Genomic DNA, 144,179 nt, shown 5'->3' with positions numbered 1-144,179 from the left:
GATCTTAAGTGCTCTACGTTTCTTTGCTGATCCTTCACCGAATTATTGATTTTGAAGAGTTCCAACTCCAAAACCGGTAATGAAATCGACCTCTGGACACCTGTAATCGTAGTTGTTTGATCCATATCTCTGGCAATTTACTCGTTTCGGGCAACTAATCTTGCCTAGATTATCGGAAAATCTTTCCTCTTTTCTGTTATGTCATTCCTCGGTTTGTTTCAATCATAAAACGCCAGGTAAGATAAAAAATAAATATTGATAAATATGATTTTAAAAAACAAAATAAATAATAAAGCAGGTGATAAAATAGATAAATGAACAATTGAATGAAACAATGCATTATTCAACGCGGTTTTATAGAATAATTGCATCGATCGAGCCTGATGGGCCAGTTTGGTTCAAAGTTCAGAGTTCCTTCTTGATTCCAAGATGCTGTACACTTACTGAACGTTTGGGAATTCGCTGAACTTCCTCGATGACTGTAACGTGAAGAAAGTGATATGAGTCTAAAACGATTAACGTAAAAGACAAAGTAGACAACCCAAAATGTGGTTCCGTAGTGTAGCGGTTAACACCCTGGACTTTGAATCCAGTAACGCGAGTTCGAACCTCGCCGGAACCTGACTTTTTAGGCGACTCTGGCGCAGTCGGTAAGTGGTTCCACTGTCTGCTCAATCGATCGGAGGTTCGAATCTGCGCTAGTGAAAACTAAGCCGTTCATCCCGAGGGGGCTATTGATTGGTACCAAACATGTCTGGGAAAATAAAAGCACTGACTGGACTGCGTTCCTAAACCTCAAACGAACTTCTGAGTTGATGTCGAACGCATAGATGCATCTTCATTTCAATGCCATGCATTTTTCCCTTTCCATCCTTTTACTATTAAACGAGAACTTCTTATAAAAAAATGTCAAACTACTAATTACTGCGATATCGCAAATAATTTTTCCCAGTAAGAAAAAAAAAACACACTCGACGAATTAGTTCGTCCCAAAGCACAAAATTGTCACAATTAGCCTAGGTTTTTTTTTTCGTTCAGAAAATCTGAAATTCTTTGCCACACTAAAATCTGTGACTTTGCCAAGTGTAACGAATAATTCTATGTACCAATAAAGAATGGTAAGAAGTTCCCCTTATGGAACTTCTGCTTCTTGGATTTATTGAAGTGTTTTTTTCGCCTTGATCCAGCATGTAAACTACTCCCGAAATCTTATCGATTAATGAAGGAAGTCATCGTAGATGATGGAAATTTGTCCGCCAGTATTGCTTTCAGGAAAATTGTGACGATCTGACGCTTCACCTCATCCGACTGTTCATCAAGCACACTTTCTTTTTTTTTTCGTAAAACCTACTAAGAATAAATAGGTTTAAAGTGCATCGCCCCACGAATCTGAGGTGGTACGGATTTGATATGGAGTATTCGTATACGGGGTCGTAGATTATGGAGAAGGGGGGAGGGTGATTCCGTCCATTTCTCCCTGTATCACTGGAAACGGACAACCCCGGAACGCTGTTTCTTACGACGTCCTCAATTGTAGCGCGCCACCCTTGCGCCGCCTCCCGTCGACGATTCGTCCGAATGAGTTTTCGACGAATCGCAGGCGGGGGCGGCGCAAGGGGTTGAGCGGAGTGCAAACGTTGCGCATTGCAACGTAAGCCGTCATAAGAAACAGCATTCCAGGGTCGTTCGTTTCCATTGATACAGGGAGAAACGGACCGCCGCCGTATAGGGATAACCCAGTCGAATCTGAACCACCACGTATTCGTGGAGTGATGTCTTTAAGAATAAATATAAATAAGAAAAATAAATAAATTTATTTTGTTAAATATCCTATCAGCTAACATATAAGTGTCTTTTCCGCATATGGATGACCTTATGGGATTGGTTTCTGTAGTATTTTGCGCACCTCTATCGGCATCCTCCTCACTGTTTTTTTTTTGCAAAACCAGTTGTATTGATATAGTAAAAGGATAAAAAGGATAAAGTCACTGGCGTATCAATCCACTTGGGATGCGCCAACGCGTTTTACTGGAATTCGTAATCGATGAGGTTTTGGAACGCGTGATGGCCTATACAATGACTTGCGGAGACCAGCCGATGAGGAAGTCAATGTTTTTATATTATATATTGTATTATTATATTTATTATTTATTTATTATGTTTTATATTATTGTATTTCTTATATTTTTTATTTCATTTATGTTTATATTGATATAAAATATTCGAAAATATTCATATAATATATATACGAAAAAAGTCTATGATTGTCTACAGGAAAAGTGCAATGTATACGACGTCAGTACAAAAAAAAAGCAATTCCATATCACAGATATGAAAACGGAATTTTATAGGAATATAGAACAGTAATATCCTTTTTTTTAATGAGATGAAGGTATCTGTAGTGTACGGTATCTGTTCATGATTTTTCAACTTTGATTCATCATAAAATTAATAGCGGTAACAGTGGTTGGATCGATGACCAAAAGAATGTGACAATAGCGGCAAATATTTTGACAAAAACTCGTTTTCGGAGACTAAATTGAGGTCAACAATTCCAACAAGTGGTCCAATTAAAGGCCTTGTCCTTCTTAACATCAATGCACTAAAGTGGACCGTTAGAAATATGAACGGAACGCTTTAAGAATGTTTTTACAGCGATGGTTGGAGATCCTGCTTTTCTTAGCGGTTTTGTCTTCTAACTACAAAAACACATTTATAAGGACTTATATATAGATTTATGTGTAGACATATTGACTTTTTTAAACATTTTTTAAACATGGATTTAAATATTTATAGAGATCATAGGGTTTGAGAGACTTACAGAGCATAAAATTCTACATGACCAAAACAGTGTGCTTGAGGGAAATTAGATAGAGCTACTATTCAATTGCTAAATAAGTGGTGATCTACAGAAAAATCATTTTTTTCTTCGCTTGAATTCTCTAGTATATGAAAAAATATTCTATTCTAGTATTTTTAGTATGTGAAAAAACAATAGTTAATTTGTTTTTACAAGAACTGAGTAGAAATACCCATATGTACATAGTACCGAAGAAAAATTCTATTTACTTACCAATTAAAATAGATTGCAACGAATTAAAAAAATGGTGAGTTTTTAGCAAAATTCTACGTCGTACATTTTTGGGATTAGCTACGTTAGTCCATTCTGCCGGAATAGTGGGGAAACGTAAGCGTTTTTATTTTCAAAACGAAAAATCCACCCGTAAATAGGTGTTGATAGAATGTTTCACATCTTTCACCAAGTAATTTCTCGCTCTAAAAGAAAGCATTCTCTTAGATTTTTAATTTTTTTTTTTGACTTTTAACCCTCCAAACCTTTGAAATGAAGTGTCACGTGGACAAAACGAGGAGTTTTTGAAACTATTTGTTTCGCTTTTGCATTTAATCGAGACGCTTGCTTTCGCTGTAGCTGAGATTAGTGCCGAGGACCAATATTTGAGAATACCAAACACTATTGGTCTTCGTGGTTCAAAAAGAAGAGTTTCGACCTCAAAAAACGATCGATTATTGTGGTTTTTGAGGAAAAATTTGAAACGAGAGCCCTACAGCAAAACCGATAACCATAACGTACTCTTCAGTGTTGCTTTTCTTAAATTTTCAGGATTTTTTAGATGTGAAAAGTGCTGTGTTTTGTGAAATTGACATTCTACCTTAATTATGTGGAAAAAACACAAGGATCAATAAAATTATAAAGTCAAAACACCCCCATCGTGTAGAGCGAGAAATTTTCTATCAAACTATTAATCTTTTGCCTTTTTGACTTTACTTTTTGACTTTTGTTTCTTTTGTATTTTTGACTTAAACTTTAAAAGAAACACTAACGACTTAAAATTGCTCTTCAATCCGAGGAAGTGGCAGTTTTTTTGAGTCTCACTTTACTCTTGGAATGGTCCTCAACGGTACTCGTTCTCCTTCCCATTATCCATGTACTAATATGGAGTTTTTCCATAATAACAGTTTTTAGTTTTCCTACCAGGTCATATAATTCACTTATTGAGCATTACTGAACCTTTTTGTTGAATAAATGTAAGATAGAATTTAGAAAAACCATGAAAACAAAAAATTTCCATGAAACCTATGAAATTGTTAGCCTTGAAAAATCGCTCGTTTTCTCATATTTCATCTTTGCATGACTTCTTCGTGAAATGCGATCTCTGCATATTATTTCATCCATTTCAGCTTTTTCGTGTTTATTTTTCCTCCGCCTACTTTTCTTTTGTTTCCTTTTTTCCATGTATATTTTTTCACAAAGTGTTGGAGAGAAAATGAGGATTTCTACGTCGAAAGAGAAACATGAACATGTCCTCTTGGGATATTTCTGTCTACTAGGGAGAAAATAGAACCGTTTCAAGAGAATTCTTCTCGTGTTATTGATTCTTTAGTCCTTACCAAATTACTTCTTGACAATACCGTAAAATAGTAAAGCAACCATTACATTTATATAATGCTCACCTTGTAATTTATCTTAATGCACCAAAAGACTATGGAATCTATATAATATAAATGGGACCCAATTATAAGCACAACATTGGCTTGATGTTCACTTTCTTGTTATTTCTGTAGGCATGGTGACTGTTGGCCTGGACTCATTCATTCTTCTTACGTAGCACATTGAGTTGAAAAAATCACTGTCCCAAGAACTATATTTATTTATTTATTTACTTAATCACTATTTACTTATTTATTTATTCACTTATTTATTTATTTACTTATTTATTTATGTCTTCTTTCGGACCAGGCTCAGGTTTTATTTTTATTTATTTTTATTTATTTTATTGTCTTTTCATGCAGCCTTGAGGGCACAGTTTCATGAGGTTGACGATGTTGGGATCTCTTCACGAGCAGATAGGGTTAGGGGTGTATTTCGCGATTATGAACGTGATCCGGCTCAATCCCGCCCACTCGTCCAGAAAAAGAAATGAGAAACAGCCCTGGTTGCAAGCGCCTCCACCTCACCCCACCTCCACCCTTTGCAGAAGCTCCACAAAATGCAAAATTCCCGACGTCTTTTGGTGTCTCTTGGTCTCCACTCGCCTTATCACTCGTAATTAGTTGCATCGTATCGCAGATTGATGCAGCACTGGCACTGCTTCACATGCCTTTTTCTCTTTTCCCTTTTTTCGGATTACTATTGGGATTTTGAGCGTAATGTTGTTCATATTTGTAGGCTACTCCCCCATCTATTCGCTGTGGGATCACAATGTCGCCAATTTCGTAGTATAGTGCCTTTAAGAGATTTTCATACAAAGTGCATGTGTAATACGATCAGAAAATTAGAAGGTCGTTTTTTTCACGGTTAGTGCGTAAAATTCACTTTCTTACATTGAATCATCCATTAGTAAAGGTAAAGGCCACACAATTCCCATCTAGGAACGTATTCATTGTTTATATCTGTGAAAATATAACTTATTTATATTTTTATTTACTTATTTATGGTAATATTTATGAATAAAACTATGGGAATTCACGCGGATCGAGGCCAAAGTTGCCATTTTTAGCATTTCGCCATTTAATGAGGGGTAATACGTGGCATGGAATTATTATGGAATTATCGCTGAACCATTACAGTAGTTACGATATGGAATGACCATTTTGAAGGTTTATTATATTGAAGTCCTAAAAATTGAAAATTTATCGCTACGGTAATTAGGATGTTTGTTTTCCTGAATTCCAGTTTTTCCTCAAGATTTTTATAAGCACTCTACTTGATACTTGTTCATTTACTAAGCATCTTGGCAGATTCCTAGAGAAATTCCAAAATTTTCAGGATTAATAATTATTATACCCCTGATATGATACATATCACTGAGTAGCTAGCCGATTACGGGTGCTAGAAAATTTCTTATCTAATCATTTTCACTACTTTTGCTGGAAAAAGCAGAAAATCAGGGGCATGAAAAAGTGAAAATAAAGAATCTTAAATGATCTGACGTAAGAAAATTGGGCATTGTATAATACGATATTGGGAAAATAAAAAGAAATACCTCGAAGAAATTCATAAAATTCGAATCCGAATCCGTACACTTCTACTGTGTTTCACCTACCGAGCGCGACGCAACCGCAACGCACGCCTTGTTCCTGCTTCAGACACTCCTATTTCTCTCTATTCTGCCACAATGGAAGATCGTGCAGATCCGGTTGAAATCATATTCAGAACAGTTGAGTGTTAGCCAATAGCTTGCATTTACCTTTATTTCCACATAATATTTTTCTCTTTTTTCTTTTTCTTATGTTTTATCTTTATCTTTTTCTCTCCTTCTTTTTCTTTTATCTTCTTATCTCTTTTATCTATCTCTTTTATCTTTTTTTTAATGCCAACCAAAGATAATGCCCTCGCCCTTTGCAGAAGCGAAAGCAATTTCAAATTCGAATTCAGCACCAACGACTTAATTGTCCTTCATGCATCGTTAATTGCGTCTCTTTTCTCCCACCAGTTCCACTAATCTCACAACTTTAGCGCTTCGCACTTTTGTGTTTAGAAAACCAGAAACTACGGGAAAATATTCCCAATGTTCCTCTCTCTCTCTCTCTCTTTCTCTTCCTTTCCTCTTATCTCATTTCATTTCATCGTTAATATCATCGTGTTAGAAGTGCGAAAGTTCGACTTTCCTTGAATCTTGGCATAGAGATTGCATAGATTGTCGATAGTCCAATCTAAGCAACAGTCAAGATTGTTAACAAACTTTATTACGGCTAACGTTTCGGCGTCGTTGTCAGAGCCTGAAAAGTCAGATCATTTGTGATATATCGTCTCAAATGCCTCATCCAGAACAAGTAATTATTCCCTAAGATGCTACATCCAAAATCGAAAACAAAAGAGTCCAAATCGTTGGGCCTACCTCAGTAGCCACGCTGCCGTGGTGTTAGCGGACCTCCACGTGATAAAATCGCTCGGCTAATACTGGCAAAGCAGGGCGACCTCTTTGTGTTCGTATAGAAGAACATCTAGATGGGATGAAACATTCAAACGCAAGAACCCCTCTCGGAACCCATCGCAGAAAATGTCATGAAAATGCTCCTTTCTGCAGAGCTGCCACGATCCTATCGTACGAACCCGGAAATGTAGCTCGCAGAACTTTGGAGGCGTTTTGGGTAAACCCTAAAAGTCCAAAAATGAATAGAAAGGAAGAGTGCATAGCCGTGACCAACAAGCTGGCTCTGTATCAAGCGAGACCTTTGCGGGTTTTGATCTGCCGGATCACATGCGGGTTGCATCCTTATTACTATAGTATCAGCGGAGCGATCTTACCGAAGGTCCGCTAATATCACGGCAACGCGGCTACCCAGGTAAGCACAACGATTTGGACTCTTCTGGTTTCGATTTTGGATGTAGCATCTTAGGAAATGATGACTTCTTCTGGATGAGGCATTTGAGAGGTTCACAAACGATCTGACTTTCTAGGCTCTGACGAAGGCGACGACGCCGAGACGTTACCCGTAATAAAGTTTCTTAACAATCTTAGCTTAAATTGGACTATCAACATCGCCTTAGAATTTTCCACAGCATCTGTATAAGCCTCCCCTTAAATGAAAAAGTCTTCTAGAAACCACCGTTTTATCAGTTTGTCCCTGATTAGTTATTATCGATTATTTTGAAATATTTGAATCAATCATAGAACATTTTTGCATCCGGTAATTCCAGATTACCAAACCTCCCATCCATAAGTTGTTTGGATCACATAAAAATTATGGTGTTACCATAACTTCTATAACTTTTATGTGAGTTATTATCTCTAACGGTTATAATAATTGATGTTACCGGAATCAAAATACACAGGAGGAGTAAAGAAAAAAGAGAAAAGAGAAAAAATAATTAGAAAACGAAGTCGTCACATCGTTCGTTCCTCGTTTCTGTTTTTTTTTTTTTTTTTTTTTTTTTTTTTTTTTTTTTTTTTTTTTTTTTTTTTTTTTTTTTTTTTTTTTTTTTTTTTTTTTTTTTTTTTTTTTTTGTGTGTGTGTGTGTGTGTGTGTGTGTGTGTGTGTGTGTGTGTGCGGGCGCGCGCGCACGTTCCCTGGTTTCTGTACACGTAACTCCAGCTTCAACCAGACCTCACCACCACCACCACCGTCAAACTCTTCCAAATCGGAATCATGAGTGAAAAATGTGAGAAATGCAGTTGTGAAGCTGGATGCAAATGTTGCGAAGGAGGTGCATGCCAAAAAGATTGTCAGTGTTGCTCGAAAGGTTGCAAATGTGGTCCGAACTGTAAATGTGAAGGCGACAAATGTTGCGGTGATGAGAAATGTTGTGGAGGTGAAAAGAAATGCTGTGCTGAGGGTAAGAAATGCTGTGAGGAGAAAACTTGCTGCAAGTAGATGCAGTCGACTCAGACTGGAATTGTGGCGCTAAGGCACAATTGGCACCACCGTTATCAATTCCATTTCGCTTCTATTTTTTTTCGCTTAATCATTCGTAACGAATAGAAAACGAAGTGCTTGCTACTTATGCAAGAACACTACGTAGTGAGTATTTATAGTACATAGCTGTAGCAAGCTCTAATGTCCTATTTGAATTCACCTCGAAACTTGATTCAGGGACAACAGCGGACGGTAATCACAATTGTATTTGTTTTAATGCGCAGTGTTGAGAGGAAATTATTTCCTTCCTTGTACTTTAGGTCCTTAAGAAAGAAGTAATTTCTGTAGTTGTTCCTGTGGTTCTTCCTACAAGGAGAATTCTATTTTGTTCGAATCACTTTTGAAAAGCATGAAATCAAAGGTTTTTGATCCAAGTAGGTTTTTTTTGGAAAATTTCAATTCTACTGACTAAGCTGTACCCTACAGTTTTTTTTTTCTGGAAATTCTATTGTTATGAAAAAGTTTTGTTTTCGGTTTTGCTTTTGGCTTACAAATTATAAAATACCTTTACTCAGGATAAGTGAACCCTTTTTATTCGAATAATTTTTTTTCTGTTCTTCAAAGAAACGCTCATCATCAGCGCATGCATACAAACCCGTTCCTCAACTCGGCGACCACGTGATATCACAGCGTGATGCTCTTGACTACGATTAATAGGAGTTCTCAATAGTTAGGAATGTAACTGAACCATTCTTACCTGTGGAAAGTTTACACTACAATGGGTGCAACACGATGGCAAGGAGGGTCCCGTCTACATTATCGACAGCTCGAATGTAGCCTGGATCAACCAAACCTTCGATTTCGCTGTGATTTTTAAACTCTATCGACCAAATCGAAGATCTGTGCAGAAACCGAAGGAGTTTGTGCGCCTCAAAGGAATTTTTGATTAATGCAAATCCGTCTGGGATCCGCATAAAGAATAGAATAGAAGAATAAAGGATTAAGTGTCTGGCGTTAATCAATCCGCTTGGGATCGGCCACCACGTTCACTTCAATTCAGAATCGTTTCGGGTTTACAAACGTGTATTTGGCCTATACAATGACTTGCTGGGGTTAGCCGTTGGGTCAAGTCAGTCTGGTGCCAATTTGTCGACTCCGAACGGATGAAAGGCTTGGTTGGCGTTAAGGCGGAATCGAACCTCCGATCGATTGTACTCGCAGTGGAAACACTTACCGACTGCGCCTCATTTCCACAAAATGTTAGGTTCCGGCGAGATTCGAACTCGCGTTACTGGATTCAAAGCCCAGGGTGTTGACCGCTACACTACGGAACCACTAGTGATCTGATGCGACCACCCTATCTTTTACTTTAGTCTTTTTAAAGTGACCGTCGTGAATGTTCAGCGAATTTACAAATGTTCACTAGAACTTAACGTCTAGGAATCAACCAAGCACCCTGAATGCTAAACAATACCCAGGCAGGAGGAAGCCATCATATACACCACACTATTTTATGTCCATTTATCTGTTTCAGTACTTTTTGAAAACAGATTTAAAAAGATCTTCATCTTTTTGTCATTTATTTGCATACTTCCCTTATTTTGAGAGAGTTTAAAATTCCTTACTCACTACCTCAACTCGAACTTCACAACATATCGAATGGTCGTTCTTTTAAGCGTTTGACCTTATGGCGCAATTTCACGATGAGCGCTGAAGTGGTGGTATTGTTATATGCGGCTCGCCGGACAAAACCGGTAGTGGTCGGGGTTGGCGACGACGAGCGTGTAGAGAAGAGACGGAGATGGAAGACCTTGCCTCCGCTCTGCCTCCCTCTCGTACATTTCAACCAACCGTCAACGTTGCGATTTTTCTGTGCACCAACACGGAGTTCTGCGATAACCTTCAAAATTTTTGACTTATTTACTGCTGTATGCGCCAACGTTGTAACGTGTTGTTGAATACGATCGATGGTGATTGTCAGCGCTCGATTTATTGTACCGAAATGGTGAAAGTTCTGATTTTTGCTCTTTGTTTCTCTCTAATACTTCGTATAACTCTCAAAATAATGACTTTATATTCATTTCATTCGGCAACAAACTTATTCTGACTTCTTTGTGTTCTTTAATTCTGTTCCCAAAGGCTACATTCCACGAAATCGACGATTTCGGGATAGCTGTGCGAAAAGTTAAGCTTAGGGATGTGGATCACGAGTATGAGAGGGCGGCAACCCTCATTTCCACTTAACTGTGCTGAAAAGGGGCGTGGGAATCCGTCCTTGTGACCGAATTCTCCTACGAGACAGCTAAGAACGTGTCACGAATGTCTGCTCTCACCCACACGTAACACACTGCTACCGTGGCTCGTAGGACAAGTACGATTGACAGCACCGTTCTACACGTCAGAAGACTTTAGCATGAAACGGGGAATATTTTATTCAAATTTCCTTGGAATACATAAAATTGTAATTTCTGCTCTTTACCCGGAATATCCATTTTATTTACAGTTTATTTTTTCTTCTTATTGAAGTCCTTTTCTGACGTTATTATATTTTTTGTTAATTCTAGCACGGATTTGCTTAATTATTTTTTTTCAACTTATGTTTAACATTTCCTCTATACATATCTTATTATACCAGCCAAACTGCCTTTCATTTGTGATCATTTCTCCAAATTTAAATCTGCAGCTGGTGAAAATGTTATAAAAATATTTTTAAACGGATTTTTGACTGTATTTTTTACCTACTTCTTCGAATTTTATCTTTCATGGTAGATTTATGAGATTTGTAGATTTACATTTATTTTGTTACTGTACAGCTGTATTGAGGAAAAAGAATGTCTTGAGAAGGAGATTGGTAGAAATTGATGGGTGGATGAGATGTTTTGAGACCTTCTCATTTTCTTCTTTACCTTTTTTCTTATTTGCACATAAATTGCAAATTATTCATTTAATTGTGTAATTATAACTGTGGATATGTGCGTATACAGTGATCTTAGTCTTTTCTTAGACAGCAAATTTAAAAATATATAACTTTCTTCTATAAAAATAAAGCAAAAATCTCTATCGTTTGGAAACGCTGTTCACGTTTGATTCCAGAAATCCGAACAGATGACTACTCGACCTAAAAACACTTTACGCAGCAAAACCAATAGAACCTCGACCTAAATCGAGCCAACTTAATAACAAGTGCAAGCGAATCAAACGATCATAAACCTTAAATGATCAATGTCACCAAATCTTGCATCTCTTCATTTATCTGATCACATCACGTGCCCCAAAAAAGTTCGAAACGAAAGAACAACGACACAAGATGGATGTCCACTGCAACTGATTGACATTACTTCCTGATAACAGCGGCTTGGTCACGTTTTCTGGAAAAATTAACGATTAGCACTGTTTATTGAAGTGAAACTCACTAAGTCTAAGAAAGAAACTCGTGAATTCTTAGTTCTTCCCGTTAAGGATATTTAACTTCGGACTTATGTTTTTCTTTACAACCTGTCTGTTTTCCCTCCATTCCTGTTATATGCCCTGGAATTTCGATTGATTTCCGTTTAATTTGATTGTTAGCTATTATTTCGTTTTATTTTTAAAATTATTTAGTTTTTATTACTATCACTGCATATTTTATTTTATTGTGTAATTACGACTATGCGATTACTTGCGCATTTTTTTTGTCTTAGTCTTTTTTTGGACAACAAATTTAAAGGAAACGATATTCTTCTATAAAAAAAGAATAAAGGATGAAGTGTCCGGCGTCAGTCAATCCGCTTGACAGTGGCTAACCGATGTGTCAAGTCAGTGCTTTCATCTTCCCAGACAAGTCTGGTACCAATTTATCGACTCCGGAGGGATGAAAGGCTTGGTGAGCACTAGGGCGGATTCGAACTTCTGATCAATCGTGGAAGAAGCGGAATCTCTAATCGTTATACTACACCCGCCCCTTGTTAAATTTCTAATTTTAATTTTTTACTATCATTTTTTAATTTGTTTCCTAATTTTGATTCCCAATTTTTCTATAAAAATAAAAAAAGGGACAAAAAAGTGAGTTTTTTTTTTCAGAAAAAGGACCGCTTCTGGAAATTATGAGTGAAAGATTTATTTAAAATAAGAGAGTAAAGGATAAAGTGCACAGCGTTGATCAATCTCTATGGGAATGCGCCTACGCGTTGGACGTCCATCTATAGTACAGGGTGCCTTATATGGATGGATCACAATTATTTTTGCTCTTACGATTCATGTAAAGCTTTTTTTTCAGTTTCTGTGCGTTTCTTTCTCCGAAAAAAAGTGTTCTTCGCAGTTTCCTTTCTTTTCTCATCTTGTCTTCGAGCGAATCATTACCATTTCTGCTTGATATTCACTTTTTAAAACTCAGTTAAAGCTTAAAATTCGTTTTCTAAATAGAATCCCTTACATTACTTTACTTTTATTCATCGATATACATATTGTAAGAGAATATTACTGTGCAGAACACTGTTTATAAAGTTCTAGGTCCAGTCATTTTCCCGAAAAGAAAATTTTTCGCCCGTTCAATCTCTGTATGTCTTCAATAAACAAGCATATATTATTATCGTCGGGTTAAAAAGACATGAAGCTCGGTGCAGTTACGTAGGGGGCTGCGCTCGAAGCGGTACGGTGAAACGGTTGGCGGTTGGGACCGAGGCGGGACCTTTGCTAACATCACTCATCGCTACACTCCACAACTTCACCTTTACTTCATGTCCTCTTGACCCGACCGTATCACTGACGTATCAGGCCAGTGTCCTTATTTTCTCGGGCGAATCCGCCCTTCATCATGATTACTTTACATCTACATATTTACTACTGCAAGCGTAGACTATGGTTGAAATGTTCGGATCTACTGATCGATGTGGCGTAAATGATAAATAAAAATTATAAGATGGAAATGTAGAACAAAGTAAGACCGCTTCGAATTGTATGTGCCCTTTTCGTGCAAGCATGTGATTTTTCCATGATCACTCGATCGAGCGCACCTGGAACCGTCTCTGCTACTGCGCTGACGTGTTCAGGAAGTCAGATGAGGAAGTCAATCCGTTCGAGATCGTGTAACCCAGCGACGGATTACATGGACATTCGTCCAAAAAGTTCATCATGTGTTCACAAAGTGCGAAATTCCACCAAAAATAAACCAAAAATAGAATCGCACCTAGTAAAGCGTGGTCTCGTGGGATTGTGGGTTTCGGTTATGACGATCTGAAAAAGAAAACGCTCTGATTGCATGTGTAGGACCATGCGCACTTCAATAGGTAGTGAGCACTATGCCGTTTGGACTTCTCCTTTCCATGTCCTATTGAGAAACCTCAGAGTTGGTCTGGAAATCTCGATTCTCTAGGAAGAGGCGAAACAATCCATCTTTTTTCTGATCTTTGCTTCGATGGTGTTATTCTGGGTCTAACTCAGAGACATCGGAGCACAGCAATGAGGTTGGCGATTTTTTACTGTAACTTCGTGCTTGAAGGACTAGGTTGAAGGATTCTACAGATCACTTTCGCATCCATATAAATCTGGAAACGATCCTAAATTGTGGACGAATACCATATAAGGTATAAGGTAAACCATCAACGCCAAAAACTTTATGCAGAGCTTCGTTCTTTATCCTTTATACGTACTTGTAGATTTATAGCGCAAATCTAGAAGAAAATCGTTAGTAGGATCCTGAGGACATCTGGTTAGATTTCGTTCGAGTGGCACTTCCGTAGACGTCAAAAAGCATTCACAACTAGGTCATTCAAGCAGAGAACTTTTTTTTTTGGTTTTTTCGCTGCTGCTTTTCAAAAGCGTACGTCTGAGTCATATTTCCAGTTCTATTCCGCCTACGCGCTAGTTCTCATACATCATCAGCACCCAAAAATTCCTTCGTTCTATCGTAATCTTCACGTCACATGTCCGTGCTGCGTGCCCGTTTCGGAATCGGGACTGTAACATTCGAACTCGTAGCGGGGGTACGTGTGACGCGCACTCTCGTGATACCTCAGGCGGGAAAATTTGAGACGAGGGAAAACATGCATGAAGAAAATTACTCGTAGAAACTAGTTTTCACGAACTGCACTTTGTTTTTGGGAAAAAACATTAGGAGTTGGTTCGATATGAGATAATTAGTGAAAATTAGTTGTAAAATTATAGGCAAAAAATGGATGAAAAAAAGAGGAAAATAAGTGGAAAAATAAAAGACAGATAAATAAATAGACGAAAAAATTAACAATAGGGTGCATTATATGGCTGTTTCTCCTAGAGAATCTAGGAAATTTATGACAATTGCCATATGTCATGTTTCTAAGTTATTAAAACTGACATTGTGTTGCTTGTCGCGAATATGTAATTATTAATATTGCGAAAAATTATATTCTATATGTTAGTAGAGTGCAAAAATTTAAATTAAAATATTAGAAACTTAAAATCTAACAGATTACTTTCTTACCCATCGCACCACGTCTCTTTCTCTCCTCTGGACGTCGCTGGAGTATCCTGTCACCTTGTTCATTTTCTGTACAATTAATACGATACAAAATCTAAGTCAATTATTTCGTAAACTTATAAAAATAAAGTAAGTAATACAAATAATAGGTTGAAATAAAGTTTAAAAGAATTGAAGTTGAAATACAAAACCACACATAACTTGTGTCTAAAAATCTATCGTTAAAAGAAAAAAATCATAAAAAAAATAAAGAGGGAAAATCTGTTGGGAAGCATCAGAATCAATGAAAGGTGAAGAAAATGAATATTTGAAAAAATCAGTCAGAAGCACTGAGGCACTTCATTTTAATCTAATAATTTATTATTTATTATTATTAATGATATTAATTTGATATTAATTTTTTTATTAATATTAATTATTATTTAACTTAATAATCTTTACAATTTTCTTACTTCCCTGAAAGTTTGTTTAGAAATAGGTGAAATTTCGTTTACCCTCTACATACAGATGGTACGTTAGCGTTAAGGACTGCCTTCCCTAGAACACTAGAAGACACTAGAAGACAAAGAAAAACAAAAAAAAAAAAACAAAACAAGGAACAGACACCAGAACTCGCAATTAGTGATATTTACCTAATTTTTGCTCGCTTTAGGTGAAATTATCTTGGTTTTCCTAGTTCTAATGAGTTCTAGTTCTGTGGAACTTCTTCGCCGAATCCTTGTCACTTCACTTACTTCGATCGCTACGCAGACCGTTTCGAATCCCGACAAATAATTCTCTCTAAACACACCGCTCACACAAAAACACTTGGCGTTATTGTTGGCGCAGACTGGTATTCTCGGACGATTTTTGAACTGTGCACCTTCTGTAACGCGGTAGTCATTTTTCAGTAGAAAACTGTTGATTGGCTAGGTTGATCGCTCTTCGAAAATTCCTACCTATCAGTTTTTTCGGTCTGTGTTGCGGCGCCAGACAATGCCAGAGAAAAATCTGTCTACAACTGCAGTTTTTCAAAGTTTTCTGGCAAAAAAAACTTTGCATCTACTTAGGCGCTTGTCCTTGAGTGCGAAAGAAATGCATTTTTTAAAAAAGTCTGCCAAGAGCCTTAGTTTGGAGAAAGTACCAACAATAGATAGATGATAAAGAAGACAACTATTGACGCGTATGAAAAAACGCGTTTCGGAAATTTGCAACAAACCACTTGAAGTCTTGAAGAACATTAAAAATATTTTAAAAAAATCTGCTCTCGAGCACTTAAAAATGGAGCTGCGTCTGGGAAGATGAAAAAAATGAAGATCCGCACTTTCATTTGTAGAGAACGAACAAATTTTGGGAGCTAATTTGAGTGATCGAGTGGTTGTTGATACTAAAAATCAGTTTAGAACTTGGAATCTTTGGATCATTCAAAAAATTTTTGCCCTTACTTCTCAATACTGTAACATCATTAGTTACATGAAAAAAAACGACGCATTAGTAAGCGAAGGGAACTTATGGTTAGTTTCGGGTACGAATAGTTTGTAATAATTTAATTATATATAATTTAAATTTATATAATAAATTTTATAAATTTTATAATTTTTTTATGAATTTATTTTATTTTTTATTTTTTCTATAAATTTATTAAATGATAAATTTATATAACTTAATTTATTAATTTATAATAATTCGTAAGCGATGGGACTTGTGTTGATGCAGAAGACCGCGACGTAACCGCGCACGCACGTGCATGAATAGGTTTAAGGCGATGGGAATGTGAAGTATAATTACTGGTTTAGAACTTCCTTAAATAAGCTAAGGTATTAAATAAGTGGTAATATAAGGAAGGATGGAAGCATGCTACCGGATCGAAAACAGTTTTGAAAGAGTAACTTGAAATTTCTAGTAATTTCCTGATAAATGTGCGTGTAAATGGGTCTGGCGTTAATGGCGGCCGATATTTGGAACCAGTTGTTTCATCAACTACATCCCTGAGAGATGAGAGGTTTAGTTGGCACTAGAGCGGATTCGAGCCTCCGGATCCGCTCCGGCCGGCAGCGGAACCTCTAACCGACTGCGCTAAACGCGCTGAAAACGTTAGGTTCCGGCGAGATTCGAACTCGCGTTACTGGATTCAAAGTCCAGGGTGTTAACCGCTACACTACGGAACCACCACAACTGTCATACGCCTACATTATCTTTTACTTTAGTCCTTCTTAAAATCGCATCACTTTCTTCTCGTGACAGTCGTGAATGTTTAGCGAATTTACAAACATTCATCAGGAGATAACGTCCAGAAATCAACCGTGAACTCTGAAGAAGTAGTACTCTCAAACTCTCAGCTCAGGAATTTTTCCCCCCGCTTCAAACTGTGTCATCTCAATCTATTGTTAGAAACCCACGGTTTTCACTGTGTACACATGATTCTTTCTTTTCTGTATCATTCTGGTGCTTTTCGATGTTTGACGTTGAATTCACCTCAGTGGTGTTCATGTGTGATTGATCTCTGAAAGCGCTTTCCAAGAGCGTCTCGTAGAGATCTTCCAATTTTATTACCTTCTTTAGTGTGGTAAAAAGCAAAAATTCTGAGAATTTCACTCAGAACGAATCTACACCTCTGAAAAATTTTAGCCCTTTCAAAAATCACACCCACAAAGTTTAATGCATAATGCGATGCAGTGTAGAGTAAATGTCGGAATGGAGTTGAAAAGACTTTTAATTTTTTGAATTTTGAATTGAATTTCATCTCATCTGAAAAAAATTTTCCAACCTTTTCGAAAATTTTCGAAGAAAACAAGTGTTTTTGTGACATATAAAATATGTGTGCATGAAAAAAAAGAAAGAGCTGCGAGTGCATAGAGTATTTTTCCAAGTGAATCAAGAGAAACATTCTTTTTGATAAATCAATATCCCACTGAAGCCAGGATATCTCGCATATCTCTGATTAGAAATATATGCATTCCCAAGCTTGCTTCCGTGGTTCAGCAGCCATATTACCGTGTTTGTTGAGACATAAATACCGTAACATATGCAATGTTCCACGATCTTTGTCTGTTTGTTTCAAGGAATAGGAGTTTTTTTCCATACTGCTTGTAGTAGTACTTGAAGAAAGATCCAGCAGAAAGACTGTTGTGTCCTTGTGTAAACAACAAAGTTTCGAGACATTTTTCATGAATCCATGAATTTTTTTCTTTTTTGTTTACTTAAATTGAAACGACCACGAGGCTCCTATAATCTTTTATTCGTGGCTAACTTCTCTGAAAGTTTGCTTTTTTGAGCCTTTTTAGAATCTGATGACTTTTCTGCCGTTGCTAGGTATGTATGTACCTATAGTGGGATGTGTTTTGCTTTATTTTTTATATCATCGTACCTTCTTTATTTATTTACTTCTTTTCTTTTCTTCAGTCTGCTAAACAATCATCGCCATAATCTCATGTCAACATTGATCAGTTAGCATCTTGCTTTTTCTTTGCATGGCAGTGCCTTCGGAAAGCCGAAAAAGCTGTCCTCATCGAGTTCGAGGGGTTTTTCGATTTTTTAATCACAGACGTTGCGCTCTCCAGAAAAAAAAATGAGTAGTCAGATGATTTCGTCCATTTCTTGCTAATTGGCGTAAAAAAGGTTTGAGGCCTGGTGGTGAATAATTGCGTGTGATAGGATCACCTCAATCTCCTCGGCTTCAAAATCTCCCAGTGAATCCTCCGGAAAGTGCGCAGGGCAAGTACATATAAAAGATTGATGTGCTTTCTCCAACTTCATCCTCCAACTAGCTGTTTTCGCAGAGATCCGTCTAGAGGTTCAGCAGTTGCTTTCGCCTCCAAAAAATCAATCTGCCACGACGATGGAGAATTGGAATTCGAGGAAAAACAAATCGTTTCATTTTGACCGACAAAGAGACGCATGGGAATAATTAGAAATGTTTGCTGGAAATATATGCCATTTAGTGAATAATTAACCTACTAAAAAGAACCAGATCTAACCAGATCTTCTAAAAGAATGAAGAGAAATACTAGGCTGTTAGACTTTTTCTCGACCTCTTTTCCTTTCTTTACAAAATTTAAGAAACTGTGTTTGCTGTAAATGCACGGATCGAAGAATGCGCAAAGAAGTATGTGCACTCAACGACAAATTTCTTGTCTTGTTCATCCTTCATGGAAATTAGTGGAAATAAGTTGCTCTTTCCGTTAAATTAAGACTGATGACTAATTAATAATTCTAGAGGGAAAGTCTCTAACTCGCTACATTGAGTCTACTTTCCATTTTTCTGTCATGTTAGGGACACTAAGTTTTTCAAATTGCGGAGTACCCGTTTATTTTCATGCAGTGGGCATTGTTGAACTGAACATCGTCCACGAAAGTCGAGTTTATAAATCATTTGTAGGTGGAAAAAGTAGAATAGTAAAGTAAAATATTAAAACGAAAAATAACAGGACAAAATAAAATGTTTAAACGATAGTGTAGCTCTAGATACATATGTAGTCTAGCTCTTTTTTTGACTTTACATGAGCATTAACTTTTTTTGAGTTTAATGAACATTTCTAATGAAAAAAAGCAAAAAAAAAAAAGAAGATGACGATCTTTCTCGAGAAAATGCGTTTCAAATTACTTTCACATATTTCGTTCGTGAGGAACAACTAGATCAGCGTTTCTGATTTCCAATGTCTTCGATTCTGTCTGATTTTCTTGCGTACCTCATTTCTGAATGGTATTTTGCCGCACGTCCTTTGAAAATGCTTTTAAAGTACAAATTAACAAACGACTCCTGCTTCTATTCAAAGGAAATTTTTAAGAGTCAAAAGGAAAACAGTTTCTTCACTTTTGTAATTTATTTATCCATGTGGTTGTTGTGGTTAAACTGGTGTTATATTGCAAGTGCGATAAATTGCCGAAGGGTATGGACGAGCCTGATTTCTCTTTCTCTAATCTTATTTTTTCGCGAATTTTCGACGAAAACTCGTGTTCTCAATAACATGTGGTCGTACACTGAAGGAAAAAGCAGCGATTACATAGAATATTTTCCCAGGCCGTTTAAGAAGATCATGTTTTTGATAAATGAATATCGCAGTATTTCTGGGATTTCTCGCATATATCTGATTAGACACCAGTTGTATCTGGATTGAAGAAATCTGGCTCCTTCAGCTAGGCAATACAAAACCATGGTATCTTACTTTTCTGTATTGAAATTTGTTCAAATTTTTGCTTTTAAACTGTTATTGTGTTGTACGGGCGACAAATTGCTGCGAAGTATAGACGGCTGTAATTTCTGCGTTGATATTTTAGGTCACCTTTACATATGTTGTTTATTGCGATGCGATGAAGTTAGTAGCACCGTAACAAGCGGAAGAGCGGTCAAGGTCAGCGTATAATTCGAGGTCATCAACACGTCGTTATATGAGAATTCAAGGATCATTCATCTATTCCCAGCCGTTAATTCTTTCTAAGCGCCTAAATTACCGCCAACTATTAATTAATTAATTAATTAATTGGCTGCTAAATTACAAATTATGCATTTCCATACATTAATTTCTTGAAATAAATTTTCAAAAATTATTTGTCCATTGAATGCTAAATAGAGGGTCGCACAAAAAAGAATTAATATTTCAAAAGTAATTGTATAAAAAGGATTGTCTCAGCTTTTGTATTAATTAAATCAATCCTATCTTTTTTCAACGAGGAAAATTTTCTCAACTTCACAATCCCACAACGAGTGGAAGATAAAAATAAAAATTCTGAGAATGAAGATGAAGTTGTTTGAAAAGCTTGAAGTGTAGCTGTGTCTTCTAAAAGTTACTAGAAATTTTTTTTCAATTAGCAAAAACTATTTAATCACTTTTATTCGTTCTTCTCTTAGCGTCTCTAAAGTTTTTACTTTTTGTTGCATGGATAAAATGTCAAGGGATTTAACTACTCATTTGCTCTGAAATCCATTTGAATTCACTTCCACCATTTCCACGAACTCACTTTCACGATTTGAACTATGTTGTTATCTCGGATTTGTTTTTTTTTTCAAAATAAATCAGCAGCGCAAGCACGTAACATGAATCTTTTGCACATCTTTTTTTTCCTTAGTTCACCCTTTTATCTTCGTTTTTTTCAACACTTTTTTCACTTTCCTTCCACTTACTAATGGTTCTAACAGGGAAGTAGCGGAACTGTTTGGGAGCGATTTGAAAAAAAAAAGTGATTCCTAAAAGAAATAGAAAGTGAAAATTGTGAAAATGAAAGAAAAAAGTCCAACTTCTTTTGTTTTCAGCTGACTCCATCCATAAACATATCAGTATCAGTTACGTGACGATAAGAAAAGACTATTTCACGTGTCAAGAAGTTGAAAACGACGTTTGTTGTCCAGAAAAGGCAAATATTGACGAAAATCGTAAATATAGCATTACAAACAAAGCGTTTTTTTCTCCGATCCCGATCAAACTCTTCCACTGGTACCAGTTATTCCGCATCCTGTTTTCCTTGACCATCAATCAGTTGTCATTCAAGCGCTTTTTTTATTATCATCTATTAGAATTTTTGCTACTTCCTCATTTAGAAATTTAGAAAGTTCGTAAAGATTCTTTCGTGTTCACATTTTTTTGCCAATGAAAAGGAAAACATTCCTTGAGCATCCTTGTTTTGCTTAATTTTGATTAACCGAATAATATTGAAATAATTAAGTAATAATTACTATTGGGTTAGCGTACAACTAATAGAGTTTTTTTTTCGAAATTTAAATTCGCGCGCGGGCAAAAAGAGGTTGACATTAGGTAAAACACGTTGTTTCCTTGAAAGAGCACTTCTTCTTCTACAAAATGCGGTTTTTTTCTTAATACTAATTTTTTTGCATGCAAAAAAAAACTGGAAGATCGCAACGACTTATGCTTTTCATGACTTCCAAGGACGTTGTCAATCAGTTGTCATTCCTGCGCTTTTTTATTATTATCTATTAGAATTTTTATTACTTCCCCATTTATAAATTTAGAAAGTTCGTAAAGATTCTGCCGTGTTCACATTTTTTTTTGATCAATGAAAAAGAAAGCATTCTAAAGTCCGGGTCGTTTAGTCATAAAAACGTAAAAATTTAAAGACAACAGAGACATTTGTGCGTTCCATCGTTCGTTCCTCGCGAATATTATACGTAAGTTGTTTACAGTGCATCGTTTTCGGGGCGACAAAAAACCTTGTAGAGGCGGTCGGATATCTGTCGACGAAACTGTCATTTCGGTCGTTGTAATCGTTAGGTAGTGTCAATACCTCTCTCGTCTCGTTTCACCCGTCTCGTGTTCTCCAATCAAATCTCTCGTTCTTCCGTGAAAAATCACTAGTTTAATTGATTTTACTATACCGTGTAGATATAGACGCGAACAGTTCTCTCGTGAAGTTCCTGCATGCGTGCGTGGAGCAATCTAACTCACTTTACCACACAATAACGATGAGTGTCATCTCTCTGGAAGCAACATTAAAAGACTCTTTCATGAGTTTTTGAATTTTTGGCACAATTCCAAAACGTTGTTCACCAATCAAATCTCTCGTTCTTCCCTGAAAAATCACTAGTTTAACTGATTTTACTATGCCATATAGATGTAGACGCGAACAGTTCTCTCCTAAAGATTCCTGCGTGGATTTTAAATTGCCAGGAATTTTTTTTTCTTCAGGAAGAAATTGTCGTTACGAACACATCTCTATTCTTGTTCAATAATGTTTAATTGCTCTTATATGGTTAATTACAACGTAATGTATAACGCAAGGCCATAAGGATTCCCTGTCCACATTTGTTTCCCCAATGAAAAAGAAAACATTTTGAACATTCTTGTTTTGCTTAAATTTGATTAACCGAACATGCTTTTTAATTTATAATTGTATAATTATATACTAGATTTTATTTTTATTTATAATTTATACATCTACATGATTTAATAGTTTTAGTTTTAACGCACCGTATTTTTAATTTCGTAAATTTTTCTCAGGACCTTTGTCCCCTTTCTACTGTAGTTGTTTCTTTCTTTTCATGTTTGCACTCATACTCGCAAGGCTCCATAAGTGCATCCTTTTTGGCCCCAAAATATTTTCTTTGCTTTTTTTGGTCGTATTGTTTTTAGAATTATATGAGTTGTTTATTGTGTATCAAGAAGCGTTATGTTGGGTATTTACCTTGGTGATGTTTTCTATTAATCTCAAAAAGATAGTTGCTTATTTTTATTCGTTAGTTTACAATCACTTTGAACACCAGAAATAGGATTGTGAAGTCTTTTTACCGTAATCAGTGCAAAGAAATCTACGAAAATTTCTGTTACCTCACAACGATGAGAATAAAACCCAGGGAATAGTAGTGAACGAAGGATCGCTGGTAGAAAATTTTGCTTCTCAAGAAAATTATCATTTTTTGAAAGAAGCATCATTTTTTTTATTTGGAGCCAATGGGTGATTAAGGGTGTTCTTCTGGAATTTAACGACCGTGTGCTATTATCAAAAGTCAGAAAAAAAAGAACTAGTAGAGGCTTTCATAAAAAGTTCTTATCAGATGAAAATAATTTTAATTTTCTTCTCAAATATTTCCAACCAATCTAAAATTCAAGCTGAGTCAAACTCAAAAGCATAATTGACGATCTTAGAGACTTTTTTCTCTCGAAAGACCACAGGTTCGTTGTAAAAAGTCTGTGAAAAGTCCCAATAGGTTAGTAACAGTTGTCGCTTGAATTTTGTGTATATTGTTGTTTACGAATCCAACATTTACTGGAAGACGTTTGAAAAAACACTGCTGTAAATCTTGAATTTTTGTTTTTCAAAAAAAATTTACGCCTAATCATAGACAAAGTATGTGGTGCGCTGATATTCAGGAGCACTTATTAAAACGTGTAGTAATCTAGCTCAATTTACCACACATTATGAGGGTCATCATTCTCGAAGCAACACTAAAAGATTTTTCCATTGAAATTTTCAATTTTTGGCACAATTCCAAGACAAAAAATCTTCACTCACGCGGGGTTGGAACAATCAGCTTCTGCGTTTCTTACATCGCACGTACCTTTTCGCAGCTTCCATTGCATTACTCAATATTCCACTCTTTCATGCTTTACCAGTTTTTATTAAATATATACTTGAACGTAATTACAATATTGTTAAGAACTACTAAAATCGATATTTGAATCTATCGTCAACCAAAAATCAACGAATTGTTGCTATTGGGTTAGCGTACAAGTAATAATAAGTAGTAATAAGTTTTTTTTTTTAATTTAAACTCGCGCGAGGAAAAAGAGAGGTTGACATTAGGTAAAACACGGTATTTCTTTGAAAGAGCATTTCTCCCTCCACAAGATGCGTTTTTTTTTTCTTAATGCTGATTTTATCTTTACCAACTTTTCAATCAATATTATAGATAGGTTTGTGGATAAGTGGAAGACTCAGTGGTAACCATAGTTTATGAGTGTCCTAGTAAGAAAACCTGTTCGTAATTTACATAAATTAGAGAGGTTTTGACCCTCAGATTTTCTTGCTCTGCATTTAGAACTGAAGGCTCTAATTGGTCTGCACCTCAAAATTATAAAGAGGTCTAAGATCCTCTCAGGTGTTGAACTTAAAGGCATCACTCCACGAATCTGAGGTGATACGGATTTCAGATGGAGTATTCGCATACGGGATCGTAGATTATGAAGAGAGGAGTGATTCCGTCCGTTTCCTCCTAATTCCCGTAAAAAACGGCCCAGGAGATGCGGCGCGTGCACAAGGCTGGGACGCTCAAATCCAACTCGTTGTAGAAAATCCCTTCTTCCCTAATTGCCGTAAAAAATGGCCCGGAAGGTACGCCTCCGGGCGTTCCGGCGCGCCATTTTCTACAACGAGTTCGATTGGAGCGCGCCAGCCGGGTGCACGCGCCGCATCTTCCGGGCTGTTTTTTACGGCAGTAAGGAAGAAATGGGTGGAATTGCCCCATCTCCATAATCTTTTATAAGAATACTCCACCTGAAATCCGTACCATCTCAGATTCGTGGGGTGATGCCTTTAAGTCAAGAGATGTGTATGCATGTAAACAGGAGAAGAATACGTCAGCGCGCCCAACGACACAATTCCTCACAATCCCAAACAAATACTATCCGAAACATTCCATAATGATCCCATTCACTCCCTGGCAATGGAAGAAATTTGGTCTTTGTTTGTTTTCATTTTTTCTTGTTTTTAAAATACGCAGTCGGATCCTCGTCGTTTTCGTCGCTTCGCACTCTCTCACGGTCAACATTTTTTCTCACATTTTGCGATAAGCGAATGAACCGCTGACAATAATAGTTTATTTTGAATTGCTATCACGGTCATTGTGTTCTTCTCGTGTTCTAAATTTTTTTTTCCTGAAATTTCTAAAAAAATATCATCATTGATCAATTGCTTCGCTACTGAAATCATGATTTTCTTTGGCATTAGGAACAGTATTTAATTCTAACTCTGATAAACTTAGACTATATTTTTTCGAGATTGGTTTAATCCACAATTTCCTCAAAACAAAGCAATTATTGTTTTTCCCTCTGGAGAAAGAGGAGCAATAGTGTTCTAATGTAGATTTACTGAGGGTCACACGCGCGTTTCGCCTGGTATCGTCGAGTTTCCCACGCTTTCGCGTGACGATGAGTGATGTTTTCAAAAAAAAAAAGCCAAAAACAAACAAAATGAACGATCGATACGCATTTATGCTATTGCTGCTGCTGTCGCTCTGTTTTCGATGGTTTGTGCTACGTTTTTCAGTCTCAGGATTTACACAGAATTTTGTAGGGTGAAAAGGGAGATAATAGTAAAATAATAATAATAATGATATAGGTAGTATTAAATAGAGAGTCTGTCTACGTAAATGTACACTCACGTTCTCTTTTATTTCTGGATTTTTCTTATACTTTCATTTTTAGAGTGCAATTCAACACCATTTGTTCACTGAAAGTGTGTTTTAAATTATTCGAAAACTTTCCCTCACGGTTTCTTCTGAAGATTTTTGGTGTTTGCCATTTTCAAATGTTTTCGAACTTTTGACTTTAGCAAGTAGCAAATATTTCTGCAATATCTAAGCTACCTAACATGAGAAATATAGAACAGATCCGAGAAAACTCCGTTTTTCAGGCTGGATATAGAGACTAGAAATATTGAAGTTTTGTTCCTTGACGGATAAAAAAGTCTTGGGAAAGAAATATCATATTTTACGTTGGAAATTTGTGACTTACATATATCTTTTGGTCAAACATTTGCAGTAGTTCCTATATTCCTAGTTTTCTATAGTAATTCTCTCATGTATTATCTTTTTATAAATATAAATTATTCCCATTATCATTAAATTATCATCTTTAATTTATTATTTTATTTTATTATTTTATTTTTTTAAATTTATTATTTTTTACAAATTAAAGTCCTATCATATAAATGAAGGTTTTTCTAAAATATAAATGTTCCTATATATGAATAGGGTAAATGATTACAGGAAATCGGGAACATAGATCGATTTACATCATTCTTTCACCTCGATCGATGCCATTGTTGCTCCCTCCTGATCAGTGAGCCAGAAAAATTTATGAGGGAAGTATAATTGAACCGTTCTGCCCAACTTGCTCGACCGTCCTTAAATCTTGGAATTTTGAATATGTAGCTTTTTATTGATTTGTTTGAACTCTAACTAAGATTGGTTCTGATCCTTATTAAAAGTTAACGTTTCGATGTTATCCTCCTACGTCAAAGCCTGGAAAATCAAAACCATCGCTGATTTATCCTCTTAGGCGCCTCATCACTCTACAGAAAGCATTCCAACGATAGGTAAACTCAAACAGCAACACATCGGCTGCCGTGCTTACCTCATTTGCTGAGTTTGGTAACGCAACAGACCATCACGTACCACAACTACGAGCCACAAGGGTTATTATAAGGGATCTCACCGCCTCTGGATCAAAACCCTCCCAGAGCTTGATATGAGGCTTGTTCGCAGTGCACCCACCATTTCTGTTCATTTTTGGACTTTTGGCGGTTATCCAAAATGCCTCCAGTGTCCTGCTATGATCTCGGACTCGAAGAGTGATTGAAGCGATCGTTTAAAGGCAGATTTTGGTGAAATTTTTAGCAGTTTGGTTTTTCTTTTTCAATACAAAGTTATTAAAGTACGTAGACTTTGGGAACACTCGTAAAATCATGGAGGACATCATAGGCAGAAGGATCATCAGAGACCCTCAGTTTCTCCCAACGAGGCAACCTGTTGAGTAAATTGAGGCGTCTGGGGGTCCTACTGCAGCTGTTATTCCTGAATTTTCATGGGGATTTTCTAGATTTTGTTAGTATTCTTGTCTTGAATCCTACCCACCGTAATTCCTAAGGTAGAGCACCAAACAAAAATTCTCTCGAACACTTCATTCAAGCAGAAATTTTTCTGAAGTGGATGTCTTACGATTTCATCGTGGGCGATGTGAGCGGACAGGATTTCGCGAAACACGAATGACATCATATCGGGATCCATTCGAGGAGCGTACAATGATAATCGCATCTGTCTGTCCGTCACTTGTGTTTTGTGTGGCCATTGTTGCGGCTGTTTACTTGTTTGTTGTTAGATTAGGACGTTTTTATTCATTACACGTCCTGAGCTCCTCTGGACAATCGAAATAATCCCGTAAGTTCCCTTCCAGGGTTTAGCGGATCGTCGCACAAATAGGCAGGTGGGCAAAACTTAAGGGCGAAAGTAACTTTTGCATGATCTGCCACTGCCATGTAACATGGGTCGATGGAACTTTGGACCATACAAAGAAAGAGCCGCTACAGTATAGTACAGGAGGTGACTGGAAGAAATAAACAATAAGACGAACAGGGTACTTTTATTCAAAGACAATAATTCCACTGAATTCACCGCGATTTATGATGGTCCCCTGGACACTACAAATGGCAGGACATGGTCCTTAATAGGGTGTGTGATCACCAAGTATAGCAACGCATGTTTTGCAACGTGCTCCCATGCTGCCCTTAGGGTTGGTAAGTAAGGGGTTCTTGTGGACTTGCGGGCACGGTCTGCCGTCACGTTATAGTCACGTTGACCTCACGTCATGTGATCTCCAGCTTCCTGTGCACGACTGAGGCAGCTCTGGCAACATACTCGCAAACTTTCATTCTTTTAATGGAACATGTTCCTTCTCTAACAATGACCACAATAAACATTGGGTTGATATGTGTTTTTAGCTCACAGTTTTAGTTTCTTTTTTTTTTGTTATTCATGACACTGCTGTTATTCATGCTGGAATTCTGCCTTGATATGCTCCTTTTCAAATTCGTCCCTGCAATTGGTCCTTACACTCTCCTAGTGGTGGTTAGCCGTTCAAGGATAGTTGGTGAGCGCTTCCGCTTGAGGTTCCCACACACGTTCGCCCAGGGTCCCTGACGGACTCCTCCGTTCTGGGTTGAGCGGGTCACCGTAACCCTGGTATCCGTTTATTTGCTGCAACAGTTCTGCGTTTGGAAAAAGGATCTCACGTAAGGATTTATCACATTCTGCAGGAGGAGAATGACCTGCCAACCCATCACACATTATGCTGTGAAGGGCCAACATTGCTGTGTAAAACTTCGACGGAATTCTAGTGAGCTCTCCATCAACCTTGTTTTTTGTTTTATGGCACACCTGTAGGTGTTTTAAAATAAATAAATAAATAAATTTTAACCTAGTTGTTAAAACAATGCTATACTACTTTACCTATCTCGTCTTTAATGATAAGTGTTTAATGTAATAATTGAAAATAGAACGGAAAGAAATAGATTAGAATAGAATAAAATATTTTACCTATCTCGTCTTTATGCTCTGGACAATGTACTTTCAAATGCACAAATTCTAGTCGAGAGTAGAATTCCGAAAAAAAATACAGGCTGAAAGAGGATTGAAAGAGGCAAAATAGAGTATATTTTAGAGAACAAAAAACCTTTTTTGTCCGAATTGTAGAAAAGAAAGAAGTATGGAGTACCGTAATGTATACATATGAGATAGTTCCAATATACGCCCCAAATACCATGGAAAACCGGGGGAACGTGTTCTCTGTCTTTTCGTTCTCATCACCTCATTTCTCCGATTTTCTCAGCAGTTCTCACAGCGGGATGAAATGTGTCGCGTCGCGTCGCGATAGCTGCACCCGTTCACCGGCACACACACACACACACAATATCTCTCGTTGTATCCAAAAACAATGTCATCAACGTTCACGAACAACGGGCTGGTTGATCGTATGCGGCGGGGACGGAGCGGCGGGGTACACGCTCATTATGAATCCGCGACCACAAATGTGACTCTACCCATCCTGTACACCCGGAACAGCCGGAAATTCTCGAAAATTTCCGGTTTAAAAATCCGAAAATTCTTGTTTTCTTCTTTGGCAAATGTGATTTTTTTGAAATTTATTGATGGCATGACGTCTCGAAATTTCGTCTTTCTTAAAACTCCCGTCCGATCTGACCGGTTGATCCGGAATTTATGACGGCCGTGGAGAAAAATATTTCTATTTTTATAAACAAATTTTCATAAAACTTATTGTCATCCTTCAATAACGGAGATATTGGAAGTAAATCTTGTTTTTCGCCATCGAAAACTCTATTCCCCTGTTCTCTGCTCTTTTGAATCCATCTTATGCATGTGTATATTTTTCAACCAACATCAGAACAAAAATTTCCTTTCTTTCGCTTTTTCCTCATTCAAGACTTCGGCGCCTTAAGAAAGAAAGCGCAAAGCGCATTTTTTGCTGCTTCATACTTCTTCTATTTTATTGTCCGTTACTATTTTTGGACATTTATTCTGTTTGAGGGCAGCGTTACCTTCTCCTTTTTTCTTTTCACATTATTTTAATCTCAGATCCTCTTAACATTTTTCCATGTCCCCTCATCGATTTTTATTTCGTAAAACCAACAAATTCATTAAAAATGCTCAACTTTGTGCTAGAAACTATGTATATTCACCTTCTCAAAGCCTTCCCTTAAAAAAATGCTTTTTGAAGCTGAGCTTCACGAAGTTAAAGACGTTCACATCTCACAAATAGATAAAGTTAGGAGCATGGTGTAAAATAGCATGAAGCACGGTGAAGGTGCGTAAGTGGCTGCACCCGAAGCGGCCTGAAAATGCGGTTTAAATTTAGGTGGGACCACCGCGAACTGCAGCAAGGAACGGTTCTAGTATGGATCCTCACTCGATCCTAACCGCTGCGCTCCATCGTACCGTAACGAGCGCAACAGCTCACGTTACTGCATCTTACTTCATGTCGTTTTGACTCAACTAGAGGAGGAACGTGATCACCCTTATGTTCGTGGACTAAATCCTACCTCTATCTATTCGTGTATAGTTTCCAACATCGTCAATTTTCGTGATACTCTGCTTCCTCTCACCCATCCGGCTATTCTTCTTTTGTTCGGATTCTCCCAGCAGTGGAGGATTGCGAAGAACAACTGAAGACGGTGAATTTTAAATGAAAAACTATATTTCGTGCACTGATCATTTTAACGCGAATGTTTTCACATGAGGTTTTTCAGTATTTCATGAGAAAATAATAACAGTTGATTTTTTAACAAATCATGTGAAATGAGGGTTAAAACTATGAAATTATTCTGTAATTGCATATATATTATTATGTAAAAATGTATTTACAGCCTGCCTAAAATTGATAAACATGAGTGAATGACTGACAATTAATGATGACTATAAGTGAACTGATGATCTTTAAAATTGTAATTGATTGATAAAATGACAGATACTCGATCAGTGATCGCGGAAGAATATAGTCTTTGTCCAAAATATATCTGAGAACGGTTCATTTTTTGGAAAGATGCATTCGAATAAGAAAAACTGATCCATTTGGATTTTTTCTTTAAAAGAAATACCTTTCTGTGCACATTCTAAGTTTCAAGTCCTCTTAACTCTATTGATCCATTATGCACTCGTTACGTATTTGGGAAGATCGATACTACAAAATGATTTTTAATATGACTTTCTTAGTTTAGCATTCAAGAGTGTTCGTAGCTCTTCAAAGTGACGATTAACCTCAGTTTTTGTAGTAAGTTCCTTCTCAACTCGTTTTTCGTTTGTTCAATGATCTTAAAGTCAGGTTTTTTTTTTCGAATAAGATACACCTCTTTTCTCAATTTAGCGAAAATATTGCCAAAAGAATTGTTTCCGCCAGGAAGGTGCAGGAAGTGCAAATATACCGGAAGAGAGAGCGAAAGTGGAAGAGAATTAAAATGCGTCACAGATAACGTTTTCGTTGACGATCGTAATGCAACAAGTCAATTAAGGTAGGAGGTCTTCTTTAAAAAAAAAACTCTTAAAATGTGACAGATAAATCTACCTATATAGCAGTTCTTCCAGAACTAAAGTTTTTTTAAAATCCTAGAACAGGAGGCGAATCATTTCCTCATTGAAATGTAGTCGAAAATGCATTTAAAAACATTTAAAAATTTAATTTTAAAAAAATAAAAATAAATAAATAATAAAAATAAAACAAAAAATGGACAGCAGATGAAGGGAGCAGGGGATGTTGGGATCTCTCCACGAAAAAACATTTTCGAGGATATAGTTCATGAATATCAGTGCGCTCACGCCAAATTTCGTCTAAATATCCTGAGAACGGAAAAGCGCCTCATCACATCGGATCCTCCCACAGGGCACCTAACAACGTACCATGTCTACGTGCGCAGGCAGAAGCGCCGCGTCTCTTTGCGTGGGGCCGCGCAGCGTCAGCAGTCCATTGATGGTCCGCTCAGTCGCGGACGCGGCGCGTGTGCCTACTCTCGCAGACGTAGCGAGTTATCAGGTGTCTCGTAGAGAGATTCGGTGCAAAAAAAGTTTCCCACGGCGTTTTTTGAATAATAAGGGAGAACTAAGCGAGATGCGAGATCACGTTCCTACTTCTAAACTAATCCCTAACTCTGTCCTTTCTTGGAAAGATCCTAACGTCGTCAATTTTGTGGAATTTTCCCTTAACCAGTGATTCCTCAGTGGTTCAGAGAAAAAGGACAAAAGATAAGGTGTCTAGTTTTTTGGTTTAAAAATTGTAGTTGCCCTCTAAGATTTTAACGGTGCACTCTCAAAACGCTTGGGAAAATAGTGTTGAATTCCGCTCGTATTCCACCTAATCAACGTACGGACTAAATTATGGAGCGAGTGCTGGTATCAGTGACAAAAACATTTTTTTACGACCACAACTTTCTGTGCTCATCGTCAGGAATAAAAAGATGGCATATCAATCCAGTTGGGATGTGCCAACGCGTTTTAGTGGAACTCGTAATCGTTGAAGTTCGTGGACGCGTGTCTGGCCAATACGGTGAGTTCTTAGGGCTAACCGATGCAACAAGTCAGTGTTTTTATCCTCCCAGACAGGTATTCGAACCTTAGATGAAAGATTTAATTGGCAGTAGGGCTGTTCGATTTTGAGTTGATTGATCGATCGTACAAACACAGCTCAAAGGCATCACCCCACGGATCTGAGGTGGTGCAGATTTCAGGTGGAGCACTCTTATAATGGATAGTAGATTATGGAGAGAGGAGTGATTCCTTCCATTTCTTCCTAACTGCCGTAAAAAAACCGCCCGCGAGATGCGGCGCACGCACAAGGCTGGCGCGCTCCAGTCGAACTCGTTGTGGAAAATAGCGCGCCGGAACGCTCGAAGCCGTATCTCCCGGGCCGTTTTTTGCGGCAATTAGGAAGAAATGGACGGAATCACCCTTTTCTCCATAACCTACGATCCCGTATACGAATACTCCACCTGAAATCCGAACCACCTCAGATTCGTGGAGTGGCGCCTTTAACGACTGAGCTACACCTGCATCACGGATACGTATAATTTATTAAGGTCTAAGCAATGGGCGAATATCAACTATTGGTTCATCTGTCTACAGCTGAAGAAACGCTACATCCAGAAGATGTTCCCGGCACAGAAAATCCTATAAGCTGTACCCATTCAAAGGAACTATGTACTAAGATTACCTTGCTGAGCCTATGGAACTTTGCATGGCAATTTTTGGCAAAAGAAAATCCTCTCAAGAAAATAATAGTACGAATACACGTTAAGTGCTAGAAATGAAACATTGTGCAACAGATAGAGGAAGTAATTATGCACTTATAACAATTAAACACCTCTATTATCAAATTAACATCCTATTACATTATATTTTATTCTATTAAATTCGCCCTAGCTCTATTATTTGGGCGAATGTAGCGCAGTTGGTAAGAGGTTCTGCTGTCTGCGCGATCGATCGGAGGTTCAAAACCGAACTAGTGCTCCCCTCTCTCAAAACTCTTAAACTTAAACTCTCTCAAAATAAAGGAAGTATGTAAATAAATGACAAAAAACCGAAGATCTGTTCAAATTTGCTTTTGAAAAGTACTGAAACAGATAAATGAACATGAAATAGTGTGATATGAATTGATAGCTTCCTTCTACCTGGTTACTGCTTGGAATTCAGAGTCCTTGGTTGATTCCTAGGCGTTAACTTCTATTGAACATTTGCAAATTCCCTGAACAGTTACGACGGTCACGAGAAGAAAGTGATGTGACTTTAAAAGACTAAAGTAAAAGATAATGTGGTCACACTAGTTCAACGGTGGTTCCGTAGTGTAGCGGTCAACACCCTGGACTTTGAATCCAGTAACGTGAGTTCGAATCTCGCCGGAACCTAACATTTTGTGCAAATGTGGGGCAGTCGGTAAGTGTTTCCACTGCGAGTACAATCGATAGGAGGTTCGATTCCGCTTCAACGCCAACCAAGCCTTTCATCCATTCGGAGTCGATAAGTTGGTACCAGACTTGTCTGAGAGTATAAAAGCGCTGACTTGACACATCGGCTAACCACCGCAAGTCATTGTATAGGCGAGTTACATGTTCGTAAACCTCAAACGATTCTGAATTGAGGTGAACGTGGGGGCGCATCCCAAGCGGATTGATTAACGCCAAGAAGTTTATCCTTTTCATCCTTTTACTAGCAAATTAAACCACTAAAATTGACTTGGGCAAGGCATCCAGAACCTGATTATCGCGAGTAAGAATTCATCAGAGCATTTCTTTACATTTCTAAACAAAAATCAGGAATAAATTCTGTTTTGAAGGTGAAACAATGTTTCATCTTCTCCTTTTTGGCTCCACATTAGCATAAATAAACATAAACCAAAACGGAATAAACATCGAATAAGTAAGTAAATAAGTGACTTATTTCATACAGTAATCTGTTGATATTTTCTGCTTTTCCTTCTCCGTTTCTTTTTAAAAAAAATTCTTTCTTTCTTTTTTCTTGCGATTGTGGCATGACTTAACAGATTACTGTATGAAAAATTACTTATTTTAGAATTACTGTAGAACTACTGTTTTCGAATATGTTGTTATCAAATATCAAATAATATTTCCAATTTTCACCTCACACCTAATTTTTCATCCCTCTACACTTGTGGAGTGACGAGAACACTTTTGAATACGCATGTGTTGCTGTACTGTGGATTACTGTATTCGCTGAGAAAGTTTTGCTGAGAAAAGGTAGAAGAGAAATTCCAGAATGATGTCATAAGTAACTACTTTTGAACTTGTTTAACTCAAAAAAAATGAGGAGCAATTTAAGTGAAGGTATAAACTAGTAATGACTTTGCGAAACGACTATTTTTTGAGTGATTAGTGAAGAAACTTAAGTGGTCGATTACGAAATAGTTTTGTTTAGGTATTTCCATGGCAATTGTGGTAATCACAGCAACTCATAGACGTACTTAGGGACTGGAATCTGCTAAAGATATCACTATGCAGTAGATTAACCGAAAAACTAAACTTCAACTAGATTTCAACTACACTTGCAGCCCATGACTGAGACCCATGTGGGACCCTTGAGCGGCACCAATTGCTTTTGAAGAAAAAAAATGCATCTGAAATGCTTCGATTTTTCAAATCATTGTGTACTCTTTCTTTTTGATTCAGCAATATCTCAAATTTTCTCTTTTTTCCTTAAATTTTTCAATTTCACTCTTTCTTTAGAAACAGCTTCCAAAGCGAATGTTTCAGCTAGTCTCTTTTATTACAGCGAAAATGCGAAACATTCCTAGGTTTGTTGAGAATGTTTCGGATTTTTGCTGTAACACTTGAAAAGTACATCGTAAACACTGTTCAGCACTGAGGAGAAAGAAATGTCGAAAAATCCTTCGAACGAATTTCTTTTAAAGAGAAATAATCCTTTTCACGTCCCTCTTCTGTTTATCCTTCATTCTAATCTCCGTGGTTGCGTTTCTGTCGCCTACTGTTCATTCGTTTTTAAAAGTCGATCATATCGTGTTAGAGATTTTCTTGCTCATACAAATATTGAAACAAAAAAATCGATGACTCTTTCATGAAAATATTATTGAAGCGTTGAATACTAGTGGAAAAAATCGAGCAGTTACAATTATCGTCAAAAATATGAAAGCAGAAATGTGAGAAAAAATAACGGAGACGATGGAAAAACGTTTCAGAAAAAGAGTTCACTTGGCGCGTTAGAGCGTTGAATACTAGTGGAAATTCTAGAAAACTTTTTCTCATTCGAAATAGCCATGTGAACTCTTTTTCTGAAACATATTTCCATCGTCTCCGTTATTTTTTCTCACATTTCTGCTTTCATATTTTTGACGATAATTGTAACTGCTCGATTTTTTTTCGAATGGATGTGGAATTGGGTTCTGAGTCGTTTGATTCAAAACAACGGCTTTTATTCCAGAAAATGGTTCAACGAATTGCGCGGACGCATAATGTGCCGCGCATTTACACACTCGTTCATGAATCGTGAGTTTTCTCATTTTACTTTCAAATATTTTTTTATTTGCTATTTTTGTTTTCGTCGTTTATATAAAATCAAAAATCACAATTACAGGGAAAAACTATTGGAAATTTTGATTTTTAGAGAAAAAAAGGCACTAGTGATAGCTTCATGTCTTTTCTGGAAAAGAATATTTAACTCTGTACTTTCTTACTCGAACGTGTGACTTTCCATCCACTTATTAAAGAATAAAAAAAATAAAATAGAAACTTGTTTTTTTTTTTCGAAAATATTTATTTCATCACAAAGCTCTGAGGATTTATTGAAAATTTCTTAGAGAAACCAGGGTTGCCAAAAAAGAACAAAAAAAAAACAAAAAACGAGTAGAACTTCGTAAAATACCGTGAGATTTGGTTTTTTTCCGCAAGAAAAAAGGCAAAATTAAAAACCCAATATAAACTTCGAAAATTTCCTTTGTACTATCGAAAGTATTTACGGACCATAAGGATAAAACATTTATTTTCTCAAATTGCTATTTACACAAGACAGAAGAGAAAACATGACAATGAACGGTAAGAATGAACAATTAGTGGACATTTTCGGAGATTTCGTTGACCTCACTCCTTAACATTATTTATTGTAAAACATATAGAGGGTGAAAATCTAACGAAGTAATAAAAATATAATAAATGAAAAAATTAAAAATTATAGAATTAAAAAAATGAAATAAAACTTTTCTTTTCGTTTCAGCCCCTATCCCAGTCATGAGCTCTCAGATCACGTGTACGATGAACTGAAGAAAGTCCTGATATTGGCTGGAGCATTCTTTTTTATTACTATCGTTTGTATTATGTCAAAATTGCAGGTGAGGAATATATTTGAGTTTTAAATTTTTATTTGAGCTGCTTTATCATAAAATTCCATACAATCGCCAGTACTTTTTTTACACTTTGAGTTCACTTCATATGATAAATTTAGAACGTTCCTTCTTCCTAAATGCAACACTTTCCATCATTTCCAAGCCAAGTACATCTTTTCCTCTTTCACCCCATCAGTTCCCCAGGGGAATAAGGACAATCTGCGTTGTTTCGGAAGTTAGCCAAAAGATTTTTACTTACAATTTTGGCATCGTTAGCTTGTGATTTTATCTCGTTGCCCTTATGTTGACTCGAACAAACAACAGATTTCAATGCCTCAATTAGGAAAGTAGTCCGAGAACGGAAGTATAGCTTGCAGAGACGATGGCAGCTGTCGGCCGTCAGACTTACACAAGCGCAAGCCTAAATTATTTATTTTTATTATATACTAAGACGGCCAGCGTAAAAAAAACAATCTAGACCAGGGAACAACTGTAAATATTATGCAAATATTTATAATTTTACCACAAAGTATTATGTTTTATAAATTTTTCCTCTTTTTTCCTTTATCATTTTTTTCCTTCGCTCTTCTTCCAGTAGTTCCAAGGCTGTCAAGCTTCTAGAAAATGAGGGAATGTCATGAAAATTCGTAGCGCTTTGATGTGTGATTAAAAATATATAGTGTTTACACTTTCCTTGGTCTAGATTGCTTTTTTCAATTTACGCTACTTTCCATGTAATAAAAATAAAAATTTTAAGCTGTGCATAATAACGAGCTCCTATTTTCCACATTCATTAATTCCTTTTGTAGACTCCCCTTCTTTTTGACAAAATCCATTTCTTGAACGATCATGCGACAAGCATGCTTTTCTTTCTTCTTCTTTTCATTTGTCTTTTATTTCATTTTCCCTCTTTTTTCCTTTTCTTCTCACTTTCTTTCACCCATCTTTCAAGGTTGCTCCAAGGTTCCTAAAAAATAGGAGAATTTACCGAAAACTCATAAACTCGGTTCAAAGTGTAATTATAAATATATAGTTTAACTATGTTTACACTTTCCTTGGTCAAGATTCCTTTTTTCTTCACCTTACACTGCTTATAATAACTGCTGTAATAACTAAAAATAATAATTTTAAGCTGTTTATATTAACGAGCTCCGAATTTCCACATTCATCAATTCCTTTCGTTTTATTCCCCTTTTTTTTGACGAAATCCATTTCTTGAACGATCTTGCAACAAGCAAGCATTTCTTTCCTCTTTCTTTCATTTCCCTTTATTTCACGCCAGATCTTCAAAAATATTTTTCTGATCTACATGAAAAGTAGATCACATCACTAAAATTCTACTCAATCCTCGATTAAAACAAGTATTTCCTAAGGTAATTGTGGATAGCGCTTGTTTTTTTTGTCCTAACTCTTACCCTATCTCTCTGTCTGCCTTTCTTTCTTTGAAAACTTGAATCGCCTGTGTCGGTGCGTGCTGCAAAGTGAAAGATTTCAATTCTTTTTTTAGTTCCATTTCCTCTTGCTCTTTACTTTTTTGTCCACATTTTAACTTCATTAAAATTTCATTCTTAATTTCTTAACTTAACATTATAACATTGTAGAGTTTTTTGACACTAAAAAAGAAGAAAAGTTGATTCTTTTATTGATTTCTACTGCTAATTACAGCCGTTAATTACTATTTACGTTCTCTGAATTTTGTTTGGTGGCCCTAATGATTATTTGAATCTGTGGATTCTCCTCCCAATTCGTTTTTCCACTCTTCGCAGCGATTTCAGCTCTATTTTTGGTTTTTTCCTGGAAATATATGTTTTTGACCTGTAATCGAAGTCAGAAGACCTCTTTTTTAGAGCTCCGAGGAACGATAATAGCGATGTAACTTTAGAGAGCCAGTTCAACGTAGGCTTTGTTTGTTCCCACGTATTTTCATCAACAAGTTACCCTTTTTTGTTGACACACCCACCGCAAATACATATCACCATCATCACTCCCAATTTTCTGTCGAATCTCCTTTTTTAACGCCATATTTAAAGTTTTATCGTTGATAATTTGTATTTTTCTTAGTAGAATGAGCCATTAAAGAGATTTTTACATATGCCAGATGTCCGAAACGAACAAACGCATGAGATTTCAGCGGGTTCAGCAAAAGCAATCCAAAGTCAAGCAAAAGTAATAAAAGTAATTTTTTTTCGAGATTCTTTTAGAGGCTTCTAGGTAAATAAAACGTGAAATTTATAAGGTAAACAAAATAAGTGGAAAGTATAATATGAAAATAAGACGTTTTTTGAAATATAAAATTATTGCAGTCGTAAAAAATATTCAAACACTAGAAATTTCTGGTATTCTCCTATTTCTATAATTTCTCCTATCTACATATGTCCCATAAGCTCCTCTTATAGCCCTAGCTTTTCTGGATTTCTCCAGTGGGGTGTGTAGGAAATTTTTGCTGGTATTCATTCGACACATATAAAAACAAGTTCTCGTCACGATTTAGAAAATTAATGGAAATAAAATAGAAATATAGTAACAAAAACAATACTAGATGTATAAATATATAAAAAGTAATGTGAAATATGATAATAAATAGAATAAAAATTTAAAAAATGAATCGGACGTTTTTCTCAGCTCTAAAACGTTTATTGTAGAAGCTAACAGAAATTATTTTTCACATAACATCAAATATTTACATTATTCATTCCCCTATGAACACTTGAAAGTTACTCAATCGCGGAGGAACGCAGCAATGTGTAGCAGAAGAGGAGGAAAAGACTATTTTCTACCGAAATCCATAAAATCTTGCTGCGCTCTCCATCCGTTACGTGCTCATTCGTCAGCAACAGAAGCTAAAACCGCTGGAATTCTCTTCGCGAATGCCGAACGTCGTTTTGCTGTCTCGTTAACGTTTACATGTAAATAAAAAAGAATTAAAGTGTCGAATTTCTATTTCTAATGGTTTCACATGATCGATCGAAGTCATTCCTTTGAATGTCATTCATTTCTTCGACTCGACCCACTCAATTAACGTTCCATTTCCCGCGACGCGTTTCCAGAGCGTGGGTCCTGGCGTTACACGCATAATTTACTCCGAAAAATAGAGCAGCTATACAACTTCCCGCTCGTTAGGATGCAGAATAGAAGAAGTGGGCGGTAGGAAGTCTGGATTTCCTTACTTCCGTTGTCCTTTCCTGCCCCATCCGAATGTTTTCCTAAAAACACTCAACATCAAGTCGTTTTCTAATTGGAAAATCTGAGGCTTAACTTGTGTTTTTTTTTTGCTTTTATATTGATTTCAAATGCCTCGACCTCCAAATCTCCTCGCACTAAATCTTCCAGAACTAAAATTGAACCTAAATAAAACTGAGAAGGAGCAATTCTATCGAGTTTGCTCGGAATAAGGTTTCCCGCCGGGACAGACATTTCGGGAGAAAAAAAAAGCAGTTGAGGAGGACATTACGTTTGCTCTGTTTTCGTTTATAGTTTATTGAGCAGAAATAAAAAGGGAAATCAAACGAATATGCACCCGAGTAAATGAATGAACGTATCACTCAATATGTTATTGATTGAACTCCTAAACAAATAAATCGATGGCTAAATAAATAAATTAAATTAAATAATTTAGCACTGAATGCAAAAAAATGATGCGCCGCTTTATGAATGCATTTTGCTTAAAACGCGATAAGACAGCGGTGGTTTCATTATGCTTGATCCGCTGTCAACCGATGTCATCGTTCTGATCTGAGTGCTTACTAATATTTTTCCGTCATTTTATTTTGCTCATTTTTTTTCTTCTTAATAACTCCTTCTTTGAAATTCTTTATTTCAATCTCAATTATTTATTTCTATTTCAATTAGTTCGTAGACAGTTAGTAGCCGTTCCTGGGTTAGCCGTCTCCACATATAATGAGATTCAAAGATGTACCGGGTGGTGCCTGAACTGAACTGAGGGAGAAACGACCATGAGGGCTATCTCGGCACCTTCTGTCACAAACCAGGTTACCGAAAAATTCGCTGAGATTTTTATTCGGGTTTATCATTTATTATTTGTTTACACATATTCGTTATTTATATCTGTTTGTTTTTATCCTAGTCCTTTTCTTCTATTATTCATTTTTTCCCTTTAATTCCTTTTTTTGGTATTATTTTTCAAAAAAGAATACTAAAATAAAGAAAAAGAGGTCTAGACATTGAAAAGCGGTTAGAAAAAACTATTTTTGCGAAAGAATTTCAAAAACTAAACATGAGTAATCGGAAATTATGTGCATTACAGCTTGCGAGATTATTTTTCTTCGGAGAATGATAACCGATTCCACCACATGCGATTATCTCAGTTAATCTCGTATTATACAGCAGCTTGCCCCGCCCCCAAATACGTGTTTGCTTTTCAGAGCCGTCGATGATGTGATCCTCCGTACATACTTCTCTTTTCGGTCAATTCTCAACTAAGCAGACTTCCCTGTTATTTTTTTGCGCTGCTCAGAAACCAAACATTTCTGTTGACAACGGTTTTACTGCTTCATTGTCACTCAACGCATTAATCCGATCGCGAAACGTTTTTCTTAAGTTTTGCTTCTCAAAATGAGTGACAGTGCGCATATATTTTGGAGTTTCAGTGTCTCTATTTTCTCGCCTTAATATTTTTGAAAAGAAGTTCTTACTTACTCTCCTGTGTACAGTAGGAACAGCTGCCACCTTGTAATTATTCGAATTCGTTCAAGTCATGAGCTATTTATTTGAGTGACAGTGCACAGATATTCTGGAATTTCAATGCCCCTGCCTACTTGGGAAAAAATTCCTCCTAAATTCCTAAAAAAAATTCATAGAAACAGCTGCTACTACATAGTAATTATTCAAATTCGTTCAACTCATTTGCTACTTGTGTACATGAGGTTCTTACTATTTGACTCTTTTCACGTCAGGTGTACACGAGACTAACAAGAACTTTCCGGACTAATCTTTCAGCGAAATCACCTCCTACGGACCTTCATAGATAGGGAGATCGGATTGGGAAGGAGGGGCGAGGCGAAGGGAATTACGGCCAGCGCGCGCGATCGCACCAGCACAGCTCCTCCAGCTCTCTCCTGTACGGCTTCCAAAGGAACGGATGAGAGCTGTGTTGAGCTGAGCTGAGCACCGAAACATCCGGGATGCAATTTACGTTCAGTTTTTCCATTGTTCTTGTTCTTTTCGCAGTTCATTTCCCTCAACTTCTCCTTCTCGTTGCGTACGGTTTAGGCTTAGCAGGTCCTGCTGTGCCGCGCCGCCATCACTTGCGCAGCGGTCACTAGCGACCAATCACAGCAGGGAATCCCTGGCTTCTGTCGCGCATCCGATTGGTCCAACCCACATGCAGCCACTTGATGGTGCTATTATTCAATTTTTTATTATTGTTCACCTCCACCACTTAGTTGGCTTTCTTTGAGGACCTCAAAATTTCGAAATCCTTGAATTTGAATTTTGAAATGAATTTTGAAATCTCAATATGAAATTAATATAAACCTAATGTAAGCTTACTTTCTAATAAAAAAGAGCCCTTTATATCATTTATGGAGAATTATGGAAGTTCAGAATTATGGAAAATTGCATATGGAGAAAGAATGAGATTGCTTTCTTCCACCTGTCTTTGTACTTTGTGGATTTGATGCAGACTTCCCATGCGAATAATGCGAAACCGTTATTGTCGCCATAAATGCGACCGTTATGTGGAATAACGAGCTAGGAAGGTATTAGAATCGACCCAGCTGAAGCACAGAAAGCAAACAGAATGGTTTTTTTTCTCGGAAAATATTAAATTTTCCCGTCAGAACCATACCAAATCACAAATCATCTCTTTTAAATGCTTTTGTGAGTGTTCGCTTCTTTATCTTCTGATTCCTTTGATTGGGCGTACACTAATTCCACAGAAGAGCTTTTCTCGTTTTTCTCAGATGAACAGCGAGGAATGTTCCCCAATACTCAACCATATCTTCTATTCGAGTTACCATTTGCAACTTTTTACCTTTTCTTTTTTCCCCTAAAGTAACAGTAACATTTTAAGAGGTGACAAATCCATCGGCGATTCCGCCGGTTTAGGTTCCCTCTACCTCGATATCGAGGAGGGAAATCAGGAGAGAAGATGGTGTAGATCTTTTCTGAGCTTCATCCGCCCATCAATCAATAGAATTCTTATCGGTGTTTCGATCAGGACGATAGTGAAGAAAACCAAAAAAAAAGACTCCTTTCTAATTTTTGTTTTTGGATTTGAAATAGTGATAAAAAATGATGTAAAATGATGTAAAAAATCTAATCTAGTAATCCTTAATTGTTTTAACCTAAGAAGAATCCACAGAAAAAAAGGAAAAAAGAAGCCCACATACTGAAAGAGCCACGGGAAAAAAACTCATTTTTATTTTTTATGTTTCAATTTTTTCCGAGATAAAGAGAGGAGGATAAGATAAAAGATAGATAAATAGGGTAGGTGATGTGATCGATGAATTGTGGTGATTTGAAGTGGATCTATAAAAATTTTAATTGAATTAATTCGACAGTTAATTATGTTTTCCCACTCATAAATTACCTTTAACTGCATTTTTGTTTTGTTTTCTCTCATTGGTCATGCAGAGAAAATTTTTCTCCGGTGTGTTTTCCACTTTAGCATGAGTTCATACATCTAAAAGCTTAATTTCAAGACCATTGCTCCATTAGAAAAGATTACCTACCCATTAGCAGGTGTGAAAGACATAAGAATGTGATTTTGCCATTTAAAAGTGGCCAGATGACTATTTCCTGGAAAATCGGACACTAATTCTAGGATTAGGATGAATATCATATAGATTACTCATTTATTTTACGTTCCTTAGTTACCACTTGTGTCCCGTGTCCCACGGGGCACAAGTGATAACCAAGTGACAGCACGCTGACAATGTTCAGCTCGTATCTATGTATAGGTATATTCACATGCATATTTTATGAAGCTGGTTAGAAACAATGTAGATATTTTCACAATTGAGACTTTAAACGTTAGGTAAAATCTAAAATCTCTTACCTTTCCTTTGTAGTGCTTTCGATACAAATTATAATAATTAAAAATTAATAGAGATAGTTTCCTTCTGTAGATACTCGTTTTTTTCTTTTTAATTCGAAGTTATCCTATTTTATCCCATTTATTTTTTTATTTAAATTTAATCTTAGACAATTCTTAGATTCTATCTTAGATTCCATCTTAGATATCCCTACATTCATCTTGTAGATATCCCCTTTTTCCTTTTAATTCAAATTGATCCTATTTTATTTTAATTATCTTATTCATTTAAATTTAATCTTTGTCTGATTAAGAATGACCTAAGATTTCTAGGGATCCTTTTTTTTATCAACTGTATTCGGATTAAAATTTTGCGTCTCCACCCCGTTTTCCTGTCTAATCCTTCCTCTGACGTATTTTTAAGCACGTTCACCTAATCTCCGAAAATGAAAATCGATGACATGAGAGGGTAGCCGCTTGACAGTCGAACAGTTTCCTGTTTACCATTTCCTTTTAGTTTTTATCTATGTATTTTTATCAATTCAATCCAATTTGATTTATTTCTGACCAGGTCCACAAATGTGTACGGTATATTCATACGGTAAATCTGCATTTTAACGTTTCTGCAGCGTCATTTTAATTTAATTTCTCGGGATTTTCCCCTTTTTCCCCCAAATTCTTCCGATGACAACTTCTTTATATCCAGCTACTAATCCATTTTTTTCCTGAGTTCCCTTTCTTCAAGAAAGCTGACTTCTGTATCCGGCACGAACTAATTACATCCGAAGTTTATGCGTGCATGCACATGGACTTTCATACTTCTACATTCTTTTCTTTTCTTATCCTATTTTCTTGCACAGTCTCATATTTCTTTATATTAATATTTTAATCCATATTTCAATATTTATTTTAATATAATATTTATCCTAGCCTGATTCTCACGTCTTTGAAAATATTTTCAATTTCCCGGAACTTCAATCAAAATTTGTGTTGGGCCAGTCCGCCCCGTAAGGAGAACGTACTTTTTAACTTCAAACCCAATATGTGTGAGGATCTCTTTCATTTGAAGAAAATGAAGAAAAGGGATGGTGTCGAGGACGGTTTTCTCTTTAATTTTCGATCCCGAAATTTATGCGCGAATGCTTCCTCCAAATTTCTCATCTATCATTTTTGATGCCTTCCACGAATACCTCAATACCTATGGCTGTATTTTTCGATGGGATTTTTCAATGGATTCAGCGCATTTATTCTTAAAATTGTAGTCCTCAATTTTTTTTCGCCGATTTCACGGCGCACTTCAAATATGATGGGCACGCCTTTACTTGCATGTGCATTAACAATTTATCGCTACATCCGTTCGCCGTCGTTCATTTTCCCGTTCACCGTGACAGTGATTTGAGTGCTTCTGTAATTTTTCTACTGGCAAAAAAAAAAATCCCTAATAGCAATCACTCTATTTCCATTTGAAAAAATTCTCTGGTGATTCTTTCTTGAACATTTCGTTATGAAATTGATGTTCTTTTAGGTGGGTACTGAAGACGTGCTCCGTTGGTCGCCAGTGGTTTGGTTATTAGGTGTTTGTGTAGCCGGTGCATTTATGAATCTCGTATTCTACTGTCAGAAGAAGTACAGAGAAAGAAAACGACGTCAGCGAGATCGTCAGGTACTAAACATCACAGACCATCACCTTTTTTTCAATACCTATTTTCTAGTGGTTCATCATTTTTCCCTCAAAAGTCCATTAACGTCAAAAACTGGTTTAATTTATTTATTTACTTATTCACTAACACGTGTGGTGCACAAAAAGGAAAAAAATAAACACATCATGTTCGAGTCAGAAAAGAAAAAAAAACAAGGAAAATTTTCAAAAAAAAAAAACGCGGCACCCGATTTATTGCCAGTGAAATCTGACGCAGTACTTTTCATGGCGGATAACACGTCAAAGATTAATTGCTTATTCATTTGGTGCCCTTGCCATTTCACTTTCTGAATGCATTAAATCTTCAAAAATTATCATCAACACCAAAAAAAACTTCCATATGACGTAATCAATAGCTTCGACTTCAGTGGCAACACGCCGTTCATGCTAAAGGTATCACCCCACGAATCTGAGGTGCTACGGATTTCAGGTGGAGTATTCGTATGCGGAATGGTAGATTATGGAGAGGGATGTGATTCCGTTCATTTCTTTCTAATTGCCCGGAAGATGCAGAGCCGCACAGGGCTGGCGCGCTCCAATCGAACTCCTTGTATAAAACAGTGCGCCGAAACGCTCGAAGCCGTATCTTCCGGGCCGTTTTCTGCGGCAATTAGGAAGAAATGAACGTAATCAACTTTCTCCCCATAATCTACGACCCGTACCCGAATACTCCACTGGAAATCTGTACCACTACAGATTCGTGGGGTGATGCCTTTAAAAAAAACCTTGTTGATAGTGATTCTTAAAAATTCTGTACTTAAGACTCACGAGATTTTCGTTTTTGATTCAACTGCGGACAAGGTTGGCTCTGCAAGAATCGATTTCGACTCGATCCGTGGAAGCCAAGCTGTGCAAACTGTTGCTTCTGGTGAATACATGGGCAGTACAGTCCATGAAAGTTCGGATAGTTCTTTTACAAATGCAGTGCCGAAAGAAATGCCGCTATGTGCATTAAAAGTGTCATTAAAAGCATCATCGGAATAATTATTTTATCCGATCTGGAAGTAAAAAATGAATATTTTGTATAAACATTTCAATGTGTAAACATTTTGCATCACCAAATTTCTCATTCACCATTTGAACTTAAATTATTGGGTGGTATTTTCGATGACAACAAATTGTATTTCAGTTCAAGAAAGAAAAAAGAATTCTTTCCCAGAAATACAAACAATGGGGAAATTCAACTTTAAACTAAAAATTTTACAACAATAGCATTTATTTCAGCAAGATCTATTGTACTCGTTGGCGATTCCACGCTCCTATCCATGCCTTGCACCACCGCCTCATCACGATTGTTGTCGAGCTCCACAGTTCTCAATCTCGGATCGAGGCTTACCTTCATATGAGGACGCTATCACACACAAATTAGAGGTTTGGAATTATTCTCTTCATATTCTGATCTTTTTTTTATCACCAAACCTCAAAACCGCTCATCATTATGTTGAGTGCTTCCCGAATTTTCTATGTCCTATCAAATTTTCTATTCATATTCATGATTCAAATGCTGTTGATGTTTTTTATTTGTGCATAGGTTAGAGAACATTTTGAAGCATTCAGAATCATAAATGACTAATCTACAACACCGCTACTAACTTGTGTCCCAAAATCCGTCGCAAACCGCCGGAATTTTTGGAAGTGGGCAAAATTAAATTTTGAAAATACCATTCGAAAGTAAATGAGCTGCTGATTTCAAATATACTTCGAAAATTTACTTTTGACAAATGTGTGGCCTGAAAACGGGCAAAGTTTCCTTAAGCCCCTCCGCAATCCTGCCATTGCGATATCCCGCGGATACATCTCCATGGAAGGAAGGGGTTTTCATCGGATTTCCGCTTATTTCTCGAAATTGAACAAAATTTTTATTACATCCGTAATCAGGAGGCTATTTAGAGCATTTTGGTACCCCACGTCATATGTTGGTTCGAAATTTCCATTCTCTTCAGAAATTGACGAAAGTGCTCCATCGAAGCTTAATAAAAAACCATACTTTCCAAGCTGTGAAAAATCTCCTCGGAAATTTTTCAGTGAACAACTTGTACTCAACAATAGTTTATATTGTAAGTTTCTAGGTTTGAAAACGTCTAGTTTTTCCAGCGTCCAACTTACAACATTACTCTATTTCGTTATTTGGTCCAATTTTTGAGCAGCTGTCAACGGCTTGGAGTGAACGCTTCTGTCTCGCGATTAGGTACCTGCTTAGAACTCTTCTTCCTTTGCGAGAAGTGAATTAGGTGCTAACATTGGATGACAGCTGGTCATGGTTTTAGAGTGACCAAATTGGAGAAAATTTCGTCTGTTTTCACAAACCGGAAATTTTTGCAGCCTCTATGAATTTTTTCAGTACCTCAAATAGCCAGTTCTTCTCACAAAAAGACGCTCTTTCGAATAATGAATTCACTTTTATTTACAAACTTCAAAATTTCAACACTGACTCCGCCCTCCTATATAGCAGGCGATATTCTATAGCTGGAATGGTTGTCGCGGCCCAGGCATGGTCAGGCATCTCACAGCTTCGATAGGTGACTCCTGTGGTGATTCAGCGTCACAGAGAGACAATACTGTTTGAACATAAGTGAACAGTGACGAGAATTCCAAAGGGTTCTTATTTGTAAAAACAGCAGCGGTAATTTGAATCGACTAGGAAGGAAAGGATTGCGGAGGTGTGAAAGTAATTAACGGGGCTTAAAGAAACTTTGCCCGTTTTCGGGCCACACATTTGTCAAAAGTAAATTTTCAAAGTATATTTGAAATCAGCAGCTCACTTACTTTCGAATGGTATTTTCAAAATTTAATTTTGCCCACTTCCAAGAATTCCGACGGTTTGCGACGGATTTTGGGACACAAGTTAGTAGCGGTGTTGTATTATACTTACAAAGTGTTTCGGATAAAAAAAAAATAAAGGAAAAAGAAAGGATGGTGGAATAAAGGGTTAAAAAAAATAAAGGAGAATAAATAGAGGATAAAAGAGGAGATAAAGGATAGAAAACTTCTGATCGAATTTTGGTATCAGGTTGAGCAATAAATAACTTCCGCCCAGCTACATGGTACATATTGGGGTTACAAGGTTGCAAGGTTGCATACAACGGGTTACCAAAATAAGGGATTTTTTAATCACTCTGCAGGCAGTACTTTGGTAATTCGTTAGAGGGCATTCTAAGGTTGTGCCACGTTAGGTTCAAAGGCATCACCTCACGAATCTGGAGTAGTGCGAGTTTCAAGTGGGTTATGTCCATACGGGGTCATACATTATACAGGATGATTCTAACCATTTCTTCCTAATTGTCGCAAAAAACCGCCCGGAAGATGCAGCTTCGAGCATTCCGGGGCGCTATTTCCCACAACGAGTTCGATTGGAGCGCGCCAGCCTTGTGCACGCGCCGCATCTTCCGAGCTGTTTTTTAAGGCAACTAGACAGAAATGGGTGGAAATGAAATGAAATGAAACAGAAATCACCCTCCTCCCCATAATCTACGACCCCGTATAGGCATAACCCACCTGAAACTCTCGCCACCCCAGATTCGTGGGGTGATGCCTTTGAATTTTTTTTGGTTCACCCTAAAAATGGAGAATCAAAAAACTCACTTACGTAATGTGATGCTCTTGGTATTTAAAGAAGGTAATAGTGTTGTGGCTACAGCTCAAAAAGTATACAATGTGTATAGGGGAGGAGTAACAACCGACCGGATGGTTAGAAATTGGTTCCTCAAACTCCGTCCTGGAAGTGTAGCCTTGAAAAACGAACCAAGGAAGTAGGAAGAGGGAGAAGAAGAGAACCTCAATTCCTTACAAAAAAAATGTATGAAAAACAAAACGGAAGTCGTTCATAACTCAACCTAAAAATTTAAAGCGTCGTGAGTGAGTTCATAGCATTTCACCGCATCCATTTATTCAGGACAATTCACTACCTCCAAACTATTCGGATGCGGTCTCAATGATGAATGCAACCACCCAAGCATCCGGACAGACACAAACCAGCAGAACCACACAAACGACAAACAATGATCGTGAATGATCTACACCGCTCTTCTCTTCATTCACCCCCAGACACATTCCGACCGCAGCCGTCACTTAAAAAAGAGGATATCAAATTGAAATCCTATATAGCTTTTTTTTTCTTCGATGAATCCATTGCAGCTGAGATTCAATTTTGAAGTTAACTTGTACATATCGTTGTTTATGAATTTACCTCCGCTACCTTTCATCTACAGGTTATCGATACGACGAACATTCGAAAATATTCATTGAATGCTTGCGTGAATATTTGCTTTTTCTCGTTAACGCCGCCTCTCAACGCCCAAACACCAATTCGTGTTCCCATCAGGAATTCTAATGTGCATTCGTCGTGTATATAGCTATATTCATCCACTCATAACACTACCGATTCCCTTTTAAAGTGCACTACAAGTATTTGTGCTTTTTTTTGGTGATCCAGATGTTTCTTGTTTATTCTGTCTTATCACATGGTTTCATGTCCACTGTAGGTTTATGCTTGTTTCACTTCTTAACGGGTTTACGACTAATCAATAAAGACTTTCTATCTTATTTATTCTCAGGCTGTGAACTTTAGGAAAAAAAAAACAATTTGTGAGAAGTATTGTAGACGTATATTAGGGTCAAGACGGCATGAAGCACGGTGCAGCAGCTGCGTAAGCGGCGCGGTTACGATCGAGCAGAGACCCGCCACGCTTCGACCGCAGCCGCCTACGCAGCTGCATCGTGCTTCATGTCGTTTTGATCCGACTACAGATGCAGTTCGATTACAATGACCAGACTTATGGTGCAGTTGGTTAGGACGAACAGTTGAGGTCACAGTGGGACCCTCACAGAGGCTAGCACTCCAATTGACTCCACGGCTATGCGACCCGCATCACTCCGAAAGCAACAACCCCAAACGTATACATTCTCGTTTGATATAGGTTTCCTATTATAGCCTTTAGAAGTTTTTTTTTTTTTTACTTTTGTGAACACCATCCTTAGATTATATTTTCCAGAACAACTTCTACCAGTCGAGATATCTATGTGGTTTATAGTCCCGTAGCAAATAAATAATGCAAGTATGAACTCATTCCGCCCATTCTATGCCATAATGAGATGCATAGTCATCCCAGTGACATGTGCGGCAATTTCTGTTTCTGATTCGAAATTACAGGATCTTAAGGAAATATTACTGCACCACTTGCAAACGACCTCTGAAGTGAAATAACCACAGTGTCCCAGAGCAATAAATGAGGAATGAGAGCTGGAAGAATCGCAAGAAGCGACTTACGTGACCGTATGTACAGTCAGGTGGAGGATCTGTGATATCCGTGCTGCATTCCACTAGTCTCTCGAATATGTCCACATAGACGCCTTGCAGTTGGGACCTTCTTGTAACCTTGCCCTCAGGCTAGAATCGAATCAATAGCTGCGCTATAAATTCGCATTACGCCTGAGAACAGAATGTTTTCACCGAATGGACAGCAAATGGATAATGGACAATCGATCATTACCTATTTTGGTTAAACTTTCCTAGAAAGCTTAGGATATGTACATGTAGGGTGAATTTGTGAGAGATACAGGCGAAAAAAAAGAGAGAAATTTACAGAGGAAATAAAAATGAACTGGATCACAGTGAAGTGTATTCGGGTGAAAACGACATGAAGCACTGTGCTGCTTCGAAAGCGGCTATCCTGGAAGAGGCGTGGTGGAAACAGCGGTAGGGACCGTGACCATCGCGGACGGCAGCGGTGGGTTGTGGTGCTAGCAAGGGTTCTACCACGATCCTAACCGCTCCACCACGCCGACTACGCAACTGTGCACTGTGCGTCATTTAGTTTTACTCTACTATGCAAAGACATACTACTGTCTTCTACATTTGACGATTTTATGTTCACCATCAGCTGACCAAAAATACTTCCTCTTTCCTCCGTATCTTTCGATGCTCTGGAATTTTTTTCTACAGTATCATAGAATCTGAAAAATTATAGTAGCAAGGGTTCCGCCTCGTAAAATCACAGCTACTGCTACGTCGTGCATCAACCAACTTAACTTTCCTTGTTCTCTATGACTACGTTGAGCAACGTTGAAGATTAACTTCGAAGAATGCTCATCCAGATATTTCGGCTACACTGAACCTTTCCATAGAGTATCCGTAAACATTAGCGATAGTAAGATATGCATTAATGAGATAGGAACATGGCAGAAAATGTTTTTTTTTTTTAACTAGAAGCAAAATTCTTATAGAATTACTTCTTGTATTCTTGAGAATTGCTCATTGTTTCGGAACGGTCCTTCTGCCAACCGTGCCTTCCATCCCTCCAAGGTCGTTAAATTGGTACCAAACTTGTTTGGGAGGATAGAAATACTGACTTAATCATCGGCTTGCCCCGCAAGTCATTGTATAGGTTAATACGCGTACCAAAACTTCAACAATTGCGAATCGTAAAAAAAAACTGGTTTCGTCACTGGTACAGGGACTTTCTGATCGGCTCTCACTGCATAACTTAGTTCCTACATTAATTAGGTGGAATATGAGCGGAATTCAACAGTATTCTCCTAGTTGTTTTGAGAACGCACTTTTAAAATAAAGCGCAGCTAGAATTTTTGACCAAAGCGACGATGTTTTCGAAAAGAAAAAACGTAGTTCACCCTAAATTCCCTTAGATTCTTCAGGAATCCGCCAATGAACTTCCATTGGAACAAAACTGAGAGAAATCTTCGACAAATAACGGCAAATAAGAATAGTTTTCGTCTCTTGCTCGCTTCTGTGGTCACGACCTTCATGTAGCATTGCGATAAAATCTTGCGTACTACTTATTCACAAACTGAAGCTTTACTACAGTCATCTGAATAAGAGGAGAATGAAGAGCCCCATACCTTCTTCGCACCACATAACATATAGTAAAGTCAAAACGACATGAACCACGGCGATGTTGCGTAAGCGGCTGCGCTTGGAGGGCGCGGTGGTGGAGCGTTGCGGTTAGGATCGATTAAGGATCACTTCTACCACCTTTGATCGATTGAGGATCACTTCTTGCATTCATGTCCAAAATAGAACAACCCATTCTGGAACGGAAACCTTTCCTGTATTGCCGTTATATTGATGACTGTTGCATTATATGCCCCACTCAAGACGAGATGGACACTTGTTTCGAGCTTCTAAACCAACAGTCCCCTTACATACGGTTCACAAGGGAGAAACCCAAAGAAAATTGGCTGTCCTTTCTCAATGTAGAAATACAGTGGTCCAATGGTGAATGGAAGACACGATAGTTCCGAAAACCTAGCAGCAAAAACATTCTAGTTCATTGTCTTTCCGCTCACCCTTGGAAAACTAAGAAATCTGTGGTTAAAAACATGTCTAGGACAGCCGTAAGGGTGACATCAGATGTCCAGGAGCGGATCGATGCGATCAACCTAGCGCAACGCATTCTAACGGTTACATTGGTGACGTAGCATGTAGGGTAGATCTTGGTGCGCAGCAAGAATATGCCACACTGGTTGAGCCGAATAAGATCAATTTCTGCCTGCCCTTCATAACCGACGAGCTGAGTAAAGCTATACGGGCTAGTCTGGTGAAATGCGGTCTCGAGGACCAAGTGAGAGTTGTGGAAATACCTTCAACAAATCTCAAAAAACAGCTAGTTCGAAACAGAATGTACGACCGCTTCTGTCTCACTCCAAACTGTGTAATATGCCCATTCATGAAGGAGGAGGACTGCATGGTCTCTGGTGTAGTCTATCTAATTTCGTGCAAAACATGTGGGGACCAACACATTGGCGAAACAGGGCGCCCCCTTTGTGTTCGCATTAACGAACATCTAAGGGGGATGAAACAATCGAATGCAGCAACTCCCCTCGAAGTTCACCGCAGATAATGTCATGAAAACGTTCCCTTCTGCATAGCTGTCACAATTCTATCGTACGAACCCGAAATTATAGCTCGCAGAACTTTAGAAGCGTTTTGGATAAATGCAAAAGGTCCAAAAATGAATAGAAAGGAAGAGTGCTTAGCCGTGACCAACGAGCTGGCTCTGTATCAAGACCTTTGCGGGTTTGATCTACGGGGTCATATGCGAGTCGCATCCTAATTAGTATCAGCGGAGCGATAGCACCACGCGGATATCCGCTAACATCACGGCAACGCGGCTACTAAGGTAGGCACAACGATTTGGGCTTTTTTGGTTTTTGTTTCCGGGTGTAATATCCTAGGGAATGATGACTTGTTCTGGATGAGGCATTTGAGAGGATATATTGCAAATGTTCTTACTTTCCAGGCTCTGACGAAGGCGATAACGCCGAAACGTTAGCCGTAATAAATTTTGTTAACAATCTTGGCTGTTGCTTAAATTCGACTGTCAACTTCTACCACCGCTCATTGCTGCAGTTCGCGGTGGTCCTTTCCATTCAATTCCAACCGCTTTCTCCACCGCACTGCTTCGAATGCAACTGCATACGTATAGTCGGGTCAGACCGACATGAAACACGGACATTTGCGAAAGCGGCTGCGCTCAAAGCGGAGCGGTGGAGCGTAGTTGTTGGGATCGTGTAAGGATCCACGCTACCGCCACACACCTCTGCAGTTCGCCCTGGTCCCACTTCGATTCCAACCGCTGTCTCCACCGCACCGCTTCCGAGGGCGGCCGCTTGCGCAACGGTCCGTGCTTCATGTCGTTTTGACCCAACTATAACTGTACCGTGATTGATGTCGTTTTGACCCGACTATAAGCTGCGTAGCTTTCGCAAAGACAAAGTACAAACTAGACGGTAGAAGTATTGGTCGCACTGATAAAACTTCCGATTGTAGCTAACCGTTCATAGTACACCCGAATTCCACACGCGCTCTGTTGATAAAGCACTAGCCGTTCAAGTTCTTGAAGCTAATAAAGGAGTGCAAGCTGTCGGGTTCGAAGGCCTCTTCTCAAATATGGATACTGGTTCTAGGAAGGCAAGTGTGATTGAAAAATACTTAAATACTAATTCACAGAAGAGTCCTTCTGAAGATTATCTTAGAAGTCTATAGATTGCCTAAAAAGTACAAAATTTTAGTAGAATGTGCATGAATTGTGATCAGTGTATGTTAGAAAATCAATTAACACCACATCAGCATACCGTGAATGTAGCAAAAATAGGTCAATATCAATAGTATCGATAATCACCCGAAGGCAATTTCTACGACATGCCTATATCCGCAATTAAATATCCCGCAGGTTTTGTTCCATTCCGTAAACCCTAAACGGTAGGTTCATAGCGAAAGCGCAAAAAAAAATCAATGAAATCGATCGTTCCCTGCTATAGATATCGTCTATGGACTACATATATCTTTGATTAGCAACATCGACTACTTCTTAAAGACAGCACTCCACGAATCTGAGGCGGTACGGATTTCAGGTGGAGTATTCGCGTCGGGATTGTAGATTATGGAGAGGGTGGTGATTCCGTCCATTTCTCCCTAGCTACCGTAAAAAAACGGCTCGGGAGATACGGGTTCGGGCGGTCTGACGCACTTTTTTCCACAAGGAGTTCGACTGGAGCACGCCAGCTTTGTGCACGCGCCGCATCTTCCGGGCCGTTTTTTACGGCAATTACGAAGAAATGGACGGAATCACCCCCTCTCCATAATCTACGATCCCGTATACGAATACTCTACCTGAAATCCGTACCACCTCAGATTCGTGGGATGACGCCTTTAATGTCAAATTCCGTCCAATGCTACATGATGCAAACCGAATAACCGGGCCACTGCCTAGTGCATGTTTCACCTAATCGCCTCGCCTTGTCTTGCTCCTCATCACCATTCACTGCAACATTTTTGAATATGTTGTCCCGTCGTCCCACTTGCTTTCTCGCGAATTTTATCACTCATTCTAACTCGATATACGCCTTCTGTGATGTACGATGCAACCGTTGACTATGAACGACTATTCAATGCGCCAGTTCAGGTACCGAAACCTGAGCCCCTCCTGAATTCTCAGTGTCTGTAAGAATTTGTGTCGGATGGACAATTTTGCACTTTATGTAGCAGGATGGATCACGTTGAAAATCCTAACCATTTGTCGAAATTTAAAAGCATCACCCAACGAATCTGAGGTGGTACGGATTTCAGGTGGAGTATTCGTATACAGAATAATATATAATGGAGAGGGAGGTGATTCCGTTCATTTCTTTCTAATTGTCGTAAAAAACGGTCCGAAAGATGCGGAGCGGGCACAAGGCTGGCGCGCTCCAACCGAACTTCTTGTAGAAAGTGGCGCGCCGGAACGCCCGAAGACGTATCTTCCGGGCCGTTTCTTACGGCAATTAGGAAAAAATGGACAGAATCACCCCCTCTCCATAATCTACTATGCCGTATACGAATACTCCACCTGAAATCCGCACCACCCCAGATTCTTGGGGTGATGCCTTTAACATTTACATCATTCTCCAAGACCTCTTCTTTTAAAACATCGGAATTGGGAACTGTATTTATGTTTTCTTGTTTATTGCTGTGTTCACTTTTTTGCTTTTTGTTTTAACACTCTGTGAGCTCTAAGATTGTCCCACATGCAGTCCCTTAGCATCATCCAGTCATCAGTACTTAAAGGTATCACCCCACGAATCTGAGGTGGTGCAGATTTCAGGTGAAGTATTCTTATACAGGATGGGAGGGGGGTGATTCCGTCCATTTCTTGCTAACTGCCGTAAAAAACGGCCCGGAAGATACAGCTTCATTCGTTTTGGCGCACCATTTTGTACAAGAGGTTCGATTGGAGCACGCCAGTCTTGTGCGGCGCTGCATCTTCCGGGCCGTTTTTTTACGGCAATTAGCAAGAAATGGACGGAATCACCTCCCTCTCCGTAGTCTCCCATCCCGTATACGAATACGCCACCTGAAATCTGCACCACCTCAGATTCGTGGGGTGATGCCTTTGAGGATACTGCACTGTCTGTAGATCTCATTTGCTTTGGGTGACAATCTGTAAGAACGCGGTGGTTCACCAGGCCCACTAGTAGATGAGACTGGTCAGTTTGTTTTCCTTTCAGAGTTCTTGCGTAGTGCGCTAACCACGATATGGAGGCTTGGCAAGGAGAGAGGAGTTTGATGGAGTATGCATGGCATGAAAGACCTCGAACGATTTTCACGTCTTTGATAAAAACGAGTTTATTGAATCGTTAAACCAGTAATAAAGTTCCAATAAAGCCTCGTTGGCATAACAAAAAATATCGATACATCATTCTGTAAATGTGAACAAACCAGTATTTTACACTTTGGTTTAAAGGCAACACACGAAGAATCTGAATGGTGAGGGAATCCCCAGAAAAAGCTAGAGATGGGGTTGTAGATTAGGGGATACGAGGTGGTTCCGCTCATCTCTCCTAATCGTCGGAAAAAACGGCATCGTAACCGCTTTATTCCCTACGAGATATGCTAGAAAGCTCCTCTATGTACACGTTTCGGTCTCTTCAGCAGCCTATTCATAGATTTCGCTAGAATACGCCGGTAGGAAGACATTACTGATCTTCGACCGCTCTCTCTTGGATGCGGCATATGCACAAGGGCGTTGGAACTGAAATGGTCATAAAAAAGGCGTATTCCGCGGCGTTTTTTACGACGATATCAGTTGCAACGCCCTTGTGCACACGATTGGGAAGAAATGATCGGAACCTCTCCGGATCCCGCAGTCTACAACCCTAGCTCGCTCTAACTTTTCCCCGTGGATTCCCTCACAGCGCCAGATTCGTCGTCTGTTGCCTTTGAAACGTCCCTCAGTTCTGGAATGGTGTACAGAATAAAAGATCAACTCGGTGGCCAGGGCTACTCAGTAGTATGTAGCTTTTCCTAGCTACTTATTTATTATCCTAGCGTTTACCGCAAAAGTTACTAAGGTTTCCGAAGAACAAATCATAATTTCTACGAAAAACGCCAGATACCGCTTCCATGAGATTTTCTAATAAAGCGAACAATGCAGGAGAAAATGTAGCGTTCTTCTCTTTTAAATTTGTTAATTACACTCTCGGGAGTTGAGGAATCGCACAGTCGTTTTGACACAGTCAAAGTAAATAGTCGAATCAAAACGATACCATTAGTTACGATCAAGATGCGACCTTCGCTAACTCCACTCACCTCCGTGATCTTAGTAGAGGAAGCTAAGGTCCCACATCGATTTTAGCAGCTGACACCACTGCGCCGTTTCGTGCGTGGTCACCTACGCAACGGCACGAAGCTTCAGCTCGTTTTGATCCGCCTATATCGAAATAGTCTTCCTTTTTATCTGTGAGCCCTCAATACGGTCTCGTTGTTTTCATATTCATATCGATATGGTGCCGCTCACACTCCCTTCACTTAATTTCACGGCCAATTTTAAACTTAGAGGCAATAATCTACGAAAATCTCGATGTTCCTTCTCTCAAGGACCAGATAAGTTTGAAATGCAGTTCCTAAATATCATTGATAACACGCGATAGATCCCTACAACCCAAGAAGCAGACTTCAGGAGCATAACAGGCAACCGTTTGCTAACGAAGGAATTCTCTACAAAAATAGAATTGTCGAAATGACACCTTGTAAGAAGGACTTCGTTACTAGTACAGGTTTGAAAAGCCGCCTTAATAAGATGAGCTCTAACTAGTGGTTTAAAGAGTTGTTTCCTAAAAACAAGATAAACTCTTTGGAAACTACGTTTCGATAGTGGCAAAGATGTAACACTAAGAAAGTTTCGGCTCCCCTTAATAACAAGCGCGATATTCCTTCTGTAGTGAATTAAATCTTTATTTAAAACGAACGAATCAAAGTAAGCATAGCGACTTGGAGAACAACATTAGACGTGATGTGGTGGGAATGATAGGACATGGTCAGATCTTCGCTTAAGCGCCATAAAATTGATAAAACAATAAAAATACTGAAAACAAATCATAATAAGTGTGCGCTATGCTGATACCACCTGAATGTACTTGTATTAATTAGTAGAACTAAAAGGAACCCGTTAGTGATTTTATCTTTTCTTCTTCGAATCTGCTGGCACAGACTTATATTTGTCTTTGCCGCCACGCAATACGTAAGACTGCAGGAAGAAATTGATGAAGAGAATCAGGTAGGTAGTGTCCATGAACATTGCCAATACAAAGATATTGCTGTCGAAATCGCATGGAATCTGAAAAGCAAAATTACAAAAGGTGTGCATGCAATAAAATCTATTTTTTCGAAGATTTACTATTTCAGAAAGGTGACTTATTCCTAGATATATCACCTAACTTACCCCAGCAATATTTACGAGATAACCAATATGGACTAAAATGGCGCAGGAAACGACGAACTGGAAGATCTGCAAAGTGGTGATGAACTTCGCGATGGTGCCTAACCCAGGCAGACTGATCTTCATCGAACGCAAGAAGTAATAACTGGAAACACAGTTGTCAAAAAGAGTTATGAAACCTGAGACAGAACAATCAGTGGGAACTCGAAACTTCAGGAAACACCATAAAAGATCTTACCTGTACATAAAAGCGTGTACGGTAAAGTTGAGATATATTCCATATCGATTGAAACCAGGAGTGTGAGGGTGAGAGTAGAAGGCATAGACAGCAGTAAGGATGTGATGGTACCTGAGGAGGAGCTGTCTTTGCTGGCTAATTTATCATTTAACGTTCCAAACGAAATTTAAATGAGAATAGAAACAAAGTAAGACTTAACATCAAATGAGTTGTCAGAAATTGTACTCGACAATTTAGAATCAAAATATCGCGAAAAAGGGCTCAAGCGTGGCACATTTCTCCAGAGCCAGTTGCTTTATTTATTTCGATTTGTAAACCGAAATAATGTAAATGTTATCTTATACACTATTGTGTTAACATAAAGAAAATCTAAAATAATAAGCGAAAAGGTAAACCCTCACCAATGAAGAAACATGAGTGGTCTCTTCCGTAAAACAATGAAGACGGTGTCTACAAGTTCGAAAATCTTGGATACAATGAACAGAAATACCCAATATCCATTATCACCTTTGGTGAAGTCATAAGCGTAGCAGTAAGAATCTGAAAAAAAAAGAACATGAAAGTGCAGAACATCAAACCATAAAAGAAAGCAACCAAGTTAAAGAGATGGTACGATAACATACTGGATGGCTCAGTTCAGAGTTATAATAATCTTTTCTTTAAATTTTACTTACTGATGACTCTCCTTACTTAGGAGGGTAACAACAATACGCGAGTTCAATGTGAAGGCACTTGAGAGGAAGTCCGTTCGAATGGACTTCCAATGAGGTGTACATGCTAGGATGTTGAACCAAAATGTTCCGGTTTACCCAACCCCTGTCTACGGAGGGAGACTCCAAATTTGAGGACGTAACCGCGATCGATAATCATTCAAACCGTAGGGAGTAAATCATGCTATGAATGCTTTTTACGAAGGTTTTTTTGTTAAGAAATCAGAGGTAGAATTAGAGTTCAGAGAGACTGCCACAAGTAACAGAGCCATCCAGTTTGGAACGGCTTCTCTTGACAGACTCGGAACTACCATATTTTCCATGAAGAGTATAATAAGCACGAGAGAAAAACTTCCGTTGAGGGATCAATAAAAGAAACCAACTTTGGAATTTTGGGAGATTTGAAAGATCCTTTCATGTAAAAAGATTTCTTGGCACCGTTTCACTATGAGAACACTAATGTCCCATAAGGAACATGATTCTTTCGGAAGTGTTTTGGAATATTTTCAGCTACGATCTGGTCAAAATCCGACTCATCCCTCATCATCTCGCGTTAAGAACAGTAATGTGGAATCGTTTGTCGTGACAATGCAAAAACCAGATAACAGAACGAGCAAAGTCGACCTTGGACTTTGCGGCGCAACACCTTTCAACGCGGTTTTATCAGCTAATACCTAGTAAGCAGGTTAGTTTTAGATAAGCATAGACGAAAACAAAGATAACTCACTTTGCAGTCCTTTATCGAACAAAGTGTTCCAGAATTCTGGGGTGAGTTTGATTGTTCCAATAATTGAGAACACTGCAAGGGTAAAATTCCATATATTAAGAGGAACGAACAACGAAAATGGTTCTCTCTTTCGCATAATGTGCCTCAGACCAAATACGACGACAACGTACAAGATGGACAGCTGAAAAAAGCAGCATATAAACTTTGAGCATGTTAAGTACTGCGTAATAAAGACATCAGTTTATGGTCTTTTTGAAAAATTAGGATAAATAATTATTAATTGAGTATATCTTTTGCAAATTTTCGCTAGAGTGAATGTAAATAAATTATTAAAAACATAATTTCTAGCCAGTATAAATGAGAAGGTACTGTTCTATGTAGTTATCTCATTGTCATCAGCAAAAGGCTGTATAAAAAGCAAAGAAATGTATGAGTTGCAAAGAAGATCTGAGACCTATATTTTGCCTATGAAAACTTTTACAAATTAAGGTACAAAAATTTCTTATAGATGGTTCGGGAATATTCGGTAACTTACACCCAAAACCTCTTTTCAATACAAGGTCGATATTTCGTGCGCTACGGGTTTTTCGATGTGATCAAACACAAAACCCACTTTACACAGCAACTAAAATTTATGGGTTACGTTACAGAACTAAGTTTTCTTTGCAACTCTGCACTTACGCGCAGGAATAGAAGTGAGCTGATATTCCAGCAGATTCGCTTCATTTCTGTACTGAGTAATGCCAAAATTTGCTATCTTGTACAATTTGGACCCACTTGCATTAATGGATCAAACAAAGGGGTGCGCAGAAAAATGCTGAGCACTACCTCGAAAAAAGGCCAAACTTACGATGATGATGATTTTTGAAATGATGAGTTTCATATCATGACATCGCTTCCATAACTTGCTTATTAATGCGGTCAATTTTCCTAAGATTTAGGTTCTGTTAATTTCTTTTTTCCTCGCCCCGAAGTGGCGGCGACGCTTTTGAAAAATTATGTTGGGGCCGAAGATTGTCAGAGAAAGCGTAATAAAATTGTCAACGATTCCAGTTTGTTTGTTTTGAAAGTTTGTTTTTGACAGTTTCCAATATGCAACAATTTTAAAACAGTACAGCAAACATTTCTAGATCTAATTGTTGGAGCACCAATACAGTCAAAATTGAATTAAGGATTGCGTTGTTTCAGTGAAAAAAGTAGCAAAAGTAACCAAATAATTTCAGTAAAACATACCTGTATGGTTATGTCAAAATGATCTGCAACCCATTTTCGACCCTCCTTATCGGGAAAATTCTTTCCACCATGAGTGACAAGTGAAAGGAAACGTCTGGTGTCGAATTTGACGTCCGTTAAACGTTGCACCAGAGGGTGCTCCATTGTTCCTTAAACAATACCCGTAAAGTTTTGAAGTTTACTGTACGAAATCGATAGACGGAAGGACTTTTTACAATCTGAGAACAGTCCAGAACGCATTATATTCGCACGAGAGCAGTTTTAGGAAACTAAATGTACGCGAAAAAAAGAACGTATGAGGAGTGGCGCCATTCTATTCACCTACTAAGCGATTTTTCCGCAGACACACAGATAACGACAACGATCGTAGTGATAGCAGAAACACCACCTTATAGAAGGTGGTTCAAGCAAATGGACCTATATTTGTAGGGAGTGATAAGGTAATCGTTAAACCGTGAAAAGTTCATAATAAAGAGAAAACAAAGTACGCAGGAAAAAACACATACACAGACACTTTTCGGGGAAAAACAGACAAACAGAACTTGACTCGTGATTTCACAACAGAAAAAAAAGTCAGAGGAGTCAAAAAGGTCGGAAGGAACAACTTCCACACAAGAAGTAATATCCAAAAGGAAAGATACTGATCAATGATCAATGAAAACTGAACTCAATCATTCCAGAGAAAACACGACAAGTGAAACGAAACTAGTGTAATAAATAAAGGCCGGATTTTACCAGGTTTCTTGCATTAAAGATCAGGAAATGAAGAAATTAAAGTTTCAAGAAGAGAAACTTGCACAAGAAACACAAAAGAATTCGATAACTAAAAAGTAAACAGATAGAAAGCGAAAACCAAAGTGATCCTGCGATTTTGAAGTTGTTCGTTTGAATTGGAGCAAAAATTGACTGTTTAGCACCGAAATCTGCAAACCGCCATAGCGACGGTACTTTAAGACGATTGCGGTCGATTCCCATGGATAGATAAGCAATATTTGCGGCCAATATGGCCGCCCAACCTTTTTTTTACCATGAGGAGCAAATTTCCTCGCATGACGTTATAGAAAAGTCCACTTGAGAACTCATTCGTAAAAGAATGTGTAGGTTTCGTTCGATTTATTCTTCTATTTGCGAGCAACAATGTAATTTCGTCAAAGAAGGATTTGTATAAAGCGAAAGTAGGACGAAACAATGAGAATTTTGAGCTAAACTTTAAAAAAAAGAAAATGACAGATGAAGAAAATGATTCGCTGTTCAAGTGGTAATCCTCGAATTGGAGGGCCTAGCAGTTATTTATTTACTCCTAGATTATTTGAAACAAAACATTAGACAAACATTTTGCTCTTCATTCCATTCTTTGAGTAAACAAAATCTTAATCGCATCAGCCATGGTTTCTTCCACTAATATCCTCTTCATTTATTAGATTGTCTTGAAATAATCTGTTTTTCTTTCACATGAGCACCGTACTTTCAAAAAATGTGTCTGTGGTAAAAGCATCGAATGTTCGTATAGATATAAACGGTTCAAAAGTTCACTTCTATGTTTGCTGTTGTTGTTTATTGTTGTTAAAAACCTACATATGCATGCGTACTACGAAAACAGCATCAGTGAAATCCCTAAAATACGACAAGCAGGCCCACCTACTTGACAGTTCTTTCTCAAATAAGGAATTTCTTTGGATTTTCACCAGAACACAAAGAAATTCATTTTCTCTTTATTGAAACTGGGGTCAAAGTTGCCTGTATCAATTCAAGGACAAAAGAACACAAAATTGATGGCATAGAAATCCTTCTACAAAATGATAGGCTTAGAGAAGTAGTTTTAGCATATGCATACACAACTCCCCCTAATTTTCCTGAAAAACGACGTGGGAAAAGGCGTTGTCGATCGAATTTCCTTACAAGACATCTAACAACATGCCATGCACGCAAGAACAGACATATATGTGCAGCTTTTGCGAGCGAACAAGGAATCAATTTGCCGACGTTGTCCTTACCGCTCGCATAGATGAGGTAGTTGCTAGGTGTTTCGTAGGAAAATTTGGTCGACAAGGCCATTTCCCACGCGGTTCTCAGGAGAACTAGGGAGGATTGAGATCGCTCTCGTACTCGTGATCAACACACTGAGCCCTGTGTTTTCGTAGAGAGATCCCAACGCTGTTAATTTCGTGGTATATTGCCTTCAAGAAAGAAAGAAACAGAAAGAGAAACAGAAAGAGAAAGAGACAGAGTCAGAGAGAAAGAAAGAGTTCTAAGGTCACATGGAATACTCCAAAATTAATGGGATGACCCAATAGTAGAAAGAAATCCGCGACTGAAACGCAAAATCTATCTTTTCTTTTTTCAACGTGTAGCGCTAAACTGCGATCACAGCGTAAGTGGACACCAAAGATTACAATGAATGGCAGCGGCAACCAGATATCCTCAGCGACGGTCTCGAAGAGTAAAATAATGGTAGGAGTAATATTTCCTTAGAAAAAATATCCTCAGCTAGAAAGATGTAAGGCTGAAAAGATCCTGAAAAGATCGGAGAAGGACTCGTCCAGAGCACTTCAACTTGTCGGTGAAGATTTGCTTTGGAGCATAGAAATCGGTGAAACTAAAAGATGTTATCTCCGGGATCGTCTCAGTTTCCGCTAGAAGATTGCCATGCGATAACAAAAAGGACCATCTTAATGCCGTTTGAAATGGTCGCGCCCAGCGCCGAAATGCATAAAATAAACGAACGATCAGACGGAGAAGTTTCCGGCCGCCCGCTTCACCGCCGAATTTTCTTCGGCTCTCTCTCCTGCCCGCCATCACGCCATCGCTAACCTCGTATTTCTCTCTCTTGCACATATACTCGCACGCACAAAGTGCCAAAAGTCACCATCGATCGACTTTGCAAGTGTCACTCACCCTCACCCTCACCTATACGTACACAAATAAAAGTATGAATAACTCCCACCAAGTCCAATCAGAAACTGTAATATTTCTTGCCTATTGATTAGAGGGTAAAGTGTAAAAATGTCCGATACACGAAATACTTAAAACTAAATGTTCGACACGGTAACATGTAGGAAGAAGAAAAAAAGGAATTTTCACAGAGAGTGCAAAAACTGCACAGATTGTACTTTTAACTACTTATACCTGATAGGAGCATGGGAAGTGAAGGAAACTTTCAACAAAACATTCAAAATTGATTCTCTTCAGCATTAAATAAGGATGAGTGAGTGATTTGCAAGTACAACTGCGAAGCAGCCTCTACTTAACGGCATCACCCCACGAATCTGGGGTGGCACGGATTTCCGGTGGAGCATTCGCGTCGGGATCGTAGATTATGGAGAGGGGGGTGATTCCGTCCATTTCTCCCTGTTTCAGTGGAAGCGCGCCACCCTTGCGCCGCCCCCGCCTGTCATTTGTCCGAATGTTTTTTCGACGAATCGCTGACGGGGTGGGATTGGGCGGAGCGCAAACTCTGCGCATTGCAACATAAGCCGTCATAAGAAACAACATCCCGAAGTCGTCCGTTTCCACTGATACGGAGAGAAAAGGACGGAATCACTCTCTTCCACACAATCTACGACCTCGTATAGGCATAGTCCACCTGAAACCCTTACCACCCCACATTCGTGGCGTGATGCCTTTAAGGAACGAGACGGAGGAGGAATGGTGATGAGGATCCCGACGGATTCCCCGGAAACGCCTTCCGGATATTGTGTGTCCAGCGGATATAAGGGGGGTATGCGAATATGCATAAATTAAAGAAATTAGGCTTGAAAAAGCTTAGTGACTCATAGGATAACAACAGCCCTCTTTTCCGTCACTTTTGAAAGCTGAAATGTTCTCAGTTTTCAACGAAAATCTTCATGTATGTAATTTGAAACTATTAGATGCATCTTTCTCTCATATTTCACATTCGGATTTCTTTTGATTCTGGCATCGTTTACAAGTTCACCTCACATCAAAAAGTTCTAATAGATGTGTCTGATTTTCCAAAACAGTCTAATAGTACCTCATGAGTTATACCCTCGCTTATGATGCGGTGTATGAATAGGGCTAGGTAAGCAGGATCAGCTACTTGGATAGAAATGAAGTTGAATTTCTTTAATATGCGCACCATCGTTAATTGTTCTGATCATCTGGATGACCCGTGCGTGCTCGAAAATCCGCCGGTATCCTCTTCACACGCACCCGAGCACCAAACTAATCAAGTTCTCCTACGATGCAACTCTTTACACCCCTACAAATGATGAATTGGGATCGCGTAATGTGGATCTCACTAATCATACGTTTTGTTTTTTTTTGTTTTTTTTTGTTTTTTTTTAGTTGAAAAGCCTGGACGATAAGCGAAACAGAAGTGGTTTATGACAGTCTGTCAGGTATACGACTGTTGGAATTTCACAGGAAGTGACTAAATGTCTTTCGAATTGTTATAGCTTGTACCAAAATTTTGTTCCATAAGGTATCGTACTGTAGAATTCGCATGGGTTTTTTTTGGTTTTTTTTTTGTTTCTATGCTCCATTCATGGATAACATTTCAACAGTTTAACCGCTAACCAGGGCTGTGTGTTACTATAACTTCAAATTTTGCCAATTCGTCATCGTATTAAGATGGAGCATAAAATAGCGCAGCTCGTTAAAGGCAGCGTATCACGAAACTGACAATGTTAGAGTCTCTGTGGACAAATATGGAGTTACGAGCATAAGGGTAACTCGGCGGAACTTTCCCTAATCATCCTGAAAAACACCATGAGGAACATTTGCTCCTACCTGTATCGTACTGTAGAATTCGCTACGTGGTAAGACAGAGCGCGCAACCCATGAACGGGCGTTGGATCTACACTCTAAACTCCAAACTCTATATTTTCTCACAGAGACATCGACATCGTCAGTTTCGTGATATGTCAAATTTAATCCAACAAAGCGCCATTGATCGGTTAATTCGTTTTCGAGTTAAGCTATATCCTTTACCTACAATGTAGTCACCAACTTTTTCAACTACAATTCTCAGTTAGTTGACCGCGAAGTGCATCAGTGAATGTTCTGCTTTGCTTCCTCCCATGCGAAATTGAAGGCAAAATGAAAGTTAATTTCCACTTCTAACACCAAGTCGTTTTGAACTGACTATACCTCCGAACAGCAACATGGGACCCTCTTCTACAAACTCGTAGATACGATGGACAGAAGATTGTTGCATTAGGAAGTAAACAGTTTTTGGAATTTGATATTGTGAATATTAAAAAAAAAGGTTGCTTGTGGCAGCACGGCCCAAGCGTTCAAAGAAAGTCGAGGCCTAAGTGTTCCACGTCTTGTGCATAATGATTAGTTTTCGACTTCTTTCTGCTCCGATCCAAAATCGCGAAAAAAAGAAAATGTTGTGAGGTGAACCAACTTGATAAAGCCAATCAAGTTTTCGAGCAGGAGTGTAGCTGCTAATTTGATTTTAGCTTTGATTCTGCTTAAAAGCAACGTATCATGAAACTGAAATAGTTGGAGGGAACCGCATTTGTCGCAACGAGGCACCTTAGAACGCTCCACCCTTGTTTCATTTTTTGTTGACATTTTTTGTACACGCTACGGTTCCCTCAGCAGCCTTCACTGGTTTTACAACTTCTGATAAATGTTACTTTCCTGACGAATCTCGTCGTGGTGCCTCAGTCAGATCGGATCGGTACTTTCTAAGTAAGTAGCAATATCTAATGGGGACCCAGCTACGAACGGTGCTTCTCGAAAAGCTCGACTATCCTCTTTTCTTAGATTGCATCTTGTCGGAAGTGATTTGCCCTATCATATCCAGATCGTGTGGTAACGATTATATACGAGAAACTGGGCGGCCACTGTGTTTTCAGGCGAAGAAGCATCTAGATGTGCTCCGAAAATCAAAATTTTCGCTCTTCTCTTACCTCACCACAAAATACGTCATTAAAACATTGGAATATAGGTTAAGGTTAGGACGGGTGTCCTGCGAGACCAAGTCATACCAGTTAGAACACTAAAAAGGTTTTGGATAACTGCCAAAAGTCCAAAAATGAACAGAAAGGGTGGGTGCATTGCGATCACAAACGGACTAACCTCATGTCAAAATCTGTGTGGGTTTTGATCTACGGTACGGAGCAGTAGGGTCCCTTATGGAAGTGCCCGTGACTCATAGTGATTGAACGATGTGGTCTGCTTCGTCATCATTTTCATTGCATAAGATAAGCACTAGCCGATATGCTGGTCACTGAGTATGCAAACCATTTAAATATGTTCTGTAAGGTGATGAAAAGATTTGTGAAGAAAAAAAATCACTTATGGGATTTCCTTTTTCGGGATTTGATGAAGATGATAACGCCGAAAATCTAGTTGTTAATAGAGATCAATGCCAATCTCGACTACACCTTAATAAAATCGATGAAAGCTACGTATTCACTATGCCAAGGTTCAAGGACAGTCGAACATGGATAAGTATTTAGTATTTATTTGTTTATTTTGGCTTTTGACAAGAAAAAGGAGAAATCTCTTATGAAACAGTTAGTTGCAGTTATTTTTCACACCTCAATATTTTTCATACCTTAGTGTCATATTTCATCAAAAACTTCTGGATTAAAAAGCACCTGACCAGTCACTCTGAAATCGAGTTCAGGGTATCACCCCACGGCAACTCTATACACCATACAGAGATGAAAAGCTGTTGAATTGCACAAAATGCATGGCCCTGTGGCCTAATGGATAAGGCGTCGGTCTCCTAAACCGAAGATTCAAGGTTCGAGTCCTTGCTGGGTCGAAAGTTTTTAAGCGGTTGTAACAACAGTGAATGCGTTCGCAGGGTCGGGAGTTCGACGCTGTTCAAGGACGACCAATTTTCTCACATCTTCTACACTTGATAAATGTATCTTTTTTTTCCTGGCAGCCTGAGTCTTCCTAATTTTGTAATACCTAATTTGTAAAAAAAAACCAAAAAGGACGGTAAAAAGGTAAAAACAAAAAGTTTGTTATGACTTTTACTAAGACCTGGAAATTTAATCTAGCCTTGTTCGGACGAGAAGCAGTTGTAGAGAACAGTGGAGTCGAAAATTCAAGATCTGTGGTATATTTGGGCAATGATGCCGATGTGGCATGGTTCTTAATATTGAAATGGTATCGACTAAAAAAGAGATGCATCGCAAGCACATAGCAGTCAGCTGATGATCCCTTAACTAGAAGTGACGACTTTTTCAGTGTGAAAAACTCGTCACATCTAGCTACGAGTTTGCTTCGTCATTGCTTAAATATTGGCATAACGGCTGCTTTCTTCAAGATTGCTGATTTTTTAAGATTTAATGATTTTTTAAGCCATCGTTTTAGCTCCTTCCTGTGAGCCTCTAGAGCGGAGAGGATAGACTTGATAGATTTATCGGTGGGGCTAAACTGGTATTATCCCCTAATCTTGCTCCGCATTTTCGCCGAAGTGAGTCTTTTTTGAGTCTGGTTCTGCCAGCATTCTCGAGCAGCAGAAGCATGCGAAGAATTAGCGAACTCATTGATGCTCCATATTCTGTGAAAATTGACGTCCTTCCTTAAAGTCCCTATCGACGCTGAACTCGACATCGGCAGTCGACCAGAATACGAAAAGAGTCGTTGCGAAAGACTTCATGTTCCCATTGAGCGTTTAAAGGCATCACCCCACGAATCTGAGGTGGTGCAGATTCCAGGTGGAGTATTCGTATACGGGATGGGAGACTACGGAGAGGGGGGTGATTCCGTCCATTTCTTCCTGATTGCCGTAAAAAACGGCCCGGAAGATACGGTTTCATTCGTTTTGGCGCACCATTTTGCACAAGGGGTTCGATTGGAGCGCGCCAGTCTTGTGCGGCGCCGCATATTCCGGGCCGTTTTTTACGGCAATTAGCAAGAAATGGACGGAACCACCTCCCTCTCCGTAGTCTCCCATCCCGTATACGAATACTCCACCTGGAATCTGCACCACCTCAGATTCGTGAGGTGATGCCTTTAACCTATCAAGGATATGGATTCTGGACGGGACGCAGCTCCTTCCTGAAATATCAGGGTCCGATGACCAGCTTAGCTGGGGTAAAAAAATATGAAATTAGTGCATAAAATGCGCGCTCATTCGATTGATACCGTATTTAAATCTTACTTCCACGGAATTAGAAGGTGAAATGGTTATAAATAGATGAATCCTAATAGATTAATGCATCACCGCACGAATCTGACGTGGTATGGAATTCCGATGGACAAACTCTATACGGGGTCGTAAGGTGCGGGATCAAGGATGGTTCCGCTTTTGTTTTGAATCATATGAAGAAGTCGCTGACGGTGTCAGTTTGAGTTCTTAATGTTCATTTGCAGGAGTTTGGGGACAAATCAGCCTTTTACGGACACACAACGTTGAAAACACGCTTTTCCGTCCGATCTGGCCAAGTAGCAATACAGAGTGAGAACCGTGCACGTTATATAATTTGTACGTGCTTCATTGTATTCAGCACAAGCCGGACCAGCACGATCAGAAAGCAATCAGATTTGTATACGAGGCTCCAACTCGAAGATATATGCGCTATCTGCTACCTGTCCTCTGAACAACCCGATACAACACAAGTTTTCTTCCAAAAAGGAGGTAGAAAGAGGTTGTAGAAAGTCTCGAATTGATCAGGCGATAAAGAAAAATTCGCTAACTTTGGTCGTTACGTTGATGGTAATGTGATCTTGGTGTTAACAGCACAATTCTACCTACCAGCGGACGTTACTAGGTAGTCTGTGTTAGTATGTGCTGCGTAGTCTGTATCGTCGCCAGAGATCGAAAATAGCAAAGGTCCGTCGTACAACACCAAGTTATTGGCTACGGAGGTGTACTCTTCCTTTCTGCTCGTTTTTGTGGGGCTGCGTACACGAGTCCTACCGCTACCTGCCCGCAGTGGCTCTGCTTTCACTAAACGCAATCACCCATTTGATTGTGCGCTACGGAAACGAACCTGTATAGTTGTATGGCGCAAGATTCTCACACATTCCAAAAAGGGGCTGCCGTCCAGGACATCGCCATAGACTACAACTTGAAAGGTAAAGTGCCCGAGGGGAGTGATGGAATCTCTGAGAACAACACTATTCGTCTTTGTAGCTTTGGCCATTCGCCAAAACTTTTCTGCGTGCAACGATTTTGTTGTTGTTGGTTGACAAGGTCGAAAAGCCTGAGAAAAATGAATATTCCTAGTGAACTTCGGTGCGTCAGTCATGAACTCCAAATGAAGTCGCACATCTCGATTTTTCATATCTATGGACATTCCACAATATGTACGGAGTAAACAACGCAATGCGTATACATAATATAGTCGGGTCAAAATGACATGGATCACGAGTGTAGTTGCGGTGGATTTGCGTACGAGCTCGCTCGAAACGGCAGCATTTGGGACCGAGGTGGGACCGTCGCAAACTGCAGCGATGAGTGGTGCCAGCAGGGGTTTCACTACACTCCTAGCCGCTACGCTCCACCGAAGCGCCTTGAGAAAAGCTGCGTACGCAATTGTGTACGTGCTTGTGATGTCGTTTTGAGCCTACCGCAGATGTTCCGCTTCTCCGTGTGAAAATAGAAAAATGAACAGCAGCGTTGTTCATGAATGCGTCATTGTTTGCCCGTCGTAACGTTTGCCAAAGTTGTCATACATGTTTCCATGATATCATCGCTAATGTTTTTTATGAACAATTCTCATAAGGCCTAGCGTTGCGCAATCATAAAGTACAAATCGGTTTGTAATGATTCAGGCATTTATTTTTGAGACAGAACACGCTTATTAAGCTGTTTTTCGAGAGAGTATTAAGATTATGCGCACCTTTTATTGGTGGTGACTAAGAATTTCAGCACGAGGAGCCTTCGTATATATATACGACTGTAAACCACTCACTAGGTAGTCAAAATGTTCTTCCGTCACTTTGTTCTCCTAATGCTCGTCTTCTCTCTACTGCTGCTGTCCACCGTCGCAGCTACCGAGAAACCTGAGAACGGCGGTAAGTTGAAGAAGGATTCAGGAAAAGATATGAAGAAGGTGAGTTGCTCTCGGGATTGCTTCACTAATGATCCTTCCTAATTTCTCTTGTGGTAATCTATGGATTTTTTAGCGTTGCAGAGACGCTCACGAATGTCGTCTCTACAGTAAATCTGACATATGCTACAATCCGTCAATGACACATCTATGGAGAAAATGTCCAAAAAAATGTGGCCGTTGTTAGTTCGAGTGTTTTCTAAATGAAGCTCTGCTAATAATAACAAATATGACAACGTGATCATCTTCTGATAATATAAATATAATAATTCTACTTCTACGGAATACAAAATGGACCGGGACAAATAAAACTTTTCTCTCAATCATGCAGGATTTAAGTGCTCCCACGTAGTCAAACCACTAACTTCCGGTTGAGAATTGAATTTCCGAGTTTTCTCGAATTCATTTCATCTTGTTGTGGATTCACCACACATGTGAGAATCCCAACGATCATTCTTTTCTCTTCCTAGCAAAAACTTCGAACTTGCGACTTGGAGCTACAGGCGCCAGTACCTATTTTTACCTTGCACCTTCGGTTTTTTTTCGGTATTGGAGGAAGTGGGGCCAAGCGACAAGTGAGTGTGGTCCAAGAAGACGAGAGTGCCTTGTATCGAATGAGGTCACCCGAACAAATATTAGTGGTTGTGACTAAATATTATATGATTCTACAATTTGATATGCAGTCAGGCATTAACTCAGATGATCGAGACAATTTTATTTTTGCAACAACAAAAGAATTTAAGAAAAGAGTGCAAAAGGACATATTACACGTTGTGGATTTTGAAGGGACAAAAATAGGATTAGATCTGAGCTTGTTAGTTGCTCGGAAATGAAGTCAGGACGGAAAATAACATTAGTGAAGAGTCAAGGCTTTTTTAAAAGCAGTTGTGTTCTGGTTGTTCGTTTCGTTTCTTCTTCAATAAATTCAAAGAAAAAAGATTGAAGAACGAATGACCGGGCTTCTTAACATTAGATCGAGAAATCTGTGGATCGAAAGCATGTGTGTTCCAGAACCTGCGGACCGCAGCTATGAACCTTTTCTGTTTGAGGCACATCTCTTTACTGAATTTCTGTTCCAAAAATATGTGCAGCAGCCGTCTCAAGTCAAAATTAAATTAGTAAACAAGGTATGAGACTTAGCTAGAAGCCAGCGGGTTTCAGGTGGGGAGTTCCTATATGTCATCGTAGATTGTGGAGAGAAGGGTGATTCCGTTCATTTCTTCCTAACTGCCGCAACAAAAAAAAAAAACGGCTTGCACAAGGCTGGCGCGCTCCAGTCGAACTCCTTGTAGAAAATAGCGCGCTGGAACGCCCGAAGCCGTATTTTTCGGGCCGTTTGTTACGCCAATTAGAAAGAAGAAGGATCACCTCTCTCCCCATAATCTACGATCCGGTAAACGAATACTCCACCTGAAATCCGTACCACCTCAGATTCGTGGTGTGGTGCCTTTAACATAGATTGATGGGGTGTAAAGTGTCTGGCGCTTTTCAATCCGCTCGGGATGCGCCTCCACGTTCACTTCAATTCAAAATGTTTCGAGGTTTACGAACGCGTGTCTAGCCTAAACATTGTCTTGCTGGGTTAGCCGATGTATAAGGTCAGTGTTTTTCTCCTACCAAGCAAAGCTGGTGCCAATTTATCGAATCCGAAGGGATGAAAGGGTTGTTTGGCTCTGAGGCGGTTTTGAACCATCAGCCTACCAAAGATTCGCAAAGGAACTTCTTACCGACTGTGCTACATCCATTTTTCTTTTATTCTTTTTCTTTTCTTTTTCGTTAGACGCAAATAACCATATCACCCTAATGTCTTTGTGATAATTTCGGTCACATATTGCTGGATAGGGTGCTCACATAGCAGATTTCAGCTCGGGAAATGTTACAGTAAAAAGAGAGGGGAACGTGGAGTAAAATGTAGTTGGAGGTAGGGCACTCAGTGGCGTCCTTTTTTCGGGAAGTAAATAACTAAATCAGTAGGGGTTCTAGGACCTAAACTTTGTTCTTAGAAGATCCCTAACAAGTTACTAAGAGAAAAACTAAGATAAGGTAAAGTAGTAAGCTACTGAGTGCCCGCCCCCGCTCACCCGAATTACGTACATTTTCCCCGGAACCTAAACTTCGCCATTCGGTTAATTCCTGAAAATGCTTTGATGAGCAACAACTTGATAATTTACCCGTCAATTCAATGAGAAAATAAAAATCGATAACACTGTCTTCCTTTTCTTTTTTTAAATAATGAATAACAAATCTTATTTAATGTTTTATCATATCATCTAAAATACTACTATTTTAAGTTGAGAAATTAAAGCTTGAGCAAACATATAAGTACAACATCAGAACTTTAAAAAAATACACGTAAATTGCAGAGAAGAAAATGCTGAGGGAGGTTAACAGTATAGAAAGTAAGAGGAGTTCAATCGCATAGTTCTTTTTTTTCTAAAATAAAGTGTTTTAATCAATAATAAGTGTCAGTGCGTGATCTTGGAATGGTTATGGACGGGATTTGTGGGATGGACCGCACCGATCGAGTGGTAGCGTTTGAGGGGAAGCGTGACTCCTGGAAAGAAAATTACCGAGTAAGTGAGATTTGTACGGTTGATGTGTACGGTAATACAGTGGTTTTTAAACATTTGTTTCTTTCTGAAGTGACACATTCTGGGCCAATCCCGATAGGAGAATAGTTGATCAGATGATGACGGGGGAAGTTCCAGGGTCCTATGTACCTTTCCTTTTTTTTTAGAAATAGTTTTTTTTGCCTTTTTTCGAGTGTGAATGTGATTAGAATTAGTTCACAGTGACAAAGTCGTAGTAGAATCGTTTTCTGTTAGCGTTGGCATTATCGCCCTATCTACTATCGTCTCATCGTCCGGGAAAGGAGGATACAAGCGCCCTCCTCCATCGAGGATGTAAGAAGAATATAATGATAATATAAGTCAACACAAAGTGTTTGACGGCGACTTTAAGAGAAATTTTGAAGAAAAGAAGAAGAAGAAGGAGAAGGAGAGGAAGAAGAAGGAGAAGAAGAAGAAGAAGAAAAAAGAAGAAGAAGGAAGAAGAAGAAGAAGAAGAAGCACAAAACCAAAAGCAGAAGCACAGTTGACTTGCCTGCTGCAATTGTAGGCGCCGTTGCGGTCGTCCACTGAGTAAACTGTTCGAAGCGAAATTCGATGGCGTGCTACCACGAGCTGAGCTATTCGTGTCTTTATTCCTCGATGAGGAAAAGATATATGCCTAAAATGACTGCTACGTTTATTCTGCGGTACACGACGGCAAAGTGACGTTCATCCGTTACTTTCTGTTACTTTTGATTAACGGATGATCGATGGACCGAAATTAACGGATGATCGATCCGAAGATCCGCTTGCATTACCCTCAGACCACGGATACTAACTCTACCTGACTATTTGAGAAAAAAAGAACCCTATACAAACAACCATGTAATTAATGACAACAGCTTAACCCAACTTCAAAATCAAGGACAACTCACACAAGTTCCAATAAACGCGAGGACGACAACCACTGCAAATAGTACAGCTGCAGCAAGTAGGACTGAAAAATTGATGAGTAGTACTAGACGTTAAGTTTTAGCGTTGGTTTCAAAGAGGGACAGATGGATAATGATTATGACAAATCCTCCTGTTAATTCACCTTCTCAAGAAAAGATATGAGAAACTGGGACAGGAAATATCTATTGATCCATTTATCTATTACCTTGCTCTATAATCTCGCTAAATCTATTTTAACCCACATTACTTATTCCTTCGTTATTTTAGCTCCAGTCACGATCAAAGAAAATTTAATTTTTTCTCTTCTTCTCTGGTCTTACATATAAAAACACAAATGGGTTCTCCTTTTAAGGTCATTACTTCACAAATCTGGGGTGGCACGGGTTTCAGGTGGGTTATACCTATACGGTGTCGTGAATTGTGGGTAAGAAGGTGATTCCGTGCAGTTCTTCCTAATTGCCGTAAAAAAACGGCCCGAAAGATGAGGCATCGAGCGTTCCGGGGCGCTTTTTTCTACAACGAGTTCGATTTGAGCGCGCCAGTCTTGCGCACGGACCGCACCTTCCAGGCCGTTTTTTTTAGGAAAGGATGAACAGAATCACCCTCCTCCACACAATCTACGACCCCATTTAGGCATAACCCACCTGAAACTTGTACCACCCCTGATTAGAAAGCGAGTAAACAAATTTGTATACCTGTAAAAATATCTAGTTTTATCTCTTCGGATTGAATCTTAGTTGATTCAAGGAGTGATGCCTTTAAAACTTCCAAAAATTTTATACTACCAAAAAACTTAAATGAGTAATGGACTCTTAATAGTATACTCTAGGAGCTGTGCCTAAGGAAGCCTTAAGTGAAAATCTTTACCGAAATAGCAAAAAAAAATTCTAGAGAATAGAAACGTATAAAAATATACACAGATTATATTACAGTATGAAATATTTTAAAAAAGTCACCACACTCACTCCAGAAAACTGTCTTCGCTGCATTCGATACGGTACGTTCGGCCAACTGATGTGCAAACCAAGTATGTGGCTCGGCACGATAATAATTCCCGTTCAGGTAGAATTCCAAGCCTGCATTCACCTAAATCGACATAAAATACTATTTTATTACGGAAGTATTTTTAGAAAAAAATTATGCAGAGAATTCCTCTTACCGCTTCAGAGATATTCTTAGCGATTTCACTTGCATGAACATCTTTGACGGTGAAACGAGCTGTGTTATCATCCAGAATGACAACATCTTCGATAGAGGCGCTTGGTAACGAGAATCGTTCGGAAAGGAATTGAGCCAGCGATCTGAATAAATTACTAATATTTTTTGGCAGAGTATATTGGGTCCTTCTGTCTAGTGCATTAGTGCTTTTGTTGCCGCAGACAACCGTGACGCGTTCACAGGAAATCCGTCAATCTCATCTTGGTAACGGCAAAGCGATGTAGGTTTAATGCGTCCAGCAATAATGATCTATGAGTAAATAAGTTTGTATAGCGGTGAAAATATCCAGTTTTACTTATTCGAATTGAATATCAGTTGATTTATCGTTTCACTAACCCCGGTTACCAAATAAAAAATATATGTTATATGTGATATGCAAAAACAAAATTTAAAAAACTATGATTCAATAATAAAAATAATAATACGAGTACGTTTCCACCAAATGAATAGCATGTGGAACTCGCCAATTTTGCTTCTTGAAATTGAAAACTTGCTGATTTATCGTTTCATGGTCTTGCTTACCCTACCTTTATTTTTCATTTATTTATTATTATTTGTTATTTATTTATTTATTTTGATTTATTTATTCATTTATTTATTGAAAACGCCAGCAGGTGTGCCATAAAACAAGAAATATGTAACAATTAGTGTGAAAAATATAGTTCATTAATATAAAATAATAATATAAAATTTACAGCAAGATAATATACATATATATCGAACAAAATATAAATATAAACACAATAAAAAAATAAATAAAAATATTAAAAAATAAATATGAGAATAATAAAGGATAGAAATAAAAAATAAATATAAATATGAAAAAAATATGGATAAAATATGAAATAACATAAATAGAACTCTATTCCAAACTGCATCACTAGCGAATTATTCCGCAGGGGACCACGAAGGTTAGCGACTTTTGGTGCTTTATTGGTGACATCTTCACAGTTCTTACCAGTTTTTCGTATTTCTTAGCAAAAAAATCTATTTCTGGCTGCACAGTTTCGAAGTCTACATAATTTTTCCGTCTTTTTTTTTTGAAAAAAAAACTAATCCAGCAATACCTAACTGGTCCAACTGATTGTGTCTAAGATATTCAAAATTTCTCTTCTAAGCAAGGATGCCGCCCTCAAAGGGCGCCTCAGATTTTAAACATATTTGTTGCTAAAAAAAATAATAAATACTGACAAGTCACAATACGTTAAGGTTATTTTTGTTGTCGTTAGTAAGAAAACGATCATCTAGAGCAGGAAATCGAAAAATGCTAAAAAAAAAGGGACAAATTTGGTGATTTGATCTCCTGATTCGATTTCTTTCGACCGTGATGTCAACATTAAGTTGTAATTTCCATGCTCGCCGCCATAGTTGACACTATGCCAGTGTTATCACTGTTCCAGAGAAGAACTCTTGGAAAAGCTGTTGGAAATTTTGCTGCTTACAAAAAAAAAGAGTGGCAAGCGACTGTAGTAGTAGCCATTTTAACTACTGTCTAATTAAAGGGATCACCCTGCGAGTCTGGAGTGGTGCGGGTTTCAGGTGCGGGTGGGCTATGCCTATACGGAGTGGTAGATTATAGAGAGAAGGGTGGTTTCGTCCATTTTTTCCTAATTCCCATAATAAACGGCACGACAGATACGACTTCGAGCGTTCCGGTGCGCTCTTTTCTACGAGTTCGATTAGAGCACGCCAGCCTCGTGCACGCGCCGCATCTTACGGGCCGTTTTTTTACGACAGTTAGGAAGAAGTGGACGGAATCAGTTAGGAAGAAGTGGACGGAATGTTGGAGTAGGCTATTCAAACCCTAATTAAAGGCATCACCCCACTTTCGTGGGGTGATGCCTTTAATTAGGGTTTGAATAGCCTACTCCAACAACCTCTCTCCTACCGTACTCTTGGCGCCACGTGCTAATGAGTGAGGAAAAAGAAAACCTACTGTTGTGCTCTTTTCCGTGCACCCGCGGGAATTTGTGGACCAGTGAGAGAAAAACCAAGCTCATAGGTTTCAACAGCGTTTGAAGTCTCATCGTGATATGCTGTGAGAAAATCCGAAGCGACACCTGGAAGTAAAAATTTGAGCAGTCTGCAAAAAGCAAACACCACAAATTATAAGCTATAACTATTGCAAATATCACAAGTGACATAATGAATATTTTTACATCGTCAGCAGCTTCATAGACTGGCCAAACATTAAATTTGATGATTTACCGTCTTTTGAACCGCCTAATCTATTTTTTCTCTGGATATTTTCCCTACTAGAATTACTAAAAAAAATTCCATCCACATTGAAATAAACTTACCTTCACAAAAGTTTTCGCAATGTTCGCGAGTGGCGAAATTATTCAGATTTCCGGCACAACCACCGTATTCGAATCGTGTACAGGTTTGATTCACCGGAGAATAGAAGTATCGAGGCACCGACACCGAACATGGACCCCGGTCAGGATTTAGGACGCATACGTGACCTGAAGTGACCTTATACCAACAAATTTCCAAATTTTACAGTTATATCAAAAATATGCATTGAGATCAATGATTCACGTACGTTTAGAGACGCAGCATACTCCGATTTTCTCGCCTGGCTTCGCTGAGCAGAAATGAGTCGAGGGACAACTGAAGAAGAAAAAAAACTTCTCAAGAGAGAAAAGGATTACTCTCCGACTGAGCAAAAAAAAACGAAAAAAGGAAAAAATAAACATGAGAGAAACAAAAACACTAGAGAAGATGTGAGAAACACATTTCCAGAAACAAGATACTTACGTGTTGACCATAGCAGAACATGCCATAGGTGTACCGTCAGAGGAACTGGCAAAAGGATCACCGTGTGGACAACTGGATACCTTCGCCTTAGTCACGAGTGGCTCTGAGATCATATGAATATGGATAATATATATGATAATGATAAAATAATATAAATCATATATATAGTGGTTTGAACAAAATTGTTCGGCAGACGCGTGAGTTTCTTGAATCTTCTGAAGAAATCTATGCGAAAAAGTCAGAAAATTCTGAGCATTTCTCTTTTCTGCAGTGCTCCAGCAATGTTTCATCGCTGTATAACATCAACGTTCTTTTAAAAAGTACAATTTTTGAGATTGCTGGGAAACAGTATTCGGAAGAGGATGAGTCAGGTAACTATGGTCCTAGAGCTGGAAGCGGCTGAGTCCTGTTGGCATTTGTGAGGAATTTATCGCCAATGCTGCGCAAAAAGTAAATGAGGAGAAAACTTGAAAAATAAAAATAAAGATCCTAAATCCTTTTTTTCGAAAAACAAAGACTACATATTACATTATATTATTATTACAAACAGTTATCTGTAATTATTATAGTTTTGTAATATCTGTAATTTGCTATTCCTCATTATTCAGTCTCGTGAATATCTTCATCACGTTCACCCTTCAAACATTTCCTACTAACTGATCATAAAATAAATATTTTTTTTTGCCATAACAATTCTTAGTGATCTAGAAAACACTTCTATCGGGTATCTTTCTAATACAGAGACACTGAAGTGATCAGAAGTGAAGTGGAATATTTTAAGATAATGGTCAGACTTGACACATCGGCTAGCCACCGCAAGTCATAGGCCAGATACACGTTCGTAAACCTCAAACGAATCTGAATTGAGGTGAACGTGGGGGCGCATCCCTAGCGGATTGATTAACGCCAGAAACTTTATTCTTTATCCTTTAATGGTTCAGACAGATGCTTTACCTCTACCCGGACAACACACTCCAGTTCCTTCTGGATCGAATCCGGTGCAATAGAATCCTGTAGGACAGATTTCACCGGATTCACGACACGAGAATTGTCGCTTAGTTCGTGGATCCACCGCTGGCCGATCACCAACGTTACACGGTGAATTTTCACCTAGAGTTGTAAAAAATTTATTTATTTATTTATTACGCTCAAAGGCCTGTAAATGTAAGAAATTATTGTATAAATGATTTTTAATGGTATTCATCACATACATGTGGGGATAGGGATACATGTTGAAGTTGAGGAGCACTGAGGAGTTCGTAGCACACATACCTGGAAGAATGGTAACAAATAGATAACAAAAATAAAAATAAATAATAAAAGTAAAAAATAATAAGTAAATGAATTAATAAATCATTACAAAAATAAAATAATGAATGTTAGAGTCTGAGGGGTAACGAACGGTGAAATTATCTTTGTGAGAAATTTTCAGTGGTCTTTCCCCAGTGGGCAGATTTGGCTTATCCGGGAAGTGTTACAGCTGTGAGTGCACGATCGATCGATGGTTCGAAACCGTCCCAATGGCAACTAAGCAATTCATGCCCACAGAGTCGATAAATTGGTACCAGACATATCTGGGTGAATAAAAACAGTGACTTGACACATCGGCTCGCCCCCGCATGCTATTGTATGGGCCAACAGGCTTTCATAAACCTCAATGATTCCGAATTCAGTTAAATTTCGTTAGAGCACCCGAAGCAGATTGGGACTTTATTCTTTGCCCGGAGACCACCTTTTATCTTCCTTTCACCCACCTTTTTAAGAAAAAAATCTAAAAAATGCAGTCAGCATTTGTTTACTTCACTTACTTCACCGGCTTTACAAGTAACTGGATCGCAGGGTGACGTACAACCGCAGTCATACAGTGGACATCCGTCCTTATCGAGAGCTAGACCATATGGGCACAAGGTGGATGGGCACTGCCGTGGACAAATTCGTGAACCTAAAACGTGTAAAGCATATGTGTTAGGCCTTAAGCAAAAATAAAGCGAATTCAACTTTCAAAAATTTTATGCAAGAGAAAAAAATTACGGATTATTTCTTTACTTGAAGATAAATCTAAAGTCACCTTCACAAACATTCTGCCCAACTGACTTCTCCCTTCGAGTTCCCGGGGTTTCTCGGCCCGATTCGACGTCTACGCACCAGCATGTTCCGGAATTATCGCACTGTATTCTTGAAAACAGTCCTAAAACAAACCGTAACCTGTAGCTGCGATCCTTTCTTAGTTCTCTGTTCCTTTAAACTTAAACGACCAACCAAAGCAAGAATGCTCCAGAATTGTGCAAGGATTTTTTTCAAAAAAACTATTACCAATCTCTCTCTTCCTGCACTTTTTCTAACGCAATACATTTAATTCCAGAAGTTATCTGATAGAATTGGTGCCCTGTGTGAATCCGTTGTAAGAACATGCCTTTGGGAAAAGAAGAAGGTTCTCTTCAAGGATTTATTTAATTTTTGATAATCGGAATTGTTCAGAAAGCGAGCAACTTGAGGTAATCTTAGACTTGTCGTAAATAAGCTAGGGAGACATCCATAAACTTGAGCACAAATGTAAAATTCAAAAAAAGATTTTTGTACAAATCTTTTATTTCTCCAGGGAATTTTAGTCCAACAGCTGTAGATTATAGATCATTTTTAGTTTACGTTTGGTTTTAGCCCTTTATGTCTTATAATGGAAGGAAATATGTGTACCTGTATTCGGATCGCATGTCGGTGGAGGCATATCCACAGCGTTACGCCTACGAAGTTCTTCAACCGCAGCACGATATAAAATGCAATCTGAAAAAACAAAAAACACAAGAGGGACATTTCAGAAAACTGAGTGCTTAGGGACTCAAACAAGAAATTCTCACTAGATTTTCTCATCAAATGTTCAGGTGTCGTTGTTGTTTCTGGCATCTGACAACACACTCCAACGTCTTCACCAACTGCCGTCAAACATTCACCTCGAGGACAGTCGCCGGAACGACAAGAGAACGCATTCCCGTATAGGTCCGTGATAAGATTTTTGGAATAGCATGGCGTGGCGATACCTTTAATCAGGCAACTTGCTAAGGCAATGTAAGCTTTCTATCAATTCACATTCATTTTTTAAAGGCAGCGTATTGAAATTGACGTAGTGTGGAATGCTGATGGGAAAAATGGAGTTTGGTGTGCAAATTACTAATATGGGCGTCTATCAGTGAATCAATTCTCAATCAGCCGCTCAATTTCCACTAAAAACGGCGTGGGAAACAATTTGATTCCCTACGAGGCACGTGAGAACGCGCCACCTTCCTACACGCTTCTGTTCCATCAGGAGCCCACACATTATTTTTATATGAATCGGCTTTTGAAGAGAGTTCATTGATTCTTGACTGTCTCTCTCTTTCATTTTTCTTTCCTTCTTTTTTTTTTCTTTTCTTGAAGATGAATTTCTTGAAGATGTGCAACTGTAGCCTAAAGACTTACCTTTTGGAAACGAACGCCGTTTCTCACGCAGTTTTTTTAGGATGATAAGAGGAAATTGAACGGATTTACGCTATTACTTACGAATATTTGCCAACTATATTTTATTTACAAACTTTATTTTTCCCACAGTACGTCAATTAGGAGCTACGCTGCCTTTAATATCCAGACTTTGGCAGGATCACAGAACATTTACCATCATTAATCGTCGAACATAGTATGCTGCTGTTCTGCAGATCATGCCGAGCACTATTCCTCCGAGGAAGCAACGTAGCACAACGAAAATGCGAATGCGTCAGACAAGCTTAGTACAGTCGGATCAAAACGATCTGAAGTGTGGTTCGGTAGCGCAAGCAGTTGCGCTCGATGTGACAGCTGCGTCAGGCTTCAGGCCAACGATGGATCTAGCGGTTGCAGTCGAGGCGGGATCCTTGCTAGGTGCCCTCATCTCTGCAATCCGAGCGCAGCCATCGATAGCCCTCTCTCGTTCGCTATCGATAAACGGCTTCTAGTGCACCTAGGGGCTTCTAATGCAGTCGCAACTGCACCGAACTTTGGGTAACTTTTGCCCGACTATATCGGTGTCCGTCTCCGCCAACGAGTCGTCCTACTGTCTTCAGCGACAGTACCTTTGCATCATAGCCTTTTCCCTAGCTTCTCATAGTTTCTCATCCTTATTGTCACGTAAAGTAGAGTCAAAACGACATGAAGCACGTACGCAATTGCGTGTGCGGCTTGTGTCAAGGCGCTTCAGTGGAGCGTAGCGGCCAGGAGCGCGGTGAAACACTTGCTGGCACCATCCAACCATGTAGTTTGCAGTGATCCCACCTCGTTTCCAATTGCTGCCTCGCCATGTCAAGCGCATACGCAAATGAACCGCATCTACAACCTGATTCATGTAGTTTTGACCTGACTATAATAGTGTATGAGTGGGATTCTGTGCGTAGTCGTCACGTATCGACTCATATGCCTAAATTCATGTAGTCCGTCCATGACGTCGGATTACGCAGGCTGGACACATTTGAAAGTGACCATAATTGCATGAGAAAATTAGTCATCTTCGAACTAAAGCCATTAGAGAGGGTCAAGGTTAAGGTCTATACAGAGTTGTAGATAATGGAGAGAATGGTGATTCCGTCCATTTCTTCCTAATTGCCGTAAAAAACGGCCCGGAAGATACAGCTTCGAGCATTCCGGCTAGCTATTTTCTACGAGTTCCATTGGAGCGCGTCAGCCTTGTGCGCGGCATCTTCCGGGCCGTTTTTACGGCTATTAGGAAGAAATGGACGGAATTACCCTCCTCTCCATAATCTTCGACCCCGTATAGGAACTCTCCACCTGAAATCTGTCCCACCCCAGATTCGTGGGGTGATGCCATTAAGTTCAACCTCGGTGTGGAAATTCACATCAGAGGAAAGCCCTTGAGTGACAAGGAGTTCGCAGAGACTGGATAACCACTCACATTTTGGTACTGGAAGGCATGGGCTTCGGTCGCATTTGACTGTGACCAGTGCGCAGGTCTTGCGGGAGGAACAGGTGAAATCCTTAAAAAAGATCACATGACATTGGGAGTATGACTCCTTGATGAACACCATAAATAGAATTAGAAAATATTACAGTTATTAAAAAGTAAAAAAAAATTAAACTAAAAATTAGAACTAGAAAAATATTTTAAAAAACAACTATTTCCCACATCACATGGATTTCGGCATAAACAGACACCATCATGAGGACATCCATTCGCATCCAACTGTACACCGTAAGTGCAAGATGAGTGCGTGCAAGACACTGAGCAAATTTTCGGTCCTGAAAAGAAAAAATCCTCGACTGCGGGAATCACAACTACTTTCATTTTGAGTGGTTACGTTTGCATTGTGGTGTTTCGTGATCGTTAGCGGTTCTCGTTCCAATTAGTTCAACCCCTGAACTATCCACACACCAGCATTGCCTGAAATAAATAGTTGAATAAATAAACAAATAAATACTTTGTAATGTTTTCATAATATAAAGTGGCGTAAAATATGTTGCAACGCGTTGACGCGACGGCTTATCTGTGAACGCATCCGCTGATCTCTTCATACAGCGGAAGAGAAAAACTCCACAGACCAGTTTCTTTTCTATTTTATTCTCATTCATTGTTTTTCATGTTATTATGGAATGATGTAAAACGTATTGTAAATAGAATTTCAGAAAAAATCCCAACAAAGTTCTTTTTCACTAGTTTTATCGACTTTTTTTTTTGCTCCTAGGATCCCTCTATAATCTTAGTTTTTAAACAGGCAATTTCTTTTTCATTTTTTCTGTGTAAATAGGCACTACTGATGTGTGTTGTAAAATAATAGAAGTAAAATAAAATAAACATAGTCGAAATATCACTAAAATATTAAGATCCGTCCTAGAAGAATGCTAACCATGTACGGTTAAAAAAAAATAAAAACTTATTTTTACGTTCAATTCATAACATCCTGAATTATATTTGAATTTGAATTTGAATTTGAATTATATTTGAATATAATTCCATTCAGAATAGTGTTATACGTTTTTATTTTTTCTTTAATCTAACATATTTACGCACGTTTTTCAATCAAATTGAAAATTAGATCCAAGAATTTGGAGAACATGAGCGTTAGAACTGTGTAGCTAAAATATGAGAAGAAAAATAGAAAAGCGAAATAGAAAGAATAAAAACAAACTGTGGAGAACCTTGTTTTGAAATTGCATTGCATTTCACGGAATTCACCATTCGCTGAGCATTGAACAGGCGGTGGGAGATGAGGCCACTCCCTACTGAAAGCTGCTAACCGATGTAGACATGTGCTGGTGACCTACAATAAAAGACATTTTTAGGTTCAACCTTAGAAGTTTGGTAGAAAAAAAACGTTCAAAAATGCACAAATTGAGCATTTATGTGACAAATGTCGCAAGAAAAGACATATAATTTGCGCCAAATCTGTTCGAAAAGGTGAACGCGCCGGCTTCAACGCATAACTTTCCTCGGATTAACACAAAATTCTTCTCCTCAGCTGCAATTGACGGCACATCACGGTCACCCGGATATACATCCAGCGCCCTACTGTAGTTTGGTGTACAGATAATGTTTAAGGTCACTCAAAAATCTCCTAACCAGCGCCCCAGAGCCGCCTATTTCTTGGAGGTGCTGATCCACTAGACAAGAACACGTGTGACCAAGGACGTGTGAAAATAAGACAGATTTAAATAATAAGGTCAAAGTAGCTTATCATTCCTGGAGTTGAAGAAATTCGAAGTGAGATCTAACTTATTTTTTTCCCTGTCTACAGTTCCAGGTTTTTTTCTGATGATTTGCAAAAAAGTTGCTATAACATATAACAACAGCGCTCTTAGAAAAGGAAGAAGACTATAGAAATCTTTAAGAAAAAAAAAAGAATTTAAAATATCCTAATTCGTATTGCATGCACAGATAATTCTGATAGATTATTACCTAAGTGATTAATTCTTTTGTAAAACCATCACGGATTTTGGATTCCAACCAAAGTGAAAGAGAACCAGAGCTTGAAATTAGGTAGCAACCCTCCTCTTCACCTTCTACCTAAGAACCCCTTTCATTTTTTACTCATGAATCCCTTTCACTTTTCATCTTCTTTGCAGCACTTTACCCAGTGGCTACCTCAATTGTCATCGAGGTAGTTACAAAATCCACTCACCGTCGGTTCTACACATTTAGTTCCACAACTCGCTTTGCAACATTTCGAGAACGCTACACAATCAGCATCAGTGAGACATTCCTCACGACATCCAGGATTTAGCAATAAGGATGGACATGTGCCCACTTTCTGAGGAGCGGATATGGGGCCTAAACCAGAAATTTTCTATGAAGAAACTCCAAGCAGAAGTGCATTTACAAATTCACCAGGTTTCTGAAATGAACCCATGGTAGGCGGCGATCCGGCTGAATCAATCACAGCGACAGCAGAGTTGGGGAAGCCAGGTATGATGGGATGCTTCTGAATCCAGGGAAAATTTGACGAATTCGTCCACGTTATCACAATTTTGTGATTTAGGACTTAAGTGGCTTTTTTCGCTATCATTATTTTCCTTTATTTAACAATTTTTCAACTGGCGTTGATGCTGCGAAGTTTTTTTTTTTTACTAAAAAAAAAGGATTCAAGAAAAAAAAAGGATAACCTTCTGCGACTGCACAGGATTAATAGCGAAGGTACGCTGTGGATAAACGACAGGAACGTTAACAGCTTTCCAATCCACAGAAGAACTGGTTACCATTTTATCGGCAGGTTGGATTTGTGATCCATTATCAACAGACACCACCACCCTTGGGCTCTCCGTTGGAAGAATGTGAACCGTTGCCGGTGGCCCAGTGGGTGCCAACATTTTCCCTTCAACAAGGAAAAATTGAAATATTTAAGTGGTTCAGCATAAAATAGAATAGAAATAAATTTCCGAAAAAAAATCCAACCAACCAGTTTCAAATTGACAACTCGTACCGCATCCATTGAAGCAACACACTGATTTTATACAATCGGAAGGTCGACGACAACTAATAACACATGTGGAAGAATCCACGGGATTTGCAGTGATCGGAAAAGGTGGACACGAGATTGATGGTGGAGCTGGGGCTAAAACGCCAAATCACCATTTATTTCTTTATAAAATTGGAGAAAACCTTACTACAAAAGAAACGGCGGAGAATGACCTCATCAGAAATTTTCCAGAGGTATAATAGATAGACAAGGAGGGACGAAAGGCGTGAGAAGAAATTTCCAGAAAATTTACTCTTAGAAATTCAAACTAAACGTAGTTTCTAAAATGATTTCCTTGAGCTGTGGCCAAGATTGGTATTGATCGTCTTTATTAAACAACGGCTGAGGAGCATCTAGATGGACTCGCAAAATCTGAAACCTTCACCCCACTTGTAGTGCACCGTAGAATATTTCATCCAAACTCCGAAGTGGAGGTAGAAGTTCGTATATTATCCTACGAGTCCGAGATCACAGCATGCAGAACGCTAGAGACCTTTTGGATAACCGCCAAAAGTCCAAAAATGAACAAGAAGGATGAGTGCATTGCTATCACAAACGAGTTATCCCCATATCAAGACCAATGCGGGTTTTGATCTGCGGGGCGAGCCGTGAGGTCCCTATATAAAAGCCTTGTGACTCGTAGTTGTGGTACGTGGTGGTCTGCTGCGTTAACAACTCTAGCTAATGAGGTAAGCCCTAGCCAATGTGTTGATGTTTGAGTTTGCTTACCGTTTGGGTGGTTTCTGCAGGGTGATGAGGCGCTTGAGGGGATAAATCACTAATGGCTTTGAATTTCCAAGCTCTGACGAAGGCGATAACGCCGAAACGTTAGCCGTTGTTTGATCAAGACGATCAACATTTTTCTTGGCTACACCTCAACGAAATCATTTTAAAAACTACGTTTCAACATGCCGAGATTCAAAGACAGTCGAACAATACAATACTCAATACTGGGCAATACTCAAACTAAGCGCATTAGGATGAAACAAAAATAGAAGTTCCTTTTTTCGTTTTCGTTAGTTTTTCCTAGTTTTTTTTTCAAATCTTTTGACTCCTTACATCCTGAACGGGTAAAACAGCAAAAGAAACGAACTCACCGACACCACCACAACAGAAACCTCTCCCTTCGTACCCACTTTGGCTGCAAAAATATCCAGCAGGACAACTTTTCCCTCCACTGCATTCTACTAGAACTCCGCTATGCGTCAAGATGAGAGGTTCTCCGGATGGACAAGAATTTGGAATACCTAAAAACATTTTGTAGAAGAAAATATAAACAAGTTGTTACATACACACCTGAATTACACCACCGTTACTATGATCATGTAATTCGACCTTAGTTTTTTTTTTAAATTTTTGTTTTTGTTCTCTTTTTTTCTGTTGTTCTTGCATTGTTTTTCATCTGAAAACTCAGCAATGATGTTTCTAAAGCCTTTCTCTTCAACAGCCACCTCTTCAGCTTTCTTTTCCACCATTACTGTCATTTTTGTCAATACATGGATATAAAAATATTACTTTACAACATTTCAAATAAATGGTTTCAGCCACTAATTTCCTCCTTCTCGGATGTTTTTTTTTGCGAAACAACAACAAATGTCGAGATGTTCTAGGGAAGGGATAGGTAATAAGTGTGACGTAATATAATAATATAATAATAAATAAAAAGTAAAATAATAATAATATAGTGACAAAAAATAATAAATCCAGACCAGTGGAGGGTTTAAAGTACCATACATCGCGGAACAGCAGCACATTCTTTCGTGTAACATCGAGGCTCCACCATTCGGCACACAAATCCGGCTTGGCATTGCACCATATCGCAAGGAGTAACACAGTCACACAAGGAGCATCCATCGTTATCGGTGCGGAGCCTTAAAAAATTCACGCCACCTGCGGATGATTCCCCAAATTTGCTAAATACAAATGAAAATAAATAATCCTAGAAGAGAAAATGATATAAATTTGACGATGGAGCAAATTAATCCAACAAATTGTGAATTTTGGCAGTAGTCCCCTTTTTCTGGACATGTAAATTGAATAAGTCTAAAGAAATCTAAGCATGATGAAGGAAAACAATTGCTCATAATAACAATAATAAACGTAGTTCATTTTTGTTAGAATTTCCCGTAAAAAATCGGAATATTGAGGATATAATTGAAATTGAAAGAGTAGGAGGTTCTTACCCGAAAGGACAATGTTTGTTACACGCGCGCACCGGGCACGATCGTGGCAGTTTACAGTTCGGTTGCGTAGTGGATTTCGTTCCTAAAACAGTACACAACAATCATTTGAAGGAACTCAAAGCACAATTTCAGCAGTATCGAAAAGTGATCTCTGCAGTTCAAACGTTTCCATGTCAGGAAACCTCGGCATTTTTATGTTTATTTTTTCTAGTGGTGCCCTACGAGATTTTTTTTCCTACTTCACTACCTGTTTCCACCACCACTATTTCATTATCATTTAAAGTAGACCTTATGAATTTATAGGTTTATTAAAATTAAGTATGGTCAAAGACACTGGAACAGGGTAGTGTGGCACTTGACGGAATTAACGTAGTGTTGTTCCTATCGACCTCTATTTACCTTTATTTAGACCTCTAAAGATGGCAAAAAAAAATCAAGCAAATAAAGGTCCCATCTAAAAAAAAATGCTCAGGCACACTAGCAGATATCCCTTACCATTCAATCCGACCGATGATTGATCAAATATTTCCTGTGTCAACCTTAACCTTGCTTTTTTTCCGAAACTACATATTTTTTACATTTGCACTGCAACAAAGATATTTTCTCTTCAATATTTCCCTACTTATAGGAATATCAACGAAAATTATTTCAAAGAAAACAGAGCTTTTAAATCACCTGGTACTTCCTTTCCATGTTTGTCGACGCACCATTTTAGAGCATAGTGAGACTGGACCTGCAGATATTCGCCATTCGAGTCACAATCAGGCACGTGCGCACTATTGTCAAAAGAGTCTCGGATGGCTAGCGCGGCTAGTCGAGCGTGGATGCCTGGATGAAAAAAGGAGCATGGTTTGATTCCCTGGTTTGTGGTTACCCATATTGTTCCGAAGTGAAAATATTGGATAAATGATAAGGGGAAATAAAAATAACTCGAAATGTCCAGACGGTTTTATAGCTCCTGCTGTTGTCCCAACCTTCAATCAACCGTGTTTTCATTCGAAGCCCGTATAAAGGATAAAGTATAAAGTCACTGGCGTATCGATCCACTCAGGATGCACCAACACGTTTTACTGTAACTAGTAACCATTGAGTTTTTTTGGAACGCGTGTTGGCCTACACAATGACTTGTGGGAGCCAGCCGGTGATCAAGTCAGTGTTTTTATCCTCCCAGTCGAGTCTGGTGCCAATTTATCGACCCCGGAGGGATGAAAGGCTTGGTTAGCACTAGGGCCAATTCGAACCTCCGATTGATCGTGCAGGAAGCGGAACCTCTAACCGCTACACTACACCCGCCCGAATCCAGTATAGCCAATAAAAATCCGGAAAATCTCACAATGTGTGGTCACATCGGGAAGAACGCATCGACGAACACACCCGTCACTGCAGCATTTTCTAAGAGATGGGCAATCTGTATCCACGGAACACTCCGAATCCTTAGCTCTACAAAAAATCCATTTCAAATTATTATTTCTCCGAAAAAAAAGACTAAAATTGATAAAATAAAGAAAATTAACAGTAAAAATTATTATTTATCAGAAACAGATAGTCAAAAATGTCAAATGGATTCAGAAAAAATTCATTGAATGAAAATAAAAAAGAGAAAATACGAATTGAAGGGAATATTCTACCTTTGCACACAAAAAGCTCCCAAATGCTTTGTCTCTAAGCAATCTCCTACATGAATCGTTGGTGGAGGAGGTGCGGAAAATACTGGAAAAAGGCGTTAGTTGCATTTAGGTGGGAAAATAATACAAAAACGCATACCGGCAGCCACACATGACAATCCGCAACCGTTGAAACAACATTTTTGACCTGGAGCACACTGTTCATCCAGAAGACATTGCCGGGAGCAATCACCGTTGGACAAAATCCCCTGTGGGCACGTACCGGGTGACCAATGAGGTTCTGAATTTGGTGAGGGCAGGGTTACTTTTTTTCAGCTATCGCACAACAACACATCAGAGTTTCCGAGTCACCTTTTCCTGGACAACAAACTCCACGGTCATTTTTGTAATGGCTACAGTAAGCAGGAGCATTAGAGCCTGTAATGCATTTATTAATTCTGTAAGCATTTATTAATTAATCATTTATTAATTCTGTAAGCATTTATTAATTCTGAACCGTAAATATTGAGAGTTCTTTGGAATTTTCAATCATGGAGCACGAAATTGATGTTATAAACAGTAAATCGTTGCTATATTTTTAAAAGATGAGGCGATTTCTTCCATGCGGCTCATTTTTCGATTTTTTGAGTTCCTTGTTTCCTCGATAGGAATGTGAAATCTGGAACTAATTCAGGAAAAAGAGAGGCAACAAAACTTACCAACACATCCACTGTTATTAGTGCACTTAATATGTTGAGCTGTTGATGAATCTACCAATGGAGAGCCGCTGAGACATGGATTAACCACACATCTCGGAACCTACAATCAATAATCGATCGCTTCTCTTTTTTCTCAATGTGTTGGAATTTGTGGATTTTGGACGTGTGTATCTATTAAGTAATTGTTATTTTTCCAAGATTATCTATTGCTTTTCGTTTATCTTATTCACTTCATTGTTAATTATTCATAAATTTTATTAGTTTTATTATTATACATATATTTGGCAAAGCGACCGCATCCTCTGCTTCAATCCACGGGATCTCGCGGTCGTGAAGGAGTAAATAAAAAAAGAAAAAATAGTGGCATTAATGAATCTACTCCAATCTCGGGTATATTTCTCAGGAACACCACTTGAGAGTGAACCTTATGCTGAAAATTTTTCAAAAAAAAAAGACAAAAAAAGTAAATAGATAGAAAAGATGATAGAAAGGAATAGAAAAATATGTTGAAAAGATGACGTCTAGTGAATAAACGTCTACAAAACTTTTCTGTAATCATATTATTTCCTTACCAATGTGGACAGTTCCAGAAATGGGTACTAATACCCGGATGTTAGTCATTGTTCAGGCGAAGAGCAAAAAAAAAAGAAAATTGGATTTGGAGATGTCACCGATCCCAATAATCCTGGCTTTGCGCCCATAAAACGTAATTTTCCAAAAAAAAAAGTGTTTCCAAGTAACTACAATAATTTGTTAAATACTAAATATTAAAATTAAAAAATTAAAAACTAAATAAGAAATATTTCCAAGTAATTAATATGATGAATTAAATGATAGACTCACCTCTGGACAAGGTCCAGCGACACATTCTACAGGAGCAGGCACACAAACGGACGTGTCCGGACACACCACTCCCTGTAAACAAGACAACAAATAATCAGTAGATATTCATACTTGTAAAAAAAAAGTTGTAAAGCATTTATTTGTTGATATAAGAAGTGGCGCCAGTAAGAGTGGAAGAGATAGTAGGTCAATGATCCACGGTAGTCGGAGTCAAATCGACTCTACATTATATTAATTTTACATGACTCTTCCCTTCCAGAATACGGTAACACTTTTCTGGCTCTTCAAATCCAATTATTGGGTCATTGCAAATCTTTTTTCCCATTTTTTATATTTTGTATTCCACGGTTTGCAATGTGTTGTCTTTTGGGAGCTGCTGAATGGTAAACAGATACCTAGTCCTAACCCTAATTCTAAGATAATAGCAGCCAATCCTTACATAAAAACCTCCATGGAACTCCAGAAGCTGCAGTGCGCAAACAATGCCCAAAACGCCTTGAAACGCACGCTGCTTCATGACAACACGAGATTTTACACAATAAAAGTAACTCGGGGATTTCTAGACTACCGTAATCCACTCTCCCTATAGCCCACACCTAGCCCGATCCGAATATTGCCTTCTTCAGGCGCCAAAGCAGCATCTGCTCGGAAAAAAAATTAAACGCCTAGTTGACTTCAAAAACGTCCTCAACGGCCCCTTATCGTCGCAATCCCTCTCTTTCTGGAAGATGACCGCGGCCAGGTCTTGCTGATAACTATGTTAATTACACTGATAACTATGTTAATTACATTGTTGACCTTTGTTTTGTGCTAGTAAAATGGAAATTTTGAATTTTTTTCAAAAATGTGAGAAAGATATCCAAAGATTCAGTATTATTGCAATAATTCGAGCATGTGTGAGAGCGAGATGATATGAATTGGGGGGGGGGTGGGTGGTTGGAGGGTGGGGTGGGGACGGAGGGAAGAGGAGATTACAAATTTTGTGTGATTATTGTTGTTGTTCTATAGTTGTCATCACCTTTTTCATGCTGAAAGAAAAAGCATTCACGAAAAATCAGGAAAATATCAAACGTATTATCGTTTCCCAACCTCTTTTTGATTTTTTAATTATTGATTTTGGAAGAAAAAAAAAGAATGGAATTGACGAATCCGAAAAATGCCGTTATCTACAAAACTTATTAGATTGTACGACTATTAGGTAGTTAAAATAAACTGTCTTGTGTCAACTGCTACGTTTTCTTTTTTTTTAAATTCCTTCCTTTCCCTGACTAATCCAGAATTTCAATTTCTTGTTGAAAAAATAAATATACACTGACATCACATGGACTACTGCATTCACACTTGTCACAACCATTCGAATCTTTCCTGAGACCAAATTTGCAGAAAATATCATGCGTACAAAGTGGAATCGGACATTTACGAGGAGCTGAAAAGGTGAGCATTAAAAAAACATTTGAAAAAATGCTTAAAATAAGAATTATTCAATATAAAAGGTAGTAAAGTTAGGAGAATTCCCTACAACGACAGTTCGGTGCAATATCATCGGATATACGAGTGCCTTCCACCTCAACACCGTACTGATTCACACACCAACAATAGTCAGAATCGCATTGAACTTCCTCGAAAGAGCCATCTGTAAATGATTTACATATCATTGAAGGGATAAATCCACTTCATCTGCTCCATCTGGGAAATATTTATTTGTTTATTTGAAAACACTCATAAGTGTACCACAAAACACAAAAAAAGAAAGAAACAGGAATGGAATCACTAGAATTTCGTTTGATTTTCATACAGTAAAGTGGTCCTTTTTTTGTACATTATATGGTGGTTTGACAGATGATTCTCTTCCCTCAAAAGTTAAGAAATTCTCACGGCCAAAATCCTTTTCCCAAACTCAGGATGCTACAGTAGAACAACAGTTACCAGAGTTTGGGTGACAACATAACCCACAACGGACCAGCCCGTCCGGGGGCCTTGAACCAAAGGGTGCGGGGACTTCAAGCGGATGGGCTCACTGACTTTGCTATCCTCGAACGGCTAACCACCACTAGGGAAGAATAAGGAACAATTATAGGGACGAACATAGAACAAAGGTACAAAGTGCAAAGCGTAACGTGTCTGACGTAAGCGACCCGCTTGGATTGCGCCGCCATGTTCACTTCAATTCAGAATCGTTTGAGGTTTTACGAACGCGAGTCTAGCCCAAATAATGGCTTGAGGGGCTGGCAAATGTACCAGGTAAGTGTTTTTACCTCGCATACGAGTCTGGTACCAATTTATCAACGTCTGAAAGACAGAAGGCTTCATATGCACTAGAGCGGAATCGAACCTAGTGCCGACAGCGGAACCTCTTACCGACTGCGCCACACACGCCCAAAAGGTTAGGTTCCGGCGAGATTCGAACTCGCGTTACTGGATTCAAAGTCCAGAGTGTTGACCGCTACACTACGGAACCACATCAGCTAGAATGCGCCTTTACCTTTTACTTTAGTCATGTAGCCACAGTCGGAACTTCTTACCGACTGCGCCCCACCGTCCGAAAAAGAGCATATCCAAGCAGAATTTCGGCTAACTAGCTACTGTCATAAAACAACAGAAAGAAAAAAATCAAATTAAAACGGTGAGCAAAAAAAAACAGGGATCAATCCAATGCTTATGGTAATCCTTACTAAAGAAGGAGCTCAGTTACCTGGTCTACATTGAATTCTCGTTGCTTGTCCGATCATCTGTAAGGCGGCCTTAGCTTGCATACATGCACTGTTATTTTCCGGATACAAGCATTTTTTCGTGCATCCATCAGAGCAGCATTTTTGCACACCTGCACAATCTTCGTCGGACCCGCATTGATTAACTTGTCTTAATAGTAGATATTCATATAGTGGGAATAGTAGGATATGTATGTGAAAAGATGCAGATGCTCACGAGTGGTCGCGACATTGCCTCTCGTCGAAATAAGGACAGACTCCTGGCTTGACTAATTCCTGCTTCCTGCCTTCACCAGTCTCCACCATACCACTCACGAAAACTTCTAGAAGCAATTTTCATTGGTAAGTAAGCATCAGCTATTCATTGTTTGTAGTCAGAGTTTTTTCTATAAAAGTTGGAACAAATAAATAAAATGCTGACGGATTCTTGGAAACAAAACTGGAAAAATTCTGGCACATATTCTTTGTGTGGTTAGCAGCACCGAGACATAAAATGGGCTCTTACTAAAGTGAGGCATCATATGTTCCCAGAGAACCAAGAGAGTTTAAATTAAAAGCGGTGCATCACAAAATTGGCAATGTTGGACTTTTCCCACAAGTGGAGCGCTGGAGTGATCATGTTTTCTGGATTAGGGAGAATTGGGCGTCACTAGATTCTAAGCAGTGAACTACACCAAAAACTAATTAAAACCGTCCAGCTGAAAGGCGTGTGAAACAGCCGTGAGTGTCCCGTCTACCGACGATGCAACTTATTACGCGATAAAGAGCAAGTTACTTTGTGCAACGTCCGCAATGTAACTAATGTAGTTCAAATAAGCGACAAAAGCTGCCACTACAGTATCGCAGACGCTTCGCGGATTGCCATTGTTTCTTGGAGCGCGTAATAAGTTGCATCGTAGGAGAGTCTAAGTCACACAGCCACATCGAAAACTCTTTCACACGCCTTCTTCTGGATTTATAGGTGGCATTAAGCGGGATACTGCTTGTAGTCGTAAAATGGACCTCTACCCGTTTTTAATCGTGGAAAGATCCCAACATCGTCAATGTTTGTGATTCACTTCCCTTAACTGGATTTAATTGAACAATACCATCAGCCATATTTCTTTTTTTTTTCTGGAAGTAATCCACGGACTAGCATAAAACTAAACGAATCAGAGGTCGGAAGGTGAAAAGTACCATTAGGATCTAAGCTTCTTTCAGAAAATTAAATTAACAAAATAAATATAGGGAGATAAGTCTGAGAATGGGCCGGTATTCATTAGAAAATTAGTATAAGTGAGGAATTGGAAATAATAGTAATATTAACTGGTTGGTAATATTAATTCATAAGTAAGAAAACGATCGAAAATAAATGATGCGAGGGGTGGAAAAGAAGAAATGGATCCAGAAGGATCTGTAAAAAAAATATGAACGTCAAGAAACATCTGGAAGGTGTTGATGAGTCGTGACAATAAAAGAGCAATAACAAGCAGAGGAGTAATGTTTGAAAAAAATTTGTTCAAATAAAAAAAAACGTTTATAAAGTAAAAGTGATGCAAATTTTGCAAATCGGTTGACATTGTTTATGTTTACTAACCCTTGCAGCGCATCCCGCACCCGTCATAACAACACTTCTCGGTTCCTGCACAATCGTCGTCTGCTCGACAGTCGAATCGGCAGACGCCAGCTCTATCCAGTAGCGGTGCGACCGCAGGACATATACCATTATGAACGTGGCGAGAAGGAGACGGACAACAGATACCAGACGAAGAAAACCCGACCTAGAAAGTAATAGAAAAAATAGAAAATATGTCAAACAGTGAAACGAAGTGATGGAAAAATTGGGGAAAAAACCGCTTAAGCTACGGAATTCTTACCTGATGACACCAAAAATTTGACGGACATTGATCATCAGCACTACATGTTTCCACAACTCCCACAGGAGAAATATGCGGTTCTCCACGAGGACAAAGATTCAGCACACCTAAAAATGGAGAGAATTTTTACAAAAACCCCAATCCCAAGGATTCAACAACTGATATCACTATGGAAATCCCGAAATTTTACTACTACTTTACGATTATCTTATTTTAGTTATTATTTCATATTATTAAGAAATTAAACTGTTGAAAAAAAAACTGTCACGACATGTGCTTCTTTAATATTATAGCTATGGTTTCTCGGTTAATTTTACTATATGGTAATTTTTAACACCACCTAGCAAGATTGACCATGAAAACTAGTGCGTAGTTTCGGAACTGATTGGAAAAAACGGAAAGATTCCTCTTTTCTAACTCATGTGAAAAAAAATCCAGTTCGTACGGTCCAAACGTTTTGATCTGTAGTGCAACTTTGCGTGCGCGATTTGCGTACGTTGAGGCGGCGCGGATGACATTTATAATTTTGCTGCAGTTAATAGTTGCTCTCCGAACTAAGGAAGGTATTAAAGGGAGAATTAATGGAATGGTGAGAGAATCCACGGAAAAAGCTAGAGGTAGAATTGTGAAACAAAGGCGTGGAAGACCCGGTTCTTCCCTATTAAATCGGTTGCAACGCGCCATCATTGCGCAAGCGCTGCATCCACTTGCGAACGGTCGAAGATCAGTGATGTCTTCTCACCACCCTTTCACTCACTATTCATATGAAAATAAAATAAAATAGGTGCTGAGGGGGCCGGAAGTGCGCATAGAAAAGCGTTCTAACGTGCCTTGTAGGAAATAAAGCGGTTCCCACCCCGTTTTTGTTAGCACAAATAGGAGGGGGTGAGCACCCCTGATCCCGCAATCTGCAACCCTATCTCTAACTTCCCCGCGGATTCCCTCAACACGTCAGATTTGCGGTGTAGTACCTTTAAGGGAAAGTCCCACGACGGAAGCGACTACTGTGGATCCGTTAGAAGCGCAATGGAAAGTATTACGATGATCTCATATTTTTATTATTCATTTCGATGTACGTATGTTTGTAAGTTTAGACGTGTTTCTAACAACGCATAAAATGTCATAGAATAAAAAAATAAAAATAAAATAATAAATAATAATATAACAATAAAGAATAAATAAAATGGAAAAAAAAACTCACATCTTGGCTGCGGTGGGCAGTTCTCCGTTTGGAAACAACTTACTGCTGCCATAATGCAGAAACTTCCTTGCGGGCATTTTACCTGAATGTTGCAAAGGTTTTTTCTCCGCATTTGACATGAAACGTGGCTAAGATCGCGATAAATCCTCATAAGTACTCCATGCTCGTCTTTTCATGGAGTACTCATAATGGAGTTGTAGCAAGGAAGAAGAAAGAGAAATACAGGAATGAGATACAAGAAAAAACACAATGGGGGTAAATTTTTACTTTACGGAGTAACAAATGCACGGCTAACCTCTGCACAAGGATTCTTACATCTGCACGATGGACATCCGTTCGGCTCCTTTTCGAAATCATAGGGGCAAGCGGTACGGCAAATCATTTCAGGACAGGCGTTTGCAGCTTAGAAAAATTTGATCAGTGCGGTAACACATGGAAATTCCGGGTGAATCCTCACTTTTGCAGTTGGGAGCATCGTTCGAGGTACGTGTCCCGGTTACCTCCTCACCATTTCCTATATCCACACAGAAGCATCCATCATCGTCGCACTAAAGATATAAAGAAGATTTTTATCACCAACTAGTAACACATTCCTTTTCCTCTTAAGAAAATTCGTCCTCGATCTTCTTGAAAGAAAAAAAAAATGAAACAAGGTGAGCCAACGATATTCTATTGGTAATTTATTTTTGCTGTTCCAGTTTTTCCTCAGTGCTTTTTTCCGCTTTTCTGCTGTTTTTGCTGTTTTTTTTTGTTGTTGTTAAAGGCTGTTCGTTCGTACCTGGATAGGTTCAAACTTTCCCGCACGATCGCATCGTTTTGCTTTTCGTATCTGATACAGCTCGGTGGTTAAGGCGAAGTGAAAGCAAGCTGAAAGCAGGAACGGATTAAGTTTAAAAACTCTGTCGCCAATAAATCAATCATAACATATTTTTGGAAAAAAATTCTCCAAATTTTATTTTCAAGTCATTTCATAGTTGGTGAAATCCCGCGTATGGCGCCATATTCGCGTGGACACAGCGTGGTCGGTGCAGTTGCGTAAGCAACCGTCCCCGAAGCGGTGCGGTGAGACGTAGAGGTTGTGCTCGGAGAGGATCTCTCGTTTTTGCTTTGACAGATTTTTTTTGCTTTATTCTACCGATGTTGCATAAATAGTTGTACAAACGGAATTATAATCGAGTATTTTTTCCAAATTTTATTTTTTAATTTTGCTACGTATTTATTAATTAATCTCTTATACATTCTATCTCTTAAATTTAGTCAATGAAAAAACGAGTAGTTCAACCGCGACAGAGATTCTCGTTAATTCGATTCTAGATTTATTACCACCATCTCACCACCGTTACTGCGTGGCCTGCCGTGCTAGGAATTATTTTCCTGGATTTTTTTTCCTACTTACGAGTTGTTCGAACTGGATAGAGGCACTGGGTGGAACATCCGATACGACAACAACGTTTCAAGCCAGCACAATCCTCGTCCGATTCGCAAGCGGACGAACAGTTTGTCAACTTCTCCAGAAGTGATTTTTCAACCGATGATGGACAATCGGCGCTAAGAGACGATAACATGCCTGAAAGTTCCCTATGAAAAGCTGACACACCATCTAATCAATAATTGCTGATAACCTTCGTTTATAATAGCAAAAAAATATATTTGGGAGTGATATTATAGATAAGTTATCCACCTTTATTGTGACGTGCAACATCTGCCGGTTTGAATAGAACTTTTCGCTGCGGTACGATCGACTTCAATGGTTGTCCTGGAGCTTGGAGTGGATAGCATGTGAGGCCACATCCATCAAAACAGCATTTTCCTGAGAAAAACGATTTCTCTAAGAAAACAAAATGAGCCTCAACGTAGTCAAAATTGGTGGCAGCTATTTAAAAGCAGTCTATGATGTTTATCAAAATGTTGAGATGAGACCGCACGCAAAAATCATGCGGAACTTAAAGGCATCACCCCACGAATCTGGCGTGGTATGGATTTCCGAGAACCAAACAACATACGGGGGCGTAGATTGCAGAAACGGGTGGGATCTCGGTCATCTCTACTTGCATCACTGTAAAGAGACAGCTTCAGAAAGGGTTTCTATACGTCTCGGTCGCAGCGCGTCACCTTTATCCCCCGCACCCGCCTGCGATTGGGGAATAGGAATGAGTTGCTTATCGGGGCGTCCGAATGGATTTTCGACGAATCCCAGGCGGTGGCGGAGCGCAAGGGTGGCGCGTTGCAATAGAGGACATAGTAAGGAACTGCATTCCGAAGCCGTCTGTTTACAGTGATGCTGGGAGAGATGAGCGAGATCCCACTCGATTTTACAATCCACGCCCCCGTAAAGTCTTTGGCCCTCGGAAATCCATACCACGTCAGATTCGTGGGGTGATGTTTAATCCAGTAGGAATTAGTGAATACGAAAAGGAGTTACAGTCGGGTCAAAACGACCTGGACCTTGGTTTAGCTGCCTAAAGTGGCTCTGCTCGAAGTGATGCGGTGGAGCGCAGCGGTTAAGATCGCAGGGGACCCCTGCTAGCATCACTCATCATGGTCCTACCATGATGAGTGATCCGAGCCATTAGCTTCTTCGCAGAACTTCGAGCGTAGCCGCCTACAAAACGCCAAATGGGTTCAACCGAGTGGATGCAACGCGTTTTCTCTGACACTCGGATTTTTCTTCACATGAAACGCAATCCTTTCCCTCTTTCCCCTGTCTCAGTCGAATCGCGCCTAGTTGAACACTCAGTTGAACACCTTCGACGCCTACTTCGACAGAAGATGAAGCTCCCCTAAAACACTTCAGACACGAACAAATACGGATACACCAAGTAGACTATGTAAACAGATTGCAACAAGCTTACGGTATGCACACCTACGGTTGTCTACATCAATTTTGAATTGTAGTTGAAACCAAATAAAATACGGGAAATTGATGATGTTCATAAAATCTACCCTAGATAATTGTGAATTAAGCTTGCTCCACAACACTGTTATTTTTTTGTGGCATACCGTAAACCTATATACTTTAGCATCAGTGATACCTAAGTACCCTAAATAATTAGATCATTTGGTAATCAATAGGAAAAAGCTGTCTATTGAATACAATTGGCTTTACAACTCTATTATTACTTATTTTTAACATCTATGTCACCGATCGATACGATGGAAAAGAGATTCTCCTTCCTCACGAGGTTAGGAGAAGCTGTGCGAACGAACCTGTCCAGAGAAAGGACATTCCTGACAAAAACAGTTAATGCAAGCAATTTTTAGCCACCACAGAAAAATGTGGTAATTATGTGTATTTTCCTATGCTGCGAGCGAAGCTATTAAGGGAAAATGAAAGAAATATTCCAGAAATTTCAGAAGTTTTAGAAACTTTTTCCACCTTATTTAAACCATTACCATTTGGGCAATCATGATCCGTGCTACATGTGGAAGAACATCGGCCATCTTTCAACGGCATTACAGCTGGACATTCGGCTCGTTTAGGGATTTTTGGACCATTGCAACAGAATCCGAGACCATTGTAGCCGATCTAAATTTGAAAAAATAAGGTATAAATAAACCAGTAAAAATAAAATAAAATGATTAAATAAATAAAATTATGGCAAAATTAGATTTTGTAGGTTTTATTCTTGCGATTTAAAAAAATAAATGTGGCATTTTTTGTTTATATTTTTATTGTTATTGCTCATTGTTCCTTCATGTTGCAATCTGTTTACACTATTTTAATCGTTGTTCTTGGTTAATTTTTCCTTCCCATAGCATTCTTTTTGTTTCTTAAGTCTATTTTTTTTTTTCAAAAATGTCGCTGATAGCCATTTCTAAAATATGTCGCCTCGTTTGTTTACACAATAAACAGTAACAACAATGAAAATACAAGGAAGAACAAGCTGGAAGCTCCTCTCCGCTCCCAACACAAACTTCACCCCCCTACCTCCCCTGCTCTCCCTCCTTCCTGTCCCAGAACTTCTTGTTTTCTTTTCCAGAACACATCGTTCTGAGTTTAATGGAATGTTCGTTGCGATTGTCGTCGAATTGTCGCACAATCCCTGCCGTCGCCGTTGCCCAGACATGTAGGTGGACATAATTTGTGCACGAACAGTGCGATGTGCTTTGCTTCGCTAGGACCGGACTATCCACACTCACTGCACCTCCAACAATTACGATCATAATTGGCGCGGTTGACTCGTCGAAACATTGCGACAACACTGGGAAAAAAGTTTTTTTTTTTAAATGTGCAGCTTCTTATTTTGGAAGAAAATCGTTTTATGGATGAGCAGTTGGATTTGATGGATGTTGCTGTTCTATTAAGGAAATATACGACGCTTCAAACCCAACGGTCAGGCGCTCTTCCCATACCGAACCCTTGATGGAATTTTTTTACAAATCCATGAAACAGACTTGGATAAGGTGCTCGAAAAATTCTTTGTAATGTTGTTCGGATAGTTCTTGTAAATCCAATGGGTGTAGTTGTCGGTGTAGGCCAACACAGTAACTGCAAACGTCTTCACGAAAGCATAAGGCAAGAAAAAATAAAAGCTCACCTTTAAAAAACAATTGAACAAGACATTTTCCATCAGAAATCAATAAATACTAGAGCGGACAGTAATTGTTTTAATTGGCCAATTACTCGTAAAATGTAATACTTGCAACTGGTTAATGTTGATTTGTTTGATAAACTGTTTTTCTTCTTCTTTAAACTCCTTTTTGTTGAAATATTACAAACAACAACAGGAACCAAGCTACCCCTTTATTACTAGGATTTGTTCTTCTGATAGGAGATTATATAGATATAGATTATAGATTATATATTTTTCTGACTGCACTATTTGTGCGTAATACCCTGTATACTCATTGTCTCCAAAGTTTTCATTTTCCCGAAAATTACTTCTGGAATTGAGACGAGGTGAGGTTCTTCTTTTCAGGGAATGCATCTTACTCACTTCGGACAGTTTTAAAACTGTTGAAGGATCTAGGATAAAATGCCTGGCGTTAATCATTCCGCTTGTGATCCGCCAATGCAATGCCGGTACTAATTTATCGACTTCGTAGAGACTTCGACGTGGCACTAGAGCGGTCTCGAACCACAACTATCATCTATCGATGGTGCAGACACAGTGAAACCTCTTACCAACTGCGCTATATCCACTTTTGGAATTGTTGCGAGATTACTTCTTCGGCCTTCCGCAAAAGCTATTTATGTCACAGTTTTCTTTCTCTCTGCCTGTGTTTCCAGTGACAATTAGGGGCCAGCGTTTTGATCTACGTAGCCAGACGACAGGCCTCTTTACTTTCTAAAAAACTTCGCCAACTAGCTTAGACATGTTTAATCCTATTAGATACGTTCCCAATCCTCCGAAGAAAAATTTGCATGTTTTAATGAGGAAAACGAGCATCATTACGTCATGGAAAAAAAGAAGCGTAGCCGGTCGGAAACGTTGAAATGCGAATTATGAGTTGGGATGAGTAAGAAACCGACTTTTATTTTGAAGAAATCCGAATTCTAGCATACGGTACACAATGCATATTTTCCCTTTGCATTCGTCCTCCAGAAATCACATCATGTAGAATAAGAAGTGTGTAATTATGACTTTGTGTAACGACTCTGAAGAAAAAAAAAAGAAAAGAAAGAAAACCAATAGACCTTGTGGCACCAATGATCGTGAGTACATTGATCGGAAGTCGCACATAGCGCTGTGACACCATTATGAAGAGTCATTGGTGGACCGCTTGGGCATGGATTGATGAGACCTGAGAGGAAATGTAGGAAGAGTTCATAAGGTACGAAAGAAAACAGCGAAAGAATAATGAATTCCCTAGTGAGTTAGTGACTAGTTAAGAACACTTGAGAGTTCTTGAAACTGTATAAAGGGTCCTAAGCTTTAATAGGATCCTTACATCGTGGAACAGGGAGACATGGTGGATGTGAACAATCCGGTTCAATCAATTGACAAGTGTCTGCTCCGTTACTGCATCTAAAAATAAAAATACTTAAGCTTCAAAGAAACTTCATCCACCAGGATAAGAGCAGAACATTGCTGCAGTAAAACGGAAACTTGTACATAAGTGATGGAGTTCATGATTTCCATTTCGATTTTACAATTTTTAATGGCCACCTATTCAAACTACGGCTAGTATGAATGTAGAAAATTAGAAGAATATCATCTACCGAATAGCAAACATACGGGAAATAAACAGAGTATTTACTAATGAATTAATTATTTTGTTTATTCGTCCATTCATTCTTCCACCTCATATCCGTAGTGTTTAATATCTAACACTTTAATTTATTTGTCTACTCAGTCAGGCATCCTTCTGGTTGACAAGTCTTATTTACGTATCCATCCTGTTATTTGCTTGCTTATTTATTTAATTATTCATCCATACATCCGTTTATTCATTCACTCAGTAGGTCATTCATTCATTCACCCAATGGGTCATTCATTCATTCACTCTTTATTCCACTCGTTCATTTATTCGTATTCAGTCATTCATGAACACTCAAAGACGCAGCGTGGAAATACACAACAATGGAATCCAAACCCAACATGAAGTGTAGTTTGATAACGACAACAACGGAAACATAAATAGACATCAGGCGAACAAAAAAAAAGAAGCATATTGCTGGATGCAACGAAATAGATAGAATTAACAAAAGGACAGTTTTTCCAAGTGAGGATGTGGGAAGATAATGAAAAATGTTGAGAAATCGATCAATGAATGAGCACACTAGCTAGCAGAACAGTTTTAAAGTCTGGAATTGTTCGTAATTCTAGGTTCTAAATTTGTACACATTTATAAAGAGGTTCAAGAGCTGTTCACCGCAATCAGTGGTGCGATCGACAGCTACGATCAACTCAAGTATGATTTGACTTTTGACCAACTTTCATTCAACCTTTAATTCTGTTTTCTTCACTGAATTTTATTCTTCTCGATCATAGAAATGCACAGAAGTTTTGTCCATCCAACATTTGCTTTGTTGGATGCAATAATTCCGAAAACTTCATGGACAATTGACGACGATGATTGATTCTGAGGACAATACGTAGAGACATACAAAAGGCCCAGTAAAACCGCTCTACAATTTTAGAAACACTTGTTTCGAAAAAAACGAAAATTTGACTGTTCTCGTAAAATTATTATTTAGAAAATGTATTGTTATGGTAGGGGCGGGTGTGGCGCAGTCGGTTAGAGGTCCGTTGTAGACACACGGTCGAGGGTTCGAAACCGTCCTAGTGCAAACCAATCCTTTCATCCCTCCGGGGTCGATAAATTGGTACCAGACTTGTCTGGGAGGATATTTGATCATTGGCTTATATTATATTATATAGTATTTTTTATTTCATATCTAACCCTTTAATTTATTCATTTACTCACTTATCCCTCTGGTTGAAAAGTCTTATTTACTTATCCATCCTCTTATTTGCTTGCTTATTTATTTATTTATTTATTCGTTCATTCATTCACTCAGTAGCTCATTCATTGATTTACTCAGTAGGTAATTCATTCATTCACTTGCTATCTCCTCCGTCCATTCATTCGTATTCAGTTATTCATAAACATTCAGAGATGCGCCTTGAAATACACAACAAGGGAATCCAAACCCAACATGAAGTGTAGTTTGATAACGACAACAACGGAAACATAAATAGACATCAGGCGAACAAAAAAAAAGAAGCATATTGCTGGATGCAACGAAATAGATAGAATTAACAAAAGGACAGTTTTTCCAAGTGAGGATGTGGGAAGATAATGAAAAATGTTGAGAAATCGATCAATGAATGAGCACACTAGCTAGCAGAACAGTTTTAAAGTCTGGAATTGTTCGTAATTCTAGGTTCTAAATTTGTACACATTTATAAAGAGGTTCAAGAGCTGTTCACCGCAATCAGTGGTGCGATCGACAGCTACGATCAACTCAAGTATGATTTGACTTTTGACCAACTTTCATTCAACCTTTAATTCTGTTTTCTTCACTGAATTTTATTCTTCTCGATCATAGAAATGCACAGAAGTTTTGTCCATCCAACATTTGCTTTGTTGGATGCAATAATTCCGAAAACTTCATGGACAATTGACGACGATGATTGATTCTGAGGACAATACGTAGAGACATACAAAAGGCCCAGTAAAACCGCTCTACAATTTTAGAAACACTTGTTTCGAAAAAAACGAAAATTTGACTGTTCTCGTAAAATTATTATTTAGAAAATGTATTGTTATGGTAGGGGCGGGTGTGGCGCAGTCGGTTAGAGGTCCGTTGTAGACACACGGTCGAGGGTTCGAAACCGTCCTAGTGCAAACCAATCCTTTCATCCCTCCGGGGTCGATAAATTGGTACCAGACTTGTCTGGGAGGATAAAAACACTGACTTGATCATCGGCTGGCTCCCGCAAGTCATTGTATAGGCCAACACGCGTTCCAAAACCTCAATGATTACGAATTCGAGTAAAACGCGTTGGCGCATCCCGAGTGGATTGATACGCCAGTGACTTTATCCTTTATCCTTTTATTGTTATGGTATAAGAAGCTTTCCGAATAGAAATTCAAATGGGGTAAGCTTAGGGCTCAATACTCAAATCTCACCCACAAAATATTCCGGTTTATCAGTAATTTGTAATTGAAATTGAAAATGAAGTTGTAATAAAAATTGAACAGTCTTTTTAAACCGATTGAATTCCTCAAGAGAAGCAAGAATCGATTTTTAAATTGATTGACTGACCGCACATCTTCGCAAATATCCTTGCATTCGCAACTTGGATCTGGACAACCGAATACGGTCATCTTCAAACCATGTGGACATTGTTTCGAACATTTTACACCACAAAGACGGAGCTCTGAAAACACTGCGTTGTAGTTTTTAAAATATAAAATTACGTAGAGCACTATAACAAAAATAGAATTTTATACTACCATCAAACGACTATAGTGTCACAATGAGAATCGTATGGACGGACCCGGGGGACAAGAGGACAACTGAACTGAATCGAGGTAGGTGGCGTCCTCCTAACCTCACACCTCACATTCGAAAAAATAAAACAAGCAGATTTTTATACTGAATGCATGTAAATAACCTAGCAACTCATGCGCGAGTTCTTCGAAGAAGAACTTGCTCGACCACGCATTTTTTTCACATCCCGAGGTTTCTGGATCCGACGATAGGTCATGAAGCCGTCGGTTTTTAAATATGGTTCATTTTATTAAATAAATGTGTGTTGCACTATATACTTGTTTTCAAAAAAATGAAGCAATTAAATTATGAACATATTCGAGTACGTGAGCAAGAAAACTATGTTAATTATTTCCGTCACTTTTGAACTATTATTTCTTGGTTAAATTGAAGGCGCGCAGATCCCACTTAACCTCAAAACCTAATAAATGATGCACATAAACTTCAAGAAAACCGTAGAAATTTGTATCTTTGGGTAGTTTGTCCTATTTCTCTTTTAAAAATTGGTGCATTTGAAGATCGAAAGAGAGGAGAGTTTTGAATGATGCCTCCTTTCAGCGAGTTAAATCTCTCACCATCGGCATAAATGAAATCTCATCATCAACATAAAAAGAGAGGGCTTAGACTTAGAGATTGAGGGAAATACGGCTTCTTTCTCGGCTCTTGCATTTTGTATTTACAACTGGAGACAAATTTTAGTCACATTCTTTCCAAAATCTCTGCAAGTTACATTAATCCACAGTTGGTCAGCCATGGCAGGCGTCAGTCCACTCTCGCACTTCGGTAAGTCACACAAATTCCTTCCTGTTTATTGTTGAACGTTCCGTAGGTGACATAATGCCCGACTAAGCCTGTCGCGACGTTCGGCAAATAAAGGACATCGGTAAGCGAGGAGACAAAACGGTGACACTGTTACGTTCCTATCATCCATAAAAATATATAAAAATGTATTGAAAAATCATATAAGCCAGTACGTATTAGCCCCGAACAGACTGCTTAGCGGATGGATCCTTGAGCGGAGCAAACCTGTAGGAATGTTCGCGAAGCTCACTTATTTCAGTATGTTCCTTCCTGAAATTCTTCTGAAAAAGAAAATTTCCTGAAATTCTTCTGAAAAAGAAAATTTCCTGAAATTCTTCTGAAAAACAAACTCTTGTGAAGTGAAATGAAGTAAGTTAAGGATCAAGTTAGATTAGTTAGACTAGTTAGGTTAGGGTTAAGCTTATCCTTAATCAGTTAAGTTAGAGGCTTCTCCCCCCTCGCCCAAAAGGTTGACCTTCTTTGACAGATTGTCAGACTAAGCCGCTTGACGTGATTGAATAGACTCAGTAAAACAAACATGAGCGGTTCGAATAAAGGATATGACCGATTGATGCCGTCCGTAGGATAAATGGATCACATGACCGTACATGATGTGTAGTATTTTTGTAGGAAAAAAATTAACACATAGACCTTCATGGAATTTGAATTATTTAATTTGAAAAAAATTATTTCCTTTAGTGGTTAACAAGCGCATCCTTCTTCATGTTGAGAGAAAAATTATTAAAAAGATAATCTTCTGAGAAACAGATTAAAACAGCATTTTCCACACGTTCACCTCAATTATTATTTTTCAGGCAGTATTAGGAAAGGCTAAAACACCGATAACTCCGATTTGAAAAACTCTTGAGTCTTGAGGTTTTCAATTTCAATTTTTAACTCGAAAATCAGCGAAAATAATTGTAATACTTCTTTAATACTTTGCTGACTTATGCCATTATGTAAAATGTTTGTGAATATGAGTGGATCGAGCATCGTTGACCTCAATAACTAGAGTGCAAATAGTCAGCGAGTACTTGAACCACATAATACGTAGATGCGGTGGATACGTGTAGTGCAACCTACACGGACAGCTACATAGCTCCGCTAAGAATCAACAGAGATGAATTTTTATCTAATGCAAAATTAATTAATTTATTTATTAAAGGATAAAACGATAAAGTCACTAGCGTATCAATCCACTCGGGATGCACCAACGCGTTTTACTGGAATTCGTAATCATTGAGGTTTTGGAACGCGTGTTGGCTTTCACAATGACTTTCGGGGGCCAACCGATGATCAAGTCAGTGTTTTTATCCTCCCAGACAAGTCTGGTAGCAATTTATCGACCCCGGAGGGATGAAAGGCTTGGTTGCACTAGGGCGGTTTCGAACCCTCGATCGTGTGGCTATTTAATTTATTATTATCTATTAATTAATTAAACCTTATTATTATTATTATTCAAATTAAATTTATTATTATCTACTAATTAACTAAACTAAGGAACCGGCGTTTTTTCTTGTTATTCGTCATTTGGACTAAGTTCAGATGATGTAACCCCATGAAAACATCGTCTACTGCAAAAATACAGTACGAATGTTACGGTAAGATTCTACGACCTGAAAATTTCGATGGCAGAAGAGAAATTAGAGGAGGCAAAGATACTATATGACGTTTAGTGTTTATTAGCCACCTCATACTATTTTTCCATTTTATTTTAATGCCGATCAAAAGAAAACGAACAAAAAAGGTTTTTTTTGGAAAAAAAATATCAAAAAGCCCACTGTGTGCATTTGGTAGCGGTAAAATACGTACAAAAGTGCACAAAATAAAATATAAAATATATCATAGAAGTCAAAATTTTTCTTTAGACGATAACGTTGCAATAATACCTGCATCATTTCTACATTTCTAGTAAGAAAGAAAAACTTTCGCCTTTGCGTCGTATCCGCCTTTACAGAACATTTCACCCGCTTTTTCCTTTGTTTTTTTTTTGAGATGAACGTAATGCGTTTGTGTGATGACTGGTCTGTGGTGCTGAGTATTATTTTTTTTCTCTACTGAGCTGCATTTTCTGGATGAAAATTCTTGGCCTCAATAACTTTTGTCCTCACTTATTTACTTATTACTGCTGCCTACTGATGATACTCCGGGAAAAAAACTCTAGGACGGTTAGAAAAAAGCAGTAAGTACCTCGACACATGTCCCCTCTTTTCATGGAGATCCCGACCGCCGAACCAGCAATTTCCGTTCCATAATTTACGTCAACACACCAACATTGACGTTGATCGCATTGTATGGGTGCGAACTGAAGCAATTATGTGGTGATCACAAGGGAACAGTATAAGATAGAACGGAACCGATCCAGATAGGTTAAAAAATAAGGAACTTGTTAAAATACAATAAAAATTACTTTAACACTCAGAAAAAATAGGCAGGGATCGTTTGAGAATGTGTAAAAAAAAGTGGAGATGAATCCAAAACAAGTTCAATCCTCAAAAATTCGAAGAAATATCCCACTCACCTTGCCTCTTTCGTCACATTTCGGGATATATCCATTCCTAAGCTTTTGTTCTGGGAGTCTTTTCACCGCTATGACAAAGTGTGCGCAATCTATAAATCTATCGTTAAGAAAAAACTCGGAAGATTCTCACCTTCCCGTCAGAAGATGCTTTTTAGCTATCCAGCGAAATTATTAGGAATTTACACAATTTTTTAATGTTTCCCTGATTAATATTCTCTGTATAAATCCAGAAAAAAAATCCCTCTGACATAAAACGCATACTTGTAGCTTTCGTTGGATTAACACATACAGTACCACAAACGTTCGTGCAACATTTCTCCACATCCATACATTCGAAATCATGTGAACATTTTGCGTAAGCTAAAAAAATAATGAATTATCTTTGTAAACAGAAATCATGGGTAACTTCATCAATCATTGGTATTCTAATAATTTAATGTAAAAATGTCTTTAGTAATGGAAATAAATATGAAATAGGAAAAAATGACAAAATAAAAAGCCGACATGGAAAAACTTACTGCTGCACATTTTTTCATCACCTCCGGGTGGACACATTCCAATTTTTTCTCGAGCAGCAGGGACCTCATTAACATGGCGGGATCGGTCTGAAAAGACGGTTCCGATTATTTTTTCGAATTCTATTATCATTTATCCTTTGTTTGTTTTCCATTAAATGAAATTAGAAATTTCCAGAGGTGTCATCCAGAATTTCTAAGTACAAACTTCGCTAACACTTAACAAACCTATCTGAAAAGAGACTGGCGATAGGGTTGTGTTTGTCGGTCGTATAGGTTCACTTCTCGTGGGAACAGCACTAATTACAGCTACTGGTTGATGGAAGGAATTTGCTGTAATTTTTAGAGTATACTGGTGGTAACGCCAAGCCTAGAGCAATTTGAGCAAGAAAAAAAATAGGAAATAAGGAAAAAAACAAAAAAAAAACGGATGGAAGAAACAGATAAGCAGCAACAGAAAGAAGCAGATGAATGACTGCTGCTGCTCGTAGAAAATTCTAGAACGTAAAAAAAGGGATGCTGACAAAAGAGAGAATAATTTAATATGGTTTAACCCACATTGTACTGGTTTTATTGCCAGATCGGGTTCGATATGGAATCTTCCTAATGGAGACATGCATTCACGACCGCATCCATTTGGGCAACAGATCCGATTGCCTGGACCAAGATCAGTTATTACTGAGTACTTTGCCAATTTTTTTCTTTGGTTCATTGGATTTCCTTAGTCCTATACAAGTTTTTATTTATTTAACCATTCATCTTTGTATTTTTTCCGTTATGACCCATTGGTATAATATTGCCGTATCACCGTAGTAGCTATATTCATGAACTATTCTTATCTTTTCACTACTTATGACTAGGTGTTTCGTGTCACAAAAATTTCAACTTAATATTCTAACTAGTAAATGAATAAGTAACTAGGGAAATAAGTAAATCGCAACTATGCAGCGAGTAGCACTTTTTCTAGAATTTTTTTAACGCCACAAAAAAGATGAAATAAAAGATACGTTTACTATTCTATTTTGCTTCTTCAACATGACTCATTTATTCATGTGTGGAGTTTTTTTCAAATCTTCTACAGAAAACCTTTACTTTATTATTTTAAAAAAACTCCTTAAAAAACTGTACATAGTAGCTTTTGCATGCTTGATTATGTCCAGAGAACCCCAGAAAACAACCCTAGCTAGGGAAAAAATGAATTTTCGAATGCCAGTAAGGATCACCAAATATTTTGAGATAGAAATATTTAGTTTCAAAAATTTATGTGTCTTATAACGTTTACATATAAAGTATTTCTTGGTGCAAATTTCAATTTCTAATAGGCTTCTGGGGGTATAGAAACTTAAAATAGCAGGCAAAAAAAGCCATACCTGAACAATCGCTGTCTTTGTCGCACCGAATAGTGCAGATCCCACCAATAATCCGAGGGCAGTCGTGTCGAGAAGAATCTATGAACGTATTTATTTATTTTCAATTGCGTCCCTACTAAAAATCGTCTCTCAGCGTTAGAAAAATGTTATTCATCGCTGCTCATCAGGACTGGAGCGCTTCTTTGAATGCAATCACTTGAAGAATTTCTGGAGCAACATCTGCGCGACGATCCCATTATTTCTCTCATGACAATGGGAAGCCGCGTGTCAATTACGAAGGTTATTCCGGAATATGCAAGGCATCGACCATTGAAAAAGACAGCACCTGGTTAAGTGACTCGGACGTGAAATAGCAGCAGAACTGGTGAACTCCGAGGACAGGTACGTGACGTGCGAGTGCTAATTTTCACTAACTATTATTGATCGCTCGAAAGAGCGTGAAGTGGAAAACAAAAGTTTAAAAAAAGAGAGAAAACGAAAACGAAAGCGAAAATCCTGTAGAGACTTTCATTGCGGAGAAAATGCGATGAGACATTTCGTCCTGATTTTTCACTGTTTAAAATTTTCTCGCAGCAAAAAAAATCGTGAAAATTGAGATGTGGAACCTCCCAATCAGCCTCTTCAAAAATCTTATAAACTGCGATGCAGAGATAACTACTGTAGAATCATAACACTAAATATTCGCAAAAAAGTCACCTCAATGCAAAACTGTCATGAAAATCCTCCCTTTAAGCCGAAAAAAGTTTAAAAAACTACTAGTGTTTACCAAAACATTTTCGCCCCGGTTATTTTCTTTTTTCCTCAATATATACGCATCTATATATTCAAGATTGGTAGCTATGCTATGTCAAGGACTTTGAGTAGGTTTCTAGTTCAGGAATATCCAGAAAGTAATGAGAACATAGTACTGTTGACGAAACTGTTAATGAAGGTCGTAATACCGGAATTAATTACGGAATTTTGGTTTTGTTAAAGTCGTAATAATAGGAATTAATCCCTTGCAAAAAACGTCTATAAAAAAAAGAAAGTTTTTTTGTGCAAATTAAAAGTCACCACAATCCCGTGAAAAAGTCGTGAAAATCCTTCCTTTAAACAAAAAAGGGTAAAAAAAATGTTAGTGGAACATTTTCATCCTAGAAGATTCTTTTACAGCATCGAATACTGAAGATAGTTGGTATTTTGATTTATTCAGGATAACGTTGTTTTAAAATGAGATGAAGATATGGTAGATGGAGCGTAAGTTAAATTTAAAAACACAAAGTTATTCACAACAAAACACCGAAGAGAACTAGATTCACCGAAGTTCTGCATACATTTGGCTACTCCTCCAACTGTCGCACAACGTTCTCCAATAGCGCAAAGCTTTGCCTGAATGTTTTTTTTTATAAATGCACATTCCGCTGATTTTTTTCTTAACCAAACTCCAATCTCCAAGAAAAAAATGATATTGAAATCCACATTTACGAGGAAAATTGCATACTTGGCATGGGTCAACAGCACAAGCACACGAACAACCGAAACTTCCTTGACGTTGATATCCATTGGCACAAATTAGATTACAGTTTTCTGGTCTCAAAAGACATGAATCTTCAATAGTAGGCGGAAATACGGTAGCACTTCCCGCAAAAAATCCACTCAACCAGAAGTAACTCAGCCAAGCAATCATCATATCGCTCGATCGTGTTCTTACGTTGGACGAAATCGTAAACTTTCAGAAGCGGACATTGATTAGCAACTGGATACTGTGGGAGAATAGGAAGACCAACAGCGAATATTGATTTCTTTTACCTCATGTTCGTACACGATCCACACCTGAGTGGGCGGGGCCAGGCGACGAGGTGTGGCTACTGTGAGGTGGGCGTGGTCAATGTTTGATGTGTTCCCCGCGTCAACGGGTTGGGTATGGCAAACAGTGGAGGATGACATGCGACGATGGATTAAAAACGATCGGTTTCTCCCTGTGAGGTGGAAAGAATTAGGGAAGAGAAGAAGTTTACCAAGTTCCTTAAAGGCATCGCCCCACGTAATATGAGGTGGTACTACAGGGAGTTCGACTGGAGCGCGCCAGCTTTCGCATCTTCCGGTCCGTTTTTTATGGCAATTAGGAAGAAATGGACGGAATCACCCTGCTCTCCATAATCTACTATCCCTTATAAGAATACTCCACCTGAGATCTGCACCACCTCTGATTCGTGGCGTAATGCCTTTAAACTTCAGGGATATGAGATTTATCAGAGAAGTCTTCTTTTAATGTTATTAACACAGCTAACATAGCGTAGAGACTGATAGCGCAATACTGTAGCTGGTAAAAATAGCCAAAATCCACTTTAAGGAGTTTATCACTCAGGAGTTTATCGCTTTTATCAGGAGTAAAAGCGCAACCGTAACCTTATGGCTGTAGATCTAATTGGTATTAACATAAATATTAATCCCTAATACTAAACAGTACAAAAAATTGTCCTGAAAGGCAACTCAAAACTCATTTCAAGGTGGCCTAGTTGCCACAGAAAAGTCATAAACCAGTTGAGCTCAACGTAATCGACACAATTGATTTATTACATACTCCTTTTCTTTTTCTCAACAAGTGAGCTGATCTTATGTTACCGGTTGTTGTGTTCTTAGATGATAAAATTCTTTACTCTTTGTAATTAGTTGGATTTCATAGAAAAGGTGTTTGAGCGATTTCAGAGATACAAATACAAATCCAAATGATCGAGTTTATTAAGTAGATAAATTCTGAGAGAGAAGAGACTGGTTAAGTGATTTACAGAAAGAAATTGTCTACTGTAGCACTCTCAAAAAAAAATGTCAAAAATACAAAAAGTTTTAACAAGAGATGGAAACAGGACAATAAAAATTAGGTCGCTTTTTCCAGCTTTTTTCGAAGTGGTTAGCTCTAGTTGACCACCCTTATCGTCTCTGCCCCGATATCTGTCGATTTGCTTCAGTGGGCGTCAGCAATGCCTTCATCAGTACCGATCGCACGCTAAGGTTTGTTAGTTCTCGCGAAGGTCTGGCAACCAATTTTTTGAAAAGATCTTATAAAGAAGTCTGATCATCGAATCGACGGTCATTCCGTAGTGTGTTTGATGTCGTCTGGTGTCTAGTCGGTGACAGATTCTGTCTTACGATTGTCGTTGAGACACAACACCTGCTTGGTCCACCTAATTCTACATTTGTTGTTATGTGCGGCAGAATCTCTGATCTTCAGTCACTGACGTAGGACTAAACCTCAAATCTCTTTTTTTACTTGCGTAAAGCCTATGACCCAACAGTATTTTAAACCTGCTTATGAGACGCCCATTTTTTCCAAACGTACTTCAAACCAGGAAAAACGGTGATATTGAATAGGAGATCATGAACTCTGATGTAGCGCAGTTGGTAAGAAGTTCCGCTGTCTAGTTGATCGGAGGTTCGAATCCGCCCTAGTGCTCACCAAGTCCTTCATCCCTCCTGAGTCGATAAATTGGTGCCAAACTTGTCTGGGACGATAAAAACGCTGACTTAACACATCGGCTAACCACCGCAAGTCGTTGTATAGGCCAGTTACACGTTCGTAAACCTCAAACGATTCTGAATTGAAGTGAACGTGGTGGCGCATCCCAAGCGAATTGATCAACGCCAGACACTTTATCCCTTATCCTTTACATTTCAATTTAATCGACGGCCTGAAGTTATCGCCTGACGCGATTTCCCGCATCTTCGCTGAGATGTGAAAATAACTCTGCTCATTCTTCTCGATTTTCGGTGTAGAGCTTGCACAGAACCTATGCTTTTTCGGTTTTTCGGTTTTTCGGTTTAGGGTTTTTCGGCTCGGTTCAGAAGTTCTGTTTTCAGCCAGGAGTCCTGTACATGGTAGACCCTTCTGAACACGGTGAACAAGGCGGTCCGCGGCTCTCCTCAGTATATGACCAAATAAGCGAGGACAATTGTCAATTCTCCTGCAGTCAACCACTCTCTCACCGTGGACAGGGCACCCTAAGTTCCAGATCCGTATATCATGAAGAAGCAAATTACGGAAAAATAGACTGGCTGCTCGACTTCGTCGGCGATGAGGGCCGACCACAGGAACTTCGTAAAAGAGATGAATGCAGAAGTTGCCTTAGCGCATTTTTGCTGAATTTGTCTCTCGTAGCTCCTCTTGTTCTTCAGCAAACACCCCAAGTAACAGAACTTATTAAAGAGTTTAATCAGTTGTACCCACCCTGACTCTCTTTGGAGGGATTGAGGAAAACTGCATCTGCTTTACCATAGTAGTCCATAGGCATCCATAGAAGTGGTCCGTAGGCTGTAGTCAGCTTTGATACAAAGTTGACAACTAGACAGTTTTCGTACTGCTTTCCGCGATCATAGCAACATCCTGGAAACGTTCGGGATCGGTCATGGAGCGCCCTGATACCACTAAAACGATGTCGGGAGGATAGTTATCTGATGTTTTTCGCATGATGTCACCAGCAGAGATGTTCAGTGGAAAAATTCCTATCACTGCCACTTACCCTGCTCCAGTTAGGTCTCTACTTCGAACTGTGAAGTAAATCCGCCTGGTGCTTGAATCGCAGCAGTTGCTCCTCTTTTCATGTCAATGATTATGCGCACTCACTACCCTTGAATTCCATTGCCGCGACGCGCGTTGAAATGACGAAACGAATACTACCGAAAATTATTCGTTGGGAGCGACTAATTAGTTTTAAAAAAAAATCCAGGACGCAGTAGTATTATGTCGAATTCATTCCTCTTACTGAGGAACATTCCTCTTTGAGATAGCAACAACCTCTTTTAAGGTTGTTGCTACCTCAAATTCTCTCGCGCTTCTCTCGTGCCTTTTCCTTCTTTCAAGTTTTGTTTTTCAGAAGAAAATGGATATGCGCGAATGCCGCATATTTTTTTAGGAGAAGAGATTTTAAGGACATAAACAGAGAACAACAGAATTCGGGTCTTGATGTATTCCGAACATCCTTTCCGGTACCATTCTTAGCCCTCTAACATGGTATTTGACGTAGAAAATAGAGATAAATAAAGTAGAGAGAAAAACTTCGGTTTTGGTTTTTTAGTCGAATTTTGTGCATCCAAACTTTGAAAATTCCTTGCGCGGATATTTCATCGGCCAAATATCCCTTCTTAGTTACGGTTTTAAATTCTTCATTATTTTAGTTTTTTTTTGTTAGAAATATACACAAATGAACCATTTGTGTATATTAACTCCGTTCGTTGAATGCGAACGAAGCGTCAAAAATTCATCCGTTCTTCATGGACGTCGTCAGCTATAGACATCGAAAGGCGATGTAACTGCCAGGTGATATCATTCCTTCCCAGATTATCTGTATGCCAGTTTGCTACTCTGCTGCTGCTACTGATACTCTTGAAGCGCCGCTCTAGGTATTCCTGGCTATTGAACTTTCATGGATTAGCAAAGGATAGATTCTGTGCAAGCTCTTCCCGAAAATCGAAAAGGTTGGGAAGAGTTGTGATCACATCTCAGCGAAGAAGCGGGAAACCGCGTCAGGCGATAATCTCAGGCCGCCGATTAAGTCGAAATGTAAAGGATAAAGGATTAACAGTCTGGGGTTGATCAATCCGCTTGGGATGCTCCACCACGTTCACTTCAACTCAAATTTCGTTTGAGGTTTATGAACATGCGTGCAGCCTTACAATGACGGCGGAGGAATGCTAGGCTTGGTTTGCACTGGGAAGGATTCCAACCTCCATCCGATTGTAGCCACAGCGGAACCTCTTACCTACTGCGCTCACACCGCCCTTCGTTCGTTTTCAATACAATGGAAAAATTCCATAACATTTCCATATAACTCTCGAGCTACTCTTATGCACTGCGATGCCTTGATTGGCAAGTCTTCGAGTCCTCTCCTATCTCAACTGAATCTGTGACTTTCTTCAGCTCCTTGAATGGAAACCCTCATGAATATCTGATTGTGAACCCAAATTTCATGAAAGACTACATAAATTTTCTTTAAAAAAAACTTTTCTACACCATAAGGACAAATTATGAGGACCGTTAGAATTCTGTCCAGAAGAACTTTTGTTGTTTAAAAGCATCATTCAAGCTATTTCTAGAACAAGCTTCTAGCACTTTTTTTTACCCGACAAAGATATTCCTTCGTATCAGTACAGACCTAAGTGGTAAATCGCTTCTTTTTGTGATGGAGCAACGAAAGTCTTTTTAGTCGTATTGGGAGTGAGACCGGGAACTGGTCAAGGATGGCTGGAGTGGCGTGGTCGCGAGCAAAAGTCGATTAATGTTATCACTCCACCTTTCGATTGTGACTCTCACGCTTCAATGGTCACGTCGTATTGTGTCGTTCGTTTGAAAGACATTACCATTTCTTTATAATTTCGTTTCATTTCATTGCCAACAGTTTTTCTCTACTAGTTTTTGTTTACCTGTTGTGTTTCACATCACATCACACTCTTTGGATCTTTTTAGACCTCAATTCTTATCGCTTCTCTCTCCAGCAGTTGACTGTTCCCAGATCCTAAGGTCTGTTGGTAAAAGCCATTAAGGGATTAAACGAAGGATTTCACTTAAAGAAAATTTTCGGACCTGTCTCATTTTAAGTGTTATTCTAAGAATTCGGTCAATATACATAGATAAACTTGTCTTTACTGTTGCGACATCAGCAATAAACCTGTCGATGTTGCGACCAAAACGAAAAACTCTTCATTTCTAGTTCTCGCCGACTATGTTATGGAGAAATCTCACTCTCTCCTTTGTATAATGTTTAGATTGTCTGCAATCTCTAAGTTATAACGTTTTGTTTTTCGATGCTACTAAATTTTTGGCAGCTATGTCCTTTTGCATCTTCGCTCTGGAAAAAAAGGAAAAAAGTGTTGATTAATGTTCGTTTAGTGCAGGACCTACGTAGTCCCTGTTTTGAAACGAAACCAGTGATTGCAACCATCTCTGGTGTTTTCAATTATGAACTACGTATTTCTCCTGGTTTTTACGTTCTAGTTTTTATATAAAGAACGTGCCTGGGACTAATCCATTCGCTTGTAATGCGCCAACTCGCTTAATTCAAATCAGAATCGTTTGAGGATTTAAAACCCGTGTCTTGCCCATAAAATGACTTCCAGGAGCTATCCGCTTTAACAAGTCATTGTTTTCATCCTCCCAGACAAGTTTGGTGCCAAAGTTATCGACGCCGAAGAGATCTGGAAGGCTTGGGTGATTCTGCGACGGTTTCGAACCATCGATTGATGGTGCAGTCACAGCGGATTCTCCCACACCCGCTCCAACCTCTATATTTAGGTCACAGTTGTCAACATATAATAATTCGCAATCAATTATCTCTAATATTTTGACTCTATAACAATTTCGTGATGACGTAGCATTATGGAGATGGCTTCTTCTTCTACTAAAATAATATACAACTGCACATTTCGATATTGTAAATCTGTAAAATATACGAAATAAGTAAAAGCCAAAAACTAAAATAGCTTAGCATATCATATATATAAGTCTATTGGAACTACAGAAGTTTGAATTTTTCGAAACAATCAGAAACTCGTGACTTCTCGACGCAGCCACTACTCTAAGGCACTAGCGTGAGTTACAACAGTACAGCGCAAGCACACTGCCCGTAAAGTAGAGTTCAGCAAGGGTTTCTTTTCCGTTGCGGTCGCCGCCGGCGAAATACCGTATGTAGGAAAGGAATTGGTAATCGGGTTCAGTACAAAAACCATCGTTTCCGATTTGGTGGATCCTGGGGTTTTTCGATCGACTTATGGACCGACTGCGGTGTAGTTTAGGTGAGTGGAAGGAAATGTGCGCGTCTCACAGCCAGTGGACCGAAATAATTTCACCTTACTGTGTTTACTTGACACACGCTATCTTTCCATGTCACCGCCGTTATGGTCATCACGGTTAGGCAGTGAATAGTGTACATAACTAGTCCACATACATATAAAAGTGCGTAACCGAATGTCAACCACATAGTGCAGTCCACACCTTCGTATCTGGACCCATTTTCCAATTCACGCTTCACTTAAAGGCATCAGCCCACGAATCTGAGGTGGTACGGATTTCAGGTGGAGTATTCGTATACGGCATGGTAGATCATGGAGAGGGGGCTGATTCCGTCCATTCCTTTCTAATTGACGTAAAAAAAGTAAAAACAGTCCAGAAGATGCTGCGCCGCACAGGGCTGGCGCGCTCCAATCGAATTCGTTGTGGAAAATAGCGCGCCGGGACGCTCGAAACCGTATCTTCCGGGCTGTTTTTACGACAATTAGGAAAAAATGGATTCGTGGAGTGATGCCTTTAGGGGATTTTTTCTCGTATAAACATCACATTACTGGCATACTATGGGTAAAACGTTGGAATGCTTAACCGCTGTACGTTGTGTCCTCCGGAAAGAATGGATTGGACACGCCAACTACCGAAATTGTCAAAAATTTCATCGCTCTTCTAGGTACCTACTAATGACTGCTGAGATGATGCCAAAAAGAGCCCTATTCATTTTATGCGGTTTTTCGACCTTTTTATGTTGGTTCATTCGACTCTGTTTCGAAAACACATTGAAATAGTCGTCCTCTGGGGTGTGCTCGGCTCGAATCTCTATTATCTCAATACAAAAAAAAATGTTTCCCACCAAAACTGGACGGATCATTTATTCGTGTATTCGAACGGACAAAATGCATTAATATTTCTACGTCCATATTTTGCTGAAGAATTCAGGAAAGCTTAGTCCAATACATATTGGTTTCGATGACAATTTCATATTGTTGTCATAGAAGTGAGCCAAAGACAGGAATTAATTTTTATCTTTCACAGTATACACTTAACTTACATGTTGTCCTATTTACAAATCGAAGTCTTTTTTTTCTGAGAGGGATGCAAAAATGGGGTGATGACATCAGATGAAAGTGGAAGTAAAATTACTTGAATCAAAATAAATTTTACCTTTATTTTTTCTCTAACTCTTTGCTAAAAACGACTTTGTGATTGGGCTGGATTGATTGTTTACTATTCTCGCACGACTATTGCTTTTCCAATTATGTAGTCTACACTGCTGTTTTAGTAAACAAAAATCTTCAAAGGTTTGCATGCAGTTGCCCTGCGATCAGAAATTGATCTATTTAATATAGAACGACCCTACAAGGAACACAGGATACTTTTCTCAACAAAAAGATCAAATCATTAATCAGTTACGACAATGTGCATTCCTAAACCTTGCGTTTCATTTGTTTTCAGCCCTAGCACCACTGATCCATTGTGATTTTATTTAGTTATCCTATTTGTCTTCATATAGCGTATTAGTTTTTGCCATTATTTATTTAAAATAGATCAAATGATTCGGTTCTCTCCACGTGAATAAGAAGTCATTAGGATTACAAAAATACATAAAACAAGAAGAGAAAACATTTATAGTGACTATTGTTTTTTTAAAATATTTTTTGAAACTTTTTTGTCCAATCTTCAGATATTCTAATATTTGCACTCTCGGATGTAATACTATCTTAAATGCTCCTAAGATATAATATTTTCTTGACTTTAACTTTCTGTGGTGTACAATCCTTCTAGAACGTGCTCTCCCTGTTTGCTCCACATGATGTTCATTACATTTTTTATCTGATTTTTTTGAACTTCTTGCATGGACTTAAGAGATCAAGCGATCGTGACCCTCTTTCCCCGAATTCAATTTATTCCTCTCCTAGGAGGGCTTTTATATATACTTAATGTATCTTTTCTATTTTTCTTTGTTCTTCTCCTTGAAAGGCACTGTTCGACTGGGGAATGAGACGAGGTTCACATGTACCGCGATGAAAACGCGCAACTCATTATACAAACATTGAACTGAATTAAAATTAGAATCACTCAGGGTCATTCCGTATTTTCGCGAATTCATTCCTGCAAAACATTGCTTTAAAGAGTTATTTGTGACCTTTTTCAAAATGAAAAATGCACACAGGAGATGTTGATGATGATGTTTTATTCAGACTGTTCAAAAAAAGATTAGTACAGTGACCAACACAGAAAGTGTTAAAACCGCTTCCACGAACCAGAACAACAATTTTTAGGAAAAAAAAACAACCCAGGTGTCAAAAAAGAGGAATGTACCATTATTAAATCGACTGCATTAAAAGTGTAATCGTAATTATTATCCAGTAGAAAAAGCACAGAAATAAGCAAAAAAAGAGGAAATTGTGGTGACTTTCTCATTAAAACACTAAGAGATAATCGCTAAAACTAAGTTCTTAAAAGAAAGCAATATCTAACCTTCTAAACACTTTGTTCAGACTCTGCCTTCAGTCTGGAAAATTTCCAGCATCTATTCATACTCAACTCATTGCTAACGTAAACTACCTCTTCTCTTTGTTAAAATTAGTTCACTTTGACCTATTTTATCTTGATATGTAGGGCATTTATCAATGCTGCACTATCAGCTAAGAGGACATTATCGTGAAGGTAAATAAAGCGATCCAGAACACTCGTACACTTATATATGTGCACCTCTATTTTATTTCATTAATCATGCATCAAAACGACGTTGCTGAATTAGCAGCATATTCTGGGGATCGACAGCCATAGTGAACGGATTTTGCTCATCATTCATTACGTATATCCTCCATAGCAGCACTGGCGCCGCTTAGGTCCCATCGGTACTGTAAGGTCGACATAGAATGTACTGCAGCGGCTGTATTCGATTCTACTAATAAACTTTTCCATGGCCTTGTTTGTGTTAATTTAAAGGCAGCACACGACGAAATTTACGTTGAAACCTCAGGTTCCAGGGGAATTATAGTGTTTGCGTTACGAAAAGGAGCGCGACACCGCCCAATTCCCTCTAGTCGTCCTAAAGAAGGCACAGTAAGTATAAAAACTGACAAACAAAGCTGATCTATCAAATATGAAAAAAAAAACAAAAAAAAAACAAACAAGAATAGTGAAAATTCTATTCTCATGCATGAGAAAGATAGATACAGTAGGGAGAAATCACTGAGTTTTGAGAGAGTTTTGCGCTATGTGATTACTAAAGATGTTAGTAAAAAAACGTTTTTGAAATTTATCCAGGAACAAAACTTTCTCTTTGATTGCTCTTTTGTTTGATCGAACAATTTCCCCATAAAGTGGAATCCACCTGTGTTTCATTATTTGCACCCTTTTACTTGAATATCTCATGAAAAAGCTGTGATTACCCTAAAAGTGACTTAAAGGGAGGGTACCACGAATCTGACGTGGTGGGGAAATCCGCGGGAAAATCTGAAGTTTGGATTGTAGACTGCGGGATCAGGGATGGTCCCGCTCATCTTATCGTAACCGTCGTGAAAGACGGTGTGGATGACGACGTTTTTTTTAAAAGACGATTTTAGTTGTAACGCACCACTGTTGTCCGCGCGCAGCATCCAAGTGCGATCGATCAAAAATTAGTGATAATCAGTGAATCAAGTAAAACCAATGAATAGACCGCTGAGGGGACCTTAACATGAGTATAGAGGGGCGTTCTAACGTACTTCGTAGGACCTAAAGTGGTTCCCACGCCGTTTATTACAACGATCAGGGGAAGATGAGCCTAACCACCCCTGATCCCGCCATCCACAACCCCATCTCTAGCTTTTCCTGTTTCGTCCTGCTTTTCCTTTTCCCTCACCATGTCGGATTCGTGGTATACTGCCTTTAAGGATGTTCAATGCTGTGCTGTGTCACGTGTTCATTTACGGTGTCACCAGAATATTTTTGCACGAATCATGATAGGGATTAAAAAATAACCGGAGACATTTACTGCCTAGATGTTGCATCATCTAAATAAAGAAGCTGTCAACTCAGTAGTTCGACTTTTATCTCAATAACAAATGCTATGAACACAAGCACCAATTTATTTGATGCATTACTGTCAAGGTAAGTAATTTCTTCACCGTACTTGAAAGCAAATTTCTGCCAAAAACACCTTACCAGGAAATTTACTGTACTCGATCTCGATTGATATCTGAAACACAACGTGTGAATTGACTTTTTTGTACGAATTTTCCTACGAGGCACGTTAGAACGCCCCATCACTGCACACGTACCGCATCTGCGAGCGAGTGGAAGGTAATCCGTGAGATTTCATCTCCAGCCCCTCCAACTAAAACCAACGCATGGACTAAAAAGAAAGCCGACGGAGTACAAAAAAACGGTGTTTTAGGGTGCCTCGTAGGAAAATTCGTGCAGGGTGCTGTTTTCAACTGTTTGTTTTTTCCACTTTTCCACTGCTTCCTGGACGATGGAGGAAAAATGAACGTGAACACGCTCATCTTCCTAACTTGTAACCCTAATGCTTTGTCTTCATCGAAACATCCGAACATCGTCAGCTTTGTTGGATAGTGTCTTTAAAGTTTGAAGTTGACTAAATAAATAATATAGTACTTAATAAACACAGTAAATAAACGGAGCTGGTAATAAGAAGCAGAAGGCTTCCTACATGAACCAATTTCTTCAACTTTATTAGAAATCATAGTGATCATTCTGTTTTCGATATGTTTCCATTAAAATTAAGCCAAATGATTATTTTGTGCATGAACGGTCGTGATTTTAACCTTGAAGAAACTTTTACGCTTTTCAATTCAAAGCATATTATATTTAAGTTCCGTCATAAGGATTTTTGCATGTCCTTTCTACGTATCCTTTTTGTATCTAAACTATATTTTTGCTGGGGGGACAATTCTCACTTGGAGCGTGTGTAGCGCAGTCGGTAGAAGGTTCGCCTCTGACTGCATGATCGATCTAAGGTTCGAAACCGCCCTTGCACCAACCAAAATTTTATTTCACCGAGCTAGATAAAGTGACACAAGGAATTTCTCTGGGGAGGGGAGGGCCGAGGTGTTGAGGAGGGGTAGGTAAAAACCTGGTCTGATGGATGGGCCTGGCTTTCGCAATCGATTGAGTAAGGTAATAAATACTCCAACAACTCCGCATTGCTGTTAAACAAGTAGGTGCATCATAGGCGTTTAATACGTCAGAGACTTTGTCCTCAATCCTTTCAATATGCATTCCACGAATTTGGCGAGGTAAGAGAATCTGCGGGAAAAGCTGGAGATGCGGTTGGCGGCGCTGGTGACTTTTATCATTTTATTGCAGTTAATAGTTGCTCTCCGGATTAAAGACGGTATTAAAGGGAGAATAACACCAATCTGACGTGGTGAGAGAATTGATGGGAAAAGCTAAAGGTACAGTTGTGAAATAAAGACGCCGTTCTTTCCTACGAAATCGGTTGCAACTCGCCACCTTTGAGCACACGCCGCATCCACGTGCGAGCGGCAGAAGATCGATGTTGTCTTCTCACTAACCTTTTCCAATGAAACCAATAAATAAGCTGCTAAGGGGACCGGAAGTGGAGGAGCGTTCTGACGCACCTCGTAGAAAATGAAAGGTTTCCACGCCTTTTTTTACGACGAATAGGGGAAAATGAGCGGAATCACTCCGCATCCGGCAATCTATAACCTCATCCGTAACTTTTCCCGCGGATTCTCCTGTCAGATTCATGGTATCGTGACATTGAATCGGCTTCATTGATGAGTCCTTTATTTCCGTTTTGAGTCTAGTCTATCCACTTGACTCATGTACATTTATGAGAAGTGTATGTAGAGTTATTCTGACAAAGTTTTATCTATGAGGCTCTTTCTTGGTTGAAAGTGAATTCGGAAACTTACAAATCTTTGGCTTGTCTACTTCAATCATCTGGAAGTTCCCTTCTCAGCCACATAATCGAGTTTTATCTAGAACTTCTCATTCGTCAAACTTATTCAATATATTTGTTGAGCGTGGCTCCTGTTTCTGAATTCTGATTCTGAAATTGCTGACAGATAAATTAACTTCTTCAGGGTTGAACCACATCCCGTCGGGATGATCGCCACACTGGCGCATATTGCGCAAAATTGGGAGTCCGTTGGGAACGAGTTTTTGAGGACTTTTAAGGATTATCCCTATTTTCTGGCCGCAATCAAAGGGATCAGAAACGGACTTATGTGAGCATTACAAAATCTGAACAAATTTAAATTTATCAAAAGCGAATTGTCAACTTTCTGAGAGATTTTAAATAAAACAGCATCCTTCGTAAATTCGGGATTTTTTTTTAATTTAAACGTGTTGTACTGACGTCTACAATGAAGCGACATGACGCACGGTGCAGCTGCGTAAGCGGCTGTGCTTGAAGTGACGCGGTGGAGATAGCGGTTGGAATCAAGATGGGACCATCCATCGCGAACTGCAGCGATGAGAGGTGTTAGCAAGGGTTTTCCTTTGAAACAACAAATAATAAATAAGTAAATAAGAAATAAATATTAATAACCGCCGCACAGCTTCGAGAGCAGCCAATTACGCGACTGTTCCTTGACCCTACTATGCTTTGCCCATTTCTGTGAATCCGAGGGCGCAAATAATGAAAACATTTTGATCTCTTTCAGCTATGGGACAAGAATCAGAGCACCGCACGCTTTTGTCATGGTTTTCTTGTTCGGGCAGGGAACGTGAGTTTTTTTTTTAGTTTTTAGGAAAAACAAATTTTCAAGAATATATTTTGTCGTCCATTTTCCCTCACAAAATGTAAATTGTTTCCAACTATTTCAGTTAGTGCAGATGAGAAAAAAATGAGCCAAGATAAAAACAGGTTTTTGTTAAACTTTCGAGGAATAAATAAGTAAATAAGAAATAAATAATGATAACCGCCTGCGGTCTTTTTCATGTTTGTTCACCACATATAGAATATTTGGGATCTCCGGTACCTTTTCAGATTGCTCGAGAAAATCCTAACGATTCTGCGGTTGACAAGAATACACGCTATGAATCTGGCTAAATTTGCATTCTCCTTTCGACTCGTCAAAGAATTTCTGATGAGAATTGATGGCACTAAAGGTAATGAATTACGGGACATAACTTCTCCTTCAGATGCAGTTAGCAAAATTTTTTTGTGCCGTGGAACTTTTCACATTTCTGCAGGATTTTCTCTCTAGGACATCCACGTGAATGGCAGTCTTTTGTTGCTGGTGCGATTGTCGGATACTTTGTTTTTGGCGATGATAACTCGGTAAACATGCAGGTAATAATCTTTTCCACATATTGTGGTAAAGAAAAATTGGAGAAAAAATGATTTGTATTAAATGAACAGAGAATAATAATTGAAAAACTCGACTAAGATCTGATCAAGTACTCCCGAACTAACGCGTTGTTGAGGTTGTTGAGCGTCTGTGCCCGTCTGCCTTGAGACCCTCTCCTCGTAGGGGTGCAAGATTGCTGGGTCCTGTAATGTGGTCCCCGTCCTGCAATGAGGAAGCCTCAGACGCCCGACAGCGGAGCGCACAGCGTACGTACGCGCGAGATCAGGAGAAATTGATCTGACTTAAGGGCAGCATACCACGAATCTGAGGTGGTGCGGATTTCAGGTGGAGTAACCGTGTACGGGGTCGTAGATTACGGAGGCGGGGGTGGTTCCGCTCATCTCCTTCTGCATCACTGCAAACAGCCGCCTCCAGAATGCTGTATTGTACGACGCCATTCATTGCAACGCTCCACCCCTTGCACCGCCTCCGCCCTGCGACTCGCCGAAAATCAATTCGGAGTGCTTCGATTGGCAGAAAGGAACGCTACGCGTGCAAGAGTGGCGCGCTGCAACAGAAGGTATCGAACAGAACAGCATTCAGGAGCGCAGTGATTCAGGGAGAGGTAAGCGGAACCTCCCCGGTTTCCATAATCTACGACCCCGTATACGGATGCTCCTCCTGAAATCCGCTCCACCCCAGATTCGTGGTATGCTGCCTTTAACAATGTTCCTTAGTTTGTGAATCTCTAAACAGTTTCAAGATAATTATGCGAATAACCTGCACGTAGTGAAGGGTCAGAATTGGTAAGTGCTGCATACTGTAGCCGAACGGAGTAGTCAAGAATCCTTGATTGTTTCTTACTGTAGCAGTACAAAAGTGATGTTACAATACAAAAAGATATGATACGATGAATTATGATTGTATTGTACGATTATGTGGAAGCATCGACGTAAAAAAATATTCCCAACAAAAATTAAGATGAACACTCGCTATTAAAAATAATATTAGAAAAGAAGTGCTGTTGTGGTGAGAAACAGATGAAACTCCAGGATTTCAGATGTAAATGGAGAAGCATGAGGTGGTATTTTTTGATCACTATAGGGATACGTCTAAGTCGGAAGTATTAATCCTCCGAATGTTCTCAAACTTTCAAAATAGGTTCTCAAAAATTAGAACCTAGTAGGGGACAGTGAATACCCTGCAAAAAAACTGAAAATTGGTGTGTTTGGTCCAACCAATACTTGTTTGCAGATATTGTTCTGTCCTAAAATTCTATAATTTGGAAAAAATTTGGAAAAAAAAAACTAAATAATACATTTAAAAAAAACTAAACCGGAGCTCATCCATTGATTTTATTTTAGGTCAATATGTATTTGCTTTCTCGAATTACGATAGGTCTGGCTAAACTACTGGTTAAGAAGGAAGTTATACCACAGCCAAGTAAGTGCTGATTGCCTCACTTTTTTTACTTAACACTTAAGAAAATAAAGTTAAAGAATAAAGGTTTGTAGTCGTAGAGTAAAAACAATGAAGCTTGCTTCTGTGACGTTCGCGAGCTACTTCTTCCACATTCTAACTGAAAGAATTGGTAGACGTGGTTACGACTAGGTTACTCACCATTCCTGAGGTGCGCAAGCTCTTGGCTTCGCTTACCTTGCACCTATCAAGGCAACGTTTCTAGTACTTTCAAGTTCATTCATTGCCTGGGGGGAAATCGAGTGGATGCAGGAAGCGGACCGATCTCAACCCAACTAAGAACAACTGGGCAGCATTCAACTTTTCCTAAAAGAAGGAGAAGCTTCCGTGAGAAGAAGGTAACCGGCTTCCCGGCAACTCCAAGACGGCGTGGAGCACAGACTACCCCGCTCGAGCTTACCACAGGGTGTTAGCGGGACCCGCGGTTAGTTGGCTGGCTTGGCATCGAGCATATGAGTGCTGCAGGACACCGGCAAAATCTCGCAAATGTCGAAACGTACTGTAAATCCACGTAGGAGATAAGTCAAAGACAAAATCATTAGTTCTATCGTATCTTTGATACTTCTATTCATATTTGATCAATTTGGTGATCCTTTTTTAATTCATGATCTCAGATTTATTTTACCGTAAATTTTTTAAAACGAAATTGAGATGCAATGAGTAAGAACTAGGCAAGGTCTCTCTTCGGTTCTGAAACAAGAACAGTTTTTGACGCGAAGAAAATTTTGCGGGCCAGAAACAGATGGTGATCCGAGGTGCCAAAATTAGGAGAACACAGCGGGAAAGCTTCGGATAGACGCCGAAGATACCGTGCGGGTAGCAGACGTTCACCAATGTCCATCGCTCGGAATGGCTAATACCAGTGCAGAAAGATCGTTCCCAGATAATGCCTATTTATTTTGGTGCACACAGTCCTGCTTTGCTCCTTATTACGATATGGGCTGAAAGATTCCATGAACAGTCCAGCACTTTCTCGAATGCCTAGAAAAACGCTCAGGCTCACAGACAGGCAGATCTTCCGAGTTTCGAAGGGACTCTCTAACATTGACATTCGACATTCTACATTCTAGACGACAACATTCTAGAGCTAATGTAAATTCAGTTAATGTCCCAATAAAATGGATATTTATGCGAATGCTGTTTATTTCCACTGCTACTGTGATATTCGCGCAAGACTGCCGCTGGCATCAACACATAAAATTTGAAAGGAGCAACCTGATCGATTGTCACCGAAAATGCTATGCATTTCAGTGGATTATAATCTTAGATTTCGTCAAAGTAATGGATTCAGAGTTAAATATTCGTCTAAGTTATACATATGGTCGGATGAAAACAGGGCGATTGAGCGTAGAAGTGAAGATCTTTCGACGATTCCTAGCGCCAACTATCGCTGCAGTTCCCGATGGTCTCACCTCGATTCCAACCGCTCTCCCCACCGCAACGCTTCGAGCGCAGCCACCTACGCAACTGTACCGCGCTTCATGTCATTTTGACCTTATTACACCTTATCAGTGAAAATCCCCGATTTTTTGCAGAATTCAAAGTCTTTCCGGTGTATGCTGCGTTCTGTTGGGGTGTCGTGCTATGGTTGTTCGAACACTACACAGATGTGCTGCAAGGGTCCCTGATCAGCAGTATGACATACCTGTACAAGGATTCGAATTACTGGACCGACTTCAAAACGTTTATGATTCGAAACAAATGATTCCTATTTGCATTGTATTGATTTTCCCCATCCTACACTGGATATTTCTTTTTTTTTTCTTGGTTACAAAATGCAAGAATACTTTAAGCAGCAAGGCTGCTTACGCATAAAATCGATTGTTATTTTTTAAGTGTATAGAATGTTTAGAAGGCTGCACTTCGCTTTGCCTTAGGTGTGTAATTTTAGCGATTATCTCTTAGTGTTTTAATGAAAAAGTCATCAAATTTTTTCTTTTTTTTTTGTATATTTTTGTGCTTTTTCTAATGGTAATTACGATTACAACTTTAATGCAGTTGGTTTGTTGATGGTACTTTCCTCTTTTTTTTCGACATATGGCTTGTTTTTTCTTTCTTCTAAAAATTGTTATTCTAGCTCATGGAAGCGGTTTTAACACTTTCTGTCACTGTACTAATTTTCTTTTTGAGGAGTTGATTTTTCCTGTGCCTATTTTGTTTTTCACATTAGAATTGTTTTTTTACCATTGTGCGAATGTCTGTTGGCTGTGTTCGAGGTGAAGAGATTTTTCTACAGACGGCTTCCTAAATCTTGTCACGTTGAGCGTTGAGTGCAGAAGTATTACTTTTTATTGCATGGGAAGTCGAGTTGAAACACACACACACACAGATTTGTGTCAGTGATTCAAGAGGGTTTATATGCGGAGCAGTTGGAGAAAAATTGTGAGAAATTTTCCAATCAGAAGCGGTTAATCGAAACATAGAGATGATGAAGACAAAATTATTTTTAGGATGAAATATCTAGGACTTTAATAACGGGAATAGGAGAAATTTGGCTGCTGATTACCAATCTCTAGGAATTCTGCGGAAAATGCTAACAATTTTGATAGGTGACAACAAATCTAAAAATTAACGACTCCTATTCTAATTTCAAATAATGTACGATCACATTGGTACTCACCCTGAGACAATGTAAAAAATTCATACTCATCGTGAGACAAATTAGATCAGTCGTGCTACCTCTTCCAGTCTAATTGAGACCATAATGCTCGATCTCCTGGATAAGTGCTAAGTAATTGTTTATTGACTGGAAAAAAGTCACTGAGAAAAAGAAATAATAGAGGTTAAAACTGAAAGGCTGAATCGTTTTGCCTCTACCTAGACGATCCACCAGCCAGGTATGTGATTGTGGAGACGAGTACAGGATACGTTTCGTGCAGGCCAAATGGTATCGGTAGCGGTTCACACAAACCACATTCTTTTATAGGCATTTCACTCATTCATTCATTCATTCATTCATTCATTCATTCATTCATTCATTCATTCATTCATTCATTCATTCATTCATTCATTCATTCATTCATTCATTCATCCATTCATTCATTCATTCATTCATTCATTCATTCATTCATTCATTCATTCATTCATTCATTCATTCATTCATTCGTTCATTCATTCATTCATTCATTCATTCATTCATTCATTCATTCATTCATTCATTCGTTCATTCATTCGTTCATTCATTCATTCATTCATTCATTCATTCATTCATTCATTCATTCATTCATTCATTCATTCATTCATTCATTCATTCACTCATTCATTCACTCATTCATTCATTCGTTCATTCATTCATTCATTCATTCATTCATTCATTCATTCGTTCATTCATTCATTCATTCATTCATTCATTCATTCATTCATATGCCCATTAGAATTCATTTATCCGATCGGGTAAGTGATCGGAAAAAAAGAGAAAGAAAGAAAAACAAGAAAGATAGGGAGAGCGCACAGGACACGTTCCGTGCTTCCCTACCATGAAAAATGCCCAATTTCAGAACCGCAAGGCTAGGATAGTGGTTATTGTTTCTGCAGAGTTTTAATGGACTCGATCACTTATTCTGCACCAATAGTAGCGTTAACTTTAACTTTAAACTAAGTAATAGAGATAATAGAGAAATATTTCAGAAAAATGTACTAATATGTAATAGAAAAATTTCGCTGTCTTTTTCCATGATATATAACCTGCCAAACAGTTTACTTCGTTCTAGAAGGCTCTGTTATCTCATAAATGTGTTTGTTATGTATGTTGTATCACGGCACACATAAGTGTTGCTTAAAAAAGTAAAAAAATATTCTTTCACTAGGTTTGATAATAACAGCAGATGAGATATTTATCTACTCAGCAGCAGTCAACAATGAAGATAGTGTGTGATTTTATCAAATACGGCCTTCATCGTTACCAAAACTCTCAAACTAGTACTTATTTTCACAAATGTAATCCACTAACAAACCGGTTGATTATTTGCAAACAAAAAGCACTAATCTGAACGTAGAAGACAACTTTAATACTTCAATAATGGGTTTGGATCAAGGATAGCAGATCCTGACTTTCTTCCGATAAGGCACGCTTTAATGACGTTTGACGAAATCCACAGTTTCATTGACTGGATGATCGACAGCCCATTTCACGTGAAGTTCGTTGGATTTTCCAGCCGGTATCGTAATTGTCCATTCCAGAATGTTGCTTTCGTTCATCTTTGGACCTTCTTTCGGAAGTTCAGCAACAGTTGTGAGATCATCTGTAATTATATATGATAGTAAAAATTGCATCGAGTTTGCTTTGCTATTACGTTGACGATATATGTGCAATGAATAAATAATAAATACTAGAATAAATACTAGGATAAATACTGGAATAAATACTAGAATAAATACATATAATAATAAATGAGAAATAATGGCTGCAAAAAAACCACTTGATTTCGAAAATAACGGTTGCCTGTCATGCCAAATATCAAGCAAAAATACCCTTTACTATATTTTGCCCGTCCAACTGAGTTTATCTGTGAATCGATCAAAAGGTTCTGGTTTGATTTTTTTTAAAGGAACAAAATTTTAGTAAATTAGAATTACGACAGTACAAAAAAGTTGTTCATAATGAAAGAAAAAACTACTAAAAAAACAGAATAGTAAACAGCACACCTGATTCCTTGGCCACATCCGAAGAAGGTATCTCTGGAGAGATAAGTCTTACCTGGAAAATAAGTATTATGTGAGAATATTTTCTAACATGAATGATTATTTACAAAGAATTAACAGAGAGTTCTAAAAGATTTTCTGCTAAGGACAACAAACCCTGATTTGTTCGTCAGTGCTTTGCGGTATGGATTCTTTGATGGTGAGTAGTAATGATTCATTGCGTGTATTTTTAACAACAATGAGTTGATCGTGGACGGTGGATGAGATTTTTGCGATTATTCCAACCTGAAAATACTGATGAAGAACATAACGAGTACAAATATGTTGTAGTATAAAGAAACACGCGAATACTTCTTGTTTTATTATTTATTTATTTTTTTATTTTATTTATTTATTTTTTATTATTTTATTCAGTGATGCTTCATTTTATCCTAGTCATTTCACTCCATGTCAATTACCTCCTTTTTTGCTTTCTGGCTTCATAGGAACAGTGAAAATGTTTGAAGTTTCCTTTCGGAATTTTTGTTTAGAACACCTTGAATTTTTCAGATGTCTTTTTTTAAAATTGTTATTTGCAACGTTTCATCAATAGTAACTTTCATATTTAGCTAACCGTCTGGAGAGATAAGAACTGAGAAACATAACATAACATAGAAATATTCATAAAGAACTGAGGATATATTCATAATCCCGTTCTCAACACTTCATTCTAACGTGGAAAAGAGTTAATAAATGCGTCTTGCGTTTTTCCCCGAAAGATCCCATACCACTTTTTCCCCTGCAGTTTTTTATGCATCGAAAAGGGAACCTGGTTTCATGATTTGCTGCATTTTCAATGAAAAAGGGTAGCTGGCTGCTTCTACAGTTCATTTTACTAAAATTACTATCATTTTTCTACTTTTGAGACATTATCGATTTTGTCTTTTTTTTTACCTTTAACCTTTCTTAAAATTTATCTCCTGGAGTTGCCCGTCTTTATTTTTTAAAGCAATTCTGCATTATTAGCGAACTTCACGGTCGCATTCACAGAAAAATCAAAAAATTCGATTAGGAGAAACGACAGTCGCGCACAATCAAACATCAAAAATTCGAACCAAGTCTAACCATTGCGATCTGAATTTGATTTCAGGAATATAAAAAAAAGCTCTTTAAGGAGGAGGATAAAAGGAAGACAAACTACTGAAGAAAGGAAAAGAATTTCGCTAATACTATATAGTCTTATCTATGTTCAGACACACAAAAAGAAAGGAACGAACAAATATTTCAAAAAAAAACCGAGGAAAAAGTGAAAAGAGAGAGTTTGTTACTGTTTATTACCCCTTTGTCCTATCGACCAATCGTCCCCGGATCGCCCGAAGAGGTGGGCCGGGTAGGGAACGCGTCATTTCGACGCGAACGGCACCACTACATTACCAATGCAAGAACGTTGGTGGTTTTAAGCGCTCATCTTCCATATTGAGAGATCCCCTTCCTACATTACTACTATTTTAAATCGCAAAGCTTGGAGAACATTTTATAGGTTTCAAAACCCCTGTTACATTTTCTATCCAACTGGTTTTATATCCAGATCTCTTATGGGATTATTTTGTATGATTGGGCAAATAAAATCAGTAAAAATACCTTCTCATGATATTTTTTAACAGGTTTGTACTCAATTTGCAAGGCGGTGTCAATTCCAAGAGAGCAAGAGAATCTCTCACCAGGCGAGACATTTTTCATTGTTGTCTGGAAGAAGAAGTGAAGATTCACTAGTCAACAAATAAAAAATTCTTTCAAATACTCCTGTACAATGTCACTTCACCTTGGAGACAAAACTGTTGTTGAGATAAACAGCTGCATCACCCAATAAAAGCGGAAGTTGAGAAGTATTCACTGCAAAAGCAGTGAGAAATGCGCTTAGATTTTTCGATGGGACGCATTGACGAAGGAGTACCGGATCGACGTCAAGAATTCCGACTGTTACCTGAAATAGACGTCAAGAAGCATGCAGCTGGAATCCGCTTGTTGAGCGTTTTTAACCTTATGCGCTGCTCCATCAGATGGAATAGCAGCAGGCTTGGAAATCGTGAACTCAGTGCTTAATGCGTGAGGTTTCATGGGAGCGGCTGTAGCCACCTGAAAAATGATATCATTTAAAGCCATCATCCTATGAAATTGGCGTGGTATGGATTTCCGAAGGACAAAGACTATACGGGGACACAGATTGCAGAAACGGGTGTGATTTCGTTCATTTCTTTCTGCATCACTGTAAACAGACGGCTTCTGAATGCGGTTCCTTACGACGTCCTCTATCGCAGCTTCCTTGCGCTCCGCCCTCGCCTGCGATTCGTGAAATAGAATGAATCGCCTGTTCGACGAATCGCAGGCGGGGGTGGCGCGCTGCAACAGAGGACGTCGTGAGGAATCGCATTCAGAAGCCATCTGTTTACACTGATGCAGGGAGAGATGAGGGAGATCCCACACGTTTCTGCAACATAAAGGATAAAGGATAAAGTTTCTGGCGTTAATCAATCCGCTTGGGATGCGCCCCCACGTTCACTTCAATTCAGAATCGTTTGAGGTTTACGAACGTGTATCTGGCCCATACAATGACTTGCGGTGGCTAGCCGATGTGTCAAGTCAGTGCTTTTTATCCTCCCAGACAAGTCTGGTACCAATTTATCGACCCCGGAGGGATGAAAGGCTTGGTGAGCACTAGGGCGGATTCGAACCTCCGATCGATCGTGCAGGAAGCGGGACCTCTAACCGCTACACCACACACGCCCCTTCTGCAACATATGTCCTCCTATAGTCTTTGGCCTTCGGAAATCCATACCACGTCAGATTCGTGGAGAGATGCCTCCAAGCGAAAATTCACAAGCGGAGAGGTTACGTATAAATGTGGCTCACTCCAAATGTCACAGGAGGCGAATCAACGACGCTTGTTGATGCGGCTTGAGGAAAGGAACGGCTCTGTGGAGCGGAACCACTGGAAAGAATGGCAAAGTTTCGGTGGTTTGGACAACTTATTTACTCGTACGAAAACATACAATGCACTGCAATACAACACAGGTTGCTCTCGAGGAGGTGGACTACGATAAAAAATTGCATCGATTACATCTGGTTCTGGCAGTTGTCCTCCTGAGCAAGGTTGAGCAGTGGAGAGAACCTTGAATAAGTTCAAAAAAGTAAAGGATAAAGTCACTGGCGTATGAATCCACTTGGGATGCACCAACGCGTTTTACTGTAACTGGTAACCGTTGAGGTATTTGGAACGCGTCTTGGCCTATACAATAACTTTCGGCGGTCAACCGATGTGCCAAGTCAGTGCTTTTATCCCCCAGACAAGTCTGGTACCGACTTGTAGACCCTGGAGGGATAAAGGGCTTGGTTGGCATAGGCCGGTTTTGAAGTATCGATCGTGTGGCTAAAACGGACCACTAACCTACTGCGCCATACCCACAACAAATCCACAGTCTGCTGTTAATCAGTGGGTGAGAAATATAAATGCTCAATTCAAAAATTCTACACAAAAGATTAATATCTACCGACAACTAAAAATCGAAGGGAAAAGTACTGTGAAAACGAAATGTTCAGTAAGTTCAGCGAGGTCGGTGCTGCTCTCTCACTAGTAATTTTTTTAAGAAAATCAAATCGTGCCGCTATAAGAATAGTATATCCATCGTCTGCGATCTGAAGAGATAATTGAGCACCGCCTCAGTGCCGGTGTTGTTTGTTCTGACCAACATCACCACTATTACACTAAGGTTTTAAAGAATTAAGGTTAGAAGAATCAAGGAAGGACTTTTCTGCTATCATCCTATTAAAAACGCTGAAGTTTTCTGAAGCACTTTGGCAGAGGAGCAAACTTTAGCGGAATGTGAACAAACCTACTAGTGAATTTTGTTTTCAATTTTTTTCTGACTACAATTCTATTATATCCTTCTTATGAAATTCCTTTTAATGGCTTTTTAAGTGATCAGGAGGATGTTGTCAATAAATATTCCCAACCTATATTTCATCAAAACAAACAGAAGCAAACCTGACCAGAGAGGCATTCATCCAATCTTCGAGCGTGGATTGCGAGATGTTTCCGAAGTATGTAATCTGCAAAATAAATTCAAACTCATTGCGACAAAAAACTTTAAAAGACGGTAAAAAAGGAGATTTCGTGAAAGAATCTACGAATCTATGTCCAGGTATATCGATTAGCCTGTATAGAAAATTCAATGCACCTTCATAGATGGTTTTCCAGCTGTTTCCACACGTATATCATAGGATGGTGTCCATCGGGCACCATGTACCTGGTAGCTGACCTCCAATTGTACAACTCCACCATTAATACTTTGCACAGAAACTATCACCGATCTGAAATTCGAATTGATTTGAGATGGAAGCGATCTATGCTCCAGATCAATCATGAGTAGCACTTCGGCGGTAAAGTCCAGGATCTTTATGAAAAGAGCGTGTATTTTATACTTTCCGCCATTTATTCTCCCCTTTCTGTGAATCTTGTTTATAAACATTATGATGTAATTTATAAACAACTATTTTATAAAAAATCACATACTTCCACACCAGGAAAAAAAATCTGAGCCTAACAAACTAACTTGCTAGAATGATGTTTGTCGAGATCGGATTTGTTTTTGTCCAGTGTCGAATGCAACGCTGAGAGTTCTCGTTCCTCCTTCTCCAGCCGTTTGATTACGTTATGAAGTTCTGTAACAATTAATGTCAGGAAAAAAGAAGAAAAAGAAGGATAAGAACGATAAGGTCTACCCGTTCGAGTTCTTACAGAACTCTCCTCATAGTAGGAGAAGAATTTTGTGAGATTTTCTAATGTCTCTTGACTCACAATGAACGGCTCTTTTTTGTCCGGATGAGAAACAACATTACTGCCAATCTGAATTTTGAGACGTCACTCTATAAATAGAGAATTTTTTTAAAAGGCATCACCCCACGAATCTGAGGTGATGCAAATTTCAGGTGGAGTATTTGTATACGGGATGGGAGACTATGGAGAGGGGGTGATTCCGTCCATTTCTTCCTAATTGCCGTAAAAAACGGTCCGGAAGATGCGGCGCCGCACAAGGCTGGCGCGCTCCAATCGAACCTCTTGTACAAAATGGTGCGCCAGAACGCCTGAAGCCGTATCTTCCGGGCCGTTTTTTGCGGCAATTAGAGGGGAATGGACGGAATCACCCTCCTCTTCGTAGTCTCCCATTTCGTATACGAATACTCCACCTGAAATCCGTACCACCTCAGATTCGTGGAGTGATGCCTTTAAGGAAAACCTTTATGCAGGAGAAGTCTCAAGTGCGATAGAAATATTAACTACAGCGTCAAAGATTTTTATGGATCCGAGAACCAAATTGGGACGAATATCAACTACAAGTCTCTCAAGAGCTATCAAAGCTTACCTTAGCTTATCACTATTAAACCCTGGCTTTTAATTTCATGCGCACACACATCTGCATTCATCAGATTAAGGCTGCAAACTTGTAGCGATAATCTGGTGTATTTTTCTCCAGGGAAATTCCACGAAAATTACACGTGCTGCTTTAGTTTGAGTTTGGCGGTGAAAATTAGCTTAACTCTCATACATTCCACTTTTACCGACATACACCAGATACCAGTAATACGCAGAGTGGTGTCCTTATCCTAACATATAATGGATTGCAATTCCATCATGAATCTCACTAGGAGGTGAAGGACAACGTCCCTGAAGTTACCGATCCACTTAGGAGTCCAACGCTTTTTACTGCGATCTACCGTAATTGTTTTTGGAATCCGTGTTGGCCTATACAATGACTAGTGGAGGACAACCAATCATCACGTCAGTGTTTTCGTCTGTCCAGACAAGTCTGGTTCCAATTTATCGACCCCGAAGGGATCAAAGGCTTGGTTGGCACTAGAGCGGTTCCGAACCATCGACCGTGCGGCCTTAGCGGACCTCTTACTGACTGCGCAAAACCTGCGCTATGAATTTTACTGGCTCTGAAAAATACTGATGGAAAGAGTTGAGGTTCTAAAAATTTAGTTAAGCTTCCAAGAGTTGTGCAGGTTCAGACAAACGGGCATTCGAGATCTTACACTACCTTAGCCGTTCTATATCTCTTAAATGTGTTAATGAAACGTTACCACTGAACATCCAAGTACGAATAAAATGAATATGAACACTTCCGGAAAACTGACGTGAAGTCAAAAGGTCTCAAAAAGTTTTAATAAGCAAAAATGGCTTCAAAAGAAATGTGAATTCTCTCTTCAAAAAAAAAAAATGAATACTTACCTCACCAACAATTTTATCTAAAATTTCAATCCTTCTCTTAAGCACAGTTTCTCGATCCTTCAATAAATTAACTTCCTTGAGTTTCTCTTCAATTCTCTCTCGTAACTCAATGGCCTAAATGAGCATAAAATTGGTACATATGCCTAAGTAGAATAAAACGAAAAAATTACTATGGGAGAATCAGTTTCTTCATGAATTGTGGGTTTATCACGAAGTTGAACGTCATGAATGATACCATCACCACGTCCATCGACTCGAACTGAGTCAGGTACTATTCGATTTGTGACATTCTAAAAATCCGATTAAGTAGTTTTTTACTTCCATTTGCGAACCTTCATCTTTTATCCTGAGGATGTATATTTAAGACCTGCATAAATTCCTTCTCCAAAGTGCTTATTTAGCTTCATTTAAGGCGAATAGGATAAAACATAAAAGAAAAATCAAAAACGGACCGTGCTGCTACCAAACGCATTTCAAAAGTGAAAATATATCACGTTGAAGAGATGGGATTCAAGAGCAAGTTTTGTTTTCTTCTTGCCCAAAAGAGCAAAATCTGAGAAATCTTGCGAAGATCCTGTGTAGTTCCCGTTCCTGGTAATGACTATCTGCTACCGTTCCGGAACTCGCTCGACATCACATAGGTATAGGTAGGCATACACATATTGGTCTTGTCCCATGTTATCTTCGATTGCATTCGACCTCAAACCACTTGAAAACTTGAAGAGTTCAGTATCACGTTGTGTCCTCATGAAGAGACTCAAAGAAACGTCATACCTTCCTGGCAAAGCTTCTTAAGCTTCTTTCGACCACCCTCCAAGAAGAATCCACCAAAAAGTACCTTTTTCAAATTTTACTTCCTATTCTTCGCTAGTATTTTTTTCCGATTGCTATCATTTTCGGGTCCATTTTCGATATTTCAGAACAAATGATGACTCACAACGTCAGAGATGGGTCTCATTAAGAGGCTGACATCTGGTATCCCAGTGCTTACTAAGTACTTTTGATCTTACACTTTAATTTTCGCTCCTAACTATCATTGGTCAATCCTAGCATATCCATCCTGAATATGCTGTAATCTCCTCTTTTAGTGAGTATCCAGGCTGTTCTCATGATATGGAAAGTGAAAACTCACTAATCGAGATACTTTTCCCAAATCCAGAATATTCTCATGGAAGGGTTGTTACTGTAGTTCGGACTAATTTAATTACCTATCAATTTAACGTTGTATACCTTAAAATGATCCTGGGACGCAAACGAATCAGTGAATGCAGACCACAATTGTATAATCGAAAGTTAGTTGGTTCAAATATCAAGCAAATAAATACCTTAAAAGCGTCACCCAACAAATCTGAGGTGGTACGGATTTCAGGTGGAGTATTCGTCTACGGGGTCTCTTCCTAATTCCGTGGAAAACGGCCCGGAATATACGGCTTCGAGCTTTTCAGCGCGCTATTTTCTATAATGTATTCGATTGGAGCGCGCCAGGATTGTGCACGCGCCGCATCTTCCGGGCCGTTTTTACGGCAGTTGGGAAGAAATGGACGAAATGAAATGAAATCACCCCCTTCTCCACAATCTACGATCCCGTATACGAATACTCCACCCGATATCCGTGCCACTTCAGATTCGTGGGGTGATGCCTTTAAACTTAATTATGACTTGTAATTATAATTTAATTAACTTAGTTACATAATTATTTTTACATAAAGTCTCCTAAGATCTCCACAGATATTATAATTCTTTTTTTCAATGTATGGTAGCTATCTACGGAGAGAACAAAATGTCACTACCGGTGCAATTTCTTTAATTTGATCGCAAAACGTAGATGTGATTGATCGCATTGACGAACACAGGTGTATAAACCTGTTTTCCGCATTCCAATCAGTCAAAAGATTAACCATCGCTCAAGAATCAGGAACGATCAAATTCGGTCAAATTGACTGAATGGAAATTATCTGCACAGCGTGCATCTTTTCTTGCCACAACCGATAGAACACAAGGAGCATATTCGTTCTGCTTAAAAACTAATGGGCAGTCGTGCCTACCGTAGTAAATCGGTTCATATCGAAACCGCAATAAATTTCCACAAATCCGTTGAAGCACAGATAATTTATATTCATATTTATAGATTTAAACTCTACAGAAAATTGTTTTCTGCTCCATTTCCACTGAGATAACATCGTTTGTTGATCGTTGTCCTCTTATTTGATTCCTGGCGCAGTGGAGGAGGCACAAGTCGTTTTCCCTCTTCCAGCTGACTCAATCCACAAAGTGCATATTTTGCGATGTTTACACTTATTCGTTCAACGCTTTAGTGATTCGTTTATCAATAATCGATCAAAAGAGAACAAAAAAACCTGAATCTTGTGAAATTTCTACCTATGTATGTGGAAAACAATTTACATCCACTGTAGTAGCAAAAGGAGGAAATTTCCAGCGAGAAATTTGAACAGTTATCCATATTTCTATCCTGGTTTTCAATAATTCATGCTTGAAAAGTGACACAGACAAAAAAAATTTTGCACTAAGAAGAGCTCTAACTTTTCACTAAAAATTTATTAGCAGCTTCAATATGTAGATCACAATCCCGGTATCCCCGGGTATATAATCCTTCTACTGGCGACAGATGGGCCAACAGTAAATTCGTCAGCGCAATTTTTCCACAGTTCGAATAGTAGGCCGGGAATTTCATCAGATATTATTTTCTTATTTTAGACATGAAATTAAACCTTACTTTCAAAATAATAGCTAGAAATTTTTTAAACTAAGTTTTTTAATTAATTTAATGTTTTCATTTAATTTGAAATTTTGTGTGAGACTTTGTCCTAGCAAATTTGAAGGCCTCATCCCACGAATCTGAGGTGGTACGGATTTCAGGTGGAGTATCGTACGGGATCGTAGATTATGGAGAGAAGGGTGATTCCGTCCATTTCTTCCTAATTGCCGTAGAAAGCGGCCCGGAAGACACGGCTTCGATCGTTCCGTTGCGCTATTTTCTGCAATGAGTTCGATTGGAGCGCGCCGCATCTTCCAGACCGTTTTTTTACGGCAGTTAGGAAGGAATGGACGGAATCACCCCCCTCTCCATAATCTACTATCCTATATAAGAATGAAATCCGTACCACCTCAGATTCGTAAGATGATGCCTTTAAGCAGCTACACCATAGCAATAATGTCAATGAGAGCAAAAATCTACTTTCGTTTTTTTTTCGTTTTTTTTTTCTAAAACGACAGCGGACAGTTATCGCACCATCATATGTTCTCGGAACATTATTTGCCAATTTTTTACATGAGTATTGATTCTCGATAACGAATTTAACAGGCGAAACAGGCTGATTGATGCTGGTGGCTACGAATCAGTAGGCGTTTTAATTGAAGTTCTAGGTTCCTAACTAGTTTCACTTATGGCCCCTACCAAAACCCTAAAAAAATGGATACAAATTTGGATTGTTTTCTTAGGATTTCCTAAGATCCTAGGACTTTCCACATTTTTCTAATGCTTTGAATCGCATTTCTGTCTTTTCCTATTACTCTTTCATTGTTCTTTATCTAGTCTTCTTTAGAAAATAACCATCACCAGATGAAAGTACGTTCGTTCTGACTTAATACTTAGCCTTGGATTTACCTGCACAATCTTCTAAAATAGAAAATTTTGGCCTGAAGGGATAATCCTTCTTCATTTTCTTCCTTAAAATTTCAAGAACTTCAGAAAATCTGGCGATTCGCACAAAAATACACAAAAATAGACTACACTATTCCTTAGCACACTAGTGTGATCTCAGGAAGATTTCACCGTTTCCGATGTACGTACGATTAATAGCAGTATAAGGAAAATTTTAAACTTGCCTCAATGTGCACTTCGTTTAGTCCAGGCTTCAGATCACACTGTAGAACACGTTTAAGCTCGGCCCTGTCATTAAATACCACCACACGTTCCAACTTCTGCTCACGACACGGCTTCGTGAGCACAAACGGTTCTTCTTCGGACATTATCTGAGTTCTTCACATGATATAAGTAAGGAAACACAAAAATGTTCTACAGAGGTTCTGTGTAAATGTTCCTGTTGTTCAAAGAAAGACTCAGGTTTGAAATGAGAAAAGGGTTTCGACATGCCCTGAGGGTGAGAGAAATATATTCACGGATGAGGGATGAATTAAAGATGAGAAAGACTTTGAAAAGAAAACAAGAAAAAATAAAGCAAAGGAAGCTAGACCGTAAATAATTATTCGAAAAATGACAAAAAAAATGCAAGGGTGGTATCAAAACTGTAACAATTTTTGCGTTAGTCCACTTCATAATTTTTTTGGCGTTTTTTAAAAAAAAAATCGCCCTCATTTCCTCTAAAGCGGACTTCTTTCGGAATTAGGAAAAATCATTCTTTGAACCGATCGAAAAAAGAGGAATGGGAATGTTCGTGGGTCGCACATGCCCGAAGAATGCGGTTGAAGGACATTGGCGCCGACTGCTGACAAAAGCCATGGCATCATTAAACTTTTTTTATAATCACATGAGCTAATTGACAAAGATGATGCCAATAATGTAGCATTTTCATCTTTTACCAAACCATTGTAGTGGTAGTCTTTACTTTTACTTTCTTTGCTTATTACTTTTGTACTCAAGAGCAGAAAGTTTGTCTTGTAGTACTCATGAAATTGTATAGATAAGGGAGAACACCAGCGCCATAAGATAAGTGAGAAATGCAGAGAAATGCCTTTACTTTTAGATGCCAGCGTTGGAAAGGAGGAGAGGGCGTGACGTTAAATGGAGCAGTCGATAGCGAATGAGCAGAGAACGTTAAGTCTCCGATTCATCACATGCGTTGCACTTATGTGCTCGAAAAAAGGACAGCTGAGAAAAATTGAAGGAAATCAAACCATTTAAAATGTGTTCGCATTTTCCAAATATCTAATACTAGTCTGGAAGTTCGATTAGAAATCCGAATG

General features: G+C 38.7%; 8 protein-coding genes across 13 annotated transcripts; 5 read left to right on the top strand and 3 right to left on the bottom strand.

Annotated features, from left to right (window-relative positions):
• Positions 1 to 29,759: 29,759 nt before the first annotated feature.
• RB195_003309 (uncharacterized protein) lies at positions 29,760 to 36,241 on the top strand (the record flags this gene model as incomplete). The annotated part of the gene is made up of 5 exons (XM_064200910.1): positions 29,760 to 29,779; positions 30,731 to 30,738; positions 30,832 to 30,976; positions 35,406 to 35,470; positions 36,195 to 36,241. 5 exons carry the CDS (start codon positions 29,760 to 29,762, stop codon positions 36,239 to 36,241), a joined length of 285 nt encoding a protein of 94 aa, XP_064056791.1.
• On the top strand, positions 35,409 to 49,008 carry RB195_003308 (uncharacterized protein; the record flags this gene model as incomplete). 2 transcript variants are annotated; one of them, XM_064200908.1, is made up of 5 exons in its annotated part: positions 35,409 to 35,470; positions 36,195 to 36,309; positions 44,823 to 44,960; positions 46,221 to 46,367; positions 48,889 to 49,008. In XM_064200908.1, the coding sequence occupies 5 exons, from the start codon at positions 35,409 to 35,411 to the stop codon at positions 49,006 to 49,008; spliced, it is 582 nt and encodes a 193-aa protein (XP_064056789.1). The 2 variants fall into 2 exon arrangements, with proteins under 2 accessions (XP_064056789.1, XP_064056790.1); XM_064200909.1 differs by lacking the exon at positions 35,409 to 35,470 and having other exon boundaries at positions 36,295 to 36,309.
• Positions 49,009 to 57,726: 8,718 nt separating this feature from the next.
• RB195_003307 (uncharacterized protein) lies at positions 57,727 to 63,170 on the bottom strand (the record flags this gene model as incomplete). 2 transcript variants are annotated; one of them, XM_064200907.1, is made up of 11 exons in its annotated part: positions 57,727 to 57,853; positions 57,935 to 58,015; positions 58,065 to 58,105; positions 58,211 to 58,352; positions 58,446 to 58,556; positions 58,847 to 58,895; positions 58,953 to 58,985; positions 59,883 to 60,063; positions 61,116 to 61,264; positions 61,437 to 61,503; positions 63,015 to 63,170. In XM_064200907.1, the coding sequence occupies 11 exons, from the start codon at positions 63,168 to 63,170 to the stop codon at positions 57,727 to 57,729; spliced, it is 1,137 nt and encodes a 378-aa protein (XP_064056788.1). The 2 variants fall into 2 exon arrangements, with proteins under 2 accessions (XP_064056788.1, XP_013306179.2); XM_013450725.2 differs by lacking the exons at positions 57,727 to 57,853; positions 61,437 to 61,503; positions 63,015 to 63,170 and having other exon boundaries at positions 57,947 to 58,105; positions 58,847 to 58,985; positions 61,116 to 61,259.
• Positions 63,171 to 70,981: 7,811 nt separating this feature from the next.
• RB195_003306 (uncharacterized protein) lies at positions 70,982 to 71,294 on the top strand (the record flags this gene model as incomplete). Of its 2 annotated transcripts, none has more annotated exons than XM_013440247.2 (2): positions 70,982 to 71,110; positions 71,184 to 71,294. In XM_013440247.2, 2 exons carry the CDS (start codon positions 70,982 to 70,984, stop codon positions 71,292 to 71,294), a joined length of 240 nt encoding a protein of 79 aa, XP_013295701.2. The 2 variants fall into 2 exon arrangements, with proteins under 2 accessions (XP_013295701.2, XP_064056787.1); XM_064200906.1 differs by having other exon boundaries at positions 71,009 to 71,110.
• Positions 71,295 to 73,559: 2,265 nt separating this feature from the next.
• RB195_003304 (uncharacterized protein) lies at positions 73,560 to 113,746 on the bottom strand (the record flags this gene model as incomplete). Of its 3 annotated transcripts, XM_064200904.1 has the most annotated exons (58): positions 73,560 to 73,661; positions 74,210 to 74,335; positions 74,592 to 74,653; positions 75,576 to 75,696; positions 75,770 to 75,911; positions 77,765 to 77,888; positions 78,129 to 78,293; positions 78,374 to 78,441; positions 78,589 to 78,691; positions 79,543 to 79,698; positions 79,800 to 79,860; positions 80,397 to 80,530; positions 80,657 to 80,776; positions 81,283 to 81,369; positions 81,444 to 81,623; positions 83,501 to 83,582; positions 83,732 to 83,844; positions 83,904 to 83,986; positions 84,742 to 84,863; positions 85,722 to 85,870; positions 85,928 to 86,021; positions 86,203 to 86,411; positions 86,496 to 86,651; positions 87,653 to 87,802; positions 88,290 to 88,426; positions 88,739 to 88,820; positions 89,414 to 89,566; positions 90,072 to 90,178; positions 90,367 to 90,448; positions 90,503 to 90,643; positions 90,715 to 90,780; positions 91,062 to 91,161; positions 91,905 to 91,976; positions 93,221 to 93,330; positions 93,424 to 93,537; positions 94,597 to 94,763; positions 94,830 to 94,935; positions 96,189 to 96,372; positions 96,469 to 96,575; positions 97,670 to 97,751; positions 97,965 to 98,071; positions 98,127 to 98,217; positions 98,448 to 98,536; positions 99,066 to 99,236; positions 99,351 to 99,479; positions 101,063 to 101,195; positions 103,308 to 103,414; positions 103,562 to 103,638; positions 106,386 to 106,500; positions 109,605 to 109,719; positions 109,936 to 110,024; positions 110,197 to 110,295; positions 110,454 to 110,540; positions 110,679 to 110,783; positions 111,009 to 111,107; positions 111,821 to 111,898; positions 113,119 to 113,188; positions 113,609 to 113,746. In XM_064200904.1, the coding sequence occupies 58 exons, from the start codon at positions 113,744 to 113,746 to the stop codon at positions 73,560 to 73,562; spliced, it is 6,618 nt and encodes a 2,205-aa protein (XP_064056783.1). The 3 variants fall into 3 exon arrangements, with proteins under 3 accessions (XP_064056783.1, XP_064056784.1, XP_064056785.1); XM_064200903.1 differs by lacking the exon at positions 99,066 to 99,236; XM_064200902.1 differs by lacking the exons at positions 73,560 to 73,661; positions 74,210 to 74,335; positions 83,904 to 83,986; ... (2 more) ...; positions 99,066 to 99,236; positions 111,821 to 111,898 and adding an exon at positions 84,614 to 84,678 and having other exon boundaries at positions 74,577 to 74,653; positions 88,290 to 88,468.
• Positions 73,591 to 74,224, top strand: RB195_003305 (uncharacterized protein; the record flags this gene model as incomplete). The annotated part of the gene is made up of 2 exons (XM_064200905.1): positions 73,591 to 73,680; positions 74,069 to 74,224. 2 exons carry the CDS (start codon positions 73,591 to 73,593, stop codon positions 74,222 to 74,224), a joined length of 246 nt encoding a protein of 81 aa, XP_064056786.1.
• A 9,887-nt stretch (positions 113,747 to 123,633) lies between the features above and the next one.
• RB195_003303 (uncharacterized protein) lies at positions 123,634 to 130,031 on the top strand (the record flags this gene model as incomplete). The annotated part of the gene is made up of 7 exons (XM_013451960.2): positions 123,634 to 123,674; positions 125,636 to 125,779; positions 126,218 to 126,280; positions 126,544 to 126,665; positions 126,764 to 126,849; positions 128,212 to 128,290; positions 129,862 to 130,031. The coding sequence occupies 7 exons, from the start codon at positions 123,634 to 123,636 to the stop codon at positions 130,029 to 130,031; spliced, it is 705 nt and encodes a 234-aa protein (XP_013307414.2).
• Positions 130,032 to 132,397: 2,366 nt separating this feature from the next.
• On the bottom strand, positions 132,398 to 143,225 carry RB195_003302 (uncharacterized protein; the record flags this gene model as incomplete). Its single annotated transcript, XM_064200901.1, has 15 exons — positions 132,398 to 132,567; positions 132,971 to 133,022; positions 133,124 to 133,252; positions 134,588 to 134,692; positions 134,769 to 134,930; positions 134,987 to 135,082; positions 135,857 to 135,935; positions 135,997 to 136,115; positions 136,994 to 137,053; positions 137,182 to 137,314; positions 137,557 to 137,665; positions 137,726 to 137,849; positions 139,236 to 139,349; positions 139,406 to 139,525; positions 143,082 to 143,225. 15 exons carry the CDS (start codon positions 143,223 to 143,225, stop codon positions 132,398 to 132,400), a joined length of 1,716 nt encoding a protein of 571 aa, XP_064056782.1.
• Positions 143,226 to 144,179: the final 954 nt, after the last annotated feature.

This window comes from Necator americanus, chromosome IV (genome assembly GCF_031761385.1).
Source record: "Necator americanus strain Aroian chromosome IV, whole genome shotgun sequence".
NCBI classification, from domain to species: domain Eukaryota; kingdom Metazoa; phylum Nematoda; class Chromadorea; order Rhabditida; family Ancylostomatidae; genus Necator; species Necator americanus.
Note: the sequence above shows the minus strand (reverse complement) of the source record. Positions and strands in the feature narration are given on the sequence as shown.